The following is a 144,179-nucleotide window of genomic DNA, read 5'->3' on the forward strand; positions in this document are numbered from 1 at the left end:
TTATATTTCAATTACAGAAGCAAAAGAATATATGAACCTTTAAAGTTAAGTAATCAATGTGATATATTTTCCATCAGAAACAGAAGACATGCCATAATCCAGTGTAACAAAGGGTGCAAGGAAGATGATATTTTTCTTTCTTTTTTAAAAGCACATACTATTTACATACTTTCAGTCTTTCCTTTTAAAAAAAATATGATCAAGCAGGTTAAATATTAGTATAGAACATTTCTTCATATATAAATTAAACTCAACTGATTAATGACTAAGGTGCCCAGAAATGTGGATGCAAACACAGCCTGCAGCAAAACCCTTGGGTGTCTATTTATTTATTTACAAAGTTTATTTGAAATTTCGCTTCATTCTTTTACCTTCCAAGGACACTTCAGTGCGAAACAACTATGGCAATAGAATCATGAGAAACTCTTCTGAGTTTAATTCTTAAATTCCAAGATCTAGAGCTACTGGCTTTAAAGCAAAGAAACATTAGCATCTTTTTTATATATATATATGTTTTGCCCACTATCAGAAGGAGCCGTTGCAGATATTCAAGACATTGGTTTAACTGCACATATTGAACAACTGGTTCAATAGCAGAATCAAAACAAAATATCACACACACTCACAATGCGGTGGACCATCAGAATTCAATTTTCGCTTTTGGAACATGTACCATTTATAATTTTGCTTTTGAAATTTGACCTAGATGGATCCATTTTGGGGGGGGAAAGGTTTTATCTATGCTCAGTGAAGGTTAAGGCCACTGTATTATCAGCTTCCTGTTTTGCAGCCATAGCGAACCTAGGGCACGTGTGGCACAGCTGGCATGCAGAGCCTTCTCTGTGGGCACATGAGCCATAAGTCGCCATCGAGAAATACTTACCCGTCCTCCGACCCTGGATTTCAGGGAGAGTTCTTGGGAAGGGAGGGCGAGCCAAGACGGCAGTGGCTGCCACTGCCACAAACACACACACAAAGACACACACATACATGCCTGGACGCCAGGCATGGTAACACCCGGCTCCTGTCACCTGCACCTTTAAGGGTTTCAGCTGGAGGCGGAGCGGGGAGTGTCCCAGGCAGATGCTGGAGGTTGTGCGGCCGGAGGAGTGGGACTCTTTGGGATGGTCATGGTTGGTTTCGTGTTGCAGTTTGGGCACTCGGGACTCAAAAAGGTTCACCATCACTGCTATAGGGTAAGGCGCTTGGAGGCATCTTGGAATGAGATTCATATAATTTAGGCTCTAAGGCCTCCAGGGCTCAGGAAAAAAATTATTTTCTTGGACTACTGTTATCAGATACAGCAACAGAAACTCTGTGACTTTTAGCCCTATCAAATCCCCAAGCTCTGTTTAATCTATGGAGTGCCAGCAGCCCTTGGACCTCACTACTAGTCTGGAAGAGAGGAGCTCTGCATTTCAGGACCACCATGTCATCAAGAGTGCCAGCCACTGTGAGCATCTAGTCATCCGATCATACAGGTCAACCCATGTCCACCATGCCCCAGGTGCTTCAGAGTTTTCTCCTCCCTCTAAGTGCATCGTTGTCCTGTGAAGATACAGCCCAGCCAATTGTCCTGTGAAGATATAGCCCAACCAATTGACTTCTGCATTGGATCTTGAACCCTGCGACATTTCATCAGTGCTTGAAGGAGCTACCACTCTGAACCAGAACTTCCAGAATCCCACAAGATGAGAGATCCGAGGTGGATCTACTACCAAGGAAACTTAAGGAATACTACGGAAACTTAATACAGTGGTGCCTCGCTTAGTGAGTGCACCGTACAACGACGAATCCGTATAGCGATCCCCTTTTTCGGGATCGCTATACGGAGCACCCAATCGGCGCACCTTGCTTTGCGACGATTGGGTGTCCCGCGGCCATTTTGGAGCCGCCGATCAGCTGATCGGCGGCTCCAAAATGGGCGCGGGAGGACCCGAAATGGCCCCGCGCTGTGTTTTCGCGCCCTCGGCAAGCGAGGGGAGGGCGCAAAAACGCGGCGCGGGGCCATTTCGCGTCCGTTTTGAAGCCGCAAAACAGCTGTTTTGCGGCTTCAAAACGGCCGCGGATGACACGAAATGGCCCCGCGCGGCATTTTCGCGCCCTCCCCTCGCTTGCCAAGGGCGCGAAAACGCCGCGCGGGGCCATTTCGGGTCCGTTTTGAAGCCGCAAAACAGCTGTTTTGCGGCTTCAAAACGACCCGAAATGGCCCCCTGCGGCGTTTTCGCGCCCTCGGCAAGCGAGGGGAGGGCGCGAAAATGGCTGCCCGGGGCCAGGAAACTTCTCTAAGTGGGAAGTTTAGGGCCGATTTGGAACGCATTAAATGAAGTTTAATGCGTTCCAATGGCTTTTTACTTCCCGCTTAGCGAAGATTTCGTATAGCGAAGGTTAATCCGGAACGGATTAACCTCGCTATACGGGGCACCACTGTACAGTACTAAGGAAACTTAGGCATCAGGGCCCCTAATCTCAGAAGGCCTTCAGAAGTGACTTTAGTCTACCTTTTTTTAAAAATTGTGGCAATCTGTCATGGAACAACCCCATGAAAGAAGATAACAACGGTTACCCAGACCTCGTTGCTGCTTGTGAAGGAGCCCCAATAACAGTTCAAGCTTCAGGGACCTAAAAACATAGGTCTGCCCCACTATGAGGGATTCTGACCAAAACAGAAACTTTTCCCAAGTTTTGACTGCACCCCTGGCTCTTAGCCCTCTGTTTATTGTTTCCTCCTCGGAGACTCAGCTCTTGCCTATCTGGGGCTATGTGCTGCTTCTGTCTCATACGGACTGACAAGAGCAAGAGAGAAAGCCTTTGGCTAGCCACCTAGAGTGGTCTGGTAGTCCAGATAGGCGGGATATAAATCAAATAAATAAATAAATAAATACTAGAAACAGACAACCTGGAGGCTGACCCTCGTTAAGGCCTGACAATATTTTAATCATCCCCAAGTGATCTCATCTCACATGACCCTTGACTTAACTTCAAAAGCTTCCTGTGGGTGTATTAAGTCTCAGCCAGGGCAATCTGTATTCACCCCTATAACCTTGGTATGTGTGGAGGGAACAGGTGAAAAGAAGAGCTGGCAAAAAGGGAGAACGAAAAAGGGCATATCTCACCCACAGATGGCATGTAGATTCTGACAAATTATCCATGAGAGAAGGAACTTGCCCGCTGCTGTTTCCCATGTTGTGCCAATGCAGTCAAGGAAAACAGGTTTTGCACACGTGGTTCCCTAAGGGCTGAGAAATCTGCACCGTTCCTACTGTATTGTATAACATGCCTATCGTTGGTACAGGGATAAATGGGGTGGTAACATGACCACGGATGAGGGCACTTGGAAATTTTCCTTTTTTTGGACTACAGATCACAAACTGCCCAGCCAGTTAACTGAAAACCTAAGGCAGGAAATCTAGAAGTTAACAAGGCAAGTACATTCTATATTACTTCATCTGCTGTTGTCATTTTTTTTAATGCTAGGGAAAGGGAAAAGAGCTTGGAGAATTTCCTGTCTCAGGTCCCACTAATGTAGCTGGCTTTAGGTACTACTGTAGGATCCTTTTATCTGCAGGACCAGTATCCACTGATTCACTTATCTACAGTTTGAAAATATTACATATATATAATATTTTATGACTACTTCATAGTCCCTATATATGAAAACTATGAATTTACCAGAACTGGCCACTAGATGGAGCCAGAGACCGCCTGAAAATGTTAAAAGGAAAATCCCTATATAAAAATTCAGACTGTAGATAAGTGACTCAGTGGATACTGATCCTGCGGATAAAAGGATATATAAAAAACTATGAAGTTATCAAAAAAACCTATGAAGTTGCCAGAACTGGCCACTAGATGGAGACCATGCTATGTACAGTGGTACCTCAACTTACAAACGTCTCCACTTGTGGACGTTTCGAGTTATGAATGACTCCATTAGCAAAATGTTGCTTCGACTTGCGAACAGAGCCTCGACTTATGAACAAAAAACCCTTTCCTAGCCTTTTTTGGACCTAAGTTCATCTCAGGTCAAAAGAATAAAAAATAAAAAAAATTCTCCCCCTAGTGGTAGAGTACGGATTAACCGGCTTTGCATTAGTTCCTATGGGAACGAATGCCTCTACTTACAAACAGCGCCTCAACATACGAATGAAAAACAGCCTGAATGGATTAAATTGTTTTCAATGCATTCCTATGGGAAAACTTGCCTTGACTTACGAACTTTTCGACGTATGAACGCCATTGCAATATGGATTAAGTTCGTAAGTCGAGGTACCACCGTACTGTGTTTGCTATTAAAATAGTGTTCTGTATCCACCAGGGCAGTCTTGGAACAGGTTCTTGCAGGTGTGTGTGTGTGTGTCCTTAATTTAGAGCTATGGGTCCCCTCCTAAAAACCAGAGAGATGGCTGCATCATGACCTACAAATCAAAAGTTTCCATTTAATCTTTCAACTCAGTCATCACGTTGTGACGTTGGAGTCTCATAAAGCAACTTTTCAAAACTATCAGTTTGCAATGTGTTAGCCAAAATGCCAGAGAAAACAGCTGGGAAATATTTTTCACCTCTCAGAGAAAGTGCCATACCAAATGTGGGTCGTGGTGTCACTGAGAAACTGGGGCATCTAAAGAAAAGCCGTTTTAAGCCTTGTGGCTCTCAAAACAGAACCAATCCGACTCTGCAAGGGAAAACCAACCATTTCAACTATGACTTCTCTGCACTGGAGGCTGATGTACAAAACCTCCCCCAGAGATAAAAGGCAAAACTGTTAAGGCAGCATAAGAATCCCCCGCCATTTCATTCACATCTCTGTAAATTCATTTTAAATTTACTTCCAAGGCATCCGCGGGGGGATCTTGGTTTGTGCTTGCCCTTAACGTGAAGGCATTTCCATAGCATCGGACAAAGAGCTGACCAGTTTCATGTGTGATAAAACCTTGGTTTGCTTCTTCAGCACTAAGTAACCAATGTGTAAAATCAGAAGAATTTTGAAGAAGCCTGTCATTTTTTTTTCACCCTTTTCTTTACCATCTTTCCTTATGATATACTTCTGTCTGTACAATCTCATTTGGATGTTCCGCTACTAGGCACGCGCCGTTAATGTCTTTGAGCTTGTTGTCGGGCAGATCCTCCGGCTTCGTGCATAGTTTTAATGCCCTGGAAATGAAGACATCTAAGTCAAACTGGGGGTCGCTTTTGCTGTCGACCTCCTTGGGTTCTTTGTGGAGACGGTGAGGAGAGGATGGCAAATTTCGCTCCTGAACCTCTGGAAGAGGGTTGGGGCATTCCAGCCCCGTCTGGGTGCTGGTCACCCACTGAGCTATCTCTAAGAAAAGGTTAGACGGTTCTTCTTCCAAAGCTAATTCCGCTGCGGGTGCGATCGATGCCCTTTTCCAGTGGGATAAGTCTAAGATGAGCTTGGGCTCTGAATAATGGTGCAGTTTACTGTCCCTCCACAGCAATTTGTCTAAATAAGAAGGTGACCCCACTTTATAATCACACGACCGCCCATAATCCCCTTCGAAGGCTCGGTCCATGGAAGAATGAGACTGCTCCAGGAATCTCTCCGAGCTACTCTGGGAGTATTTGCGTGGATCCACTTGGACATCCTCGGCAATGGATTCCGATCCTGCTCGGGGATCGCGCTGCACATCGTCCAAATCCTGGCCCTTCTCATGTCGCCACTCCAAGTCAGAGGAGAAGCTCACTTGATACCTGTTTGTGTAAAATAACGACAACATTAGCCACTAGAAAATGTACACCTTCTTCTTACCAGGTCTTTCTTTTTAAAATCACTACACTTCTTTTATTTTCTTTATTTATAAGCTGGTCTCGTGTTTCCTAGAACTTTCCAGAAGCGCATCTGTCACAATCTGGGAGTCCACCAGGGGCTGGATCATGAGGAGCCAGGAGATTCTGGCCCAAAGTCCCACAATTGATGCAGCAAGGACTGGTACCCTCTGAGGCACACTAACCAGACACCCGCAAGCCGGTGAGGTCTGGCCCTTCTCAGCCTGAAGTCTCCCTGCCTAGGAGTGAAAAAGATTGGGATCCCCCTTGGGATGGCTCAGTATTGAGGCAGGCTGCCATCCTCCAGTACAGCAGCAACAACAACAACATGCCTAGCAGAAGATCTGGGGAAGGAGGAGGACTGCTGAGTATAAATGGAGGTATTCGTATATGAATATGAATATACTTGCACAGGTGGTGTTAACGAGGGTCCAGCCCTATGGGGCCGGACAGTTCACTCACTGATCCAACATGGACGTGGAGGGTGCAATTCTACGGATGGTTCCACAGCGCGCGATCCGCTCTCCACTCTCCCACCTTGGAGTGAGGATTGTCCTCCCGCCTCCTGCCAGGAGTGGCAAGCGGATCGCGTGCTGCGGAGCCATTTGTAGAATCGCGCCATCCGCATCCGCGGCAGATCGGTGAGTGGACCGTCCGGCCCCATGGAGCTGGACACTCGGTAACGTCACCTGTGCAGGGATATTTGTATTCGAATATCAACAAACCTATCCATTTTGAAGGAAATCAACCCTGAGTGCTCACTGGAAGGACAGATCCTGAAGCTGAGGCTCCAATACTTTGGCCATCTCATGAGAAGAGAAGACTCCCTGGAAAAGACCCTGATGTCGTGAAAGTGTGAGGGCAAGAGGAGGAGAAGGGGACGATAGAGGATGAGATGGTTGGGCAGTGTCATCGAAGCTACCAACACAAATTTGACCCAACTCCGGGAGGCAGTGGAGGACAGGATGGCCTGGCGTGCACTGGTCCATAGGGTCACGAAGAGCCAGACACAATTTAATGACTAAACAACAACAACAATGAATACGAATACCCTCATCTCTACAACTGAGCTTCGTGTTGACTAAGATCCTGGGTGGTTCAAGTGCTTCATGCTAGGCATTAGATAGTATTTTCAGAAAAGCATCTAACAGCTGAGGTGCCACTACAGAAAAGACCTCCTAACTTCTAATGCTGAAGGACATATTGATTACCTGAAGGTCAAACAGGTGCAGGGTTAAATTCTAGGTTCAAATCTGTGCCAGTTATTCTGGGGAATTGGGACAAATGTAAACCTTGTATGAGCCATGCAAAAGTTGGTTTTCTGGACTACAGTATCAAGATTCGTATGTGGCCAGTAGCTAAGTCAGCTGGGGCATGATGTAGGGAATTGTAATCTAAAGAGTAGTGATTGCAAACTCTGTTTCAAGTAAGTTCAAGAGAAGCTGAATCTTGTAACCTACAAGAGTTACATAAACTCAGAAAATCTGCATATAGCAGCATGTTTTCAGTGACCATTAGTCTTGAAGAATGTCAAAGAATAATGCAGGGCATACAAATTCCAAGCCTTGATTGCCAAAACGCAAGTCATGTTCACATTCTGGCTTTATCTTTTAATCTAACCAATGACCAAAGCTTTTTAGCTGAGTCTTTAAGAACTAAAAATCTGTTAAGGCTGATGTGTTCTGCACTTCCATCCTAAATTGATGACAGTAATGTTGACATGACGTTATCAAGCAGTACTACATCTCATATCACTTCTTCAGGAACATTTGTGCTCACTCCTGAACAATTAACAACATTTAAAAATCTGCAATAAAGAAATTCAAGTGTAAAGCTCAATTTTGTGGCCGTCATATCTTATGTAAACAGGTCATATTTGCATAGTTTGCCTTATATGACATACTTTAGTCCACTGGTTCTTAACCGTTGTTACTCAGATGTTTTTGGACTGCAACTCCCAGAAGCCTTCACCACCAGCTCTGCTGGCTGGGATTTCTGGGAGTTGCAGTTCAAAAACACCTGAGTAACAAAGGTTAAGAACCACTGCTTAGTCTACAGCATTTACTGTTAGCTGAAGCTATTTTAGTTTGCCTAGTAGTGGGGAAGGAAAAGCCTGCTGCAGTTTTTACAACCTTGCATGCTGATTGTAGTTTATTTGGCTGGGATGGACCTTTCTGGGCTGAGGTGACTGTCAATCTATCCAGCGCTAAGCAATTGTTCCATCCTGCTGATGAATTCTAAGAGAACCTCACTTTCTGCTGAGTGTCCCTCTCCTTCTCTTTCGTCTGTTGGAAGCAGAGTTGTTGATTTGCTGTTGATCTGTTCACAACCGTTAAGTAATGGAATGGTTTTTTTAAATTCTTTCTCCTACAAATGTCTCAGAGTGAGCTGCTGAGACCTTAAAGTGCCAGTTAATGAGAAAGGGGTGGAGCACCTCAGGAACTTGAAGCTATTCTCCTCTGTGAGCCTCTGTACTTCGACTCCATAGCAAAAGGATTTTACCAGGAATTCAAAAATATGCAACAAAGCCTAAATGCCAATCACTGGAAACCTTGTTCAATTACTCCTGGAGCTTCTCACAGTTTACCAAACCCTTGCACAGATTAGCATTTATGAAGACTAGCAACCTTCTTCTGAAATCGAAAGATCTTTGCAGTCCATTCCACCTTCCATGGCCCTGCAGAAGGTAAAGGTAAAGGTTCCCCTTGACAATTTTTGTCCAGTCGTGTTCGACTCTAGGGGGCAGTGCTCATCCCCGTTTCCAAGCCATAGAGCCAGCGTTTTGTCCGAAGACAATCTTCCGTGGTCACATGGCCAGTGCGACTTAGACACGGAACGCTGTTACCTTCCCACCGAGGTGGTCCCTATTTATCTACTTGCATATTCAGACTAGTGAATAAACGTACCTGTCCCAGTTGAACATCTGGCTTTGACTGGCTTCCATCAGTAAAATGTCATCTATCTCGTCCTCAATTCGGAAAGGATGCTGAGAAACAGGTTCATCCTCGGGACAATAATATGGGCTCATATAAGGATGCTGCAGGCCTATCTCTGCAGTCAGCCGGTCCATGGGATTGAATGTCAGTATCTTCTCCAGAAAATCGATAGCTGTGAGTGGCAGAGAAATGATCAGGCCAGCTGTACCCAGACAAAAGCCGCTCTTCTTCCTAAATGGACTGTCTCACGGGTTCATTATATGTGCGATAGGAACAATCACCCCTGAAAGCAGATAAGAACTTAACCTCTAAAGCTCTCTTTCTATTTAATTATAGCATGTAATTGGCCTTGATTCAAAAGTAGAACTCTAATTATATTTAATGGGGATGATGTGCGGCTCTTGGAAGGCTGGCGAGCTTGAGTCAATTGTGAGCTCTCTTAAAAATAGGACAAAAGTCGCAGCAGAGATAGCCGGAGACAATCAGGACTTTAAAAACATGTCTAGAAGCTCCGTGTGGTATGTGCCTAGAAGTGAGCGCTGCTGTGTTCAAGGAGGGTTTACTCTGTGGTAAGTATTTCAACAAGAAAGACAAAACAAAGCAAAACCTTTTTTTTAAAAAAAGACATAATGGTGCCTTGAAGACGAACTGCTATATTTTAATGTAAGCTTTCATGGAACATGTCTGCTTTGTCAGAAGTAAGTGTCAGAATACAATGACTATATAGCAAATATTCATGCAAGGCTCTAAGATAAAGGGACAGTGGTATTTGGTTGCATTTCACACATAGTAATGTTTTAAGAGCTGGACCATAAAGAGGGCTGACTGACGAAGAATTGATGGTTTTGAATTGTGGTGCTGGAGGAGACTCTTGAGAGTCCCCTGGACTGCAAGGAGAACAAACCTATCCATTTTGAAGGAAATCAACCCTGAGTGCTCCCTGGAAGGACAGATCCTGAAGCTCAGGCTCCAATACTTTGGCCATCTCATGAGAAGAGAAGACTCCCTGGAAAAGACGCTGATGTTAGGAAAGTGTGAGGGCAAGAGGAGAAGGGGGACGACGGAGGACGAGATGGATGGACAGTGTCATCGAAGTGACCAACATGAATTTTACACAATTCTGGGAGGCAGTGGAAGACAGGAGGGCCTGGCGTGCTCTGGTCCATGGGGTCACGAAGAGTCGGACACGACTTAATGACTAAACAACAATGATGTTTTAAGACCCCTGTTTGATATTCACTTCTTTTGAAGCCTGGTTCTGTAAACAGCAACAATAATTAAGGGAAACAACAGCAGGAACAACATGTGGTAATGTAGAGAATGATATACCGTACTTTAAGTTTGAGCATTTTTCTGAAAATATGAGATAACATAATTATCACATTTGATAATGGCTTAAGAAAACTTGACTGTTAAGATTGGAGTCAATCATCTCTATATATTTTATCTTGGCTCTTTCCCTCTGGATTCTTGTTCTGTAATTTTTCTTTTCCAGAATAACAACTTTTATGTCTTGTGAAGAGTGTCCTGGTAGATTGAAGTGACTTGAGTCAGGTTTCTGTGTATTGCAATTTCTACAACTTTGAAAACTACAACTATAGAAGTCTTTAGTAAGTGTGTTTATGATATCAGCATGGGAAGGTGGGGTTTTGTCATGGTAAGACTGGTTGGGTTTCGAGACAGCTCCTGAAACTGACAGGGACCCTTTGGTTTCAAAGTCCCCAATGTACGGGGCAAAGGATAGGTGGCATCCTAAGCAGCAGAGGTGACAGAAAGAGGAAAGAAGTTGGTGGAAGATGCTTCCCCCCCCCAAAAAAAATCTTTCTGAGTGCACGGAATGAGGTGGAAGCCATGTTGGGCAAAGAACTGGGAACACCCCTTGCAGAGAGTGGAGGAGTACAGAAGGATCTTGGAAAATATCCTGACCAGGACTCTAAATAAGTGTGCTTTATATAAAGAAATTTTTATGGGCCTAAAACAATGACACAGAAGAAAGCTGGGCTTAACAAGTTAATGAAAGTGGATTAGATCCTGCAACCCTTTGAGTTGTGGTAGAGTGAGCCTCCCCTCCATCCCTCAGCCTTGATTGGGAAAACGAAAAGAAAGAGGGAGGAGGGGAGAAAGTTATTTGGTGAATGAACTGTTTTAATCAAAGGTAAAGACTCGCTCCAGCAAAATAGTTTAATCATAAACTGTCTAATTACAACACTGATGTAGGAAACTAGAATCAGGAAATAGAACTTGGAACTTCAGAGGACTCTTAGATTGTGTAGCATCACCGGATCAGAGGCACTTATTTTTTTTCTTTGTTTTCTTTGGCACTCTGTCCTGCAACCCGGAACAGTTTTGATTGGAGGACCTACCCCTAATTACTGAGTCTGGAGAGAAAGATTGAACCGATAATGTTACTTGCCTCAAGGCACTGTTTGTTATCTTAAACACTCATTGTTTTGACTGGTGGCTGTGAGAACATTTCGATGAGAGAGAGGTGCTGATCTATGTTTTGGATGGGCTTGGTAAATAGTGTTCTTTGAATGAAAGATGGGGCAGCAGCGACACCTGCTGGGAAAGAAAACAGACAGTATCTTTTTTAAAAAATTTAGAAGATTAATCATAGAATTGGAAGATGACAGTGAAAGGAGGAAAGGAAAAGCCCCTGAGAGGCTCATCTGCGCAGGAACAAATTCTGAAATTATTGGGGCAAGAGACACTTAAGGACTGGCAACAGAACATTCAAAATAGGTTATCCACAGGATTATAGCAGATAGAAGGAGGAATGGCTCAGCTATCTGAACAAATTAAAGATTTAGGGTTGCAAATTTAAAATAGGTTTCTGTTTCATGGCAGAAATACTATGGAGATATAAAGCAGGAGAAAGTCATAAACTAAAAATGGTTGTCTGTTTGTTTAAAAACAGACAGGAACATCCAGACACTTAAGGCCTATTTAAAATACAGCTAGGGAAGAAAACCTCATGCAGATTATATGGTTTAGTGTCCCCTAAGGATGGGGCCACCAAACAAAGACCCTGTCTTTTGTGTCAGTCAGCCTAACATATTTTATCAGTGTGCACATAAGCATTGAAGCTGATCCTACATGTATGTCTTGTCCAGGACTGGGAAATTATTTGTTAATCCATTGTATCTAATCTATTAAATATTGATTATTTTAAAATTTACTGTTTTAATGATTAAACCATAACAGTTATCTGCTGATTAACAATTCCTATTTCATGCTCTTTCTTTCGACCCATTGCCTTGGAGGAGACATTTGAGGGACCATTTTAAATAATTTTAGTAATTTTTTTTATAATTCAAAACTTAATATGTCACATGTTATTAGCTACCGTATCAACATTACAAATCTATTTTATAATTTTCACTAACAAAATTAATTTAGATTTCATGTTAATGTTAAATATCATAGGATCCCCTTATCTGTGGGATCAATATCTGCTGATTCACTTATTTACAATCTGAAAATATTAAAAGAAAAATCCTAAAAGTACTTATTTCTAAAGATGAAATTACAAGAACTGGCCACTAGAGAGAGCCGAAGATGATTCTATGTATAGAGTTCACTATACAGTGGTGCCTCGCTTAATGATTGCCCCGCATTACGACGAAATAACTGTATGACGATCTTTTTGCAATTGCAAAATGATGGTCTAAATAGGGTTTTTTCGTTTTGCAATGATCGGTTCCCTGCTTCGGGAACCGATTCTTCGCAAAACAATGTTTTTTTAACAGCTGATCGGCGGTTTCAAAATGGCCACTGGGTGCTTAAAATGGCTCCCCGCTGTGTTTAGGGATGCATTCCTCGCTATACAGGCAGCGAAAATGGCTGCCGTATGGAGGATCTTCACTGGACTGTGAGTTTTTACCCCATTGGAACGCATTGAACGGGTTTCAATGTGTTTCAATGGGGTTTTTTATTTCATTTTACGATGTTTTCGCTTAACGGGAATTTCCTGGAACTGATTATCGTCGCTAAGCGAGGCACCACTGTAATCTATGTTTATCAGAATCTGCAGAGGGGGGCTTGGAATCCATCACCCACAGATATGGGGGTCCCACTATAACTGTTTCACATTAAAATTTCCAAGTCTGAAAAATTAGGAAATTGCCGTTCAGTCCACAAAAACCTATGACAAAAAAACTTGTAGCTTTTGAGACACCACAAGTCTCTTTGTCGTTTCTGCTGAAGAAGACCACAGTAACACCAATCTAGCTCTTGAAAAATCCAGGGTGTGATCTTGCCTTTCATGTGAAAGGAATCCCCCTCTTTTTAAAATCCTCAGAATAAACCTCTAAAAGAGGTGAAATAAAAAGATTATGACTGGCTCAAGATCATTGTGCCAGTTTTGATCAAGGGGAAATCCAAACCATTTATCTCCAGTCTTAGTCTGATATACTAAGTGCTACAGAACACCGATGTCATGTGTGTGTGTGTGTATATGTATATATATGTGTGTGTATATATATGTATACACACACACACACACATGACATCGGTGTTCTGTAGCACTTAGTATATCAGACTAAGACTGGAGATAAATATATATATCTCTCTCACCTACCTATCAAATTCCCAAGATCTCCCACCCAGACTTGTGGCCAAGTATACCCTTACTTAAGATTAGCAATGTTGCTGTGTCAGATCCAGCTAATCTAGGAGTAAAAAACTTGCTTCCTTCTAGATTCTTTTGGCTTACAATTCCCATCATCCCCAGCCAGTGTGGCCGTGGTTTGGACGGGACTAGGTTGCCTGCCTCTGATCTAGATTATCTATTGGCCCCAGAAAAGGAAAAAAACAAGTACAGTAGTACCTCGGTTTACGAATGTCTCGGTTAACGTAATTTTTGGTTTACGAACAGAAATCCATTGAAAATAATGCCTCGGTTTACGTTTTCTTCCCCACAGTACAAAGGAAGTTTCCCCAGGATGTATTGTGTCTGGAGGTTTATAATGCCGCCCCTGCACTATAGTAAACCGTGTTTCAGTTTACAAATTTTTCGCATTATGGGAGTCCCGTAGAACACATTAAATTCGTAAACCGAGGCACTACTGTATGCTATTATAGTCACATTCACAGCAATACATTTCAAATAAAAGTGTGCAAATTTGTGGTTTTGGACAGCACTCTGCAGAATAAAACTGGACAGCACTTTCCAGAATATTTCTTGCAGAACATAAACCCCCTGCAATGGTTGGCTGGAAATAAGATGTCTCATGCGTGGGTGCACAGGAAGTACAAAATGTAATTTCTACTGAGTTATAGAGTAGGGGAGAAGCATTTTCCAGCAAAAGACGCCCACCTTTGGATCCCACCAGATGCCGAACTCACTGTACCTTGACTATCCATTTCGGGAAGAAGCTTCCGTAATGGTTTCTTCACCGTCCAGGTGCTGCTGACAAGCGTTGGCATTACTTTGAGAAGTTCCTCTTTATCCTCTTCCCGGAAAACAGGGATGGTCTCCAAAATGAGCTGCATCTGTTCCAACTCATGGCTTCCTAAAGAAGCACAGATATGTCATTGGGACCCTGGATGGCTTAACCCCTGTTCACACATGCATGTAATCACCAGACAACTGTGACATGTGTGAATGAACTACCACAAATCAAGCCTGATCTTCATTTTCCTTAAGTCATGACTCATGCAAGAATCAAACGATACAAGGTGCATGTCTTTGGGAACAGACCACGGTGTTAAGCACGACGTTCAGAAAGGGTCTTCAGATGATAATTCTCCAAAGCTCCAGGGAAATTAAGTAATGTCTTGAGTTCTTGTTAGGCAACTGTGTGGCCACTTGCACACATACACCCCTATAAAAAGAGGGCAAAAGGGGAGAAATGTCAGCACTCCATTGAGCTTTCCTGGAGTGGAAAGTGCCACCAATGTAGTACGTCATGACTGCGCTTCTTGCACAAGATTCAAAAGAAATAACAGTGATTGCACAAGTGTTGTGTTCCCCTCTTATTACACTGGCTGGATTCTTCACTTAGTGAAAACTTAGTAGGATCCTGGCAGCAGACTTGCAGAAAACATCCCTGTGCCAATTTAGACATTAAGAAATAAGGGCTATAATTTAAACAAAAATACAGTAGTGCCTCGCTTAACAACGATAATCCGTTCCAGGAAAATCACCGTTAAGCGAAAACATCGTAAAGTGAAATTTAAAAAACCATTGAAACACATTGAAACCCGTTCAATGCATTCCAATGGGGTAAAAACTCACAATCCAGCGAAAATCCTCCATACGGCGGCCATTTTCGCTGCCTGTATAGTGAGGAATCCGTCCCTAAACACAGCAGGGAGCCATTTTAATTACCCAGTGGCCATTTTGAAACCGCCGATCAGCTGTTCTAAAAACATTTTTTTTTTGCCAAGAATCGGTTCCCGAAGCAGGGAACTGATAATCGCAAAGCGAAATTTCCCCATTTAGACCATCGTTTTGCAACCGCAATTGCGATCGCAAAAAGATTGTCTTTAAGCGGCTTCGTCGTAATGTGGGGCAATCGTAAAACGAGGCACCACTGTACAGGTAGTTTAGGCATTTGGCTGCCTATACAGGAGCCTCACTGATGTTGAAGTTCCCAGGAATCTTCATAGGGATAAGGCTTAAACCAGTACAAAGCTGATGTAAACTGCTGGATAGCTCAAGAGTTTAGGTCTCTGGCTGCGGAGAGTTCGATTCCCCACTGTGCTTCCTTGACAGGGGCTGGGCTCGATGATCCACAGGATCCCTTCCAGTGCTGTGGTCCTTACATGGTGATGATAAACAACTTTGTGTTGTTGCGCAACTACATTCTCATCAAAGTCAAGCATGTTTACATCATTAAAAATCTCCATTTTTTACCACTAGGTGGAAGAAGACAACAATGACTGCTGTTTATGCCCATGATCAATACCTAACAGATCTGTTTACAATGCTCATCTCTTGGGTACAACTCCAAATTCAAACAAGTGTAGTGAATATCTTGTTTACTAATGCCAGGATGCACAGATTATCAAAGAGTAAAAAAAAAATGCAGGTAGCTGAATTGGTCCACATTAGCAAATGAGGAGTAGGTCTTTTGTAAAATGGCTTTTACTTGACTATTCACAATCAACTGCCTTTCAAATCATTTATACAGGGGCAGCTTGCAACAATACACTGTCAGAAAATCCATTTCTCTCCCTGCTACTCTGAAGATTGTGGCTAAGCTGAGACAAAACAAAGATTCCTGAGTTGTATGATGTATAATGTCACAGTTCCCGAAACTTGGAAAATCCTGGGACTTCAACCCTGCAGTCAAAATGCTTAAGTTTAAAGGCAAGCAGACTTCACTAGACTATTTATTTCTGATAGCCATGATCTAGAAATAACCAAGTCAGACTGAGGGCATAATTGCTACAAGAAGTTCTTGTTTGGCCTGTATCGGACTCTCATTTAACATTGTCTAAATAATTAACAAACCCAGATTTTCACCCATGATTATTTTAACAGCTGAAATGACCCACTTCTAATAGCTCTGCAGGAATTCAAGAAGTTGTTGCCTCTTGGAAACTAGTTCACCACTCCCTAATGCTGAAATATAAGGATTCAAAACAACCCACGTGGATTGCATGGCTTAATATGTGGGTCACCGAAGTGCAAAAAAAAAAAAAAAAGGTATTGAATGTTATAATCTTCAGCTCTCTTTAGCCTCTGTGATTACAGGGAAGTACACTCAAAATTGGTTCAGAAGCACTCAGTCTTGTTAACACCTTGTAACCACAGGAAAGTACATTATGCTTTTGCATTAGAGTGCTTTTTTTGGACAATTTTATCTTGTCTGCCAGCTCTATCAGCTTTACAACCAGCATTCCCTCCTATGCACTCAAGGTGCTGTACAATGTGAGGGCAAGAGGAGAAGGGGATGACAGAGGACGAGATGGTTGGACAGGGTCATCGAAGCTACCAATATGAGTTTGACCAAACTCCAGGAGGCAATGGAAGACAGGAGGGCCTGGCGTGCTCTGGTCCATGGGGTCACGAAGAGTCGGACACGACTAAATGACTAAACAACAACAAACCCAGGGGACCCAATCCAGATTGATACCATGACATAAAGGGGTTGTTGTTATTACCGGTTTTCATGTTACAGTATATCCAACCCAAATCCTAATGGGGTCTTTGAGTTGGTGAGATTTTAAGTGGTGAATTTCCCATTGCCATCCTTACTGTCAATTTTCGTGCCTGAGTAAGGACTTGAAGCCGAGCCTCTTGAGTCCTAATCTGATACCTCAGTGGCTCACTCTGTGCTTTTAAGTCCAAGAACCTCTGGGAACCCAGGGTTGGGAACCATCGTTCTAACGTATGAAGAAAAATACATATTCGGGTACAGAAGCAGAGCATTTTTTCCCCTAAATTCAAGACATTGTTTCATTTCTTATTGCACTACTAAGGTCTCCTCCTTTCTCATATAAAAACACACAGGCACTCTCAAAATCAAGCTGTCGTCTTAGGACAAGAAGGTATGGAACAAAGATATTGAAATGTTAATAACAGGGAGCTATTTCCACCTGTCTTTTAGAAGATAGCATACAAGGGTTTATAGGCATCTTGAGACCCAAGGGAACGTTTGTCAATCTGGATGAAAAAGTAGGGTGCACCCATACTTAGAACACTGAATGCTGTTCTGGTCATTTTCAAAACAAGATATTGCAATTCTGGAAAAAAATATGTTAAAAGGGCAGGGGGCGCAAAATGATCAGGACTAGAAAATCTTCCCCATAATATTGGATGATTTTTAGTTTTTAAAAAACTGAAATTCTGGACTTGCCTGAACTTGCAAAGATTTGTTTGTTTTTATTGCAGTTCCAAAAGGTGTGGGGGTTTTTTTGTTTTGTTTTGTTTTGGTGGAGGGTGGGGGAATTGTAGTCCAAAAAAACTTATGTTTCTAAACTCTGGGAACTGTGTTTATGTACACCACATTGGGGAGGTAACAGGTTGGGGTTAGAGCATTAATTGAGATCTGGCCCGTTCATCCAGCCCCATTGCCTTGTTATGTCCTGCATTCTTTCAGCCTTGTTCACAGGAGGGGACCCTTGTTGTGTTCAAAGAACCTCTGGACTCCACGATAGAGAGCACTTTCCATCTCTCTCCACTCCCACCTGCCTCCTGTGGCTTCATCAGGCAGAGAAGCACAAGCCCAGCATGATGTGAAAGCAACGCAGTATTTATTTTAAAACAATAATGCTCTCAATGCGCAAGCCTTGGTTGCTGGGAGAGGCACCGAAGAATGCATTGGCGTGCTGGGTCTCACTCCCCAGGCTCCAAACAACCGGTTCTGCCCCTCCAAATTAGTCTAGCAATTGTTTCTTCCTACAGTAAGCATACACCTACTGAAAATAATTAGCCTTCGTAGGATTAGCGGTGCTACTCTGTACAAATCACCTAAAGGCATAAAACCTGCATGTACAAAGAGAGCATCATTCCATGAAGTCTAGATATGAGTACCACTGTTGATATGGGGAAAGCAGCATTACCCATGCACAAGAGGGTGTCAACAGCAGACTCTCTCTCTCTCTCTCTCTCTCTCTCTCTCTCTCTCTATCTATCTAGCTATCTATCTATCTATCTATCTATCTATCTATCTATCTATCTATCTATCTATCTATCTATCTATCTATCTATCTATCTATCTATCTATCTCTAATTAACTGGACACTGGGGTTGGGAGGAGATAATGAAGGAAAGACCCTCATTAAGGAGTAAGTAGGATCACTGTACTGCACCATTTTGTTGCAGGTTCCAACCTGAGTATATGACTATTACAACACCTTGTGTGATGCCCATGGATCTTCCTGTTGGAGGAGCATCACCCAGTTTCTCCAGTCTGGGAAACTGGACTCTTTCTTCCCAGCAACTTGGACTTCCAGCCCTATCTTTGCCGAGGGTGTCCAGAGAAGCTGGCGCTGCAAACAATGTGTTTTGAGAAGACAGAGGTTGAAAAAGTGAAAGAGATCGGCCAGTTGGTCTATGGTAGAACGGATGCCACCAGGTCTTGGCTGAAATGATCTTGAAAGGCCAGAAGTACGCGTCCATTATTCATGGAACTCATTATACATTTAGGGAAAGCTGTGCTCAGCTTCCTTACCAGCGCGGTCAAAATACTGCAGTCTTGCAAAATAAATATTGGGCAATTATGGTATCATAATGGGAATAATAATAATAGGAGTAGCAGCAAGGAAGAAAGACTGGGCAAAACTGTAAAGGGAAGATGTTTATTTGTTCAGTAACACCAGGGGGTACACTTGATGCCTGGATAAATATTGAAAGCCCTATTTCCCGCTGTTTCTGTAGGTGCTATGCTAGCAAACTTCAAGTGAGGAAGCTTCTTGTTCTTGCAGGCGTGTACACACGCACGCACAAGCAAGCAAGCAAGTTAGAACAACTCACACGTGGACAGAAGGAGGACAGAGGTAGGATTCTGGAAAGCAGGCAGGCAAGAGAAAGCTAACTAGCAGTAGCAGTGTGAGTCATCATCCATTTGCCCGAATCATGGCTGACTAAAAGCACTTCAGGAAACCTCTCCAGGCTTTTCATACCGATTATGGTTCCCACTAGAGATCAGAGTCATAAGCAGAAATTTTGGTGCCCAAAGTTTCACTGCCTGATCGGTTAAGCTTGCATCACAGGCAGTGAGCAGACGCTAGGAGATGATGGAGCAATACAGAGAAATGCCTGGGTCTTGAAAACACAGTGACCATTTTGGTCCCACATGGAGCCCCCTGTCCTGTGCTTCCTTCTGCCTGAGGAGGAGCAGCTAAAGGTGGCACACCCACCTGGGGCAGGTGAGTTTCATGCCCTTCTGGCAGCAAATACCAAGGAGAGCCCTTCCAGAAGTCGATTTTGGTGCCCTCTGAACTTCAGCACTCTGGATCGACACCTGAACACCCTGTCATTGTTACAGTTCTTCTAGAAATATCAAATCCACAAGCTTTGTGCTTCTGTTTGCCCAGAGTCTGGGTACTGCCAACAGTTTCATCTCCCCACAGAATTTGCTTTGCCTGAGATACCGTTTTTGACTTGCACATAAGGAAAAGGCACCATTAGCAAGACATGCTGGGAAAAGTCAACCAGTAAAACCGTTAACCAATACTTCTTGTTTAAGCCTCTGTTGTTTCATGGGAAAAGATCAGACATGGCCACAGAATAAAAGAGGAGTACAAAGCAGAAGGAGTCCATCAGTCATCCAACAGTGGCGTGCAGGGAAAGTGCTGGCCCATAGACAGTGGGAACAGCTAGACCGCAAATACAAGTTGCACAATGTGAAAACACAGGCAAGTCTGCAGCTTTTATAGGCCAAGGGAGAACCATTATTTTGCCCCATAATTTTGAAAAAAGTGATTCTGGGGCTAGAATTCCCAGAATCACACACCCAGGGTGGCTGCTGGGATTCTGGCGGGTAAAATCCACAAAGCAAACAAATTCTGGAATAGAATTGTAGAGTCAACAGCCGCATTGAGCAGGGGGTTGGATTGATGGTCTTGTAGGTCCCTTCCAACTTCACTTTTCTATGATTCTATGATATGGGTCTGTCTGTATTCCTGGTTTCACAAAAGCCCACTTGTGCAAAATTGCACTTCCGGTCCTTGCTCCCAAACCTGTTCACAAAATGCATTCAGCAATTTAGAGCCATGATATTATAGCACTATCCCCATCGCACACCATCACTGCAGGCTTGCAGTTATGATGCACATCTGCAAGTGTGTGTGTGTGTGTGTGTGTGTGTGTGTGTGTGTGTGTGTGTGTGTGTGTGTGTGTCACATGTATGTCACATGTATGTCACCACTTCTTCATATGCTCACTTCTGTATTTTTATATTTGACTCCAGCTCTCTAACAGACAAATATTACTACCTGTGAACAACCCTGTTACTTGGCAAATTTATTAATTCATAAGGACTAATCTTACAGGTCATGTGTGTGTAATGCTAAAAAGCCAAGAGCTTAGAAAAGCTAGTTGTCTATATTATAACTGTTAGAGGCATCTGCCAGCAAACCAGGAGTATTCTTGAAGCTGCAGTCCAAAAAAAATCCCCGAAAACACAATTTTATGAAAAAGCTTAGGATTGCTAAACTTTCTTGTACTGCCCTTTGGTTTCTCAGTTTCTTTTCAAAATCATGAGGACCAGAAACCTATTTTTTGTTTCTTAAAAATAAAAATCCCAAGAACATGAATAGGATGCCAAGATTTCTTTCTAATATGGCTAGCAGGCTCCAACCAAATAAAATGTAGGGTTACAGAAATTTCATGAACTTCCTATTATTGAGTAGAGATGGGCATGAACCATCAGCGCGGCCCGGTTTGTTTACCGCCGCAACAGATGTTCGGCGGTTCAGCACCCACTTGGAAGCAGCCTCTCGGCTTCCCTGCCCCGCCTCCTCTGGGTGGTGCTTCTCAGTGGGCACCTGCTGGAGGGGGCGGGGCACCAAACCGCCAAACACGGTGCGGTTGTGGTGTGAAATGAACCAAGCCGAACCACTCAACTGGCAGTTCATGCCCATCTCTATTACTGTGCTAACAGACAGAAGAATATAGAGGAAATTTCATCACCTATTGAAATGCTCCCTCAAGGACAGAAGGGAAAACCAGAGAGAGAGAGAGAGAGAGAGAGAGAGAGAGAGAGAGAACAATTGTAGACTTACCAGCAAAGAGCATCTTTCCTGTCAGCATTTCTGCTAAAATGCAACCAGCTGCCCACATATCAATTGCTTTGGTATAGTTGTTGGGTGAAAGGAGTAAGCGAGGTGATCGATACCATTTTGTTACCAAGCCTTCTGACAGGTAACCCTGAAAGAGTTAAATATATCTAGATTAATATATCCACATTTGAATGAATAATTATGGGACAGAAACTTTATCTTGCCCTTCATAGAGTGTGATACTACAATTTTTACTCTACTCAGGGAATAACTTGGAGATAGGAAATGTTTAATTCTTATATTACCACTTCCAGAATTCTCAGAGATCTACTCCAAAAAGCAAACATTTCCCAGTCAGAACCGCTGAATTATCCAGTAGTTCATCTTAATCATTTTAGAACGGCCGAGCTGGAAGGGTCCCTAGGGTTGATCGAGTCTAATCCTTGTCAAGGAGACCCAGTGGTGAATCAAACTCCCAACCTCTGGCCCCACAGCCAACTACCTAAACCACTGAACACTGACCTCTTTCACAGAGCCGTTAAGAATGATTTACTGAGACAAAAAATGTGTTCGCTCAAAAGCACAATGAGTTATATAATGCTATTACAGTTATTTTTCTTGTAGTACCCTTGGCACAAGAATACAAAATTATCATACAATATTATCTATTCTTCCACAAGGCCATCGGGCATCTGTTAAGATAATACCTCTTTTATCCTTCTTTCCCTTGCCGAATCATGACGGCTATCGTAATGCGCCAAATGCCTTTTCATTATTAATCGCTAACCAGCATGACTATTCTGTTGTCTCATGATGAATAGCTAATGCAGCTGAACAGCTGGCCTGGAGGGCATCCTCAGCGCGCGCCACACCCGGGCCTTCACAAAAAAAAAAAAAGGAGCCCAGGTGGGCTCTGACATCCGGCACATACAAGACAACAGCTCCTTCGACAAATAGCCAGGCAAATGGAGGGATGCTTAAGCAGAAGAAGGTCTTTTCAACGTGTGCTGAAAACGGGACTCTTTTCAGCCACTGGATGGGGAAACTAGCCCTGGAAACCAGTCGCTTGCACAATCATGATAAGAAATGCTACCCAAAAAAACAGCTTGTAAAAGTTACATTCTTAGATACTAACTCACAGAATTCCTAGCATGAAAAAGCAATTGAATTCTGCCAAGCATTGCCTGTCACTGAAAGCTTATGAACTTGAAATCAACACAAATTGTTGTCATCGTTATGTGCTGTCAAGTCTTTTCCGACCTACGGCGACCCTATAATGAGCGATCTCCAAAATAACCCTGCCCTCAGCTGCCCTTGCTCAGCTCTTGCAACCTCAAGCCTGTGGCTTCCTTTAGGGAGCCAGCCCATCTCGTATTGGGTCCCCCTCTTTTCCTGCTACCTTCCACCTTTCCCAGCATCATTGTCTTCTCCAGAAAACCCTGCCTTCTCATGATGTGCCCAAAGGAGGACAGCCTCAGTTTCAAATTTTTTGTCTCCAGAGGTAGTTCAAGCTTGATTTGATGTAGAACCTACTTGTCCATCTTTTTAGCAGTCTAGAATATCCACAAAGCTCTTCTCTAGCACCACATTTCAAAAAAAGCTAATTTTTTCTTCTTCCAGCTTTCCTAACTGTCCAGATTTCACACCCATGCATGGCAACTGGAAATCTGATACTGTAGTGTGAATGATTAGCATATTACTTAGCTTGCCATACATGGGAGAGTGGATGAGTCCCCTCCAACACCTACCCACCCAAGCCATTCAAAAGCTTACCTAATAATGACAATCGGCCAATCCCACTAGGGAAAAAAGGCAATCTGTTCGGTTTAACTGATCCAAGTGCTTTGACCCACTTCAGCAATGTTTTCCCAAGTCACAGCAGCAAGTGGAAGAGGTTGCAAGATCATCTATCTCAACTCCCACTACTATAACAATACAGTATGACCCTGTATCCATAGGACATCAATTCCAAGCCCACCTATGGATGCTGAAAAAAGTGGATTGTATTGCACGCTTTTTAAATAGTGAACACTCTACATAGCATGTTCTCTGGCTCTCTCTAGTGGCCAGTTCTGGTGATGACATCGTGGAGATATATTTCTCTAGCAAGGAATATACATACCATAGCACAGTGGTCCCCAACCTTGGGGCTTCAGATGTTCTTGGACTACAACTCCCAGAAGTCTTCACCACCATCTCTGCTGGCCAAGATTTCTGGGGGTTGAAGTCCAAGAACATCTGGAGGCCCAAAGTTGGGGACCACTGCCATAGCATGATCTCTGGCTCCCTCTGGTGGCCACCTCTGGTAACGTCATCTTTAGAAATATATATCTAGGATTTTTCTTTTAATATTTTTATTATTTTCAGACCATGGATAAGTGAATCAGCGGATACTGTGGATAAGAAGGACCTATTGTATTGTGATTCTGACAGCACATTTTCCAGTTTTGCCATGTGTTTGCCTAGAAAAGAGTATGAGACTAAAATTATTATTGTTATAAAGAAACATAAGACTGATTCTAGTACATAACATATGGTTTCATATCCAGAACAATCATGCCAGTTACCTGTACTGTATGGAAATTGTGTTAATCGACTTCATGTATTAATTTAAGGCACCTTCCTAACCAGTGTATCACCATCATAGATTTTCATTATTAGTAATAACCACCATAGTCTACTCTTCATCATTTCCAGGACACAATGCAATCAACTATCTTATCCTCAGATGCCGCCCCCGCGGCAGGTCAACAAATCTCAAATCATTTGACAACAAAATCCATCCAGTCAATCAAAGAAATATTTCAGTAGGTACACCTGAGTTTCCCTCAGTGACTCTAAACTGGAATACTCTAACAGAAATCAAAATGTTACTGCCAATTGAATTTTTATCTCATGTTCTCTTTAAAAAGTTCATCATGGGCTACACTGCCAGTTTACAATATTTATATCTTGCCCTGCATCACAAGATCATGAGGGAGGATACAGTCAACAGAATAATTTTAAAACTATCGAGAGCAGCCATACATCGCATCAGAACTCAACAATCTAGGCAGATTATGACTTCTATACCCCAAAAGGTTGGGGCCAGTTTTTAAGCTGGTACTAAAATGAGGTAGCTTTGGTGTCACAAGGCCTCCAAAGGAAGGCCATTCCACACCTGAGGCTTTGGTTCTACTGACCATAAAAACTGCTGTTGTGTTCAGTTTCGCTTTTTAAGAAAAGGTTTAAATTTTGGCCTACACACAAGGCATAGTATGCATATATGGAGTAATATGCCTGGGCAGTGAGTTTTTCTACTCCTCCACCAGAGGTCTGTTGATCTTGAGGCGGATGTGGAATCAATTCATTGGATATGTGAACACCCCTATCTGCATTATTATTTTTAAATTCCTGCTATCTGATACAGCGCTATACCAGACAGCAGGAAATAAATAAAAACACTGTGGTCTGTTTGCCAAAAAAGCTGACACAATGCCAAAAAGCTCATTCCCTGCCACCAGTCAACCAAACCAAGCTCTCCTTCCTTCCCTTCCCTTTCAGCCCCCCACGACCTTCCTCCCCTCCCACCCCATCTTATAGCCAACCTCTTCTCCTTGCCCCCCCTCCAAATCCTTCCCACCTTCTACTCCCCTCAGCTGCCTGCCCCCATGCTCTTCCACCCTCACCCCTTGTCCCCTCTTTCCCTTTCCATCCCTTTCCCTCTCCTCCTCCTCCTCTCCTAGATCGCATTCTTCTCGGCTGCCACCCTGTCCCAGCCAAGTGGAGCTACGTGGTCGGACATGGTGACAGAGGCAGTGGTGACAGCAATATCAGAGGTGGCAGCAGTGGGGGGACCAAAGAGTTGGTGGTAGGGAAGTGGTAGTGGTGGTGGTGGTGGTAACGACAGCAATGAGGATGCACACGTCAACCCAAAAGGTGTGGATTCCAGGTGACTTTAGCCTGACTCCAAAAAAACACGACCCCTTTATTCACACAACAACACAGACTCTGAGATGATGACTGACTGAAGGTCATCAGGTGGGAATAATGAAATGCAAACAGATCTCCATGGTTATAGACACTAACCGCTGTACCTCAGCAGGCAAAAGCAGAACTATTTTTTCTGAAATGCCCTTCTCTGAAAAATCAGAAAAAAAAACATCCTGACTTTGGAGCAGTCTCATGTGCACTTGTGTTGCTGGTTCTGAAATCCCTTTTCGCAGACAACAGACCTACAAGCCTCTGGATTCCTGCTGCGCATGAGAACGTGCCTCACTCTGCATGCCAAAGGAGCAAGCATGCTGGTCCCAAAAGGGGAAGAGTGTTGTCTGATGAACAAACAGGCTCCGTGGTATCGCTGCTTGCACGCTGGCATGTACAGAGAAGGAGGCTAATGCAATGTGACAGTTGCTGTATGACCCAGCCAGTACCCTTGCAGGGAGGAAAAATGTGTTGAACTTTCCCTTCCTTTTCTCGGTACTTTTCCAGAACTCATGCTCAGACTCTCAAGGGTACTGTCGTACTGGGAACTGAGATGATGCAGTAAAAGAACTGAACTGCAGCAAGCTTATACAACTCTCCTCTGGATAATCTCATTTCAGATTCTTCTGCACAGTTTCAGTTCTATATATGGCAGAAAGGGTCTGTTCCATGGACCCAGCACTGCAAAATTAAAGTGAAATAGAGAAGCCCTGTTAAGTTGCTGAAGTTGTCTCTCTTGCAGCTTCATTTTCTGAATCAAAATTAAGACCATCAGTCAGGATCCACCCTGTGTGAAAATCAGCCTATCGTACCAGGAAAAATACAAACAAAACTCCTGCATCATCTCGAACTACAGTGGGGTCTTGACTTAAGAACGGCTCGAGTTAAGAACATTTTGACTTAAGAACCGCTCTCATAGGAAAATATTGACTTGACTTACATACTTAGATTTGAGTTAAGAACTGAAAAAAACCCACGTGGGAGGCAGGGAAAGTGCAAAATTTGAACTTTCAGTTAACTGTTGGCCAGTGAAAAGGGTGCCTGTCTCCTTCCTCACTCCTCCCAGCGTTTAGAGAGTGGATTGGGAGTCTTCAGACTGCCTGGTGCTGCCTGGACTGTATTTTCCCTGCCTTCCCTGAACCTTTCTTGACCTAAGAAAAAAAGAAACAAAATATTCCCCCTCTAGTGGTCGAAGGCAGAATAGCAGCTTCCCATTAGTTTCTATGGACGGAAAAGAGCAGATACGGATCAAATGGTTTTCAATGCATTCCTATGGGAAATGCAGATTTGACTTGAGAACTTTTTGACTTGAGAACCGCCTTCCAATACGGATTAAGTTCTCAAGTCAAGACCCCACTGTATCCAAATCTTCTTACTCTGCCTAGCCATCCACCATGCACTAAGATATCAAGTCAAGGGGAGGGAAGAGGGATACACATGATTTGCATGGATTTAGAGCAGTGTTTCCAACTGGGAGGTCGTGACCCTCAAGAGGGTTGCAAAGTGTTTTCTGGGAGAGGTCATGGGGTTGTGTTATGTGTTGTTAGTTAAGGCTAAGGCTCCCCTTGACATTTAGTTCAGTCGTGTCCAACTAGGGTGCGGTGCTCATCCCCATTTCCAAGCTGTAGAGCCAGCATTTGTCCGTAGACCATTTCCGTGGTCACATGGCCAGCGCGACTAGAAACAGAACACCTTGACCTCACCATGGTGGTACCTATTTATTTACTTGCATTTTTACATGCTTTTGAACTGCTAGGCTGGCAGGAGCTGGGACAAGTGACGGGAGCTCCCTCCGTCGCATGGATTCGATCTTACGACAGCTGGTCTTCCAACCTTGTAGCACAGAGGCTTCTGTGGTTTAATCCGCAGCGCTGCCACGTCCTTTTATATGTGTTGTAGCCCTTGTTAAAAAATTTCTTCCTGGACCTTTTGGAGTGTAATATTGAAGTTAACATGTATGTGTATGTATAAGAAACATCTCCTTTGGGGGAGAATGAAGCCTTCATGTTCTGAGAAGGGATGACTTTGCCCCATTTAAAAGATGTCTTTTTAATGGAAATGTAGGGGATGGTGTTACTTGGCTATTATAGAAGGGGGTCTTGACCTGAAAAAGGTTGGGAACCACTGATTTAGACTGAAGTTGATGGCAATTTTTAGAGTATTTATTTTAATTGTATTTTAATTGTTTTATCTTTTTATTGTATTTTAATTATTGTAAGCCACTCACATTTGATCTGTTGATCGTACAAATAAAATTTAATTTAATTGTAAGCTGCCCAGTTAGTTAGTTAATGACGCCCACGCCCTGGGTAGAATGGGAGGCATATTAGATAGATAGATAGATAGATAGATAGATAGATAGATAGATAGATAGATAGATAGATAGATAGATAGATAGATAGATAGATAGATAGATAGATAGATAGATAGATAGATAGATAGATAGATAGATAGATAGATAGATAGATAGATAGATAGATAGATAGATAGATAGATAGATAGATAGATAGATAGATAAGTTCCAAGTTCGAAGAAGTTCCTTGCCTCCAGGCAAGAGTGAAACAAAAAAGGGGCTTTTGTTTTCCTCCTCAAGGTTTATGTTATTTGTCCAAACCATCTCTGTGCAAAACTATTTTCCTTTCTCTTCAAGAAAGAAAGGGTACACAGGCACACAGAGACCAAGCACAGAATGAGAGTCAGATTATTTAAGAAAATGGGGGCAATTTCTCCCATGCTTCTAAGTCCTTGCAACAAAGCAGTCATTAGTGTCATTTGAATTCAAATGTTGCATATGACCATTTGGCTTGATTTGTGTAAGAGGAGTCTCTACACTGTCTGTCTGTCTGTTTGTCTGTCAGTCTCTCCAGGGCCACATTAGTCCATGGCTGGGCCCATAGACTTTCAGGTATTTGAGGGCTCCCTTGGCACCTCAGTCTTTCGCCCCACTATAGCTGACAGCCTGACCCTGGTACCGTAGGTACTAGACCGCAGTGCATAGCCCTATATCGATTTTGAGGGTCTCCCGAATAATTCTATTCACAATTTTAAAAATAGTTTTATTGTGTGAATAAAACACTTCAAGAAAGCACATTTTGGGGGCAAAGTACTTTTAACCATTAGAGCCCTAGGGCACCTTAGCCAAAAATAAATAAACAAACAAATAAATAAATTGATGGGCCCCTGATCCTTGTGGGGCCCCTAGGCTTCAGCCTAATGGATCATACGGCCTTGTATCTCTCTCTCTCTCTCTCTCTCTCTCTCTCGTACACAGAGACACCATCTTGAAATTGTTGCTAAAAAGGTCCTTAACCTAAAGGCATCACAAGAGCCTGTCTTTAAAATTGAGGCTTTGGTCTTGCTCTCTTAAGGAACTGGATGACGATGGGGCTGACCTGGCAAACCTACCCATCTGGCCCCACGGCTGTCAGTTTCCGACACACACTTTACGCCTGAGGTCAAGCGTGTGGACTGACAGTATTTTCCAGAGTGTTGGCTTAGGGCTGAGTGACTAGAGGGCAGAGAAGAGGAAGTGAAGGCAAACGTGGGAATTTTGTTGTGCGGGGGAGACACACCTTTTTATTTCTGAGCAGTTTTTTCAAACTCATAGCCACCCTTTGCCCTTCACTTAATATAACCCACATTTCAGACGCCTGTGAGAGACAGTGTGGTGTACTGGTTCTGTTGTTACAACAGGGTAACATGGGCTAGAACCCTGTCTCAGCCCAGATGCTCACAGGGCGGCCTTGGATCGGTCACTTCCTCACCATTTTAGCCTGCTTCTAAAAACAATGGAAGAGGGCCACATCTTGTGGGAGGGAGTTCCACAAGTGAACTGCGCATTGTGGCAAGAAACACATTCTTCTATCGGCTCTGGACTCTGCGGATCAACGTCATGGTGTGGAATTTGAGGACGATAATGTTTTGTAGATTCAGTGCGTTAGAAAAGCGGAAACGGAAAAAGGTTCCCTCTGCTTTGTGGCTCAGTCTTGGTTCAACAAGAAAAGCACACACCCTTTTCCCTGTAATGATCATGGGGCTGGGGGAGTGAGGCTCCAGAAAAAAAAATTCAAGGCTGGAGCATACTGCCTTTACCGTTTACAATGATCTTAATTAGGAAACTGATCCCTGTAGTTTTACACATCTAAACATTACATCATTTAGAGAATGCCTATTATTAAGTCTATTTAGTATATATTTTTTTAAAAAATGGTATGAGCAGCCTCAACCTCAGGCAGAAACCTCTTTTCAGGTCTAGATACAGTGTGACAGGAAGAGCAAAAGCTGTTTTTAGCTCTGTAATTCGGGCACAATACCGCAACAGCACGGGGGGTAAACATGTCTCTTAAGGACTGCTTGATCCAAAATGGTGAGCTGGGGTGGCATTCCCATTTGGTCCTGAGCAAGGGATGGGCATGTGAAAAGGTTTTTATCTGTCACCCCCCTCTCCAATAATATTGAGCTCATGATCTCCAAGCGCTGGGTGGATAACTCAGTGGTTTAGGCATCTGGGTGTGGAGCCAGAGGTTGGGAGTTTAATTCTCCATTGTGCCTGCCTTCTCTAAGAAGATCTAGCCTGTGTGGCCTTGGGCAAGCTGCACAATACCAGGAGATGCCCCCAGGAAACCACTTCTGTGTATTCTCCACCTAGAAAACCTTGGGAAAGGTCACCATAAGTCAGAATCGATTTGATGACACACAGTTAGTTAGTTAATGACGCCCACGCCCTGGGGAAATGGAACTGATGAAACCACTCTTGAAAACCCCTATTAGGGTCCCAATAGTTGTTTCTGACTTCACAGCACATAACTAAAGATCCCATGATCACAGAGATGTAAATCTTCACTTATTCTCTCATCACAGGTAACAATAAAAGTGCCAACATTTTGTTTCTGGAGGGGAAGATCAAAGTTTTGTACATTTTTCACAGTTTAGCACTTTTCCTTGGAAAAAGCCCCAGAGGCTGTTTTGTGTTTAATTTTTGTGCAAAATGTCAGGTGTTAATGCAAAATGGAAGTTTTTGCACAAAATACAATTGTTGCGCAAAATTTATTATTATTATTATTATTATTATTATTATTATTATTATTATTATTATTATTATTATTATTATTATTATTATTATTATTATTATTATTATTATTATTATTATTATTATTATTATTATTATTATTATTTGCTAAGGCTGCAACTGCAAAAAAAAATTGGCTAATCTTTTGATTCTCAGGTGAGATAGAAAAACCACACTGTGGCTTACCAATTTTTTTTTTGATGGGGTGTCTGTTACTCAATGTAGTAAACAGCAGTAGAGTAGGCCCACGGAATCAATGAGGAATTGGTGAGTCATCTTGTCCGTAGGTTCCATTGACCGAAAGGGGTCTACTCTAATTGAGACTAACTATCCTAAAGTAAGCAAAAGTAGGTCCATTTTAATCAATGGACATTTGATGGTATTGGCTTCCCAAATCACCGCTGATTCAGTAAACCTACTCCAGCGCGATTTGCTATGGTAGGCAGCGGGGTTTGAACCAATGTGTAGACACCATTTTTCAGTAAGGAGAACATTATTTACATGTAGAGATGGGCACAAACCAGGAAAATTATGAAAACAAACCACCCCCCAAATCCTTGGGAAAATGAACTGGTTCACGGTTCGTTTTTTCCGGTTCATGCCTTGGGGGGAGGAGAACCTAATGCCTCCACCCCCTCTGCTGCCCACCCTCCTGCTCCCCCTTTCCCACTGCCACATCATCTCCCTACCTGGTCCTGCCTCTTACTCTGCTGCTTTCTCCTCTTCCTCATCCACCACCACCATCTTCAGGAAACAGAGGGCTTGGCTCCCACAAGGGAAGCTGGGCTATCATCTCTGAAGATGGCGGTGGCAGAAGAGGAAGAGAAGGAGGCAGCAAGACCAGGAAGGGAGGTGACAGGGACAGTGGGAAGGAGCTGCAGGGGGCATCAATTTTGCCGAAGGAGTAGCAAAACAGTATTGGAAAAGAGTACATGCTGTGTTGCAACAAATATTGCTCTGTAAGGTGCCATTAACCCCAGAACTGTTTTTATTGAGTATGATACCTGATAACATAGATAAGACAAAGGAGTATATACAGTGGTGCCCCGCATAGCGAGGTTAATCCGTTCCGGATTAACCATCGCTATGTGAAATCGTCGCTAAACGGAACATAAAAGCCCATTGTAACGCATTAAACATCGTTTAATGCATTCCAATTGGCTCTAAACTTACAGTTCAGCAAAGTTTCCTCCATAGCTGCAGCCATTTTCGCGTCCTCAGTAAGCGAGGGGAGGGCGCGAAAACGCTGCGTGCGGCCATTTCGGGCGTCCGGCGGCCATTTTAGAACAGCCAAACAGCTGATCACCCGACTCTGTGGGAGGCTTGGGGGGTCGGCAGCAAGAGGAGGAGAAGAGGGAAAGTGGGGGGAGGATGCGCAAGCGCGCGGCTTCCCTCCCTTCGCCTGCCTGCCTCGCAACCTGCCTTCCTCTTCCCGGCCAGCGCGGCCCCGCATCACTCTCGCGGCGGCGGCGGCGGCGGCGGTTCCTTCCTGGCACCCGTCTTCGATAAGCGAGTTTTTTGCATAGGGACGGACACTATGCCTCCACATTAGCAATCCCAGAGAAGGGATCGCTATGCGGATTCGTCGTTATATGGTGCGCTCGTTATGCGAGGCACCACTGTACTTATATACATAGTCACTGCAGCCAGAATTCTATATGCCAAAAATTGGATAAGTCCAACGGTACCGAAACAAGATCTTATAGAGAAGATACAGGAAACAGCGGAAATGAACATTTTATCAGACGTGATGAAGGACTGTTCTTTACAAAAGACAACTGAAAGATGGGACTTATTCTGTAAATGGACTGAATCAACAGACATTGTATAAAGAGCATACATTGAAATGAGAACTTAAATTTGGAAGGCAGAAAATAGTAAAAAGAGCAATTTGGAATTTTGACATGGCAATATGTATAGAATGGATGTTAATATGTCATTGTTTCTCCTTTTCCCCCTTAACCTCAATCCCCCTTTTCCTTTTTGTCACCCTTTGTAAAAAATAAAATATTAAAAAAAAATTGCTGAAGGAAAAAGAAAATGCTGAGTGGAAAAAAAAATGGTGGTCCATTTTGGCAAAACGGCTTGGACGAACTAAACCAAGAACGAAACCACAAACCAGCTGGAGTTGTGGAATTTTTTTTTAGTTCATAGTTTGATTCGCACGCCTCTCTATTCGTGTGTATTCAATACTTCCACATGAGATTAAACACCCCATGTCCCTCTACCCCGTATGTACATGCTGGTACACATACACACATTTTTAGCCACTGTTCCCCAAGCTCTTAAATCAGAAAGAAACTGGAGGCCAAGAGCCGGAACTGGGCGGATAGATGCACAGAATGGTGCCCACTAGCAATGATGCATTTCCCCCCCCCCTTAAATCTGCCAAAGGGGAAAAAATAGCACACCCTCCTGCTAGTTCAGTACATCTGGCCGTGGGAGGGAAAACGCAGGAGTTACTAACTGGGAAGTCCCCAGGCATATGGCTAGAATTTTGTTTATAGAGCTGTGAGGAGATGGTAGCATGTGTCCCACCCTCCACCCCAGGCACCTGTCTACTCTAAGAGCCCCCCTTTCTCTTCCTACAATTTAGAGAGAAAACAGAAACATGGTTGAAAGTAGGCAGGCAGCATCTCTGCCTGCCTGCGTCTGTACGTTACTCACTGCTATTTCCCAAACTCTCAGTGGGCGGTGGTAGGCGGAAACTTTGCGTATGAAGGTTGTTGCTAGTGACTCTTTGGTGGGTGGTTCTGTAACATTACGCCTGAAGGCATGAGGTGTTTTTTTTTCCCCATGGGCTTATTCTATTCTCAGGTGTCATACGGCTGCCTCCTCCACACTTCCATGCCTCATTTGTGGAATAAGCTGTGCGTAATCCATATATTGTACGTATTTAATATGCTGGTTCCTTTCAATCTGGAGATGGTTTGAAATCAGCCTTTTTGACACCTGCGTGTTGAGTAGTCCATCTTTATTGGGGAGTCACCAGCTAGATGAAATTGCCACCAAAAATGTCTCCTCATAAGGAGAGAGCCAACAAAGAGGAGACTTTCGGTATACCCTTGTGTGGTTGTGACTTTGTAATGCATTTAAGGGGCTGTTTTGTGCTTCTAAATTTCAGAAGCTTGTACAATTGCTTCAGCTGATGTCAGACACATATACACAAATGTTGAGCAAATGCTAGCATTCTGGTCCCTACCCATCAGAAATTGTCCCATCGTTCACCAGCTCACTAACCAAGACTTGTGACACAGTGGTTAAACTGCAATACTGCAGTTAACATTCTGCTCATGACTTTAGTTCAGTCTGAGCTGGCTCAGGGTTGACTCAGCCTTCCCTTCTTCCAAGGTCAGTAAATTGAATACCCAGCTTGCTGGGTTGGTGGTGTGTGCAATGTGTAGCCTGAATAATTACCGTATTTTTCTGCATATAATCAGGAATAATTACCGTATTTTTCCACGTATAAGACGCCCCCCACTTTTCTAACCCAAAATTAAGAAATCTAAGTGGGGCTTAGCAAATGTAGGGTAAAAAGGATCAAAGTGCTGCAGGATGGCTTTGATCTCTGCTTTCTCCCTTTGTGCTAAGCCCCGCGTGGCTTCGCAAAAGGAGGGGGAAAGGAATCGAAGCATGACTGCACAATCATTTTGAACCCTTTCGCCCTTATAAAGCCACGGGATTGCTTTGATCCTTCCCCCTTCCTTTTGCTAAGCCCCATGGGACTTAGTAAGCAGAGGAGAAAGCAGGGATCAAAGTGATCTTGCAACACTTTGATCCCTGCTTTCCTTTTGTTAAGGCTTAGCAATTGGAAGGGAAAGCCCTGCAGGATCAGCTTACTTCCATGTATAAGACGACCCTCAATTTTTAGTCTAAAGATTTTTAGACAAAAGTATAGCCTTACACACAGAAAAAGATGGTAAATTGTAAACCACCCAAAGAGTGTTTTAAATGCTATGGGGCAATATATACTGTATGAATCACACTTTGCTTTTGTTACTAAGGGAAGGTCACTGAATTATAACTTCTGTTATGATACCGTTTTGACCTACCAGAGCTACTTTCCTTCAGAACTACTGCTGGGTGAACCCTCACTCCTCACCAGAATCCTATCATAAGCACCATTTCAGGACCACTGCAGTACAAGCACTCTTGTGCAAGAACAACTTCAAGATGATGCATTTAATTTAGGAAAGAGTAACATCCAGAAATCTGAGCTCCAAATTTCAGCCCTCTGCAACTTTCATAGGCTACGTCGGCCCCCCAAAAACACAACTGTAAGTGGCGGGAAATCATACTTCAGTTTCATTTAAAAAAAATTTTTTTTGAGGCTTCCAAGAATGACAGCTATCCTTTTGGGAGGGGGGGGGGTCTTCCCGCCCCCATGCTGGATTGGCCATGGGAACTACATGCAACTTGCAGGCAACTATTCCTGATTTAATTGGACTAGAGATGGCCATGAAACTCCAGTTCAATGATCTGTGCCAGTTCATCCTTTGGACAGATAGGTGAACAGACGGTTCCCAGCCCAACTCCTCCAACAAGGGCCCACTCAGAGGCAGTGCCAGAGCTTCCCTGCCCTGCCTCCTCCGGGCACTGCCTCTGAATGGACACCTGCTGGAGGAGGCAGGGCTGGGCACCCACCAAACACCTGTTCATCCAAAGGATGAACTGGAGGTTCGTGCCCATCTCTAAATTGGACCATTTGCTCAGCAGACACACAATGGAAGGCAAAGACTAGTAGAAGACAAACAGTACTGTGGGAAGCTGGTAAACTCTGCATAGGTGTGTTCCACATCGGGTTTGTGGTCATCCTGAACAGTTATCTCCCACAGAGCACCAAGCACTATTAATCCAACAGGCAAGAGTCCTAGAAATTGCCGGAAATTGCCAAAAGAAGAAGATAGGCATTTCCTATAATTATCTTGTCCTCCCTGAGGAGAAGATGATATTCTTCAAAGCCATTCCTTTTCATATTAGTATAACAAAGCTGGGATTGTTTTTATGCCCCCTCAAAAAAAAAAATCTAGTTGAGAGGAAATCGGCTTTCTACTGCAGTAGAAAATTCATCCTTCAGTATAGATCAGAGATGAATAAATGGTTAGCTATCAACATTTACTGATGTTTGTTTGGGGTTCTTTCAGTGTTATCACCAGATCATCTTCAAACCTTTGTTCACATACAAGTTATCTTTATTTTGTACTGGAAAAAGATTGGCCTCTAACAGAAAAGCCATCCTATATGATGGAAAATGCTAAATTCTGTGATATTCATATACATGCATGCACATTATCTAGTTCTGAGGAACCACAGGCTTTATTTTAGCTTCTATAGGCCATAACTACTATCACTCAGGGACTCAAGAAGAGGAGGGATTGGCATGGTAGGGAGGTGTAAACAACTAAATGGCTTTCACATTCCCCTCCCCCCTTTGTACTTACTGCTTTAAACAAGTTTTATTACTAATTAATTTTTACTGGAGAGACCAAATTGGCTCCTTAACTCAGACATTCAAGGCTAAATTTATTTCCTTTAGAATTAGGTGTAGTAAGCAGTTTGTAATAAATTTCCTTCATAAGCATGACAAACATGAAAGTTTGATTTTAATGGGACAAAGGCAGAGACTGAATTTCAAGGAAGGAGTTATCAGAATGGATGAGTTCCCAGGCAACATTTATTTATTTATTTATTTATTCATTTATTTATTTATTTATTTATTTATTTATTTATTTATTTATTTATTTATTTATTTATTTATTTTATTTCTATCCCGCCTATCTGGTCGTACTAGACCACTCTAGGCAGCTTACAACAAGCAACAACAACATATTCACTATTAGAAGAAGAAGAATTGTCTGAGAGTGCTATTGCCTCGAGATAGAAATTCCCATCCTTAATACAGGCTCTTATGCAGCTGCAACAGTGTTATCCATGCACAAGAAGGAGGGTTTCAAGGAAACCTGAACAGAGAAATACAGTAAAAAGAAGCACCAGAGAGTCTTTGATGGGGAGCCTCTCAAAAAAATACAATGAAGATGGAGCACATTTAATGGTGACCCTATGCTTACTATGTGCTGAGCAGGGTCCAGAATGTCCCATGTGGGGAGGGAAAAAGACAGCATTCTGGGAAAGGGTGGGACTCTCATGCAGAGAAGGAAAGAGAAGTGATGTCATTCTGACTTTTTGCTTCAGCTGTGACAAAAATCTCAAGTGACTGTGCATAGTTTTGCCTTTAAAAACAACAACCCGTCCATTGGCAATAGACAATACAATTTTAAAAACCCCAGAGGCTTGACTCCAACTGCTGGTCCCCACTAAAGGGGGCCCAGTGAATAAAGACGATTTATGTAAGTGCTGACTGCTGATAATATTCAGCCGCCTGCTTTTTCAAAAGCAGGACATTAATTAGGCTTTTTTTTTTTTTGCAAGACCAACAGACTTCTTAGAGAGCGAAAACCACCCAAGCAGATCTCCCTCCCTCTGAAATTAATTAGCATGGTGTAGTACCACCTCGCGACACCAAGTGTCCTGTCTTTCCATTTAGTGGCAGGGAGCCCCCAGCACTCTGTTTGCAAAAGGTACAAAGAGCATTAATTAGAAAAATAAGGCACAAGCTCGGTTAGCCATAAGGAGTTGAGAGTCATTCAGCAGATGTCCAAAAGCATGGGGGTGGGGACGATTTTCCTCCATTTTATTTTAACAGCATTAGGCGCAGTGATATTCACAATATTAAATATTTACTCATGTTTATCTCTCAAAATTTGCAGTTCATTTTATCAACATTAGAATATTCGTATATTTTAAAAACAATTTGCACTCAGTTGCTTGTCTGCTGTTTCAAATTCACTGGCCAGAATCTTTTGGTAACTGCCTAAGGCTTGAGTAAACTTGCCATGGCTAATTGCTGCTAACTGAAGAGGTGCCAGACCATGGATCAGTCATGTGCCTGGTCATCCGACTGATTGCACAAAAAAGATGTGTCCGGGCACCTCAGCACCGAGCCATGGGAAGTTATGCAAAAGTGATGTGAACACCAATAGGATTCTAACCATGATAACAATATTGTGCACTTCAGTATGTTGCTCTATGTTTTTACTATCGCTAATCCTGTTGGATGTTTATTGGCAACCCAGCATGTTATCTGTGGTTCAAGGGACGGGGAGGGACTTTTCTGGGTGGGTGGGGATTATCTGTGCAGCACTAATCAATGTCTTTCAGCCTTTGATTTCAAAGAGAGCTCTGCCTCTTTGCTGAATGCTCTTTTCCTTTCTTTCCCGGTTTGGTGACTGTTGTTTGTTTGCTATTGAACTGTTTAGTTGGTTGCTAATTATATGTACAGTAAAGAAAACAGCATATACAAGTCTGTAATTTCAAGCAACTGCAAATAAAGGAGTGTTTTTTATTCTTTCTCTTCCTATGTCTTAAGAGTCAGTTACTGAGACTGTAAGTGCCAGTTAATGAGAAACGGATAGACTCTGGGAAACCTATAGACTCTGTGAATCTCTATACTTCTACTGCATAGCAAAAAGAATGTTACCAGAAATTTAAAACTCTGTAACAACTATTACATTTATTTTTATTTATGGTGCAATCTTATGACTGGGATATGATATGATAGCTGAGGAACTGTAGGACATGGTAGAAACTCTGCTGTGCCAGTGGAACCAAGTTAACACTGATGTAAATGTGAAAATATGTTGAATACACTCATATAAACTTTGAAGAAAACCCCTCTTTGACTTCTATTTCTATCAAATGGAATTTAGCAAGATTTTGACAGGTCGAAAGATAAATAATACTGTATATTCTTATGGCAGAAGCCAGGATTCAGAATTGCTACCCACTGGAACAATTTACCTGCCAAGATATTGCAAGGCTTAATTAAATGCACCCCAAGTAGAAACACAGTTTTTGGCATATCTCAATTGCTGCATTTTGGGCAAATCAGAATGAACATGGATTGCTTTAAAATAAAAATTACGGCAGCTATCTGTTCGTGTACATTCATTGGTAGAAGAAATACACCCAGCATTTATGGAAACCGCCTCAAGAAGGGGAAGTCCATTCATGGTAAGACCAACATGTGTGTAATAGAGTAGGTGCATTTGAATCAATGGAATTCATGGAGAAGCTGGCTCACCAACAGCCCACTGATTCAGTGGGCCTACACTGGCGTGACTTAAAACACGAAGCAACAGGATTTCAGCCTCTGTTGCCTTTGGTCAAACACAAAAGCCTTAATTTTATAGCCTGAATTGTGTAGCCTGAATATAGTGACAGCACTTTTATCAGCTGCAGTTACGCCCTCAGTTATGCTAGCAACTGACACCACTCATCTGGACGTTTGCAGTAGTAGTGCATGCTTCACATAGAAAGGAACTAAATATCTGGGGCGACATATTAATTTAAGGACAATTTTGGGGGCGGAGAGACCTGTTAGTCTTTGCAGCAAAACCGCAAAAAAATCTTAAAGACTTATGAGTTATTACAAGCCTCCAAGTTGTTTCTGACATGTGGCAACCCCTCCAATTGACTTTCAAAAGGCTCTATCTTTAACAGCCCTGCTCAAATCTTGCAAACTAGGGGATGTCATTTCCTTTGCGTCAGCTGAACCCATGTTCGTCCTCTAGTCCTGCTGCCTCCCATTTTTCCTAATACAGTATAACTGTATTTTTCAAGTGAGTCTTATCCTGTAACATGTCCCAAATACAATACTTCAGTTTAGTTTTTTTTAAACTCCTAGAGAGTTCAGTCTTGATTCCATCTACCAGCCACTTATCTGTCTTTCATTGGTACTTAACAACCAGAAGACTCCCCACCAAGACCACATTTCAAAGTAATCAATTTTCTTCACGGTCTAGTATTTGCACCCATACTTCATAATCAGGAATACCACAATCTGAATGATCTTCACCTTGGTCTCCAATGACGCATCCTAGCTCTCACGATTTTTTTTCCTTCATTCTTTCATGGTTGTCCTTCCGCATTTCTATTAGCCTTCGCTGTATGAGTTGCACTCTCCATTTTGGTTAACGACTGAGCTCAAGTGTAGAAAATCTTTTAACAATTTTGCCTCCTTCATTGTCAACATAAAAACTATACAATTCTTTCACAGTCCTTATTTTCTGTTCACCGGCAGTTTTCTACCCTTCGCTAGAAATCACTTCAGGTCACTGCTATTTCTTGCCAATGATGTGAGTCACCCGCATGTCTTAAATTATCATTGTTTCTCCCTCCAATTTTCACTCCTCTTTCCCATTAAAGAGTAACAAGTTTTCATCTGGCAAAAGAGCTTATTTCCTCAGAAAATAAAAGAAAAAAACAGGCTAGGCAACATAAAAGCCCATTTGTGGCCAAGAATGAAATTACAAACAGCTACTGTCTGGGCCAAATCACTAGAGTACCTGGATTAAAAACAAAAAAACAAGATAATTTTAGTCCGGCGTGATTTATTCCTGACGAACCCATGTTGACTCCTAGCAATCACTGCATTATTTTCTGATGCAATGTGACATCTATTTAAGAATGTTTTAGAATTTTGTCTGATATTTCTATCGGTCTGACCAGTTTATACTGTACTGGAACTGCCTTTACTTTCAACCCGCTTTTTTTTAGCAACAAAGAAAATATTTGCCCCTCTTCAGTTTTCTAGCACTTTACCAGTTGCCCAAGTTTTTGTGAAGATTACTAACAGTGGCTTTGAAATAATACCTATGACTCCAGTCAGCATGCTGGAATATAGTATGTATCCGATCAACCTCTTCATCTCAGGCCTCATTATAGGTCCTTCTTGGCTGTTGCCCCCCAACTTTGGAGCACCCTCCCTAGAGAGAGCCACCTGGCTCGGACACTTTTGGCTTTCTGGCGCCATTTTAATTAAATAGTATCCTTTAGCTGGCTGTATGAACAGCAGAATCTATTAATGATAAATTGACTGTTTTAATATAGGGTATTACAGTGGTGCCTCGCACAGCGAGGTTAATCCGTTCCGGATTAACCTTCGCTGTGTGAAAGCATCGCTGTATGGATCAAAAAAAGCCATTGGAACGCATTAAACAGCGTTTAATGCGTTCCAAATGGTCAAAAACTCACCGTACAGCGATGCTTTTCCGGGTCCGGCAGCCATTTTCGCGCCCTCGGTAAGCGAGGGGAGGGTGCGAAAACGCTGCGCGCGGCCATTTCGGCCGCAGCGAGACCGCGGATCAGCTGTTCGGTGGGTCCAAAATGGCCACCGGAACAGCCGAAATGGCAGCGCACAGCGTTTTCGCGCCCTCCCCTCATTTACCGAGGGCACAAAAACGCTGTGCTCGGCCATTTCGGCTGTTCCGGCAGCCATTTTGGACCCGCCGAACAGCTGATTGGCGGGTCGCAAAGCGAAGGTCGGTAAGCGAACCGCTTACCGACCTTCGCTCTGCGATTTTCGCCCTATGTGGGCACTGTTTTGCGATCACATTTACGATCGCAAAACCAGCCTCGCAGAGCGGATTCATCGCTCTACGAGGCGCCCGTTGTGCGAGGCACCACTGTATTATATTATTGGTAGTTTAATGGTTTAGTGTTTTTCTAAAGTGTTAATATTGTTGTACACCGCTCAAAGACAATTGGTAATGGTGCGGCTAAAAATATTGTAAATAAAATAAATAAATTACTGAGGAGTGTCTACACCGAAGTAAGGAAACCACCACTAGGAACTGGGCATATTAATGAGTAGCCTCCTCTTTTTGGAACAGACTTCCTTTGGAGATGATACAGACCCACCCACCCACCCCACAGTCTTTCATAAGATTGCTAAAGACAGAATAGGAAAAACCTATGGCAACATTCAATGTAAATCTTTCACGACCTCCACGTATGATTTGGTTTTAATAAAATTTTACTATTTGTTATGTATTATTTGGTACACATGACATTGGGGTTTTTTTTCTGTCATGGCTCTGTAACTTGGTTTGAGTTCTTAATATCCGGGGTCAGCTGTGGGTCGTCGTTTTTGACTTATTTAAATACCAGTTGATTGCGTCACTGAAGGCGTTTCTTCTGAATTATTTTTAATTTTGGTTGCATGGTTTGTTTTACGTTCTGTAGACTGCCCCAAGTATTGATTTCACCAAGTCAGGCAGTCTATAGGCCAAATAAATAAATAAATAAATAATCTGGCCTGTGAAACTTGATTACATTTGAAGATGGTAGATGATTGCAAAAGCTGGAAGAGTAATACATGAGAATAGAAAAATAACTTCTGGGGGTGGGAAAAGTAAAATTTCTTCTTGTTGTATGGCTTTTGGCTTTGTTCAGTTTTTCTAAGCCTACCTGGGTCTCCATTACATACATTTGGCCCTGCAAAAAACAGAGTGACTGGGACCCAATCATACATTCTCAACTTAGCCTATCTCATAGCATCACTGTGAGCATACTAGTGTTCATGGTTCCTTCTGATCCTTATATAGAAGATACACAAATATTGCAGTCATGCTATCTCATTTTTATACGCTTAAGTAGCCGCGAACCATCAGTACAAAAAGGCTACCGAATTTTCCAATTTTTTGAAAGCCTGAGTAGAGAGACCCCAAAGTTCAGGGCTTTGCCCGGTTTTCTTACCAACCTGTGCAAATAGAAGGCATGCACCTCCTGGAATTCAGCATTGCAGGGGAACTTTTTATAATTATTCATTGACAAAGGGGAGGCATGTTAGTGATAAATCCCAAACAAACTACAGTAGTATCTAGAAGGAAATGCCACAGCCCAATTGCTGAGCATACTTTAAATTCCTCCTTCTGTACCATCTGTTCCTTTTGTCTTGGGAAATTCTGCATGATGGGGTGGAATGGTCAAAGATATTGCTAACAAAACATTCCTCCTGCACAGCTTTAGCAATGGAATTTTCCAATACAGTGGATAAAACTCTCAAGGCAGTGCGGTTTAGTGGCTACAGCGTTGAACTGGAATTTAGGAGGTCCAGATTCAATTTCTGATTCATCCCTGGAACTCACTAGGTAGCCTTGGACCTGTCACATCTTCAGCCCAACTTACCTCAGGCGGTTGTTGTTGCTGGGAATTTTTGCAACCTCAAATGCTGCCTTTAGTGGGACTGGCTGGGAAGCACATTTCTGGGCTGAGGTGACTGTCAATCTATCCAGCACTAACCAATCATTTCTTCCCTTCCTCTGAATTCAGAAAGAGCCCCACCTCTCAATTTTGTGTCCCTCTCTTTACTCTGTTGGAATCAGTCTGCTTTCTTGTTTGTTATTGATCTGTTCAGAACTGTAAGTAATGAAACATTTTTATTCTTTCTCCTACAAATGTCTCAGAGTAAGTTATTGAGACCTTACATGCCAGTAAATTAGAAACACGTGAACTCTGTGGAACTTGAAGCTATTCTTCTCTGTGAATTCTGTACTTCTGCTGCATGGCAAAATGAATTTTAGTAGAAATTCAAAACTCTGCAACAGTTCTAAGGATAAAGTGGGAAGGAAGACAGCTATCTATGCCACAGTATAGCAGTAGTTTGGATGCTAAGAGTTACAGTGGTGCTTCACAAGACGATGTTAATTCGTTCCGCGAAAATCGCTGTCTTGCAAAAACATCATCTTGCGAAACGCAGTTCCCCATTGGAATGCATTGAAATCTATTTAATGCGTTCCAATGGGGGGGGTCGTCATCTTGTGAAAATCGTCCAAAGAAAACATCATCTTGCGAAACGCAGTTCCCCACTGGAATGCATTGAAATCTATTTAATGTGTTCCAATGGGGGGGAAAACCATCTTGCGAAGCATCGGTCTAAAAAAAACCCGTCTTGCGAAATGCGATTCCCCATTGGAATGCATTGAAATCTAATGCCTTCCAATGGGGGGGGAAACCATCTTGCAAAGCATCGGTCGAAAAAAAACTCATCTTGCAAAGCACGGGCCCAAACATCGTCTAGCGAAAATCGCCCATAGGAAAAACCGTTTTGCAAAGCACAACAGCGATCGCAAAAACCCATTGTCTTGCGGATTAATCGTCCTACGAGGCAATCGTCTTGCGAGGCAGCACTGTATAGTATAACAACATCTGGAGAGTTGCAGATTCCCCAGCACTGCCTGGATTATTATACTGGATTATTGGTTTGAGCCAATTTCCTAAAGCTTAAGCATTATTTAGATTTGGAAATCTCTATGTGGGTTCCAACATGTGTAGAACAGAGTAGAAAAACAAATGAAATGACATACCTTGTGTGAATAATGTTGATCCACAACCCTTGCTAAACCAAAATCGCCAATCTTCAATACCAGGTCCTCCGTGTTAATGAAGATGTTGGCAGGCTTCAAGTCCCTATGTAACACATTGGCTGAATGGATGTACTTCAAGCCTCTAAGCAACTGATACATGAAAAGTTTGGCGTGTTCCTCAGAGAGTGGTCCCTGCTCCAACAGGCGGGCCAGGTCAGTTTCCATATACTCCTGGATTACGTACACCATGTTAAATTTGAACAAATCCCCTTGAAGGTCTGCTCCTTTTGGCCCTAGCACCTCGTAGACCTTCACAATGTTGTCATGGTCCAGCCGGCGGATTATCTTGATCTCCCGGAAGGCGTGTTTCATGCTCTGTGCATCACTGATGGCGATCTTCTTCACAGCCACCTTGCGGCAACTTTTGCTATCGACTGCCGACAGGACAAGCCCATTCGCACCAAAGCCCAGAGGTCGGAAGTTGATGAAACGGCAACCCAAGTCATAACCATACATGTTTGCAATGTAATCACACTTCTCTGCCATGGCAAGGTCAGCTCTCTCTGTATCTATGTAATAAAACTGCAGTAAAGATGCTGAACCTTCCGCTCACCAGTATGGTTTAAAATAAGACAGCTCATCATTGGTACAAATGGAAATCTGTGAAGAGGTTCTTTGTTTGAAGCTCATAGTTGCAAAGGAGACCAATTTCAGACATTCAGAGGTACAAGAGGCAAGTGCATGGGGTAGATTCAAATATAACTCTCCTGCAGAAATTTGCAAACTTAAAAGCACTGATTCATTAATTCATACAAGGATCAGAAGACACAGAGATGTAATTTTAATAAATGGAATATAATGACTCAATTTAGTGATGGGTTTTGCTGCAATATGTTGACAACTGACCTCACCGTGTTTCTAAATCCTCATTCCAGTTTTACTTCTGGGAATGTAACACAGACATCCACGTATATATCCTAGATCATGGATCTTCTGTGATAGAAATCTGTGTGTGTAACCAAAATGTTGTATTTTCTAGAAATAAATTTGGTCAGTTAGAAATTCTCTGTGCGAGACCAATAGCTTCACAAGGCTTTGATGAAATTCTGCCACACATTCTTAAATAGGGAACCAGGTCTCTATTCCTCCATCAGAAGACACTTTCAAATGAGACTCGTTCCTCTTCAAGCAAGCTCCATGGCATAAATTTGCATTGTTCAAATTCTTTCAATTTCCCCACGTCTTTTTATTTGCTGACATATGCATTATTTGGTCTTCAGAATATCCACCTCCTTCCTTCTGCAAGAAAAGAAAACAGAAAGGGATTAATGTCATTCCTTCCAGGATAACGTAGTTCTTTTCATTTAATTCCTTTCTTCTTGAACCCAGACACAAGGAAATGAGAAGCACAAGTGATAATGTGATGAGAAACCCAACACTTAATGGCCACAAAAATGATCCTTGGTGCCATTTTTTTTCCGGACTGTGTACTCGGCGGTGGTAAAGTCTCCAGCCATGCAAGGCAAGAAGGGAAGCACTGTCCCCCTCCTGGACACCTCCTGTGGCACTGCTTACAACGAAGGGAGGGGGAAGGAAGAAGTGGTGGCCAGCAGCCAAAGGCAGAAGGCAGTACCCTCTGCATGCCACAGAAAAAAAGGGGGGAGGTAGAGAATGTTAAGAGTTGTTTTTTTGCAACCTCGCATGCTGCCTTTAGTAGTTCACGCTGGGAGGGACCTTTCTGGGCTGGGGTGACTTGCAATCTACCCAGTAATAAACAACTGTTCCTTTCCTGCCTCTGAATTTCAAAAAGAGCTCTGCATCTCTGCTCTTGAGCCTCCCCCCTGCCCTCCCTGTTGTCTGTTGACAGTCAGTGGGTCTGTTGAGGTCTGTTGCTAGAAGTCAATCAGCCATGCTTATTATTTTTGCCATAAAGATAAAGGTAAAGGTTCCACTTGACGATTTTTGTCTTGTCGTGTTCGACTCTAGGGGGCGGTACTCATCCCCGTTTCCAAGCCATAGAGCCAGTGTTTTGTCCGAAGACAATCTTCCGTGGTCACATCGCCAGTGCAACTTAGACACGGAATGCTGTTACCTTCCCACTGAGGTGGTACCTATTTATCTACTTAAATTTACATGTTTTCGAACCGCTAGGTTGGCGGAAGCTGGGACAAGCAACAGGCGCTTAATCCATCGCGTGGATTCGATCTTACGACTGCTGGTCTTCTGACCCTGCAGCACAGGCTTCTGCGGTTTAGCCCGCAGCGCCACCACGTCCCTATAGCGCCACCACGGCCCTTTTTGCCATAGATCTGTTCAAAACTGCAAGTAAAGAAACATGTTTTATTCTTTCAGCCACTAATGTCTCAGACTGAATTATTGAGACTATAAGTGCCAGTTAATGAGAAAAAGGGGTGGGCTAAGTTGGAAACCTTGAAGCTGCTCTGCTCTGGGAAATCCCTGCACTTCTGCTGAGTGGCTGCAAGAATTTACCAAAGATTCAAACCTCTGCAACAAAGCAGCCACTGACACAGGATAGCCCTTTCTGCTTTGTGCTGCCTAAAAAGTGTGACCTCTTCTTGGCCAGCTATCTGAATAACACTTGGCTGAAGGAGACCAAGGAATTCTGGAGGTGTGGACGCAAAAATTTCAACAAAATTGGAAGACCCTCTCAGAACCATGCATTCTCCAAACAACCAGATGAGAAGCAAGCATTTTCGTGGCAGTGATGTGACAAAACAAGGGCTGTGGCCAGCAGGGAGTGGGTGGCAGCTTTGCGAAGCAATTGTTGGTCGTTTTCTTCTTTTACAGTTACTGGATTTTCTCTCCGTGGAAGGGAGACAGGAAAAGGTGGTTGTGGGTTTTTCAGTCTCAGGTATAAAACGAAGGGGGAGAAACATGAGACATCAGCTTCACAAGAAAAAGCGTACTTCTCTTTGATAGTTAAAGGCCACTTGTTTCTCACACCATGTGGTTTCGCAGCTCCACATGCTGCAAATTAGCTAGCTTTTGTTCTGCGATCGATCAACGAGAAGTCAACACAGGATTCCGTTCTATGTTGATTGTGCAGACACCGGAGGTCTGAAAAAAATGAACCCTGAGAAGGGTTGTGTTTTGTCACTGTTTAATCTGGTGCCTTGCCTGTTTCTTAACTTGACCAAGCATTGGGTGGTTACCTGACATGGGTTGCATCACTGTCCAGGCTGTGTGGGTCTGAACTAAAGTCCAAACATCTGGAGACACAAAGGTTCCCCACCTCTGTTCTACAGAATAAAAGCTGACAGGAACTTAGTGGAGTTAAGAGTCCTCAAAGCCTCGGAACAGTTTTCCTTCTAAGCCAGGTTTACAAGAACAAGTAGATCTATCCCCAGATATATGGGCGGGAAAAGGCTTAAGCCCAGTAGGGCATCCTCTATGGACACTCCAGCTTGTCCAATCCGTAGCAGGGTGGTGGTAGTTGGGGAGCCCAGTGGGAGAGGCAGAATCTCTGACAGAATCCTGCTGCCAGTGGGCTCCTTGGCTGCTGTCACCACCATCTAGCGTCATGAAATACATGCATTAAAACATGTGTTTCAAGCCATTTCACTCCGATTTCCAGATAAGTTGCAATAAAAACCTTACTGCAAGTTATCTGCAAATGTGCAATTCTTGCCTGGGGGGGGAAGAAATAATCAGTGATGAGGTGAGTCAGTGTGTGAAGGAACAAACACACACAACACCCCAATTGTGGGGGAGAGGGATTAAGGGGTTTCTCAGTTATGCAAAGCTGAGTCCTTTTATTAGTTAAATAATAAACTAAGGCTTTTTCTGCAGATTCTGGTAGGAAAATCATTACCCTACTAAATTTTTATTTTCAAAGTTGCAGCATGACCACTAAGGATTTACATGTGTATTTAGGAGAACTGCAATAATGCTGTATTTCTTCACTCAGTCAAGTGTTTAGTGCAGCTCAGAGTTTATTGCAATAAGGCAGGAAATTTCCCCTCTCTCCTTCAGGCTTCAGTCCGGCATGGAATTATGTTTGGAGACATCTCATAACTATCAGCAAAACATTCCGATGCCAGGTGTCAGATCCGTGGAGCCTTTCTTCATGAGATCTGGCCCAATCCAGCATCACGACAGCTTGCTCACAACAAGCAGGCAAAAGCGAAGATGAAACGTGGGTGACGTGAAGCGGAACTGAAGCGGAACAATTTTGATCAAGACTAGGAGAGAGAGCAGGACATTCTGATTTCAATTCCTGAAACGCTTTTCCACAGGATTGCAACTGAGCTGTTTCAAGTGGGTATACTCAAGGCAACTGGAAATCTGCCCTTGATAAAGATTTTGCATTTCTACCGTGCTGACCAATCACAGGTTTTATATATAGTAACTGATTTCTGTGCCAAACAAAGAGAAGTCAACAACTGGGTGAAAACCAGAACCGTTCTTTCTCAGTGGAAAACAGGGTTCAGAAGTAGAAATGCTGGCCCTATCTGGACAGCCCATCAGACGCTGCAGTGATGAACATAATGTGTTCCAGTGGACCAAAGGTTTCAGTGACATCCCATTTCTCACCATATATTGCCAGCATTGCATATACCTACAGCAGCCAATCGCAAAAGAGGCCAACACTTTCATCGTTAGGAGAACGGAGAATTTTGGAAGACAATAGCTTCTCAGACATGGCTAAAACCATGCTGAAATGTGGCCTTCCCAGCAGTCATCTATAAATACAAGAGAACGTTCCATGTGGCCTTGCCAAGTTCTGCTCTACACACGACCTTAATAGAAACCCCATGTGGAGCAGTGGATAGAGTGCCAGAATTAGGACTCAAAGAGATTTGGGTTCAAATCCCTTCTCCATCATGGAAACTCACTGGGTGTGTGTGGAAATGGTAAAGCCACTCCTTAAATATCTAACTCCCTTGAAAATCACTATAAGTTGGACACAAGTGGACTGCAGGTCACAAACAATATGTGGGCTGTTGTGCAGAATATGCTACTGCACGGTGTTGTCAATACACAAGGAAATCATTGAGTAGGAGTCTTCCTATGGATTGTGTCATGTGTTGATCTGAACACATGTTATATCTCTGGAGTAGACATTACTGTGATAGTGACGAGTAAAACCAATGCTGCCTTCCAAGGAGCTAGACAATCCTGTGACAGAGTTCTGTCACAGTACTGTCAACATCAAGAGTGGGGAATGCAGGATCTTCCATCTGGATTTGGACTGCAGCTTCCACCAGCTTCCACCAGCATAGCCCAAAGTTGAGGACTGTACTCTTGCTTCAACTTCACTGTCTTGCCACAAGCTGACTCAAGGAATCAGTGACAGAAACTGATCGAAGGTATTTCATAAAGGCAATGGTCCATTTCCTAGAGGTGAACCTAATCATTTATCTTCCTTCTGGCAAGTTCACATTTCCAGGCAGCTTTACAGTCACAAGTTAAAATTCATCTTTACAGACATGAGTTCATTGCAAGCTTGTTGACAACTAGAAGACGTCTGACTTTATCTTTGAAAAATCTCCTGACTTTATTCATGGACTGCAATGGGAAAGATACGACCACAGAGGTCCAAAGTTCAGAGGAGGACAACAAGGTTGATCAGGGGACTGGAAACCAAGCCTTAGAAGGAAAGTCTGAAAGAACTAGGCATGTTTAGCTTTGAGAAAAGAAGGCCGAGGGGATGATAGGAGAGCACTCTTCAAAGACTTGAAAGGTAGTCCTACAGGGGAAAGGCAAGGTCTGTTCTTGGTTATCCCAGAGTACAGGGCACATAAAAATGGGCTCAAGCTACAGGAAGCCAGATTTAGGCTGAATATCAGAAAAAAAAAACTCTTAACTGTTAGAGCAGTATGACAATGGAACCAATTATCTTGGGAGGTGTTGAGTGCTCCAGAGCTGGAGGCATTCAAGAGAAAATTGGTCAACCATATGTCAGACCTGCTTTGATTTGGATTCCTGAATTGAGCAGGAGGTTGGACTCAATGGGCTTATGGACCCCTTCCAACTCAATGATTCTATGATTCAAAGCCCTAATTACATGAATCTAAGATCATCTCAAGACTTTCCAAGGGGCTTTGCCTTACAAGCTTCTCTTCCTGTAACTTTTTAAAAGGGCACCTAAACTCATATGCTGCCGGCATAATTGGGCAAGACTTTCCCACTGAATTTAAGATCTAGTAATAAATCATCCCAAAAACCTGATGCTCAGCTTTACTCTTGGCTGCAAGCCGGCAGGCGCTGGCAGGGAAGCCAACTCATTACGTCATGCTGATAAACCATTTATAAAAAGCCAGGCTGGATGGGTGTTTGCCAAGGAGACTAAGGAGAGACCAAGACAGGACTGTGAATGAGGTCATGGATGATGGCTTTGCAAGGAAGGTTCTGGGAAGAGAGGAAGAGGTTGTTTTTGTGAGCATCCGAGAAGTTCCATCAGGTTACATCTAAAGAAAGCCAGGGATGTGTTTTTGCAGGTTTAACAGAGCAGAACAAATTGTTTGCAATAATTGCAGAGAAGAAGAAAAAATGATCTGTCGGAAACAACAGCACCCAAAACATTATTTGTGGAATTCTGCCACCCATATAAGTAACACTGATAAACCTAATAGAAATGATAACACAGAACAAAAACAATAATTCACACAGATTTTATTACTAGCAAATGTTTTCCTCCATGTTAGAAACAGTCCACCCTCACGTCAGTGTTCCCTCTATTCTTCCCCATCTTTTCTTCATGCACATCTTTGTCTTCTCTGCTCCTATGTACTTAATCATGTGCTGTCAAGTCAATTTTGACTGATGGTAAGTTGGCAACCCTTTTCAGGGTTTTCCAGGAAGAGAATACTCAGAAGTGTATTACCATTCCCTTCCTCTAGAGGGAGCCCTGGGACGGTGCAGCTTGCCCAAGGCCACCCAGGCTGGCTCTACTTTGCAGAAGGCACTGGGGAATCGAACTCTCAACCTCTGGCTCCATCCATGTTAAAAATCCATCTGTCCCACCTTCGCACACAGTCCTCTCTTTCCTCTTGTGCTCGTGTTTCTTTTTTCACACTAGTCTTTCTGCTCCTTCCACTGCAACACACAACCAGTTCTCATCACAAACAAATACCTGATCAATATAAAGCAAGGTACTCTGGATCACAAAGCAAGCCAAGCCAAACTGAAATGAGTACATGGTAGCAAATTCAGTTCTGATGTCGCTCTACTTTTGTTCTAGAAAATCAGAATATTCAGAGAGTTTCCCTCAGATCAGAACCCTTGAATTCCACATCCAATTCAAAGCAAACTCGCTCTTCTCCCCACCAGCTCCCAAAAATGTCTAAACAAAGAAAATGCATGTTTTCAGTGTTGGCCTTCATGCAACAACTACAATTCTGTTAAAAAACAAATCTCAGTCTCGAGAGTGTAGTTTTAAATGCTGAGGCTAAGAAAAAGCAGAGTATTGTTCAGAGCACAAACCAGAAGTCTTTCACTTAGGCTCCTGAGCATCACAATCTATCAACAGTCACAGCTCACTTAGGAAACTAAGAGGCAAATTAAACATACTAGTGGCAGAAACATCCTTCAGGGATGCTGTGATTTCACTCGGTAATGAAGAATGGATTGGTCCAGATCATTGGTTCTCAAACTGAGGTCTCCAGATGTTCTTGGACTACAATTCCCAGAAGCCTTCACCACCAGCTGCGCTGGCCGGGATTTCTGGGAGGTACAGTCCAAGAACATCTGGAGAGCCAAGGTTGCGAACCACTGGTCTAGATGACCTCTGAGATCCCTACCAACCTTATGAGACCCATCCGTCAGAATGGGATCAATGCCAGTGACCTAAAAAAATATAATCCAGAGGTGAGGGGGAGCTCTGAACTTTTCTTTTGCTCACCCCAGCTGCCTGAATCATGGAAACACCACCTACAGACATGCCTCCACATCTTCACGAAAACATATCACAAGCCACCACATGCCCCTTCAGATCATTCTGGCTTGAAACAGTAGAAACCGGCCCCAGCAGGAGGGGGGGAAGCTGCTTTGGGAACAATTCGATCCAAACTTTGTGGCATGCAGTCAGTAAAAAATACAGTTTAAAAAAATCACCCATTTTATATGCAAAGCCAATCCTGTAGTACTTGAGCATGTAGCCCCACTCTAAGAGTAAAGGAGCCTCCTTCCGCTCTGCTCATGATGGACTTTAAAACAGCCTTCCTCCTGCTGGCTGAATGTCCCACATGGGTTACCCTAAGAACAAAACCAGGCTTACCCTTAGGCAGACAGAGGCAGCCACCTCAAGCAGCAGATTTCGGGTATCGTCAAAGGGCAATCAACTGTTAAGCTGTTTAATTTGTCACTACTATTTATTTATTATTTTAATTTGTATACTGTCCTTTCAGTGCAAGATCACTTATTCTGGGTGGTTTACAAGCAGCTAAAACCAGTGTAAACATACAATCAACGATAGGTTAAAAACACAAAAATCTAAGAGCGTTAATGCAAATGCCACCAAAAACAAATTTTGCCAGGACAGGAAACAGGACATTATTCAACCGGGGTTGGTATGAAAGGCCTCCCTGAAGACTAATGTTGCCAATTGCTTCCTAAATGAAAACAGGGATGCGCAGCTCTTCTGGGAGCCGATTCCATAACATCGGTGCCATCACAGTGAAGGCCCTGCCTTTTGTAGAAGACTTCCGGGGCCTCCTTTGAGGTGGGCCCCTTCAACAGCCTGGTCTGAGATGATCTGGTGGGTTGGGCAGATGACACTGGGGAAAAACATACCAACCAGTATTTTTATTTTTACTGCTAAAAATGGTAAGAGAAGCTTTAGTGTTTTTTGTGCCTTAAAAATAATTTGGCTGATTTTAGAATTAAATGAGCCATAACTTGTTGCTATGGTTTTGAGTTATATACCGCCCCATAATACTAAAGCACGCTCTGCGTGGTTTACGACATAACTATGAGACATAACTCCCAGTCCCTCCAGCGAGCTGAATACTCAGGTGGAGGAGGGCTAGACTGGGCACCCAGCCTTAGGCACTCAAATGCCTCTGGCTGGCCATGCCTAGGGTTGCCAGAGGTCAGGCAAAAGGAGGACATGTCCTCCTTTTTAGCCCAATGTCCTCCGTCAGGCAGGCAAAGATAAAAACCTTTAAAATGTCAGGCTTTTGTATATTTTATAATTTTGGATGGGAGGGGAGGAGGTGGAAGGACCCCCTTCCCCTTGGCTTTCCCCGTCCCCACCTGCCCGCCCACCCCCGGTATTTTGAAAAAAACTCTCCATTGAATTTATTTTTATTGTTTAACATGACTGTTTCTTGGTCGGTTCACTAAGAGACATTTATTGGCAGCTATTGTAATAAAATTGTATTGATTGTGGGTTTAATCTGGAATGATTCAAATGAAACATTCAATATGTCCTCCTTTGTCCTCCTTTTTGTCTTTCTATGTCCTCCTTTTGGTACCCATGTATCTGGCAACCCTAGCCATGCCCCATCCAAGAATAGTTGGCCATTCCTTCTGTCATGCAAGGGAAAAGGAGAGAGAGAGACAGATAGAAATCTTTATTCCAGACCATATTGAAGGAATATACAGTAGCTGAAGCTTAGCAGACTAGGCCCTCTATAATGTCTGGATGGAAAACTGCCTGGGAAGCATATCTAGGAGTCTCTGAGCTCCTTGTAAACAAAGATTGTGATATGGATGTAATAAATAAATAAACCAGTCTCTTAGGCCAAGCTTTCCTTGAAATAAATCTGCCGGATGTCCCCCTTACCAGTTCTTTTATCACTGAGGTTTCGGCACAATTGCTGGCTTGTGTATATCACACCCACCTACACAAAGACAGTGGAGCACAAATTAAATTGGCAAAAGAGCTGTACTCAGCAACAACACAGCAGCTTGCTTGCAAAAATGTTCTTTACCAGAATTACAAATATTTCCACACAGAGCCATGAGCTCACAAAATCTTTTGAAAGCATCGTGTGCCTCAGTGGTGTGAATTCCCTTAAATGCAAGGACATTGATTATCGGTTGCTGTCCATTCACTTTAAACGACTGTTTTGCTCCATTGGAACAGTGCTCTTTAAAAGAAACAGGCACACATTCATTCTGCCCCTTCACTCCATGTTGATGTCAAAATTGGGATTACAAGGTGCCTTAAGTCCTTGATGGAAAATAGAAGCTAGAACCACAGTCAAAGGCCACCCTGCTAACCAAAGGGGGGGGGGGGATTTGCATGTGTATGAGGGTAAATTAGATAACCAGACATCTTCCCAGTTTAAATGTCTATAGCATCCTACCATACTCCATCTAAACCAGACGCTTGAACATTACTCTACCCCCACACACACTTTTTTACTTTCTTTCCTATTGGTCCTGCTGAAGATATATGTAGAACTCAAAAGCTTGCACAGGATTCTGAGGTTTTAACACTAGCCTTGAACCAAAAGTGTTCCACTTATTATTATTATTCATTTATTAAATTTCTCATCTGAAACTGGGATGACCAACTTTTGTACATTCTCAGAGTCGCTCTTTTCTGTGGTAGTACCTGGGTTTGCGAATTTAATGCGTTCTCCTGGATGTTACATAATACGAAAAACTCATAAACTGAAACACAGTTTGCCATAGGAACTGGGGCAGCGCTACAAACCTCTAGGCATCCTGTGGAAACTTGCTTCGTACTGTGAAAAAAAAATTGTAAACCGAGGCATTATTTTCAGTGGATTTCCATTTGTAAACCGGAAATTATGTTAACCGAAGCAATCGTAAACTGAGGTACTACTGTATACTAGAATGTAAGAAGAACCCTGTAGGATTAGACAAAAGACCCATCTTGTCCAGCCTTCTGCTACCCTAGTGACCAACCGGTTGTCTATAGGATGCCCAGAAGCAGGAAGTGGGTTTAACAGGTATTTAGAAGTTAAAGATTGGTGTGAATTAAAAACGAATCACCAAATTAATTCAAAAAATTGCTAATTTGTTTATTTGTAGTTGTTGGGCTATAAAATGCCCCCTCAGGCACCTAGAGAAATCAAAAGTGCAGAAAAGCTTCCCCCGACTCTCCTCTAAAATCTCACCATGTCTGATGACGATTGGGATTCAGATGTCCAAGTTATATGGCCAAGTCTCAAAGAGGGGCCCCCAGGAAAGTCCCCCCCCCAGCAATTAGAGATAACAAAATCACAGAGAAGCTTTCCATGACTCTCCTCTACAGCCTGTTCTGAAGCAAATGCTAAGGGCAGAGCATATACTGTATATGCCATGCTTCATGCCCAGTAGTTTCTGCTTCAGGACCCTCACCCAACAATCTGGCTCAACTCTGGTTCCCTGGTGATCTGTTGCTTGAATTATGCTCTCTCCATTTCCTTGTCATGCATATTCATGAGGAGATTTCAAAGATCCTCTTTCAATTTTCAGTGAACCATAGTCTATTGTTATGTCTGAACCTCAAACTAGTTAATTTTAATAATGATTTCAGGCCAGGGTTAAAATATCTGGCCCTCCATATACTGAACTACATATACCACAATCCCTAACCAATGGCTATGCCTTTGAGGGCTGATGAGAACTTAGAAGCCCAGCAACTCCTGAAGGGATATAATCTTCCACCCCAGGTTATCTCAGCCATAGCTAAGACTAAGCACTGTTTATCCATGTTCAGGCATTACCAGCAACTACAGGTAGTTAAAACTGGAAGCTGACCTCCTTATGAACCACGACTGCAGACCATGTGGTGCTGTGGTGACTTATAAGACAGCCCTTCTAGTTCCCTCAGACCTACTGACCCACGCTGACTTCTCTTCTGCGTTTGAGAACAGGTAGAAAAAGGACCCTCGATCTCTTTCACATGCTCCGATCCGTGCTATATAAAGGTAGGAAGCTGAATCCCCTTCCCCGAGATATTTTTTAAAAGACTGATTATGTGGTTGGGTCATTCATGTCACACCACCATGTTCTTCCTCTCCACCTCCCTCCACTCCGTACTTTATATAACGAGGTCACTGGCACTACTAACGTCACCCAGTCTGCATCCCAAAATGACAATCTGTTCCCTCAACACCTCTTTCCGACTCAGTGAACAACCCTTGACTTGGTAATCTCACCCACAGCTCTTGCATAATAGTGATAGTCGGTGTTACAAATAGCTCACCCTCAGGGAACTTTCAAGACTTCTTTACAAGAAAAGGAACATCTGTGTTGTGTACAGATATATTAGTGGGAGACAAAGGTTGCACAGTGCATCATTATTGGTTCTATTCATCTCTAAGAATATCAAGATCAAAAGGGCTGCTGAGATGTCAGAGCTCCCTCCCAGCGACAGACCATTGCCATAGGCTTCTCCCATTCCAGAATGGCACCCCACACCCACCTAGTCCCTTTTGCTGCTTGGGAAGATGCCTTTGTGCTCCTTCCCCAGAGAGAGTAAGAGGATGAGCTGCTGGGAAGTGGGGGCAGCCCCTTCCACTAGAGCTACTGTACCTTGAAGGAAGGAAGGAAGGCAGTCAAGGCCACCATCCACACGGCTAGCCCTCTCATGCACTTTTATTTTGCAAAACCCAAAGAGGATGCTAACAATAATACTTTCTCGACCGCATTGATTCATTGGAATGCAATAAGTCAGAGCAGACTAACAGCATATAATAACTCCTGGCTTTTCCTTATGCCTGGCAGTGGTGGCAACAGTGTTAAGTCTGTACAGGCAGACTTCTGGGACAAGAGGAAGAGTTATTTACACAGCGTTCCCTTTAATGTACACCATTCACAAATCTTCCTTGAGGGTTCAATTTCCTGTACATTTCCTTCTGTTTCTTTCTGGAATGGATTCCTCCCTGTCTCATTGCCCATGGCTCAGGGATGCATAAAAAGGCAGAGAATATGCATGTCCCTTGCAAGGGGAGGAGATAGGGAGAAAAATTGGGAAGGGCCTAAGAGGAAAGAGGGGGGGAAATATGGGAGCACGAAAGGAAGGGATGTGTTATGGCATTGAAATACAATTTGGATTACATTCAGGGAAAACTGACTGACTAACAGATAGGGAAACATGGCGTGATTCCAGATCGATGGAGGAAAAGGGTCATGGTTCCAACCTATATCACTCTGAGCCACATGCCTTCTGTGGATAAGCCCTTAGCTCCCATGACTTAAAGAAATTGCATAAGAAATGTTTGGCTGAATGCCTTTTCTTTTCTTTGCCACTCAGGTAACAAAGAAGGCCTTGCCACCTTGTGCTGCAAGGTTAGGATGGCGGCCATGTTAACCCTGATACGACCTTACCCCCTGGAACTCTGGAGCTCCCCCATGCAAGATTACACGCTCATGGCAACATAGAAAAGGTAAACATCAATCAATGGCCAGCACTTTGGCCATTCCTTTTTCCATCCAAGTCTTCATTTCCTTTAATTTTTCCAACATCAGTATCACGGGCCGGAGGAAAGTCATTTGTCACCGTATCAGCCTGAACACACCTAATCTTTTCTGGTTTCAGAAGCTAGGCAAGATTGAGCCTGTAATACTTGGATGAGAGATAACTATTAGATTTGTTTCTAGAGCATTTGTTCTTGGATCCCGAGAAGTTCTTAGACTAGAACTCCCAGAAGTCTTCACCACTCGCTGTGCTGGCCAGGATTTCTGGGAGATGTAGTCCAAGAACATCTGGAGACTCAAGTTTGGGAAGCTCTGCTCTAGAATAGATCTGATGAGGAAAGGAAGGAAAACCTGAAAACTCACTTGACAATTAATTAACCCTCAAGGCTTCAAAAGGAGCCATGTGGGCAGAGATAAGTGTTACAATATCAACCACTTCCTTTTCATTGATCTCTAAATACCGAGATTGTGACCATGGAATTAATGCTACAAAAAGAAATCAATTGGGCAGACACCTCCCACACACACCCCTATCGTCTGGATTCTTTCCTTGAAATGCGTGTATTAGTAGTAAACTGCATCTTAAAAGGAGTAGTACTTAAGAGCTCCTCCAGAAGTGGTATAGACAAACATGGTTAAACTTTTTTTTAACAGTCAAGCACACAACAGGTTCATGCTGTTTCATTTTCCTCAAAGAAATGGATTACATTTGTATCTTGCTGTTCCTCAGATAAGCTTTAAATGGTTGTACACTTCAATGACCTTGGCCTTAGGGACTCCCAATCCCCTGTCATTCAAGATCCATTTGCATCTCTTATGCCCCCCAAACCGTACCTACAACGCAATCCTTTCTGTACAGGACTGTGTGCGATGAGCCTTAAAGGTCCTCAGGGCTCCCTGATCTAGAGGCTGAATTACAGATGTTGTGTTTGGGGGCAAGTAGATCTTGAGGGACATGGTGGTGCTGCAGGTTAAACCGCAGAAGCCTCTGTGCTATAAGGTCTGTAGATCTTCAGCTGTAAGATCGAATCCATGTGACAGAGTGAGCGCCCATCGCTTGTCCCAGCTCCCACCAACCTAGCGGTTCGAAAGCATGCAAATGCGAGTAGATAAATAGGGACCACCTCGGTGGGAAGGTAACAGCGTTCCATGTCTAAGTCGCACTGGCCATGTGACCACAGAAGATTGACTTCGGACAAACGCTGGCTCTATGGCTTGGAAGTCAAACACGACTGGACAAAAATTGTCAAGGGGAACCTTTACCTTTACATCTTGTATAACCAAAATGATGCTTTTCAGACCTGTGCAATTCAAGGGATAAGTGCACATAATTCTTCTCTTCTTCCCCATTCCTCTATCCTTGCAACAATCTTGTAAGTCTTCTTGATCTAAGAAAGTAAATTTGAATATTTACATGCCCAGATACCATCATTCTATAATTGATTCTAAACTGGTTTATAATAAGTGTATTTATTTAAATTTTAAATTATATCTACATGATATTGTACAATATCAAGAAGAAGAAGAGGGGAGAAGATGCAAGTAAACCAACAACCTTCGAAATAGCTGTGTGAAGGTGAAGGTCCTTTGTGTACTAAAGACAACAGTATTGGTCCCAACTAAAATTGTTGAGGGAGTGGCCATCTAAAAGGCTAAGCTGCTAAATATAATCTTTAATTAGAAGACTGAATTTCTCAAGTGCTGAAAGAGGTGTTATTGCCAAGCAGGAGCTGGTTAAGAGTCTTGCAAATTAGCTTTCTTTGTTTTGTGATTGGTCTTCTGAACCTCAGCATGGACTTCTTCCATAAGATTATTGTTTGGTCACAAAAGTATGACGTAAAGGTAAAGGTTCCCTTGACCTTTAGTCCAGTCATGTCTGAGTCTACGGCGCGGTGCTCATCCCCATTTCCAAGCCATAGAGCCAGCATTTGTCGATAGACAGTTTCCATGGTCATGTGGCCAGCACGACTAGAAGTATGATGGGCTGTCAGTAATTTTACTTCAGTCCTTACAACTGGAGATTGTGCTTTTGCTATGTGCCATCAAGTTGCATCCGGTGCATGGTAACCCTAATATGGTTTGCAAAGTATGTTATATACTCAAGGTGTAATTTTACTAGTTCCATCCCCCTCAGTGAGTTCCCATGACTGGGTAAGGATTTGACCCCAAGTCTCCTGAGTTCTAATCTGTAACTCTTGTTTACTATGCCACACTGGCTCTCAACAAATGGAGAAGCCAAAGCTTTAGAAGTCTTCTCTCTCATTACATCCTTGCTTGGAGAAGGCATTGTTGTTGATGATGATGATGATGATGAGGGGTTATAACTCCCAGAATCCCTTAGTTGATGCTAGTGGGTTCTAGGCGTTGTAATCCAAAAAAGTAATTTATCCAAGTTCTGCCTTGGGCTGTTATTCTGATCATTATTCCATAATGAATTTAGCTGCCAAAGGGGGAAACAAAGACACAGTGACAGGAAACACTTCGTTTTTGTTGTGAATAATTAGGAATGTGCACAGACAAAATATGTGTCTTTCTTTTGCTTGCAGTTCTTGGGAGGGGGTTTGCCTCTTTTGTTTTCATATTTTTTGTTTATCAGTACTTTCCTTTTTCACAAAAAAAACTCTTTCAAGGTTCCTGTTTGCGTTCCCCCATTCATGTTTTCTTGCACTCCCAAAGTCCTAAAGAACTCTTTTAAAATTACTCCAAAAAAAGCAGGGGCAAAGTAACAGATAACTAATCTACTTAAAAAGCATTTTGTATTAGCACATTCATCTTCTTCATCATCATTGTTGTTGTTTAGTCGTGTCCGACTCTTCGTGACCCCATGGACCAGAGCACGCCAGGCCCTCTTGTCTTCCACTGCCTCCCGGAGTTTGGTATCATCATCATTAAAAGAGAAAACAATAGTATATGTCCAGCACTACTGATCTTTCGAGCTTGGGTAGTCCAATAAAAAAAAGGTAAAGAAGCAGAAAATGAGACACTGGCACACAAAAACAACCCATCACAAAAGCAACAAACAACAACACCAAGAGCAACAGAAAGAAATGTCACAAGAAATGGCATGCCTTCCATTTAGACATAAAAAGCCCATCCCTAATGGCTACGTCCTGCTCCAAAATAGGGCTTAAATAAACCTTTGGCAAAAATAGCCTCTAACCAAGCTTATTAAAACAAAGTCCTCTTACCGGGCACACACTTGATTGTTACACTACTGAGAGGTTACTGTTTACCTTTCTTCAACTTTGTATGCATAAACTTATGTGGACAACTTTTTCTCTAAGTGCCAATAGCTGCTTGTCTCTAGTTCACCATGTAGCAACAAAAGATGCAGACAGATGGCTTACCCATTTTAGCTAAGTTCTTTTTAACTTCTTTTTCCCTCCCAGAAGGTTAATCCACCTAATCTCATTATTGCTGTAGGTGATTGTTCTGAGCTGCTTCTAATACCAGCTCCCTGGCACAACCTTTGATTTTCAGTGCGTCATATGGACTGCCAAAAATTCACCGGGTATACATTGCATTCTGCTGCATTCTATTTTAGGATTTGACTTAATGTCTGTCTCCCCTCCCCCCCCATACAATTTTAATTCCTTAAGGAGATTGGACGGCATTATATCTTAAGAGACACACCATATATAGAAGTCTGGTGAAGTGGATAACTTTTTAGATTTCATTTTTTCATATTTTAATTCTACATCCATCCCAACGGGTATAAGAATTCCTGGAAGTCTGGTTCAGGATGTGTTTGGAAGCCTTTATTTCTTAAATTAGGTTGCAGTGCTTTCTTGGAAGTCCCATATCAGGCCTTGGTGATCTGGCTCTTTAACTCATTTGGTGTTTTTAGGGCATTTGTTCTAGTGGCAGACTACTGCAGACGTACAAGCTAGATAGTTCAGTGGTTGAGGCCTCTAGCTGCAGCACCGGAGTTCAATACCCCACTGGGCCTCCTTGGCAGGAGCTGGACTTAATGATCCATAGGGTCCCCTCCACCTCTGCAGTTCTGAGATGCCATTTCAGATTGTCTGAAGGCTTAGCTACAAAAGTAGCTTTGTGTAGGTCGGCTTCATTTGAACAGAAGAGAACACCTCTATTTGCAAAGGCAAGAGACAACCCCTCTTGTCTTTGTGAATGGAATTGTTCTCTTCAGTCCAGAACATGCTCCTATTATGGTCTTTGTGGGCACAAGATATAGCTTTACACCACTCCACTGACCTGATACTTACAACGTACAGTGTAAAATACATGGAAGCTTTGCACCATAAAGATGCCAAGGTGCACAGCAAATGGCATTCCAAACCCAGAGGGGACCACGGTTAATAGCAGCTGCCTAGTTTTCCATTTTTATGGGGAGTGTGCTACTCCAGCAAATCCAGCAGAAGGCTAGTGACTCAATGTCAGTGGAGCAGCGAATCTGCTCTGGGTTTTAATGCAAATGTTAAGTAAGTTATTCAAGGTTCTGAACCTATGAGAGGTTAGCGTACAGCACCTTGGACATCTCCTCTAAAGTTTGGACTAAAAGGCGAAGTCAGTTCACCACCACATTGATGCTGGAGCCATAAGTCGTCAGTGCCCGGGAATCAATGAACTTTGGGAAGAGGGGAGCAAGAAGCTGCAGATGAGATGAAGTGTAATCCAGGCATATAAACTGAAAGCACGGAGGACTAAATATATGGTACTGATGCAAAGATGCAAATATGTTCGGCCTCCAACATCCTTACCGCACCTTGAAGTGAGACAGACCTTTATGTGTTCATTCCAAACAGCTGGAGATGCCCATGTAAGCATATTAATCTCACATCACATCCATGACCAAGGGCATTGACAAGACAGGACTTTAAATCCATAGAGCGTTACGAGCACATTCAGCTGAGTAATTCAACAATACATCTCCAGACCATGATGATGAACATGCCAAAGTCTACCTTACATCAATGTGAGCTTGCATGCACATCTTCATTCCTACAATAACTACACCTCTCCACAGTTTCAGGCTTAATGCTTGAGTAGGGTTCTCTGTGAATATGAATAGAGATGCAAGACTGAAGACTAAAAAAACATGCAAAAGTGAGATCATACCCAGAGCTAAGAAAAGTTACTTTTTTAACGGCAGCACTTAGAATCCCCCAATCAGCATGCCCAGTGGACAACAGTTTTTCCAAGCTCTGACATCACAGAAGAAGGACGTAGAAAAACTTTCATAAAGAAATGCATAGGTTCTCAAGCCCAGGGACAAACTGATCAGCTTTGACGCAGTACCCCTATTCACCAAGGTGCCAATAAAGGACACTCTGACACTCATCTAGCAGATCTTTCCAGAAGACATCAAGGCCCTTTTCCAACACTGCCTAATGACCAGCTATTTTCAGTGGGATAACGAGTTCTATGAACAGACAGATGGAGTGGCCATGGGGAGCCCCCTCAGTCCACTTATAGCAAACCTCTACATGGAACATTTCGAAAAACAGGCCCTGGCTTCGGCACCCTTCGCACACAGAGTCTGGTTCTGATACGTGGGGATGACACCTTCGCAAATTTGGAACCACGGTGAAGAAAAACTGGAAGAATTTCTAAACCATCTCAACAGCATCCACCCAAATATACAATTCACCATGGAAAAAGAAATAGAGGGTCAACTCCCTTTCTTAGACGTCATGGTGATACGCAAAACTGACCTCCTATTGGACACAAGGTCTGCAGAAAACCCACCCACATGCTAATCACCATAATCACCCAGTCTCCTGAAAAGGACAAAAGCTGATCTCAAAGCTATACTCAACTATCCCACAAACTGCACCAGAGCACAGACAAGAGTTCTGACTCCTGTCCTCTGAAGATGCCGGCCACAGGGACTGGTGAAACGTTAGGAAGAAAAACCTTCAGAACACGGCCAAACAGCCCAGAAAACCCACAACAACCATTGGATCCCAGCCATGAAAGTCTTCGAGAATACAAATGCATAGGTCTTTGCCATCAGACTTCAAAGTATTGTGATACAAGCTGTTACTGAGTGTGAGAACCTTTTATACTGTATGGGGGAAAATATCGGAGATAGGTCATTACAGGCTAACATTTATTATATCTTGTTAATAAGCAGTTGATATTTACCAGAGAATCACTTAACCTGTAGCCCTGGATCCAGAGCCACCCTGTCAGTTTTAATGCAGTGATAATATTAAGATGGAAATGTCAGGTCACAGACGTATTATTCTGTTATAAAACCTCCTTTGGGAATAATGAAATGACAAATCCGATGTAGTCCAAATATGACTTGCATGATAAAGGGAAAGAAAATTCATCCTTTAAGCTACCATTACAGGGAAAGTACAGGATAATTTCTGAGCTTCTTAAATTACAGAAATCTCGCAAAATCCCTCCATCACACTGTTCAACGTCAGTGCAATGTAGGATTGGGGGGGGGGAGTAGAAGCTGGTAGCTTCTATGTCAGTGAAGTGGTGAATTTACACCAGGTTTTTATCTGGATTTTAAAGAATTATCCAAGGATGCTGAACAAATTGTGGGGAGAGGCCTCAGTGCCTCGGAGGGCTCCTGTAAAGTCTGCATTAAAAGCTTGGAGCAGAGTCACTACCCCACCAACATGGAAGCCGCCCACCTTCACTCCAGAGCGGCTTCCTTTCATTTTAGCCAAGCCAAAGCTTTCCCAGTTTTCTCCTCTTCTTTGGTTCTTCTCCACCTTCCCACCCCCTTAGTTTAGGGCCTCTGTTTATGCCTTTGCAAAGTTTTGCTGTACAGAGCCAGTGCTATCACTAAGCAGAGTAAAGCAGGTAAAAGATTAGGCAACAAGTTATTAACCAACCATCCAACCAATGCCATCTCCTCCTCCTCCTCCTCCTGGGAAGGAGGAAAAAGGTTGTTCTAGGATTCTTTGTCAAATGGGTTGAAATAACTTGGTTGGCCACGTGAATCTGAAACCACAAGAATGGGGGAGAGGACAGCCATTTGCTGGTCTGACTCAGATAGCAAAATACCTTGGGTCAGCCCAATGCTCTCTGATATGAATTTTGGGCCTCAGAAAAGTGCCATGTCATCAGCCAAAAACAGTGCCAATTCATCAATCCTGTCTTTCTTGGTATGTGCTATTAATTTGATTCTTATATACGATATGTTCAAGGAGTGGTTTACCATTGCCCCCCATGACTTTCTACAGCTGAGCAAAGATTTGAATCCAAGACTTCTGGTTCCTAATCTTACATTCTATCCACCACACTGGCTCTCCACCTTGTCTTCAGGCCTTCATGTGTTTACTGGTCAGAGATAAATTAGTTGAACTCATCAGCTGTTGTGAACCCGTATTATCTTATTTTCTTGGCAGCAGGCCTTGTTTTGGAGAGTAAACTTCTTTGGGGTGCAAGAGAGAAGACAAAACCCACAAAAATAATGACATGGTACTTAGAAGGACAAGTCCTGAAGCTGAGGCTCCAGTACTTTGGCCATCTGATGAGAAGAGAACACTCCCTGGAAAAGACCCTAATGTTGGGAAAGTGTGAATGCAAGAGGAGAAGGGGACGACCGAGGACGAGATGGTTGGACAGGGTCACCAAAGTTACCAACAAGAATTTGACCCAACTCCGGGAGGCAGTGGAGGACAGGAGGGCCTGGCATGCTGTGGTCCATGGGGTCACGAAGAGTCGGGCACGACTTAATGACTAAACAATAACAACAACAACTTAGAAGGATGAACAGGGATGGGCAGTCATGTAGAACAGTGGTTCTTAACCTTTGTTACTCGGATGCTTTTGAACTGCAACTCCCAGAAACTCCAGTCAGGACAGCTGGTGGTGAAGGCTTCTGGGAGTTGCAGTCCAAAACTCCTGAGTAACCCAAGGTTAAGAACCAGTGATGTAGAAGATGAAGCAAACATGCTTTCTGATTATGTAGAAGGTAAGGTCCAAACCAGTGGGTTCCATGTTAGAAGAAACAAGAGTCTGGCTAAATGCTAGGAAGGAGTTTATCAACTGCAAAAGCTGTTCAATAATGGAATGGTTTGCCTGAGGAGGTGAACTGGTCTTCACTGGAAGCTTTTAAAGAGAGAAAGACTGGTCAGTTGTTAGGGTTAGGGAAAACACAGTTGTAGATTTCCTGCCTTGGCAAGGGGTTAGATCAGATGAAGGTGGAGCCCCTTCCAATTGCACAATTCAATGATTGTACCAGACCAACACTTGCCTCTGCCCCAGTCAGACCATTGTTCAGTGAGCTCAGACTGGTAGCCGCTCTTAAGGGACACAAACATATGTCCAACTAGAAAAACACTTGTCATCCTTCACTTGGCCCATTGTTCTCCTTCAAGTTTTTCTAAGGATACATTTTTTTTACATTGCTTCAGCCAGCCGCCTGGCTGTGTGACAGTCAGTTTTGCGGAGAATCTTAATAATCTTAGATCTTAATAATCTTATTGTTTAAAAAAGCAGTATCTGGTCTTCGGTGGAAAGAGAGAAGGAATGTAGGCAGTGAAAACAATGGATAAAGGCTCAATCCCATCCGGAATGTATGACAGCAATGTGAATTATTGCTCCTGGCCTTGGACAGACACATAAAAAGTCTTTTCTTTTTATGCTCTGAAAGGGACGCATGCAGTTTGCAGCGCTGCTAAAGAAATATAATTGCCCACTGTGAACAAAATGAGGCCTGTCTCTTCAGTGAAGTTGCAGATCAAATGTTACATTTTTCTTAGGACCGTATTTGGAAGAGAAACTACTGTTCTCGTGTTGCGGTACGGTAACCTTGAACGTCATATTTGTCCTACTGCCCACACCAGGAAATCGACAGGTAAGGTAGTCAAACAACAAACAGCTTGAGATCTCAGCGTGCACAATCAATCGCAAATCTAACAGGCACGGAAGAACACACATCTGTTTCACCAAAGCAACTTGCAAACGTAAAAGGACTTGTAGAGAGACAGACCAAAGATCCACCTTGTCCAGCACATCTTTCCTCCATAGTCAGTCAAGTACCTTCAACTAGTAGGTCTTCTGGTAATAAGGTAAAAGGTAAAGGTTCCCCTTGACAATTTTTGTCCAGTCGTGTTCGACTCTAGGGGGCGGTGCTCATCCCAGTTTCCAAGCCATAGAGCCAGCATTTGTCCGAAGACAATCTTCTGTGGTCACATGGCCAGTGCGACTTAGACACAGAACGCTGTTACCTTCCCACCGAGGTGGTCCCTATTTATCTACTTGCATTTTGCATGGTTTCGAACCGCTAGGTTGGAGGGAGCTGGGACAAGCGACAGGAGCTCACTCTGTCGCGTGGATTCGATCTTACGACTGCTTGGTCTTCTGACCCTGCAGCACAGGCTTCTGCGGTTTAGCCCACAGCGCCACCACGTCCCTTTTAGGTACTTTGATATTTCTGGTAATAACCCAGACCATTTCTTTGTTATTCAGTAGCGTGCAGGGCTGAAACACTCCTAGAAAAACAACCAATCAGGATCCATTAAAACAGTGATTCCCAACCTTGGGTAACCCAGATGTTATTGGACTGCAACTCCCAGAAACCCCAGCCAGTATAGCTGGTGGTGAAGGCTTCTGGGAATTGCAGTTCAAGAATACCTGGTTTAACCAAGGTTGGAACCAAAGCACTAGTCCGTATTCTGACATATTTATTCATAACAGACATGGAAAACTCCTTAAGTCTACATGCTGCAGTTAACTCCATTTCCCCCAAATACGGGACCTTGTTGAGCTGCATCCACGCAATTTAGAATGATAAGAGGTCACTGGCTTTCAAAAAAGCCCCCGCCTTGTGACTACAGCAGGTCCGGGAGGGTGGAAAGCAACCAAAGGAAACCTGAGATCCTCCAAAAACCAATGAACTCCCACCCCCATCATTTCTCACCATTAACCAGGCTCATTGGGGATGATGGGAAATGGAATCCTCCAAGATCAAGATGTGCAGAGCTGTCTTGGTTGTTCAAGTTACATGCCCGCTAGTTTGTGCTAGTTTCATTTGGATGTATCTCAGTGCTGTTGGCATGAGTAAACTGTTTTGTTCTGCTTTCATCATTGCCCTCTGAAGTTTCTTTCGCTCAGTGTCAGTAACAGCGTCAAATTATCCCCCCAAAATGTCACAAATAAGGTGACCAAGTGTTTTCTTTTAAAACAGCACATGCTCTTTTTCTGATGCCCATACTCTTTTAAAAAAAAGAGGAAAGTGTCCTTTTATCTTCATTGGGAGGATGAGTCTATTTTGCCCTATAGTCTCCCTGTGGAGAAAAATTTAATTTTGCCACAACCACCATTGCCTCATAAGCATTTTGAACAGGACCTTCCATTTCATGGTTGGGTATCAGGATCTCATGCTTTCCTCCACGTGGTTAATTTTTTCCCCACTGCAGCAAGTCCCTGCCACACTGCCAGGAACCACAGGGGCTCCAGATATTCTTGGTGTTACTATTGTTAGTGGTTCAAAAGCACTATATGTAAGCCATGGCTAGATGATTTCTGCAACCCTGTTTCATCTACCAGGAAGACATTCTTACTCATCTAGGCATTCAATACGATAAAAATGTCTTGCTGGTAAACGCTGTCCTCTTTCTCCACTTGCAAAATCTAGTTAGTCCTACCGCTAGAAAGATTAGAAGAAGATTTAGTATCTTATGCTCAGTGATGTTCCTTAACAGATACACCCTTGCAGGATGAAAGAGGTCAATTAATTATAGATCAAGTTCAGGAGGTATACTCAAAGACAGAAAAAAGTGCAAAGAGAACTTTAGGTCCCAATTTCTTTTAGAACATGGGCCTAAATCCAGTTGACATTCCTACCTAGAATAGATATCATGCACCCTGCTCAGTGACGAGTCAACACACTTCTGTAAGCCCCACTGATTCCAGTAGGTCTCCTTTAATCGACTAGAGTACCAATCGGATTCATACATTAAGAAGAGGCTTAAAACATAACTGCTGCAGAAAGCATATGAGGTGTGTTTGCATAGTCGTGACAATAAAAGCCTGTAACCTCCAAGAAAGACAGGCACTCCTCCCCACTCAGCAGCCCTCGTTGGTTGGTTTGGGAAGGGGCGTTCCCCTTAAGAGGTCCGCAAAACTTACGGTTGAGTCCCAAGTCTACTAATGCCTCCCTTTGTGAATTCTTGTTACGTGTCATGAAGTCTTCTCCGACTTATGATGACCCTAAGAATGAACAATCTCCAAAATGACCTGTCCTCAACAGCCCTGCTCAGCCCTTGTCAATTCAAGCCTGTGGTTTCCTTTAAGGAGACGAACCTTGTATCTTTTCCCGCTGCCGCCCACCTTTCCCAGCATTATTGACTTTTCCAGAGAATCCTGCCTTCTCGTGATGTGCCCAAAGCAGGACAGCCTCCATTTCAACATTTTTTGCTTACAGAGATTATTCAGGCTTTATTTGGTCTAGGACCCACTTGTATGTCTTTCTGGCAGTCCAGGGTATCTACAAAGCTCTCCTCCAGCACCACATTTCAAAAGAATCATCACATCCTTAAACTGGTTCTTTTCTAATTACCGTATATACTTGAGTATAAGCTGAGTTTTTCAGCACAATTTTTTTTTTTGCTGAAAAGAGTTAGCCCGCCGCTGAGTCCGCGGACTTTGAGCAGGCGGGCGTGGTTTGCCACCCACCCCGGAAGAGAGGCGAGACATCGCGGGATGAGAGGTAGAGAGGGGGTGGAGAGCAGGCTTTGAAAGGGGCTGCTCCACCCCCGTGTTGCCTCTTTCGTTTTCGGGCATTGCAAGGAATGAGGACGTCGCTCGTCTGAGATCGTCACTTGTTCGTGCAGGAGGGGAGGGCAGCTTCGGCTCCCTCCGAGGGTGCTAATATCCATTTCTCATTTGTAGACTGTTCAATCATTTGTGATTGGGAGTGTTGATTGTTTTTAGAGCAGGAGGTGAAAGGAAGCAAGGGCAGCGCATCGCGCTCAAATGCGAGCAGCTTTTTCTTGGTCTGGAAGGAAGGGAGGAGAGCATAGGCTCCCCCTCCCAGGGTTTCTCTTAATTATTACATATATATGATAGATTATTATAAAGTTGGTGACTGAGCAAAAGGGGGGAAAGCCTCGGCTTTCTCTTTCTCTTTTGACGCCAGCCCTGCTTCCGCACGTGAGGTCGTTGTTCAAAAGGAAATAACTACACGACAATTGATTGCTAGGAGCTAGGAAATAAGGAGGTGTAAAGGAAAGAGGAAAAGGGAACAGGGAAGATTATTTAGATGGAAATTTTTGTGTTTAATAGGAGGTAAAGGTTTCCGGTGCAGAGCTGGGTGTCTTTTTTACCCACAGCATGTCAGGTCTCCTTTTCTTCACCCCACCCCTTTCCCCTCTTTTTTAAGAAGCAATTTGAGCAGGAGAGGCTTTTACCTTGCAGCTCCCATAGCGCACACCCGTTGGCTTCTCCCCCCCATCAAAGTCTAATGATTCAGGGCATTAGATTAGCAGAGCAGAGGGGCGATTACCCATTTCAATACATGTATAATTTAAATATTTATAAAAGTAATAATAATGATAATATTAATGATAAATGAAAATTATATATGTGTGTGTGCATGTATGTGTCTGTGTGTATGTGTTATATTTGTAGTAATGATAAATATAAAAAATAAGTATAAATAGGAAATAGGATATACAAAAGTCATTAAATAAATTCATACGACATTTATATTAGGTACAGTTTGTACAATAGACTTTAAATAAAGTACGTATGTATTGCACCAAGCACATTAGTGAAGATTGATCAATTAGCATTGAGGCCTTGATTTAATTAATTTATTCAGCAAATAATTTATTTGTATTGCTCATATTAATTTATTTAAGGTTTTTAGTCTAAACAGCAGAAATTAATTGAAGATTGATTAATGAGTGGTAAAGTAATTGATTTCACTCGTTTAGTCGTGTCCGACTCTTTGTGACCTCATGGACCAGAGCACGCCAGGCCCTCCTATCTTCTACTGCCTCCCGGAGTTGTGTCAGATTCATGTTGGTTGCTTCGCAGACACTGTCCAGCCATCTCATCCTCGGTCGTCCCTTTCTCCTCTTGCCATCACACTTTCCCAACATCAGGGTCTTTTCCAGGGAGTCTTTTCTTCTCATCAGATGGCCAAAGTACTGGAGCCTCAGCTTCAGGATCTGTCCTTCCAATGAACACTCAGGGTTGATTTCCTTTAGAATTGATAGGTTTGGAACTAGTAACTCAGAAATAATTTACATTGGCACAGTCCTTTATATTGGTCCAATTAATTAGTCCATAGGCAGCAAGTAAAATTGTGCAGATGCCTGATAGCAACTTTTGAAGGCTGAAGGCTGTAGGCTAAGGCAGGGTGATTGGAGGTCAAAAGACCTCCCTAGCATCAACAGTAGTCACACATGGTTGAAAGCCACTAATTGAAAAGACAAGGGTCATGGCAGGCTTGGCCCGAGTGGCAAGAATTAAAGGAGAAAATATCAGCATTAAAGGCTGAAAGAATGACTACACAGGTTTCCTCATGGCGCTGTGGTTAAACTGCTACCAAAACCATGCTCACGACCTGGGATTTGACCCCAGGTAGCTGGCTCAAGGTGACTCAGCCTTCTATCCTTTGAGGTCGATAATATGAGTACTCAGCTTGCTGGGGGGGGGAACAATGTGTAGCCTGCATAATTAACTTGTAGAGAGTGCTTAGGCACCATGGGGAGGTATATAAGCAGCACGCTTTGCCTCTCCCAGGACAATGTGGAGCCCAGCCACATAGATCGGCTAGGGACACCAAGAGTCATTGTAAAGCTGGATCAGGCAGGGAGACCATATAGACACTGTAAGGCTGAGTTCAAGGCAATAGCGAATGATCTAACGTGAGAATTGTTGTTTTTGAGCCAGAGCAGCCACCCGAAGCGACTGCCTGACGTTGATGCAGATTGGTCTTTGTGGAATCCAAGGTTACAGTGTGGTAAAGGGTAGTAAGTGCAAAAGGAAACAGATGAAGGCTGCCCTGACAGACGAGCTCCGCAGTATCACGGGGTCCATACCAGGTAAGGCAATGGCTTGTATCAGAAAGAGCTTCAGCTACTCCCAAGGTCTCCAGTGTAAGAAGGTGCGGAAGGGTATTCGGCATGGAGACGTCTGGAGCAACTGCTGGGCCACAGGTCGGGTACGACATGACAGATCAGGTGGGTGTTAGCACATCACATGGGTTGGATGATTCCAGCACAGCTGCTGCATCATACGGTGAATCTTCAGCTGCGCACGGTACACAAACAACCCCACCGGCTTGGCCAGGGGCCTGTGGTTCTCTTCTTGCACATTCCACATTCCCATGGGGTTACCCAATGTGGCTTGGCCTTATTCTAATACTTTGTGGATGGAGTACGCCATATGCAGCTCCTCTGGCTGCAGGTACATCCAATGTAGGGACTACCATAGTTGATGGCAATATCTGTTAGTGCCAAAGACAGGCTACAATACCGTTCCCTCAGCGGCTTTGCCTTTCGGTAATTATAGTCATTGGGTGGGGGAATTTATTTATGCTGGAGTACTAGGGAAAGCTTAGCCTTGGAGAACGTTCGCGCTGCTTCAATATTTTCATTCAGCCCAACCTGCGTTGGGATGAGCCACAGACGGGTTTGTAGTTACAACATATGACCCTGGCTCAGCCCAATACAGCAGACAGACTTGATAGCGGCCATCTAAACAGAAAAATTGTTTCCTCACAAACTCCCCACCTTCGAGCAGGATAGGCAGTTTCGCCCCGTCTGCCATGTTTTGCATACAACTCCACGGGTTTTTTGTCCCAGAAGGCCAGGTAATTTTCAACATGAATGCATCACTTGTGGTGGGCAACATTAAGATTTTATCTATATGAAAGCCCGTTCCCAGTGTCAGAACAAGGGAATAGGAGGAGGCGAAAGCAAGGGGAACCAGCCCAATTAGAGTGAAGTGCTGGAAGCTTGGTTACGGACATAACTCACATGGAGGGAGTGCAGTGCTTACTTTAGAGTATTGAAACAGGTCGATAGCTGGCTTGAAGGCTATTGTAAAATTGATAAATAGGTGTAGGAAGTTAGGCCCCCTTTTTATTCTGAGCAGCCCTTGGCATAATTGAGCGTTTCACTTTAGGAATAGTAACCAAGGCACCTGGTAATTTTAATTAATGCATCAGCTGTCCTATCTGGAGGGAATGTCAGTTATGATGCCATCCCCCGGAAACTATACACTTTTAGATGCACCTCTTGATTGATATCAACACGCTGCAGCAAACTTCACAGATGCTTCATGGTAAAATGGGGTTGATCTTAATGTTAGCGTTAGGATTTCCTATGTGGAGAAAGCGTCTTTTTACAGAGTTACAGGTGATAGCGGGGCATTTAAGCTTCACATGCAGTAGTAGCACTGGCCCGTGCTTTCCTATGGCGTCCCTGCAATGCTGCAGGGCCTTAAGCAGCCCATGCGGAGGACCAGAGTGACAAAGTTATGAAGGAAGATCTTCTTGTATGAATACATTTCCCTGAGAACTTTAACACTGCCTCCTTTTGCAGATTTAATATCAGCCTGGAAGCAGATTTTCAGGTAAACGAGGAAGGGTCTTCTGGATCTGGGCAGAAGAGTGATCAAATTAAATGGTCTAATTTTTTGGTTTGACAACCAAATGGTTGTCTGCTTTATATACTACTTCTTGTCAGATTATGAGAGTGTGATGGTTTTAGTTAGTACTTTTACTCCACGAGCATTGCAATTTATTATAATAGTGTATGCCTGGCGTGCACCTGATTTAGATAACGGAATGGCCGAGGCTCTCTCACGCCAGTAGATCAAGCAGTTAGGACGTTTGCCCCAGATGTTAGGGAGCTGTCAGAATTCCTTCGGGGGTCTGGCGGAGTGGCGTGAAGAGGATTCCAGATTACTAGGTTGCTGGAACTGGAGCAGGTTTGGCTGGATCCAGTAGAATACTTGCAGCAATTTATGATATTCCTTCATACGAAAAAGTTAGCCCCAGGCACCATTCAAGGTAGGCTGTTGGTGCTGGCTTTTCAAGCAAACATAAATGGATAGGGATATTTCAGGGGATTATAGGATACAGAAAAGGTTAGTAGGGGTGGCCTAAGGAGTGGGGGAAGGTGTTTTTGATCAGAACACCTACTTCCCTACCTCTTATGGAACACATATGTGAGTAACGGGACAGTTGTAGAGATAATTTTATGATGGCAATTGTTTAAGACAAGCTATCTTAATAGCAATTTTCGGTGCCCTCAGGACCAGTGAGTTAGTGGCAGGAAGGAAGGCAGACACCTCTCGATTAGCCTTACAGAGACAAGACATTCGAATCCAGGATAGTCACTTAGAATCACTATTGGATGATCCGAGGCTGATCAAATAGGCAACGGGAAGCAGTTGGTCTTGGGGCATGGCGGTATTGAGCTCCTGCCCCGTTACAGCCATGTAGGCATTTATTGAACCTAGGGGCTAAGAAGTAGGATAATTTCTCAGACTCACTGTTAAGTCACCATGACTAAACATCAGTTAAAGGTTCGGGTTAAGGGCATAGGATTTGGTGACGGATTCCAGGTCGCCCATTTCTCCGGCATTATTGCAACAGTTGTCTGAGCAATGGGTGAGTTTGTGTCGGGATGAATATGAAAGGGCGTTGTTTCAAGTTGCATCATTAATTGCATTTTTTTGGTGCGCTTCGAGTTAGTGAGTTGGTAGCAACAGGTAAGGAAGATAAATTAGGTCTGGCCCTGCAACAAAGGGATGTTTTGCTGGGGGATAATAGGTTAGAATTGTTTATTAGGCGTTCCAAAACTGACCAGGTGGGAAAAGGAAAGCGACTGGTGTTGGGGCAATGTAGTATAGTGAGTATATGTCCTGCGGTGCAGCAAGGGTGTATATGGAGAAGAGAGGGCAGGACGAAGGGTACTTCCTTAGGCATGTGGATAAGTCGCCTTTAACAAAGTACCAATTTTGGAGAATGACAGACGGGGCGTTACAAAAAGTGGGAGTGCAAGGCCTACGTTTTGGCACGCATTCCTTTTGGATTGGGGCGGCTTCAACCGCAGCTGCTCTGGGTTACAGCCCTGAGGAAATTAGGAACATCGGTCGCTGGTCGTCAGCCAGTTACAAAAAATACATTAGGAATCTACCTAACGAGTAGGTAGGGTGTGGTTGTGTTTTACAGGTTCAATGGTTATCGGACGACGGAAGGACGTTTGGATCGTCGGCCATAGCTACATTTATTGGGCAGAACGTTATGCTGCCACCTCCTCTTGTGGGAGGGATTTAGGACTGGGCGCTTTGGCGCATATTACGTGGAAAGGAACCCACGGAATGCAGTGGATACAGTTCAACAGGACGACGGCCTTCGGTCCTTCGCCACCGGATGTGCTGGTGGTGCATCTGGGTGGTAATGACCTACCTAGATTTGCCAGCAAGGCACTGATAATAGACATTCTTCGGGACTTGAATTGGCTGAAACGCAGGTATCCTTCACTGCGGATTCTGTGGTCTAATATCACTCCTCGGTTGGCCTGGCGAGGCTCAGGGAGGACTGATGCGGTGAATAAGGCCCGGCGGGGCGTGAATAAGGTGGTTCGTAGAGGCGTCTGCGGCGGCGGCCTCGGATCGGTGATATACCATCATCGAATCCATGTTTCAAATCCCGAATTATTCCGCAGTGACGGTGTGCACCTGTCAGAGGCAGGTTTGGAATTATTCCTAGAGGATGTGAAAGGGGGCCTGCTTTGCGAGCTCCAAGGGCTTGGTGGCGGGCATGCGACATAGCCGGGCTAGTACGCATGCTGTGGCGGGTAGTGCGGAAATAACCGGTATTTCGGTGTGTCCCAATGGGTAAATCAAATAAGCTAACAGCGCATCTGACCTTCCGGCATTGCGGATCGTGCGATCACGGTGCCTGTGGGGGGAGGATGCGCTGGGCCACTCCTGGACCGACAGGCATCAGTCAAAGATGTCTTGAGGTATGGGGGTGTTTATTAGCGGCTAGACTGGCTCCGACGGTGGTTCGACCGAAGGAGCTTGGCGGCCGGGGACTCGCCCTTTGTTGATCAAGGGGTATGATAATACCCCCATTTTAACGGTTTTCCGCACTACAGCAGGCCCCCCATATATACTGTTTGGCCGAAAGGCAGGTTACCGGAGTTTATTAAGTTAAATAAAGTGTGGCCCGCATTAACCCAAACTAATGTCTCGAGTCTTTATTCCGGGGTTGGGGTGGCAAAGCACCCCCTCGGCTTATACTCGAGTCAGTGCCAAAATTACATGTTCTCCCCTGCAGTGTGGGTGTTCTCCGGACTCCCCCACTCATCTACAGGTGCCTTCAGCCTCTGTGGGTGGTCCGATGGCCCAGGTTAAGTACACTGCATTCTTCAGACTCCACAGACAACATGCTGGGAGGATAATAGCAGTCTATGTCCAAATGAAGGAGCTGTAAGTGAAAACTTTTTCCCAGCAGCATGTCAGTATGTATTTCAAGGACCACTCAACTAATGTAGTTTTATTGGTATATATTTTTATTTTTTGAAATTTACCAAGAGCTGCTGCATTTTCCACCCTCGGCTTATACTCAAGTCAATAAGTTTTCCCAGTTTTCTGTGGTAAAATTGGGTGCCTCAGCTTATATTTGGGTCAGCTTATACTCAAGTATATATGGTAACTGCAGCAGTTTATAGTCTCAGTCTCCTGCTTTCTTGGCTGCAGTCCCCCTTTGATGACTGAACCTAGGTATACAAAATCATTAACTACCGTAATAGGCAATGCAATGTTGCAATGTTGATTACTTGGGAAAATAATCCAGCATTAGTATACTGTACTGCATAATGATGAACATATCCATGTCTGCATGATGGGTAGCATGACTGTTATTAGAAACAGCTGATAAAGACACTGATAGCCAATGAAAATAGCCCTGTTTGTGTCACCAATGAGGAAGAGGTACGTTCATCGAGCTATCAAAGAGTTCATTTCAGAAGCGCTTCTGTATAGGTAATTGGCTATGCATTATGCATGGGGGAACAGATCTCTCATCTCCAGCTTGCCATCCAGCCTTGCTCGATTCCGTCGCCCTAAATTGCTCTCTGAACAAATGGAAAATAAATGCACAAGCTTCTCAGAAGGTATGAGAACAGCCTTCTCTCATCAGTATCAAAGAGTGCCAGAAACCAAATTAAAACAAAGGGTGGGGGTAAAAGGCTCTCCTGCACAACTCTGAAGGTAGGGCAGAGAGTACCAAGAGAAAAGCATTCTACCAAAATTAACCCTCAAAAAATGGTACACTCTAGTGTTATGGGGTATTTTCTGACCCCAGTCAAAGTCTAAACATTGCGGGTTAATGTGAGGGTTAGAATAAGGGTTGTGGTTAGGCGTGAGGCTGAGACAATACTGTGTCCCAACAGTAAAAAAAAAAAAGAACACATTATTTGTTGGGTCATTTGAAAAAAAAATCCTGAATGTTGTTTCTAAATGAGGGGGTTCTCTGTATATGGTCAATGATTAAAATTCAGTGACATTGTTTAGAATTGTGCAGGTATCAATGCCACACTATGCTCCTAGTTCTCTGTGAATTCCACAACAAAACATGACTCTGAGGGACTAAAATATCACATCCTGCTGCATAAGGGTGAAGAGTGCATAGGTAAAGATTCCCCTTGACATTTAGTCCAGTCATGTCTGACTCTAGGGCCCAGTGCTCATCCCCATCTCTAAGCCGTAGAGCCAGCGTTTGTCCGTAGGCAGTTTCCGTGGTCACATGGCCAGCGCGACTAGACATGGAATGCCGTGACCTTCCCACCGAGGTGGTACCTATTTATCTACTCGCATTTGCATGCTTTCGAACTGCTAGGTTGGCAGGAGCTGGGACAAGCGATGGGGGCTCACTCTGTTGCGTGGATTCGATCTTACGACTGCTGGTCTTCCGACCCTGCAGCACAGAGGCTTCTGTGGTTTAACCCGCAGCGCCATCACGTCCCTGAAGAGTGCAAACAAATGATTAAATACTTGACTTGGCCATCAAGCAGCAGGGCAAAGGTATGATGCATCCTACCCATGTGTGACAGGGGTGCAGCAACAATTCAGTGCCATTGGAAGATGACTGGTCAAACCAATTTCTCATTAATAACAGGAGCAATCAAGTAAATCGCAAGAGATGAGTGTCAGGATATATTCCTTTCATTTCTTTTGCCACGTGTGAAGTTGCACTTGGTTTTTAATTGCATGTTTCCAGTCAACACAGCATTCTCTTCTAAAAGCCTGAATTAATGGGGGAATCTATGCAACACTCCTTATCCGCTTGTGTTTGATTGCGTTTTTCCCCTCACCATGCCAATTCTAAGTGGCTTTGGGTTCCAAAACAATGCTCCTGTTTTCTTTCCCTCTTTTGTGCTTTTGTGGGATGTTGGGCAAGCACACATCCCTAGTAGGTGACAATTTTGGCTCAGCCAATGATTCCAAATCCTTGGTAGAGTCTCAGAGATCCTCCACCCAGAGGTCTTCTCTGCCCCCACATTGTGCTTATTTACTGCTGGCAGACAAAGCAGGTAGAGCTGGTCCTGTTCCCTAATCATATGCAGCAACACTCAGCAATGCAGGGGTTGTTTTTCTTGTGTGCTTGCCCTTTGATCTCTGTCACAACAGTGTGCCTCTTCCCCACAAATTGCTTCCATGTACATCTCTGCTAGTAGGGCAAGAACCATCAATCCCAACGGATACTGCAGCTGAGAAAGCAGAAGAAGAATGAGACTAGAAAGGGCTGCAATTAATTAGAAAAGGTCATCAAGTGTAAGGATGTGTCACCAGGATTACCCACACTCTTGCATTTCCAATCATGGTGGGTGGGTGGGTGGGAACACTGGACAGTTAAGAAAAAAAGTTGATTCATTTGAAATGTGGTGCTGGTTACAAATACCCTGGATTGCCAAAAAGATGAACCAGTGAGTCCTAGATCAAATTAAGGCTGAACTATTCCTGGAGGCAAGAAAAGGTTGAAAGGGAGGGTTTCGTGATTTGGGCACATCACGAGAAGGCAGGATTCTCTAGAAAAGACAACAGCGCTGGGACAGGTGGAAGGCGGCAGAGAAAAGAGGAAGACCAAATACAAGATACAGACTGGCTTCCTAAAAGCCATCAGCTTGAGTTTACAAAAGCTGAGCAGGGTAGCAGCTGAGGACAGGATATTTTGGAGATCACCCACTACAGGGTCGCGATAAGCTGGAGGTGACTTGATGGCGCATCACCAGAACAACAAGGGCAAGAAGGGGTTCGTTTTTGGCTTGCCACTCTTGTCAATGGAAATGATCTGTGGCTGTAAAGTCATGGCACCTCTACATTAAATCAGCACAAGCTGGGGGTTATTCTCATTCTGAACCCAAACACTGGCCCAGGAACTCAAAGGAAGAACACACGTTGGGCAAATCGATGTACAGGCTGTGAACGATGTGGGAGCGATGCCGGTGGAGGCGAGTGATTCTGAGATCAGCAAGGCAGTGAAGCAGTTCTGGGTTCTTAATCTAAACTTTACAGCAGCTATCCAAGGTGCTGAATGTATTTTGAGGATAAGATTCAGTGCCTTAACTCTTGCAAAATTCAGACTAAAACCCACAATGGGTACACTATAGTACCCTGGAGCTACCAGCACCCACAGAACAATGTGCTTCATCACATTGGGTTCAAAACATACTTATGCAAAGTGGAAGGAAGAATTTCCTTGCAAGGTAAATCCTCATCAGGACTGGAGGGTGGTTAAAAGCCACTTAGGAAGACAGGGATATAAAGTAGAAAGGAGAACAGAAGAGGAAAGGGGGATTGCCTTTGAATAAAGGGGAGGATCCAATTTGAACAAGTTACTTGAATTCCGTGAAAAAAACAAGTGTTAACATCTTACACTAATTTTTTTGTGCTGCTTCATGCTCATATTATTGCCAGATGATTCTCATGTTGATGCTAACTAGAAAACCCCTACTGCGTTATATCAGTACACACTGTCCCAGTAAAGAAACCTCAAAAGATATATCTCTTGCCAATATGGCAGCTGAAAGAGTAATATAAAACCTGCCTCTCTTCTTCGACAAAACTGAGGCTGTTGTATTTGGGGCCCATCCTGAGAAGACAATAATGCTAGGAAAAGATGAAGGCAGCAGGGAAAAAGGAAGACCACGTATGAGATGAACTGACTCCACTGCTTGAAAGAACTGAGCAAGGCTGTCAATGATAGGAGATTCATAGGATTACCATAAATCAGAAACAATTTGATGGCACATAAAGACAATGGCATTTATTTTCCTTTCTTTCTCCTTGAAGCAGACTGATAAAAAAAATATGAGCAATGAAAAACACCACTGAAGCCTAGTTCTAGACACAAACGAAAAGATAACACTGCAAGAGAAACCAACCTTTTTTAATAGTTCTGCTAACAGGACACATCTTTCAGATTCCCGATATTTTTATCCTCCTATCTTAACAAGGTTACTTTCTGGAAAACTCATGTTGCGAAAATGGTGTTTGTGTAGGAAGGAATCTTCAAAAAGCTAAACATTATAGCTGTTTGAGAAATTCACTCAATGAGTAGTGGGGGGGGGGGGATCATGGCAGCTGCCAAGCCAAACCAGATGAATCAAGAATCCACGTTTCACTGAGCAAAATGGAGTGGGTGGAGGCAAATCTTTCCAATAATAATTAACCCAAAGGTACTGAATAAGCCACTCAAAGAAGGGAGCAAGTTATTTCTAGCGAGATCCACTTCTAAGGGTTTCTCCTTGCCTCTGTTTTGCAGACGTCTATTTACATAATTAAAGAAAGAATTTTTTGCCCTGAGTTCAGCATGTGTGCAAGCAACCGGAGGAAAGCAGGATCAGCATTTACAATTCTAACTTCTTTTCATCCAGACACTTTTGATGCATTGTTGAGTGCAATTTTTATATAGAGAAGGAAAGCTATTGCTTAGGTACACTGGCTCCCAAGACATGGCTGGATTAAAAGTCCCACCACCCGCATCCAGGAAGGGCAATGGGCAGGGAAGATGGGTGTCATTCCTCATTGGAGGAATCCATGAACTAAAGCTAGACACACAAAGGCTGAATGTGGAATTTTCTCATGGTTGCATGCCAGACAATAGTGCGCTGGGGGCATATCTGCCGGTTTTAGAGGCAGTGTTACCAGCATGTGCTCAGAAGAGTGTTGGAACGTAGGAAACTGCCTTGCACCAGGTGTGGGAATTATATGGCCCTACCTCCTGCTAGGGAAAGGAAACATATTAGTAGTTCTTTTAAAAATGTGAATTTCCACTCTTAGAAGTCACTAGAAATAGTGATAATCTTTTAAAACAGGGGTGGAAAACTGTTCCCCAAACCACAGAAAACCCCATCACCACCACTGTCTTATACTGAGGGAGACCATGGTCTAGGTAGCCCAATATTGTCAACTCTGGTTGGCAACTGTTCTTCAGGATTTCAAGGAAGTTTTTTTCCCCTCTATGCTGATCCTTGGAGGTTGAATCCTGGCTCTCCTGCATGTAGAGCAAACGCTCTACCACTGAGCGACAGCCCTCACCCCCAACGTATTTGCTGGCCTCTTTTCAGACACACGAGAAAAGTATGGGGAGGGAATAAGATGATCCTTCAGAATGTATGGAAACCACAAGTCCTTCTACTTATACCACGCTTTCAAAGCCTGGATTCCATCAAAAGGAAGATTCTTCTCGGGCAATCTTCAACGTGAGAATGGTCCTCCACAAAAGAGGACACCTTAGCATTGACTCAGACCATATCTCTCTCACACACACACCTACATTCATCTACTCCATGAATCTTTCAGGGTGCAAAAAAAGAAAATATACTTCCCTGTGTATTAGAAATATTCTTACTTGCTGCTATTGCTTCCCTCTGCATGGAGGTGTCACAGCACAGCACCTCATGCACGCTCTCTTTTCCTCCTCTCTTGCTCTTCCCAACCCTGCCACTCCATGATCCTTACAGAGAGTGTGATGAAAGATCATTTGAAAAGCAACCCAGTTGGGACCTTGACCCTCTGGCAGGAAGGGGAAGGCTGGCTAGGTATAGCTTGAGGCTGGAGGTGGGGGAGCACCTTATGCAGCTGACTGGACCAGCCTCCATGGCCACTCCCTCCTGCTAAAAAAAAAAAGGCATGCCCCACTAGCTCGGAGCATGAGATCCACACATGTGGGACAGATTCCGGCAGTTGATGCCAGTCTAGGATAGCCTCTGGCAAGACACACCACCCCCTTCTAAAAGGTCTGTGAAACAAGCTTTGCAACACTGATGGCTGTCACAAGGGCCTTGTTGAGATCAATGTTCACACACACCTCTGCAGGCAGGAGATGCTGCCTCGCATTAATGTGCAGGCAACCCAAGGCTTCTTCCCGAGAGCAGTGATGTAATCCACTGGGCTGCAAACCAATGATTTAAGAGGATTTGAGTACGAGCTTTGCATACCCCAAAAAGACCAAACAGGGGAAGTAGAAGTCAAACTGCTCAGCTTAATCCCACTAAAACAAAAGAAATGAACAACAGAAAAAGTTGGACAGCTTAGACCAGCCAGGTGGGGTGGCGAATGGCTAGTTTTAGTCTCACTGGCCTGTTTGCTAGCCATTGTCTGTCCTCGTCTGAACAGAGGTCCTTCTGGATCCTTGCGAAAAGAGCACTTCCAGATTACAAAACCATAAGGGCTTTTTGGACAGCTTACCCCAACTTCTGAGAAATTAAGAAAAATAAAATCCTTTCTGGCCAATGAAAGGGCTGTTTAGCCCCTTTCCGTCTCCCTCTTTTGCAGTCATTTTCCTGGCCTTGAGTCTTTGGAAGGAAGAGAAACGCTGGCAGGGCAATCACCGCCGGGTACACAAGCTCAAACCCACATGATGAGAGGAAGCACAGATTCTTATTCCCCTATGGAACTATTAGAAATGGTGGCGTTCCTTCAACATTTAACACTCTGGGAAGGCAGCAACAACCCCAGCTTAATGTGAGCAGAGTGGGCAACACAAGAATCAGAGCACAGAGTGCTGTCCTCTGAAGATGCCGGCCACAGAGACTGGCGAAACGTCAGGAAGAACAACTTCCAGAACACGGCCAAAGAGCCCAAAAAACCCACAACAACCATCAGATCCCGGCCGTGAAAGCCTTCGCGAATATATTGCAAGAGTTGTTCATTGTCCATTCTCCATGGAAGAATTCTGGCAACTTTGGCCCAAAAAGTAGCTCTGCAAAAATGAGCCAAAGCAAAAAGCAAAGTGCACTGTTTATATACTGCCCCATAGTGCTTAAAGTTCTCTCTGGACAGTTTGCAAGTTAATTATAGAGGCTACACATTGCCCCCTCAATTTACCAACCTCAGAAGAATGGAAGGCTGAGTCATTTTTAAGCCAGCTATCTGAGATTGAACCCAGGTTGTGAGCAGAGTTTTGCTTGCAGTACTGCAGTTTAACCACTGCCCCATGAGGCTCCTCTTTTATTTACTTTAAATATTTATTTCCCGCCTTACCCCTAAAGAATCCAAGGTGGCTTACCGTATTAAAAGAAACAAAATTTAAAAGCTAAAAGAATGAGAATTAAACTGATATAATATTAATCATAAATAAGAGCAACATTAAAAGCTCAAGTAAAATTACAGAATAACACAATCCCTTTAAAAATTCACTTGGTCAGACAGTTGTTTAAAGGAAAGCTTGCCTGAAGGGGAAAGTCTTTGCCTGCTTGTGGAACGACAGCAAAGACGGGGCCAGCCTGACTTCCCGTGGGAGGGAGTTCCAGAGTCTGGGAGCAGCAACAAAGAAGGGCCTTTTTGCAGACTAATATTGCAGAAGAAGGAACTGCCTTGCTGGTTCACATTGGCAAAACTCTCTCTGTTCTCCACTGAGCCATGGAGGTGGGGCAAGAGGAAGAGCTCTCCCACACATACTTGCTTTGTAGCATATGCATTTTGAGCTGCCCCTTTAATAGGAATGGTTTAGGAAGCAGCCTGGGATATATGCATAACATACCAGTGCAAGTCCTAATGATATAACTACGTGTTTGTTTTTTAAGGCAGGTGAAACTCCCGAGGCTCTCTTCCTTCTCGGTTTCACTGGACAGCAGGGTGGAGGATACTGAGCTGAAAAGTAAAGCGGCAGGAAAGAGAGAAAGAGTCACAGTTCCAAGGACGCGCTGGCCAACACAGACATTAAAAGCCGTGCCTCCAGAACTGCTGGATAGCTCGGTGGTTTAGGTATCGTCCTGTGGAGCAAGAGGTTGGGAATCTGATTCCATCTGAGCCTCCTTGGCAAGGACTGGACTCGATTATCTATAGGATCTGCAGTTTTAAGATGATGATGATTGTTGCTGTTGTTGTTATAATCATAGAATAATTGAGTTGGAAGGGGTCTATAAGGCCATCATCCAACACAATGATGATGATGATGATGATGATGATGATGATGATGATGATGATGATGATGATGATGAAGAAGAAGAAGAAGAAGAAGAAGAAGAAGAAGAAGAAGAAGAAGAAATCAGGCATGACAAGAGCACCAGTCAGGTGACATGTATAAACTTTGTGTGTAATGTATAGTGTATGGGTAAAGGTAAAGGTTCCCCTTGACATTTAGTCCGGTCGTGTCCAACACTAGGGCACGGTGCTCATCCCCTTCTCCAAGCCGTAGAGTCAGCGTTTGTCTGAAGACAGTTTCCGTGGTCACGTGACCAGCACGACTAGACACAGAACGACGTGACCTTCCCACTGAGTTGGTACCTATTTATTTATTCACATTTTACATGCTTTCGAACTGCTAGGTTGGCAGGTGTATAGAGAGCCATGATAATTACAATAAAGCAATACATGGTGGGGGGGGAGATAAGAATTCAAGAATGCAACCATTCAAGCTGAAAAATGGCAGGGGTTTGGTGAATATATGGGCAAGTGACCATGACTCAGATTAAGGCCGCTTCATATGAAACTAATCCATGCCAGAAAAAGCAAAAAATGCACAAACACCCTTAAACGCCTCTTCTTTCACTGCTTCATTTACATGTTAAACCATTCTGCCCTCTATTTATTCATGCTTTCGGACCCCCTGCTGAAGCCTTTTCACAGAACAATAATGACCATCCAAGGGGGAAAAGATGCTTTTTCCATTACAACTCCCGGAATCCTGCAGCCAGCTCTGCCCTTCCTTTCATTAACTTTGATAAGTAGAAACCACTGCAGTGTAATCACTTCTGCTGGACAACAACAGCACCATATCAGCTGATCTTTCCCCTCCTGAGGCACCATGGGATTGCTTCTGACATGAACGGAGGAGATGTTGATGTCATGTGCTGCCAAGACGCCTCCAACTCATAGTGACCCTATGAATGAGAGACCTCCAGAATGTCCTGTCCTCAGATGCCCTGCTTAGCTCTTGTAAACTCAAGTTGTGTGGCTTCCTTTAGGGAATCAGTCCATCTCATATTTGGTCTTCCTTTTTTCTTGCTGGCTTCCACCCTTCCCCGCTTTATTGTCTTTTCCAGAGAATCCCGCCTTAACATGATGTGCCTAAAGTAGGACGGCCTCCGTTTCAACATTTTTGCCTCCAGAGATAGTTCAGTCTTGATGTGCTTCATCAAATCACTTGATGAACTTTATGTTCAAAAAAGGATTTGAACTCTGGTCTTCCTGGTTCTACTCTGACACCCTAACTGCTACACCACACCGCCTCTTGTGCATTAACATTGGTCTTTAAGTCCACCTCCTAATTCTTCATTGTTTCTGCTCCAGAAGATGAATGTAGCTGCTCTTCTAGATTTGATCATAAAACCTGTGCAATGCACTGTGGTTCAAATCCTTTTAAGATTAGGATGCCACTCATTACCTTGCTGTATTATTCATTTAACCAGCGGATCTTTATGTTGTTACATACCACTCAGCAGCAACAGCCTTTGAACAAGCTTTGAACAAGCAAGCCAACCTTGAAATCCAGGGTACCTAGGAAAGGCTAGTATTCTGATTTATATGCCATCATGTTCTCTCAATCCAGGTTAACAACCTCTACTCAAAAACCTGTCTTTTACATATTGCATCACATACCCCACCAAGTATTCACACACTCCCAGCCCATCAGGGAGGCACTACATACACCCATGGCATAACAGAATTCATTCATATAAATGCAAATCATCTCTTTGAAATTGACATGCAGAGGTTTTTGCTTTCTGTAGGGTTCATAAAGAGGCATCAGGTCTTCTCTGACATGAATTAGCAAAAGAAAACAGATGTGAAACCGACAATAGAGAAACACCTAGTAGGATGATAAACATTATTAGTGAACATAAAAATTATAATTAGTTATCAAAATTACTGTTTATGATAGGATGTTAATGATAGGATCTTTTGAAAGTAACTAATTCTTAGGGGTGTCATAAGTCATAAGTGACTGCACATAACAAAAACCAATTAAGCAATTTTCAAATGGCCATATGTTGGAAATATTATTTTTTTGGACTACAACTCCCAGAAATCCTCAGGTCTTCGAAAAACCATCACACCCATTTGTAAGTTCTGCTAAGAACACACAGGTAGGTGTGCAGTGATTGATCTTGGTCAGAGTTTGGAAAGTTTTTAAAGTAGTTACTCATTAGTACAATATTGAAAAACTGATTAAAATGAGGAATTCAACTCAAAAAATGTTTAATGCTGATTTGTTCTCAGTTGGCCCTTTGGTTGCCAAGGCACAACCAATGACAAGCCTCAACTGGCAGAATTCATCTGCTAGACTCTAGCTTTTGGTCTTTCGATTTCTCCATTCCCATCTCTGATCTATCAGAAACTTTGCCTCTTGCTGATTTCTCTGTGGCTCACACCATTCTCTATCACAATGGTCCCCAACCTTGGGCCTCCAGATGTTCTTGGACTACAACTCCCATAAGCCTTCACCACTACCTATGCTGGCCAGGATTTCTGGGAGTTGAAATCCAAGAACATCTGGAGGCCCAAGGTTGGGGACCACTGCTCTATCACACATGAAGACTATTCCTTGGCTCGTATTTTCTTCCTCACACACTATCACATAATGGCTAAAATCCAGTTGTTTAGCACAGTAAGTCATACTAGAGTAGACCAACTGACTTGGTGGGGATTTGTTGAGGAAACACCTCCATAAGTTCCACTGATTCAAATGGGCCTACTCTAGGTACAATTTACTATGCTAAAGTAATTTGCAACCAGAGTAAGCCCACTTGAATAAATGAATTTACAAAGGAGCTAACCCACCAAATCCCTACTTTCGATTAACCTGCTCTACTACAAATTGCTATGCTAAGCAACGGAATGTCAACCATTGTTTTCCTCAGGTACCCTGCTCTCTCCATCCATACTTAGAGTGACATCTTTGTAGAGAAACCAGAAAGGCACAGATTTGTTTTGCACCAACACAGTTGTTACTGCTTTTGTCTGTTTGTTTGTTATCTATTTACCTCACAATCCATTTCTCTGGCATTTCTCGCTTTTCCTCTACAAGGCCTACAACTCTTATTGATATATGTGCTGTGGAGCTTCTTCAGCTCCACTCTGATTAGATTCTTCCAGTCTCCGTTTGCTGCCTACTCTGCCTTTGCTACTAATTTGATTTTCCACCTCCAAACAAATTATTTTTCCTTCACTCACTGCCTACTCTGTGCCTTGTTACGAGGGCTGGCTGAAAGGTTTTGCTGCTGATTCATAACTCGACAACAAACTGAGATTTTTTTTAAAAAAGCAAACAATTTGGAATTTCATCTTTCCTGAGGTATCTTATTTTTCAATATAATTCTTTACACCACCTACTACACTTCTCTCAACATAAAAACCTGTTGTTTTTTTTTAATTTCATTGCCTTGGAATACTGAGTCTTCTTTTTTTTGTCTGTTGTTTCACTGTTCCCTGTACTCCATCATCACCCTTGTAACACTTGTCTCTCAAGTCCCACTTCATCTGTGGGGGGAAAGTGGATGTTCCGAGGTGTGAGATCAGGGCTATGGGGAAGATTAGGATTAAAGCCAGTGTTGTATGCTTTCGTTTGTGCAACCATCACTTTGAATCATGACATCCACAAATGTTTCTTCAGTACAACCGTTCCCATAAATAGCCTGCATTTATTGATACATTTCTACAATAATGATTTTGCTTGAGATAAAAACTCAGAAGACATGAACGGTAAACCACTTCTGAGTATTTTATACCTAGAAAACCTTGTGAAGGGTCGCCATAAGTCAACATTTATACGATGGCACACAATTTTTAATTTTTAGTAACCCTCCTACATTTATTCTCTACCTTTCCTCAACTGGTTCATAGTTGCCTACATAGTTCTCTTCCTCCCCACCTTACTGTCAGAACAACACCCCTGTGATGTAGGTCAAGCTGAGAAAGAAAACCTCCCTTCCCGCACAGAAGATGGGCTGCCAACGTCTTTGCATTCTGAACATGTAGACATTCTGTGACATCATAAAAATTCAGCCAATCAGTGAGAGAGGTTTCACCTCTCCATGGCAACCTACTGCATACAAGTGGAGCCCCCACACTGTCTCAATACACCTGAGGATTTCCTAAATGTTGGTGTTCTAACTTCAGTGTTGTGCATTCTGATTGTGGTTTGCTGCTGTTTTCAAATTGTTTATATATTTATTTTTTTAAGCACGCAAGGCATAATTTGTTGGATCGGATTAGACAGAGAACTCTCCCCTTGTTACCCCTTAATACCTGTAAGCAACAACTACTTGAAGGCATGCTCCTCTGAATCTAGAAGCTGCCCATCCTTTCTGTGATTAAGTGCCATGGATGAATCTAACAAGTCTAACCCCACGTTGAAGCCATCTAGTGGCTACATTGCATGGCAGGGAACTCCATAAATTGATTAAGCAGTATGCGAGGAAAGTACTCTTAGTCTCTCTTGAATCTACTACTAGCAATTTCATCAGCCAAACCTGATTTTCTAGGATTATGAAAAGCATTCACTTTCTCCAAAACATGCCTGATTTTATAAACCTCCAACATATCCTGCTGTACTCCCACTTTCTCTAAAGTAGCAAGCACCTCTAATCTCTTTTATTCTAGTATGTTCTCCCACTTTTCCTAATCATTTCACTTGCCTTTTTCTAACTTCCAGTCCCTTTTTCTAAACTTCCAGATTCAGTGGGCTTTCAGTGCACCATTTTTCTTAAGAGCTCAAAGAACTCACTATTTATTAATGCCACAATCCCTACAACAATCCGGTAAAGCCGTCGTCAACAAGGTGGTGCCTTCCAGACCTGATAAACTACAAATCCTAACAACCGTTCTAGTTGAGCATGATGGGACATGCAGTCCACCACATCTGGACAGCACACAAAAGGGGGACGTTACTGATAAGTAACCAATACTTTGCATCCATCCAACAGCTTGGAAATTGCACTTTTGAGAACATTACAGTGGATCCTCTACTTATAGAATTAATCCGTATTGGAACGGTGGCTGCAAGTCGAAAAGTCTGTAGGTCGAATCTCCATTGACCTACAATGCATTGAAAACTGATTAATCCCATAACTGGCAGTTTTTATTCTATTTTTGTTCCATTTTGGTTTTTTTCTGGTCTGTAAGTCGATTCTCTGTCTGCAAGTCGAATCTAAATTTTGTGGCCAGAGAAGTCTGTAACTCGAAAAGTCTGTAAGTCAAGCCGTCTGTAAGTCGAGGGTCCACTGTAGCTCCCAAACTTCATTTGTCAACATATTGGCTAAATAGCACAATGGTTTAGGTAGAGGTTGAGAGTTTGATTCCTCTCTGTGCCTCCTAGGAGAAGAACCAGCCTGTGTAGCCTTGGACAAGCAGCACAGACCCGGAAGAAAGGAACAGTAAACCATTTCCATGTATTCTCTACCTGGAAAACCCTGGAAAGTGTAATCATAAATTGGAATCGACTTGACGGCATGCAATCCCATGAGTGCCCCCAAAGTAGTTTTCTTCAAGCTCTGCTCCCTATTGAAGCTCTCAATGTGTGTCACGTTTGAGTTTCCTAAGCTCCGACTAAGAGCACTAAACGAGAACCTGCAGTTTCCCAGATTGCCCTTTATTAATGATATCTTTGCAATAAGGATCAGGTCAGGAAAAACAAAGAAACACAGCCTTGTGCATTTTTATGACCGACAGGTTTATTCCAGCATACTTAGATATGATTTTTTTTTTCCCCAGAGGCATGGAATCCGATATATCAACTCCGCACATCCGAAGAAGTGAGTTGTCATCCATCCGTTTACACTCTGCCCCAAATAAATAAGTTACTAGTTTTAAAAGTGCCACGCAAGACTTCAAAGGATGGAGCTCTTCCTTCCACATGGCCATCCTGAAGCAAGCAGAAGAGCCCTTTCTTCCATCAGGTCGATTGCATTTAATCTCCACTGCATTTAATCACTGGAAATCACCAGTGCCCAAAGGACAGGTAGCCAAGGAGGATTTACGTATCTTGCCGTGCCATGCTAGGCAGCCCTAAAGGAGGTGCTGGAAGAGATCAGCCGCCCCAGCTGCCCTGATTCTTATCAAAGAGAATGGAATCGAGGGATGCACACAAGGAGAGCCGTAAATCGCGGTCTTGTTGTTCACCTCCCTCAGTACTCGGAGGAGACATCCGGAGCCCTCTTCTTCATGTCCCCCCCACAGCTCTTCACCACCACCACCACTGGGACCCAGCAGCCCACAACTCAGCCCAGCAGCCGCCTGTCCCTGAGGCAGACACAATGCAGCCACCTGTCCCCTGGGGAATTCCCTCGGCCAACCCACAAGGGGCCGGACGGGATGAGGGACAATGAAGCCGGTCTTCTGCAACAATCATCTCTCTCTCACACACACACACACACACACGCACACGCACACAGAGCTATAAGGGAAAGGGATTCCCCAAAAGGGGAGAATTCTGTGCCGGCAACTCTTCGTTGGGAGCGGCGGCGGCGGTGGAGGAGGAGGAGGAGGCGAAGTCCCACCAGCACGAGGAGGAGGCGCGACCGGCTTCGCGACAGGCACCCACCCGCCACCGTTTTTTGCCCGGCGCTCGAAAGCTGGCGCGGGGGGGAGAAAAAAGGGTGCCCGCCTGCTCCCAGCCAAACTCCTCCCGTCACGGCCCGTCCTTTCATGGCTCTCCCGCTCGGCTCGGCTCTCCTCTCCTCGCCCGTCCCCTCCTCGCTGTCCTGAAAGAACCCGAGGCGATGCAGCCAACGCCGCCCGCCAGCCTCCCGCCCGTTCCCCTGAAACGATCCGTCTGGGACTCCCGAACGGCTCGGCGCCGCTTCCCTCGTCGCTGCAACGCTTGCACCATGAAGCAAATAAATATTACAAAAAAAAAATTATCACAGTGGGACTGATAAAAAAGGCGCAGCAGCAACGAAATAAAGCATTCTCTCTCCCTCTATATATATTGCTCTCCCATCCCTTCTTCCTAGAGAGAGATTCTGCTTTGGATTTTCGAATTATTATTATTATTATTATTATTATTATTATTATTATTATTATTATTATTATTATTATTATTATTATTATTATTATTATTTGCCCTTCTTCCGTCCCCTCCCGGCGGTGACCTGCAGCCGAAGCAGGAGGCGAGGAGAACGCGGCTCTCCCCTCGATTGACAAAGAGCATCCCCAGGGTGGGACTCGGAGAGAGAGAGAGAGAGAGAGAGAGAGAAGAAGGTCCTACTCACCCGTGCAAGGAGCGCGCCAGCTCGGGGAAAAGATGGGCTGCGCTCTCGCAGCTGCTCCTCTTCCTCTTTGCAATAGTAAATCCTCCCGCCTCGCCGGCACCCCCCTATTTGAAGCCGCCACGCACCCACGCCTTGCCACCCTGCCTCCCTCCCTGCCTCCTGCCCCCGCGCGCCCCCGAGACTCCCTGCCGGAGAGTCAGGCAAAGAAGGAGAGAGAGAGAGAACGCCTGCCGGTGCCCGGCCCACCTGCATGACGTCATGGGCGGGCTGTCAATCACCCGGCAGCCACCTGCTGTGAGCTCAGGCTGGTTGCAACCGCAGCTGCACCCGAGGGTGGAGAGGGAGGAGGGCGCAGTGGGTGCAGGGGAGGAAAGGCCCCCCATGCGAAGGAAGGGATGGAAGCGGAAAGGATCGAGCGCTTTTTGTTCCAGAAGGATAAAGGTGGAATAGAGCTACAAACCTGGGTCTTGCCTCCCCCCCACACTCTCCTTTTTCCAAAGCTGGTTTGGGATAAAAAGCAAAGAGGGCAAGGGATCCCTGAAACAGAGGACAGAGTTCTTGGGTTGTTAATATGGAGTTGTGTGGGAGAGGAAATGCCAGGAGGAGTGACTGGGGCGGAAAGCCATACCTGGTGATGTTTCCCCCTTGGGTGGAGAAATGACCCCTGCTTTCTCCTTCATGCAGACCTCCGAGCAGAAAGACCTCCGAAGTCTCAGATGAGGAAGGGCAGCAATGAAGGAATTAGAGAAGATGACATCAAGTGTCACTGGACACCAAGACCAAGATCATCCACACTCTTATATTTCCAGTCACCATGTATGGGTTTGAACCCTGGAAAGCGTTCGAGAATACATTAAACCTCCAAAGTCTTTGTTACTTTGAGTTTGGTTTGTTGTTGTTGTTGTTTAGTCATTAAGTTGTGTCCGACTCTTTGTGACCCCATGGACCAGAGCACGCCAGGCCCTCCTGTCTTCCACGGAGTTGGGTCAAATTCACATTGGTTGCTTCGATGACACTGTCCAACCATCTTGTCCTCTGTCGTCCCCTTCTCCTCTTGCCTTCACACTTTCCCAACATCAGTGTCTTTTCCAGGGAGTCTTCTCTTCTCATGAGATGGCCATAGTACTGGAGCCTCAGGTTCAGGATCTGTCCTTCCAGCGAGCACTCATGATTTGGTTAGAGACCTCTTAATAACTACCTAACACATCAGACCCCTTCATGGATTGCATCAAAAGGTATCTCTAAAGAAGTTATGATTTACTCAGTCATTTAGTTATTGGGGTTAGGTTATTGTTTGGCTGTGTTATAGGTTCGTGTCTTTTGTACGCATGGTACACTGCTTGTGTGTTTTCCCCCCTTCCTAGGTTTGAGCCCACTCATACTCTTTTGCTCAGAGCAGTGGTTTCCAACCTTGGGCCCTCAGATGAGGAAGGGCAGCAATGAAGGAATTAGAGAAGATCATCAAGTGTAAGGATATGTCACTGGACATCAAGACCAAGATCATCCACACTCTTATATTTCCAGTCACCGTGTATGGGTCTCAACCCTGGAAAGCTGATAAGGAAAAAAACAGATTGGACTGCCCTGGACTGCCAGAAAGATGAACAAGGGGGTCCTAGATCAAATCAAGCCTGAACTCTCTCTGTTAAAACTGAGGCTGTCCTGCTTTGGGCACATCATGAAAAGACAGGGCTCTCTGGAGAAGATAATGATGTTGGGACACATGGAAGGCAGCTGGAAAAGAGGAAGACCCAATACGAGATGGACTGATTCTCTGAAAGAAACCACAGGTTTGAGTTTACAAGAGTTGAGCAGATCAACTGAAGACAGTACCCTATGAATGACCCTATGCTTATTCATAGGGTCACCATGAGTCAGAAGCAACTTGATGGCGCACAACAACAGCAACAATAGGAAAATTTAGACCCAGTTTTTTTTCCACATAGTTTTGGTCCAATAGCATTTAAAAGCATCAGGGCATAGCAATCCATTTAAAAACAATTCGTACCTGTAATATGGAACAGGAACAGCAGCAATAATAAATTCAGGAGGAATTATTCAAAGCAGAGAAAAAGATAATGCAAATGTGCTTACATTTACACAAGCTTATCTCAGTGTAGATTTTTTTCCCCCCTCCACATTCTCCCGTTGTTAAGAGCAGAGTACACTTGTCTCAGAATTACTCGGCATTCTTCAAAAATGCTTCCTTGGGTCCCGTGGAACTTCTATTCATGGGGCAAGACTTTAATAACAGAAACCAAAATCTGACCCAAGGAATTTTCTTCTAAATAAATGTACCTAGGATCAGGCAAAAGGTTGTCTGTTCTTGACCTTGTCACTAAACTGCTTGAACCATGACCCAAATCGAAACAGGAGATGTAATATTAATAAAGCCAGATGAATGGCTGCTTAAGATTCCTTCTCTCGCGTCATTTCAAAGCCACATCATTTCTGGAAGAGAACGTCTGTATGACAAGAACGCTTTGATTTCTAAAGCTGTCAACATCTTTGCATCAGGCTTCTGCAAAAAGCTTCTCTATTCTTTATTATACTGACCTAGAACTGCCAAAACAGGGAGGAAAAAATGTGTGAAAAGTATAATGTACATCATAGAAGTAGGGGGAAATTCCATTTCATTGAGCAGTCTCAAAAACTGGCATTTTATCTCACGCTGACACCTCTGTAAACTGGCTTGTCACAGCTATACACTGGGGAATCCATGAAAGTCCAGGCTATGTAGGATGGAAGAGCCAGAAGGAGAGGCACAGAAGTCAGACAATATCAAACTGAAGAACCATCTAGGAAACCATTCTGTTTCTACAGACGCCAACCAAACACCTGTGGAAAACCTAAAACAAGCTATCAGTGCAATAGCACCTCCTCATTCCTGCTCCTTAGCTGCCATTATTGTACAGTGCTGTGCTTCTAAATAGGATGGACCAGCCAGCTGCATGTCGTTGCTCTGGGGATGCTCAGGTACTCACAAAATAATGGACAAAATAAGGTAATACAGCACTCAATCCATTCACTTTGGGGACACCAACCCCCTAGAGTACTGGTCCCCCACCTTGGGCCTCCAGATGTTTTTGGACTTCAACTCCCAGAGATCCTGGCCAACAGAAGTGATGGTGAACGCTTATGAGAGTTGTAGCCCAAGAACATCTGGAGGCCCAAGGTTGGGGACCACTGCCCTAGATGACAGCTAAAACCAGGGAAAAGTTTCCTGCACACATCTCAGGGTCAAAATATTAAACCAGAAGAGGCTAGGCAAAACCTACAGAAAACAAAACAAACACATCTTACCAAATGGATGAATGCTAAAGAGTGTTTCCCATCAGGACAAGATTCTAGCTGGACCATCTGAAAGTCATTTAATAGACTTCAAAATGAAGTAGGAATATCAAAGAATAATCAAATAAAATGGGGGTATTTGGATATGGGACAAATGTTCTGTGAATCTGGAGAAATTCAATCAATACAGTATTTATGTGCATGCAATTTATGCCCTACTATGTGTACAAAAGAAGATCTAGCAAATGGCCAAGATAATGCTATTAAAGTAGCCCACTTCTAGTAAAAAATAGTTTAGTTAATTTTTCTAAATATTTTAATGTTACCCGTATTTCATATGCATCCATAATTTTAAATTGTGCAATGCTCTGAATATGAAAAAAGGAAAGGAAACTACTGTTATTTGCAGGGGCATATATCTGATAAAGAAGGCTGACTGCTGAAGAATTGATGCTTCTGAATTGTTGTGCTGGAGGAGACTCTTGAGAGTTCCCTGGACTGCAAGGAGAACAAACCTATACATTTTGAAAGAAATCAACCCTGAGTGCTCACTGGAAGGACAGTTCCTGAAGCTGAGGCTCCAATACTTTGGCCATCTCATGAGAAGAGAAGACTCCCTGGAAAAGACCCTGATGTTAGGAAAGTGTGAGGGCAAGAGGAGAAGGGGACGACAGAGGACGAGATGGTTGGACAGTGTCATCAAAGCGACCAACATGAATTGGACCCAACTCCGGGAGGCAGTGGAAGACAGGAGGGCCTGGCGTGCTCTGGTCCATGGGGTCACAGAGTCAGACATGACTTAATGACTAAACAACAACAACAATATCTGATACTGGAAATAATTTATCACTTTTGTGATTATTCTCCGCTAATAGCCTTATCCTCCATGATTTTTTCTTAAAGCTTTTAAAGGTTTTCAAACTGATGGCCATCTCTACATCTTGTGCAAGGAGATTCCATAATGTAACTATGTTTATTATGAAGACTTCCTTTTATATATTGCATAGCTCCCACCGTTTAACTTCATTGGATGACTCCAGGTGCTAGCATTCTGACAAATGGAGAAAAATTACCTATGCCTACAGTATCATAATTTTGATAGACCTCCATCATGTCATCCCTTTCTTGCCTTTTTCTAAGCCAGTGTGCTTCAAAAGTTGCAGTCTTTTCTCATGGGGACAACAATGTGTTTAAATGAATTTTCACTGATGAAGACATCTGAAACAAACAGGGTATCCTTTGCTAGATTTCTAGATGAGTTGCATTTCTCCATCACCGTTGCACTTCCACTTTCTCTGGTTCTTCTGTGCCTTTAGCAGTAACCTGAGATGTGCACATGTTCCTCAGCATGTTTAGCTGGGAATAAGTCCTACTCTTTTTAGCAGGTCTTATACATGTGCATAACATTACAAGCATAGGAATGTAGTCACTGATACTTTTCCTAGTGTAGAGATTACTGCAAGAATAAAATTTTGTTGGATTTTGTTGTTGTTGTTATGTGCCATCAAATGGCCCCCGACTTATGGCAACCCCACAGATGGGTGAACTCCAGAATATCCTGCTCAGCTCTTGTAAACTCAAACCTGTATCTTCCTTTAGCAGGTGTCCATCTTTCTCCTTTCCTGCTGCTCTCCACCTTTCCCAGTACTGTATTATTGTCTTTACCATATTTTTCCATGTATAAGATGACACTTTTGTCTAAAACCTTTAGATTAAAAAATGAGGCCATCTTATACACGGAAGTAAGGAGGGGGGAAGGGATCAAAGCACTTTGATCCCTGCCTTCCCCCTCCACTTTCTTACAAAGAAAGTGCAAGGGGAAAGCGGGGACTTTCTTGGCAAGAAAGTGGAGGGGGAAAGCAGGGATCAAAGCGCTTTGATCCCTGCTTCCCCACTCCATTTGCTAAAACCTGCTTGGATTTCTTAATTTTGGGTTAGAAAAGTGGGGGGAGTGTCTTATACCTGGGGACATCTTACACAAAAAAATATGGTATGTTTTTATGTGTTGTCAATTCACATCTGACTTCTGGCAATACTAATAGGGTTTCTGAGGTATGGGAAGTGTTCAGGGAGTTAGTTTACCAACACCAGCTCCCAGTGAATTTTCACAGCTGAGTAGGGATTTCAGTTCTCCTGAGACCTAGTCTGGTAACTCTATCTGCTACACCATGATGATTCTTGCAGGGAAAGTTTAACAAGCTTAATTCCTACATATCGATCTGTTAATAAAGGCACTGGAGCAGCAGCAACATAAAATGTGGCAGTCCTAGAAGGAGAGAGTTAGGATCAGCAGAAATTCAGAAAGCAAGCAAATAGAATCTCAGCTCTTTATAAACAGAGTAAGGCAGGACCTACATATTTGCAGATATGCCGCAGTAAGCTTTACTGCGGGTTATCTGCAAACAGATGCACAACCTAAGGAAGCACATGTCCTGTTTTAATGCAATCCCAGGAGCAGTGGCCAGCCGGCCAGTGCCGGGAAGTTTCCTGGCTACTAATAGCAGCAGCTTGCCTGTTTGACATGTGGTGAAAATAGAGCTGTTGGAGCATTCTCCCACAGTAAGAACACTACCAGCCAGCCAGTGCCAAGGCAGCTGAGAAGCTGTCCAGCAATGGTCAGCAAGCAATATTGTTCCTGTCCAGAGGGTCAGCACCAGTGACTCCATTTTTCCTACATGTCAAGCAGGTGAGGACTTTGCTATCCCACGTCCCCTGTTGTCAGAAGCCAGGAAGCCTCCCAGGATGGGACAGCTCATGACAGAAAACCTAGTGCAGTTTTAAAATATGCAGATTGGTTCCCTTTTTAAAACCGCAGTAGGACTTGCCTCGGGTGCAGCAACCGAAGTCACTGTGAACCCAACTCACATTGAAGAAAGCTTGTAGTTTTGGTCTAAGTTGGTTCAGCCAATATCAGTTTACAAATATTGTTTCTTTTTCCAACAATCTCAAGTCAACATTGCCTCAACCTGCAGAAGGGAAACCGTGGAAATTTGGGATAAAGCTACCAATTTCTCGGTCTGCACCCACAGCTTCACTATTAGCATAAAGTTTATTCCTTGCTAGGAAAAGTCTCCCGTAAGCTGATTTCTCTAACAAAACTAATTCTTCTCAACACAAGAGCAGGTTCAACTGAATTTTTTTTAAAAAAAATCAGTTGCCAACCTAAGGGGAGGAAGTACAATATCGGTGAAGGTTCGTCCCTTCTTTACTCTGATAATTTTATTCACTTGTTGAAGCGGAAGCTGTCCTTAGCTGCTATAGAACCAATATAATTTCCCTAAGGTTCCAATTAAGCAGGATGGCTTTGCAGACGCTTTAATGAATATTTGAGAAGCTGGTGGGCGAAAGCAAGAAACAGCAAAGGATAATAATGAGATGGTGCATATCTGTATCCGACTTTCCATCGTGTCATTGTGAACTGAGAAAACATCAAAGTTTGCAATCTGCTTCTGGGGTGCGATACAGATTACACAGGGAACTTCCAACAGGAGAAGCCTGTCTGTTAAATGGATGGGATATTTTGTCCCAACTTTCAGCCCAGAAGAGAAGTAGATGTTGGGGGTCCTCTCTGTTAAAGCAGCTGCTGATTCGGTCCCTCACATACACATTGAAATGGCACTGGAATCAATGGTGTTTTAATCCAAAGTACCGTCCTAAGTGTGCACCAGAATTGCAAACAATAGCATAGGGTTTCAGACAGGACACTTTTGCTGACAGAAGTGCCCACCCCCGTCCCTTATGACAACAATGGCAAGAAATTTCTTTTCAAAACTACAACTTAAAACAACTTTGGCAGCAAGAGGTGTTTTCAACAGAACCATAACTTAATCCTCTTTCCAGCCACCAATTGCCCAGTCTAGACCACCGTTCTCTCTGTGCACTATGAAACAATAAGTTGATTTCAACTCATGATGCCCTGATTAGGTTTCCAAACCTTTAAGGGTGGTTTTACCACTGCCACCCCCTAATGGGTTTCCATGGACAAATAAGGGTTTAAACCCAAGAGCTGTGTGTCCTACTTTAATATGTCATTCGCTACATGGGTCTTGTTCCCTGTCCCTTGTTGCTATGTAAATCAGAACAGACTTATAGCAACCCTAATAGGATATTCAAGGTAAGTGAAGTATTTAAGGAGTGGTTATACCAGTTACTTAAGTATTGACTTAATTGATAGAGGCGGGGGATACAGATTTCATTTTTAACAATATAAAGATAAACCATGCCATTCAGAAAGTGACAAATTTGGCTCTGTTGGAAAGTAGGCTCATAAGCTTTTCTTATTCAGAGTTACTAAAATGTTTTTGTAAAATAGGGTTGAGAACTCTTTCGCGATAGGTCTCTAATGGTGGACAGTAGAGCACTACATGTGCCAAATTCTCCACTGATTTTTGGTCACAAGAGCAAACTCTCTCATGATATGGAATTTGTGTATAGCGTCCTAATAAACTGGCTAGTGGTAACGTATCAAAACGTGCCTGAGTAAAAGCTTTTCTATAATCAAAACTCATTAAATCAGTAAAATAAGATTGAAAATTTTAAAGGCAAGGGTAAAGTGTTCTAATATATAAAGGGACCATTTTAGGTGCCTAACAAACCTAGGGACGTGGTGGCGCTGCGGTCTAGACCGCAGAAGCCTGTGCTGCAGGGTCAGAAGACCAGCAGTCGTAAGATTGAATCCACGCGATGGAGTGAGCGTCCGTCGCTTGTCCCAGCTCCTGCCAACCTAGCGGTTCGAAAGCATGCAAATGCAAGTAGATAAATAGGGACCACCTCGGTGGGAAGGTAACAGCGTTCCGTGTCTAAGTCGCACTGGCCATGTGATCATGGAAGATTGTCTTCGGATAAAATGCTGGCTCTGTGGCTTGGAAACAGGGATGAGCACCGCCCCCTAGAGTCAAACACGACTGGACAAAAATTGTCAAGGGGAACCTTTACCTTTACCTTACCTATACCAGTTCCACTCCACCAGTGAGTTTCTATGGCAGAGCTGTGGAATTGAACTCAAAGTCTCCTGGGTTTTGGTCCATTACTATCCACTGCACCACACGGAGCATCTCTATCCCTACCTTGCAGCTTTTCCTTGTGCACCATTTCTAATTTTTCATATTTGTAAGCGCAGTTGCACTTTTGGAATGCAATGAGCAAGTGAGGAACACTTTAGGAGCTCCCTGCTGCCTGCGTTTAATTGCCCACCCCTCCGGAACTGTCATTTCTATTCTTTAAAAGGGCTTAGAGCATTTGCGCACATAAATATTTAGGTCCTTCAGCAGTCTCTGCCTTAGAAGCGATAAGCAGAGAACCTTGCCAGGGTGGCTAGATTGCACCAGGCCGTCATTCTTGTCTCACTTGATCCTCTCCCAAGCAGGCTCCAGCCATCTGATTCCAGAGTCTTCTTTGACCCTCTCTGCAAAGAACTGTGTCAGTGAGCTGGTTCTGTCTTGGTAACAGGAGCTGGAGGGGCTGAGACTATTTTCATTCTAATGGAAAATGCTGACAAGAGGCACCCAACACAATTTCCAGAAAGGTCACATTCACTGTCCAGGAGCTCTCTCTCTCTCTCTCTCTCTCACACACACACACACACACACACACACACACACAGTGTCCCCATACACACACACAGTGTCCCCATAACAAAATGCGGGATCTTTCAAAATAATAATAATAATTGGACTATGTTGGCTTGCCTGTTTTATTGGCTTGCAAAACTAAACTTGCGCCCTATAGTGCCAACCTTGCCGTTGCACCATAGGAGACAATGACCTTTGGGGAAGATGTTAGAGGCTCTGGTGGTAATCTCCCAGCTGTGTGCTTCCAAAATGCCCATGCTGTTAAACCTCCTTTAGCACAGTGGTTCTTAACCTTTGTTACTCGGATGCTTTTGAACTGGAACTCCCAGAAACCCTAGTCAGGACAGCTGGTGGTGAAGGCTTCTGGGAGTTGCAGTCCAAAACTCCTGAGTAACCCAAGGTTAGGAACCAGTGCTTTAGAGCAGTGGTCCCCAACCTTGGGCCTCCAGATGTTCTTGGACTACAACTCCCAGAAGCCTTCACCACCACCTCTGCTGGCCAGGATTTCTGGGAGTTGAAGTCCAAGAACATCTGGAGGCCCAAGGTTGGGGACCACTGCTTTAGAGAACACAGCCCGGTATGGCCTGCAACTTCTCTTGAGCTTCCTGAACTAGCCTCTGGGTTGGGTTACTTAGAAGGCCACAAACAAGGTGAGCTTTTGAGCTCTCCAGAACTCTTCATCAGGCAAAGATTATATATAAGTTGGGGTTGAGGCGAATAGTTCCCATCATGGCCAGATGTGACACCTACTGCTCTTCAAACCCAATTGTCAGTATGGCAAGAGGGGGCTGAAAATTTCACGAGACAAGAGTTGTCAAACACATCACAGGCAATCGAAGAGACGGCTTTTCAGGGAAAATTTCCACTCCAACCCTAGTTGAGTTGAGTTGATCTTACACCTCCGTCCAGTTACTGTTGTTTTTATTTTTTATTTTCATGATTTATCTTTCGCTTAGTTTCATCATTGCTCTGATGCCTTCGGTCTTCATATGGTTAAATCGTTATATATAATTTTAATATTATTTTATTATGAACTAAAAAGCTCGCCCTGTTTGTTGATGTCTCATTAAGGTGTTAACAAACCCAGATCACCCTGCAGTTTTGCCTAAAAGAGCCTGCCATCTCAGATGTGGTAAAGAGCAGTCCCCTATTTCTACTTCCGAAATAAAATTTGACTGGTAGTTCGGTGAGCGTTTGCACCTGAAACAGGGAAGCACCATCGTTTTGTCCTTTGCTTCCAGCAAGAAAGTGGTTTGGGCCAGCTTTGTCGTTGTAGCACATGGATAAAATCGTTTTTGCACTGATAAGAAAATGATGAACGTGGTTCAGGATGTCCATAGAGTCATGCCCTAATTAGGACCTGTCCTTCTTTCGCAACTGTGCCTGCAAGCAGGGCAATAACTAGGGTGGAACCTCAAGGCACCGAAAACTTGTAAGGTGCAGAAGTCTGTAGGTCAGCCTAGTGGTGAGTTCTGGGAAAACAAATGTCAATTCTTCCCAGACCAATTCTAATCCCTATTTTTTATAGTATGAACTTTCCCTTTCTTGGATGAGGAGAACACAACATTCTCTTCTTCCTTTTTCATGAGAGGGCCAGGCCCATGCCTCAATGGAAGAAGGTACCATTTGCCTTGGGTACCAAAATGACTAATTAGGGCTCTGCCTGTAAGAGATTTATGTCACGTTCAACATCCAAAGCTTTTCATTACATGAGATAAACATTAGTTAAGGCACTATCGAAGGAACAGTTGAAAAGAGGCAGTGTTACAGTCTAATATGATTTTTCTTTACCGCTAGTTTGATACGTAAAATTCTTTTCCCCACCTCTTGTACTTCAGGCAAGTCCTCATCCCCTCTTTTGTATGGTTTTGTTATCATTGTTTTGTTGCTAGCTCCCTCGTTTTCCTCTGACCATCTCCAAGAGGCAAGCATGCAGAATCTCCTGCATGCTGGAGACTCCATGCTCTCCCCTTTTTAATTCTGACTGTAACTACAGATGGTAACTGTAAGTAAAGATACGTTTTTTAAAATGCTTCTAGGGTGATTTTTATTGTACCAAGTGCTAATTTTATGTGCAAATCAGGGAGGATGTTTGATGAGACTGGGCTGATCTCTGTTTCTATGTTGTTTTCTGCCTTATACTCTGCTAACTAAAGGAATAACTAAATTCCTAGAAACTCCCTTTTTTAAACAAAATTCCTCAATACAAAAAAGTTCCTGTTGCTGTTGGGTGTCATCTTTTCCCTCAATTCTGTTCCTTTCATAACCATTTGGCATTCACAGAAGTGTAATGAATGGTAGAAAAAGCTTTTATTACATGCCTGCACATCAGGGGGCTGTTAAGTTAGCAGAAGCTAGATCAATAGAAAGGTGGCAACATAAAATCTGATGTTCTTCAAGTCTTTTAAAAAGTATTCCCTCCAATTTTTTAAGCTTCTGACAAAGACACACTACCTTTAACATCTGCAGTATAAACCCAGATTCAAAAGGTCTGCAGCTTAGACTGTTATTATACAGTATTTTTAAATGTTTAAAATGTTACAGCTATAAAAGTATAGCTCATAATGAAGTGATGTACAAGATATTGTGAAAGAGACTGTGCAGACTACTCATTAAGACGAGTAGAATAAATGATTCTTTTTCGCAACTGACTTTTTAAAAAAGTATGTATGTTTTTAGGTTGCCACCATTTTTCTTGACGGAGGCTCTTTTCTCATAACAGCTGGATCACAAACAAAAGAGATATAAATCAATAGTTACCTGCAGTAACAACAGAAACTGTTCTTGCTGGACTGCTTCTTGTTGTGAAGCTACTGAAGTTACTAATTGCATAGCAAGGAGAACATTTTCTCTCGGACAACATGCTATGGTTGCATGACCAAGCAATCAAACTTGAAGATTAATTGCATTTTAGCCTTGCAAGGACTGACTGGTAAACAACGCAGGCTGGAATGCAAGATACAGAGGTGATGAAAAGCAGGCAGACTCCTTTCAATCACGTAAGGGAGGACGATTTCTCAATATATATCATCTTGTTGAACTGCTGGATAGGCCAATGGGTGAAGTGTCTGGCTATGGAGCCAGAGGTTGAGATTCCCCACTGTACTTCCTTGACAAGGGCTGGATTGGATGATTGATAAGGTCCTTTCCAGCTCTGCAGTTCTATGATTATTGTTATTCTATGATTCTTGCTTAATGCTTATTTATAAAGTTCCTAGCTCTCTCTTAATTCCCTTTTAGACTGACAATTTTTAACAATTAACCATCCATACAGTATGTGCTTGAACCCAGAATTATAACAATGTAATACACATACACTACTACTACCAATAATAAAGTGATTAATTCAAGTACGGTATTAAGCCTGAATCTTAGTCACTGGCACAGCTATCAATCTGCCTTGCCAACAAGAATCTCAGGATTTCCTTATCTTTTTCTTTAAAAAAAAACCACAGCCATTGACATGAGAACGAATGCAGCCTGGAAATCCTGTGGCAATTATACTCTGTCACCTATCAACCGAGAAAGATGCATAACCCATGCACTTTTAGTTAAGGTCATAAATGGGCCTTCAATTTGTTCCCCCCCCCCCCAAGGCTAGACTGGAGATGCTAGTTTATCTTCATTTCGCACCAAGGTCTACAGACAGCCAGGGCTGTGCGTATGTTTTATTTTCAGCTGCCTTCCATCCTTCTCCTCCTTCCCTTCTCTCTTTTCCCTTGTGCCGTCAATAATACATGACATTCTCCTCTGTACGGGTCTTTGGGTTCACCTTGTTCCACAGGTTCAGTTTCCACACGGCGTTTCTGTCACTAGAGAAGGAAAACTGGCTCATACCCATCGCACATTGCTTTAAAAAAAGCAAGACATGCAGGAAACAAAGGAGGTGGAGGAGGATTTCAAAGTGAAATACAGCTTTGTTTATTTTATTGGTGAGTTAATAAACACAGAGCAAGAAGGGCAACGATTACTCACGGCTAGACGCAGCTGCTGTTGTCCCCAGAAATAGCTGAGAGCTGAGAGACTGTCTCCTCTTCAGTGTTAGATTTCCATACCTGACCCCCACCTCCCCAGAAAGCCAATAATACTAAAAGGGATGCTTATTCGATTGTCTTGTGCCTTCTCTGTACAAAATGATTCGACAACCCAGCCCTTAGCATGGTGGTGAAAGAGTTGGGGCAGATAGGGTATTGGTCTAAGGACTGGGGGCTAAGGTATAGTGGGACGTGGTGGCGCTGCGGGTTAAACCACAGAAGCCTCTGTACTGCAAAGTCAGAAGACCAGCCGTCATAAGATTGAATCCACGCAGCAGAGTGAGCTCCCGTCGCTTGTCCCAGCTCCTGCCAACCTAGCAGTTCGAAAGCATGTAAAAATGCAAGTAGATAAATAGGTACCACCTCGGTGGGAAGATCACAGTGTTCCGTGTCTAGTCGCGCTGGTCACGTGACCACAGAAACTGTCTACGGACAAATGCTGGCTCTACAGCTTGGAGACAGGGTTGAGCACCGCGTCTTAGAGTCGGACACGACGGGGCTAAATCTCGAGGGGAACCTTTAACCTTTAATGGAGAGGCAAGTGAAATCTGCAGGATTCAGGTGGCCGGCCAAGAGTACCCCCCCACCACCAACCTTCTCCGGACTCTGAATCACCTCTCAACGTACTCACAAAATGTGATGTATTACGCCAGAGACCTCAGAGGGGTCCACTTTGGCATTTAAACGGAATTTTTGGAGGCCGATTGTCTTTCAGGGGCTGGGTGTGCTTATGTACTTTTCCAGGTTTTGAGGTAAAGCCAAAAGTCAACACACGCAGCCTCCCAACGCTCTGAAGTTCTCCAGCCTGTCTAGTGTTTATGCTTTAAACTTCAGGGGCGGCGTATGGGATTATTACCACAGGCCATGTTTTTGGGTAGGAATAGAGGGAAGAATCTTATTGGTTTGTGGCACAGTAGGTTGGCGAGACCTCTGTGCGTTAGGAGCCAAGAGGTTGGGAAGTTCAATTTCTCCTTGAGCCTCCCAGGGAAAGAGCTAGCCTGCATAGCCTTGGGAAAAATGCCTAGTTTCACAGTGGCTCCAAGAGTAAGGAATGTTGAACCACTTCTGAGCACTCGGCCTAGAAAATCTAGGGAAGGGTCGCCGTGCACTGGAACTGACTTGACGACAAGTTGTTGGTTTTACTTTTGGAGTTATTGATGCTTGATATTGATAAACTGTGCTCCTCCTGCAGTGTCAGGTTGGCATAGAAGGATCCATGGAGGGTAACAGATTTATAGATTTATTATCTATAAATCTGTTAACTCCAGATCTGAAGTAGCTTGCTCCTAAACTTCGGTCTTTTAAACCCCTGCGTCTATTAGGAAGACTGATATTATTCTGGAAAAAAATTAAATATTTTGCTGCTTGAGGCAATGAACAAGCACTTCCTGACCAGTCCCCAGATGTTCTTGGACTACAGCACCCAGAAATCCTGGCCAGCACAGTTAGTGGTGAAGGCTTCTGGGAGTTGTAGTCCAAGAAAATCTGGGGACCTAAGTTTGGGAACCATTGATCTAGAATGTGCCAGCTTGCCAGTGTGTCACTGAACCGCTAGATTGGTGTTAGGTAATATATGTGTGTGTGTGTTTGTGTGTGTATGTGTGTATGTGTGTGTGTGTATGCACACAAAAATTACAATACAAAAATTCTCTACGTGTATATATATATATATACGTAGAGAATTTTTGTATTGTAATTTTGTATTATAATTTTGTATTGTAATAAACAGTTATTTTATATTTACAGATTTCGCTTTCTCTCTGTGAAGTTCTATTAGATTGTTACTGTAGTTTTATTATATGTTTATGTTATTATTTCGTAATCCACCCAGAGTAATCACCTGGCCACTAGATGGGCGGGATAAACATTCAACCAAAGAAACAAACCATCCAGAACAAAACCCAGCATAGATTCACAGTCACAGTGAAACTGCACGCACAACATGCCATATGACACATACTGTGCTCAAACAAAGTGGAGTGGAGGAAATATTTAGGGGTGCCGTGACTGCATCCCCACGAGCATGTGACTCGTGAACAGACTGCAGCAGAGGAAGGCAACAAGGACAATCAGGGGACTGGAAACCAAGCCCTGTGAGGAAAGACTGAAAGAACTGGGCATGTTTAGCCTTAAGAAAAGAAGATGGGGGAGGGGATATAGGATAGCACTTTTCAAATACTTGAAAGGTAGTCATACAGAGGATGAGCAGGATCTGTTTTTGATCATAAAAATGGGACACACAATGATGGGTTCAAGCTACAGGAAGCCTGATTTAGGCTGAAAACATCTTAACTGTTAGAGCAGTATGACGATGGAACCAACTACATTGAGAGGGGATGAGTGCTCCAACGCTGGAGAGAAAATTGGACAACCCTCTATCAAATGTACTTTGATTCGGATTCCTACATCAATCAAGGGGTTGGACTCGAAGGCCTTATAAGTCCCTTCCAGCTCAATTATTCTATAATGCTGTAGACTGCACTCTACTTAATGTAGTGGACTCTGATATTTCTATTGTTAGGACTCCCTGCTTCTTATGTTTGCAGGTAAAGCTCCACACCATCAAAAGCAGTGACCTTTCTCACAGCATGGATCTTGACCTCCTTTATTTTGGTGAGGTAGGCTGTGCTGAACGTGTAATGAAAGGGCTGATGATGGCAAAAGTGCACAATCACCTGAGAAATGTGGCTAATCTTGTTTGGACTCTCAGCATCGCTCAACATTCCTCTCATGGGTTCTGCAGGTATTTTATTTTAATAGTCATGGTTTGCACCCCTCCCCAATAAAATTTCACTTCCAATCTCACTTCAGGCAAAATTCAGCGACACTCAATCTTCTCCTCCTCACCATCTCGCATTTCTCCTGCTCTTGCGGGTGTATTTATGTGCCGGTTGGTTTACTCCATGGCAGTCTGTAGGCAAAGAGAATGGGTTTAAACACACAAGGGGGATTAATTCCCCTTTATTCATAAACAGGCTAATTTCACCCTAGACGGAAGCCAGTGAATAATTATAACAACGAAGACTGCTGTTGAAAGGAAAGAGGTGTTGGCCAACTAAATTAGAAGAGAGCGGAGTAAGAGGGGAACTGCCAAAGGAACCCATTTTTCCCCACCCTGTTATAGTTCATTGGTTTTCTAGAGTACCAGAGAGCAGGAAGATAGCTTGCTTCTTTGTCAGACCATGGTGAAACGAAATGGCTTTAATGATCTTAAAAATTGGGAGAGGCAATTTTCTAAACCATTTCCTTTACCCATAAGGGATTTAATCAGAGCAAAGTGATAGATATGACAAGACTCCTCTCTAATCGAAAAACCTATTTTGTGACGTGTGTTTTCCGTGATGGTAGCAGGTGAATGTGTATAGAGCTACTGCCCCTTGGGGAGACTTATGCAAGCCCTCTGATGCCTCTAGAAGTCTGCTTGCAGGTCCGACGGTCTCTTTGTGCCACAACCTCAGCAACAGCGTGTGGAAACAGTCCACTAGGTTGTTGATTATTTTGCATGCTTGCTGACCAAGAGCAGACTTTGTTCAGAAAGTCTCTGGACCAGCCACAGAAGAGGGCAGATGCTTCAACCTAGAAAAATTCAGAAGAAATTCACTTTTTGTAACATGGAGATACTAGCAATTAGACGAACCTCCCGTGCACCTTTTGCACGTTTCACGCAGGGTGGATTTGATTTACATCAAATTGATTTAAATCACAATATAAATTTATTAAATCAGATTTTTTTTGACCATTTAAATTTTAAAAATGATATTTTTTAAAAAACATTAAATCATGATTGAAATCAATTTACTTGTTAAAAAAAAATGATTTTTATCCACCCTCATTTTTAAGACACTGTTAGGTCAGAAATAATTTTGCAGGTAGGCATGTCAGTGCAGGTAGGCGTGTCAGTGATTGGTGGACTACTGTTATTTTTATGATTATATATATTTGATATTGATTTATTTTATGTTGTAAGCCGCCCTGAGTAACATGGTCTTGAGGGGCGGGGTATAAATAAATAAATAAATGAATAAATAAACAAATAAACAAACAAACAAACAAATACTGTTAGCTGTTTTGTAGATCATGTGGTTCAACTGACCAGTGCACCCAAATCGACATGCACTGTAGCCAGAAGATAATGCAGTAAAATTGCAAAGATGCAAACGATTTTTAAATGCAATAACCAAAAACTGTATGTGTTTATTATTTCAGAAGCTCTCATCCTATCCTTCACGTACTCAAACCATAACACAGCCAACATTTTACAAATATACATTTGAAAGACATTACAGACTGAAACTGCTGGCATTAATACTAGGGGTTGCACAAGAGAAACGAGTGAAAGCAAGGATCTCTTAACATTATTGGTCAGACATTTTTTTTAAAGTGGAGAGATTTCAAAGAGCAAAATCCCATAACCATGGAAGCCCCTGTATTTCATGCTTCTGTGAGGGACCTCTTGAAATGACACCAACAGGAAGATCTCTGCAATTTATTTTAATTCCTTGACTGTTTTGCATGAGAACAAGCAAGATATTGTAGATGATGCAATCCAGCAACATCTGGAAGAGGAGGATCCTTGATCTTTTCCTGTCCTGCACTACTTTGGTTCTATACCATGTAGATCTTAAAGGTGGGGAACCATCCCTTCAAAATGCCAAAAACCTAAGTCCTCTCACAGGGTGACCACAGAAAAAAGAGTGCAGGGTCCCTGTATCTTAATAGTTGTGTTTAAAAATTCAGTACAGTAGTTGTAGCTTGCATGGAAATAGCCATAGGAATTAGCATGGGAAGCTTCTGTTAGGACGTGAAGCTACAGCAATTATAATCATCTGCTAATTACGCTAGAAGATTATGCTGCTTGTTGAGAGGTACAAGCTGCAGGGTTTCCTTGGAAAAGTGACAAGCTTAGTTGCAACCTGTAGTAGCCGTAACCAGCAAACCAAGAACTCAGCTGCAAACAGAAAAAGGTCCTTTCTGCTAATTGGAGGCTGGCTCTTCCAGCATCCTCTGTGTGTGGCCTTTGGGGATTTACATGCCTTCTGTCCTCAGTTCAAGAGACATTAATAAGTTATGATTCTCCATCTAAGAAATTTCCTTTTGAGGAGGGTGTCTCTCTTGTGGGCACCACAGAGACACAGAAGCAGTTCAGGAGCATCAAAGTCCCAAACCTGATTTCCCCTCAAGGGGAAGGGATGTTCTGTCAATAAACATAAACATTCGGATCTTAAAGTGCTTTTTTTCCCAGGCTAACTCAATGGCTAACACAGCATTAATGCTTCTTAAGAAATAGAATTAGTAATAGAAGGAAATATTTTCCAAAATTCATTGACTGATCTGTAAAGTGGCAGTACTTAGCTGATAGACTGATTTCGTGAATTGACTAAAAGCTTTTTGATCATTTTTCCTGCATGAGTCATGTCCACAATGAATTAGGCAGCACATTTTGTTTTTAAAGGCTAATCATTCTTTGCTGAAAAGTCTTACCTGAATTTCTTGTAAGTGAGGCACTCCCCACTTGCTCCCCCAGAAAAGAAAGTACACCTCTTCTAAAATAGCAATATGCAATTTTTCCAAGCTTGATTGATCAGTCCATTAATTGACTGTGAATTTTAATCAACTATTTTAAGGGAGAGTGATTTCACCACCTTTCCTTATGCATTCATTTATTAAGACAATCTTAGGGGTAAACAAAAAGCTACCTAGACGTAATGCTTAATATAGTAAACACACATATGTACAAGGCTAAATCCAAATTTCGTCCTGTCTAGAAGAGTAGTCTCATTCACTTCAATGGGGTGATCAACACTCCCTTAGATCCCATTGATTTCAATGAGCCTACAATGATGCCATCATGTTGCTGGTCAATTATGGCAATCTTAATAAGGTTTGTGAACTCCTACTGAGTTTTCATGGACAAGTGGGGATTTGAATCCAGGTCTCCAAAGTCCTCGTCTGATGTTCTATCACTATATAACACTGGCTGCCAGGCCCAGTCTGCTTGGATTAAGCCCAAGAGATACAAGAACTCAAATGCAGGTTATGGTCATGTCATGCAAGCTACAACTACAGAAATTTTAAACACATCTATTAGGATACAGGAACCCTGTGCTCTTTTTTCTGTGGTCATCCTGTGAGAGGACTTAGGCTTTTGCCCCAGAAATACATACTCTTCAAGCGTGTGTCTCTGACCTCAAGGTGGTCATTCTTGAACAAAGGAACCTCAAAAGCAGATTCCAAAACAAAATAACTGAACTACAAGTTTTCAAGAGGTTCCAGCTTCTCTCCTGTGGTTTTAACAGAGATATTATACTTTTGTTTGTTGTTGTTTAGTCGTTAAGTCGTGTCCAACCCTTCGTGACCCCATGGACCAGAGCATGCCAGGCCCTCCTGTCTTCCACTGCCTCCTAGAGTTGGGTCAAATTCATGTTGGTCGCTTCGCAGACACTGTCCAACCATCTCATCCTCTGTCGTCCCCTTCTCCTCTTAGCTTCACACGTTCCCAACATCAGGGTCTTTTCCAGGGAGCCTTCTCATGAGATGGCCAAAGTATTGGGGCCTCAGCTTCAGGATCTGTCCTTCCAGTGAGCACTTCAAAATGGATAGCTTCCTTGCAGTTCAGGGGACTCTCAAGAGTCTCCTCCAGCACCACAATTCAAAAGCATCAATCCTTTGGCGGTCAGCCTTCTTTATGATCCAGCTCTTACTTCCATACATCGCTACTGGAAAAACCATAACGTTGACTATTCGGACTTTTGTTTACAAGGTGATGTCTCTGCTTTTTAAGATGCTGTCTAGATTTGTCATCGCTTTCCTCCCAAGAAGCAGATGTCTTTTAATTTCGTGGCTGCTGTCACCACCTGCAGTGATCAAGGAGCCCAAGAAAGTAAAATCTGTCACTTCCTCCATATCTTCCCCTTCTATTTGCCAGGAGGTGATGGGACCAGTGGCCATGATCTTAGTTTATTATTATATTATACTAGATGAGCTTTAAAAGAGGTGGAAAAGGTGTGTATCAGAAATGGGGATTTGAGTTACAAGACTTGCTGTCAAGTTGGATGTAACTTGCACCAATGACTTGACTTGGACTTGACTAATTTTTTCCTGTTTTTCCCAATGACTAGGACTTGAATTGCGACTTGGATCCCACCCACCCACTCCTCTCTTTTTTTCTGGCGGAAAATCCGTGTTTTTAATAGGGACTTAATTTTGGGGCTTGGGACTCGGGACTTGATACCAAAGACTCAGATTTGGACTTGGGGGACTCAGACCCAAATACAGTACTTTCCAACATACCTGGTATGCATAGACAAAGAGGAAGTCACTTCTGAGTACTCTACGCCTACTTAGAAACAAGGTTGTTGCAAGGCAGAACTTACTTGACAGCATATTGTTACTATGAACACTTAATGAGTCTGAGAAACTGGCAGTGAACCACAAGAACTTACATCGTAACAGAATTGCTAGTCTTTAAGGTACCATTTTGTTGTATTTCCAGCTATCTGTTTAGAAATTCCCTACCACTATAAACCTTCTCCACTAGACCATTGGGCCTTGCATCAGGTCATGTTGGCCAACAGTCCCTACATGGGCTCCAGATATTTGTCAAATCTGTGCCGTTGAACATTCTCCCACAACATTCTCTCCCCTTTGTGACAAGCAAGAGATCCCTGGCAAACTAGCAATCATTGAAAGGATTTCCTGAAGGCAAACATTCGGGAAACTGTTGGATTTTCACCAGCACATGTGTTTTACGACAGAGGCATCACCATCTCTCAACATCCAGCTACAGAGCAGCTATATCTTTCCAGTTATTGGCAACCTTATTCCTCTGTCCACATTTTTTGAAAACAAATAGTGACCCTCTACATGGGGAAAACAGAAAGGGTTGCCTTCAATAAGCACCGTAAGATGAGCAGAAACAAAACTAAGGCCAGCGGTCTCCCATTGGTTTATTTATATCCAAGCACTCCGTCTTTACCCTTTCACTGTCATTTCCGGCTGCCCCAGTTCACAGTTGCTTATTCTAAACCCTAGAGATTCTTTAAATTTTAACGAGAGTATATGTACATTTCACACCCACAAAGCTGCTGTCTGCAGGTTGCTATGGTATTTCTTGAATTAAGGCAGACTCCTTTCTAGAGGGAAATCATTCTCTGCTACAAATTCAAGGAGCTACTTAAATGTCAAAGACTGACAACACTTAAGGAAGGACATTATTTATTTTGAAAATCACTGGTAGTTTAATTCCAGTTATACTCCAAATCCGTCACACGCAAAAGAGGCAGACAGAGATTCCCCACCTCTGCTTGCATTCATAGGATATTAATGATTTTGCGAGACTGCTGTTCTTGTCGGTTATCTATGTACCCCGCATGGAGAAGCCACTGAAATATTAATTGGGAATTCTGATGTTTCCTGGTTTTCATGAACATTTGTGCAAGGAATTAGGTGACTTGACTGATTAAATTTACCTAGGGAAAAGACTGAGGTAAAAGGAATAGACCTGTGGAATCAATCTGGAGAAGCATACAGCTGGACTCTGCCCTTTCCTTTCTAAGGTCACGCTCAGGAGGGGGGGAAATGATCCTGAAAATCTGCAGACAAAACCAGCTGTGCACGGATGCCCTTTAGCTTTCTCATGCACCCTGGTTCATCAAGTCAGCAAGGAAATATCCCCTCACCTCTCCCACATGCAGCACTTTTAAAAATATACCTATTTTTTATCAATAAGTAAACAATTTAACTGCCCAGCATGCAAATATTCATGTGGGTCCTCTCAGTGCTTATTTTTAATTTCTTTTTAAATTTCTATTAATAAGTAAACAATTCAATGGTTGACTGTATGAACATTTACCAAGTTCTTCTTTAGTTTTGAAATACCGATAGCCTGCCTGAAGCAAAACAGGTAGGAACAGGTTGTGCCAGCTTCTGAATTACTGGTCCGCCATTTTAGTTGCAAAGCTGGATGTACTGTGTAATGGAAAGATATACTGGAACCTTCCTTGCTGTATTGCATCTAAAAGTACTGTACCTGTACTTAGTTCAGGGCACAGATGATGCTTAATAAGCCACTGCACCAGCCATCCCAAGCCTGCCATCCTATATAGATTTAATGGACTATAAAGGCCTGTCCACACTGTGAAATGTGGTGCAATCCAGCAGGTGCTTCAAAGTTCTTATCTTCAGTGCAGTCTATTTTAACTCAAGTTGTTGTTGTTTAGTCATTAAGTTGTGTCCAACTCTTCGTGACCCCATGGACCAGAGCATGCCAGGCCCTCCTGTTTTCCACTGCCTCCCAGAGTTGGGTCAAATTCATGTTGGTCGCTTTGATGACACTGTCCAACCATCTCGTCCACTGTCGTCCCCTTCTCCCCTTGCCTTTGCACTTTCCTAACATCAGGATCTTTTCCAGAGAGTCTTCTCTTCTCATGAGATGGTCAAAGGATTGGAGCCTAAGATTCAGGATCTGTCCTTCCAGTGAGCACTCAGGATTGATTTCCTTCAGAATGGATAGGTTTGTTCTCCTTGAAATCCAGCACCACAATTCAATCCTCCAGCACCACAATTCAAAAGCATCAATTATTCAGCAGTCAGCCTTCTTTATGGTCCTGCTCTCACTTCCATACATTGCTACTGGAAAAACCATAGCTTTGACTATGTGGACCTTTGTCAGCAAGGTGATGTCTCTGCTTTTTAAGATGCTGACTAGGTTTGTCATCGCTTTCCTCCCAAGAAGCAGGTGTCTTTTAATTTTGCGGCTGTTGTCATCATCTGCAATGATCATGGAGCCCAAGAAAGTAAAATCTGTCACTGCCTCCGTATCTTCCCTTTCTATTTGCCAGGAGTTGATGGGTCCAGTGGCCACTTAACGCAAGTACCCATCTGCAAATGCAGAACAAAGAGCTGTTTCTGTAAGAGTAGCAATCTGCCTATAGATCTAGAACACACAAGAGAGGAAAACATACAGGCAATCTACCTTTTATCCACACCCATATAAACATGAGTGCCAATCATTTACTGCATGTTTAGATGCTCTATTTTAAACATTGAGGGTTAGTGGACTCTGCCCAAAGCATTCAGACCAGTACAATGCCTGGTAAATCTCTTTGTGAGATGGAAATAATATCCTCCTATCACAGACAGGCAGTTTCAGGCTGTGATGCTCTACATGGCATATATGGACACCTCACCTGGCAAGAGATGCATTTGAAATTAATGTGACTATATCTGAGTAGACAGATATAAAATTATAGAGTAATGTTACACCCTGGAGTAATTTTCAAAAGGGGAGCAGAGGAAATCCTGTGAGGCGTGGCTGCCTACCTCAGGCAGCTTCTATTAAGCTCCTCCTTTGGATCAAGTCACCATGACACCTTGCCAGGCTTCAAACTTTCAACATTTATTTCTGGTAAATCAAGTAAACTTATTCACATTTACAACGGTGGCAAGAATCTCCTCTTCACGCAACGGCGTGAGGAAAGGGTTCGAGTCTTGTTTCACAAGTGGCCTTGTGAAAACGAAGCCCAGCTGTTTTGAGTCCCTCATCCGGAAAGAGATCCATCATCAACAAGTCTGATGAAACTGAACAAAAAGCACACCCATTGTCCTCAGCATGCTGTTGACTCCGTTGGGTTGATTCCTGGCTCCTGGAGTTCCCACAACTTGGGCTCCTGCATCTCTCCGACCCAGGGGTTCTTGGCTGGTCGGACCCTCTCTCACTTTTCCTGGGTGACCTTAGCCCTCTCCTCTCTCATCTTCCTACCCCACTCATGGGCTGCCTTTTCGCCCCAGTAAGCGGGCTTCACTGAGGTGACCTCTCATCTCCTCCTCTCTGTCTCCTCCCATGGCACCATGAGCCGTTCCCATTTATTTGTCCTTGGATTTTCTAGCCAGACCCATTCCTATCCTGGGGGGAAGGGTCTTAGGATTCACCTCCACGTCCACTGCACCAGCTTTTACTGCTCCCTTCTTCACCTCATCCTCCTTATGTACCTTCTCCTTCTCTTCCTTCACTCCCACATTTCCTACCAGTTTGATCACATCTCCCACTAACTTTCCCGCCTTCTCTAACTCTTCTTCCTGCTCTTCGCCTTCACCCTTCTTGTCATTTTAGGTCTCCTGGGTCTGGGAATGGCACTCTTTTCCTCAATAAGGGACGGCACTCGGACAGGGAAGAGGTCAGACTTGCCTCACGCAAGCATATAGAGTGTCGTCTGTGCATTACAGGCAAAATTTTATTGCAGGTAGATTTGCATTTCTTGGGCTGCTGGTTGAGTACCCGGGCATGCAGCCAATCACGTGGTCGGTCGTGCAACCGGGGGGGGGGGGAAATCAAGCGCACAATGGGCAGCCCCAGAAACAAGTAAGATCACTTACGTAATTGTCCCCATACAATTACACGAGGCAATAGCATTCTGGGTTCTATTACATATATCCGGCCTGTAATGAAACCAACATATTATTTAATTTAAAAACCTATAAAGATTAGAGTTCCTGAAGGGAAAAATATTTAATTTGCTTAAGCTGCTTATGCTTGGAACAGCCTCTATAATCCAGGCAATCTAGTTCTGCCCTGAACTACAAGAACCACTGAAAATAATTAATTGCATTAATCTGTTATGATACTCTGAACAATTTACCCCATCCTTACAGCGAGGCTGCACAATGCTCAGTGTTTAGACTTTTGCAGAACTGGATCCAGTGATGTCAAGGCAAAGAAAGGATGCAAACTTTTGCAACGCTGGTAGACAAAGGGGGTGAGGCGGGGTGGACCAAGACCAAGGAAGGAGAGGAAGTGTGGAGGACAGAGGACAACTGTAGGTGAGAGACTCCACTCCCAGGGAGAAACAGGAAGCAGCTGGGGAGGAATCTGCACAGCAAAAGTCCAGCAGCCTAAAACAAGTGTCCAGAGTAAGGAAGTGAAGTTTGTTGTCAGAAGTCATTTATTAGGCACTGCAGAGCTAGAGGTTGGGAGTTTGATTCCCCCACAGTGCCTCCAGGGAGAAGAGCCAGCCTGTGTAGCCTTGGGCAAGCTGTACAGCCCCAGGGCTCCCCCTAGAGGAAGGGAATTGAAAACCACTTCTGAGTACTCTCCACCTAGAAAATCCTGAAAAGGTCACCATAACTGAATTGACAGCACACAGTTATTGTTCAATATCACACATACAAAATAAAATATAATACAAATAAATTTATTGTCATTGTAAGTCTATACAGTACATAGTATACACATGCAACGAAATTCGCACAGACACCCAGAGTATTTATAGATAAACACTCATCCAAGAGACAAAATAAAACAAGAGAATTAAATTCAACAGGGGTAAGTGCAAAGTACTGCACCTAGGAAAAAGAAAGTAAACACACAGTTAAAAAATGGTGGATACCTGGCTCAGCAATACTACGAGTGAGAAGATTCTTGGAGTAATTGTAAATCACAAGGTGAATATTAGTCAACAGTGTGATGTCCCTATAAAAAGACAAATGCTATTTTAGGCACCAAAACATAGCTATTTGTTACCTTACTTTTTAAATGTAACAATATCCTTATTACCAAAGGTAATTAGTTACAGTTAGCTGTGTTATTTATAACTAGTTACTTCCTGTTCTGGGTCTGTTGATGAACCTAATTATGGGACCTATGGCAGCTGAAGGATTGCCTCCTTCAGTGTGAACCAGAGCGTGAAATCAACAAGTTACTTTTAGGGTAATGAATAATGTATCAAGTAGTTACAAAGTTACTTTTAGGTGTGACATGTAATATTTTCCAATTACTTCCACAAAACATTTTTCAGGAATTGTTCAGGTTTTATGGCATTCTTATATCAGTCTTCAGTGACACAAGTTTTTCTTGGTCTTTTGTAAATATTCATAATGTACAATAACAGAATTGGCCACCAGATGTTAACACAGCGCATTCCCCTGCGTTTTCCTGGCATCCTGGTGACAGCAGTACAATGTGTTAATGCATTTTGAGCAAAATAAATAACTGGGGCTGCTAGGAAGCAATAGGCAAGTTAATGTATTCCTTTTAAAATGTAAGACTCTAAGCTGTGGCCTGAATCAGGATGTGTATTAAGACAGAATGCACAAGCAAATTAGGCAGGTTGCTCTAAACACAAAAGTCTTTTTGCTTGGGTCGTCTATGGAATACTCCTTCTAAGGTGGTCTTGCATGCCACTAACTTTCATGTTTTAGTGCAAGGCAAATACAAGTTCATTGCTTTAGGCAATTTTTAAAACAGGGATTTGCTTTTCCTCTGCCATTGCACTTTTTCCATTTCCCTGCTATTTTATTGCCACCAATTGATTGTGTTATTTTGTTTGTAACTGCTCTTCTTTAATATCTGTTCCAGGAAAAGCAAGGCATAGAGAAGAAGAGGGCAGAATCTCCAGTGAACAACGTTGTTCACCAGTCATCATCTCCCTACCTTCAGATGTGAGCACCCACTCAGCTTCAGTCACAAGGAAAAACGTGAGATGGACCCAAGGCCTCCCCTGCAGAAATATGAGAGATTGTCTTGCACATTGGAGTTCTGTGCACAGCCACCTCCACCTTACCTTGTGTGTGTGTGTGTGTGACTCATGCCAGACAGGTAGATATGTCAACCAGTGGGTACAATATAACAGCAAGTTTTGCAAAATACTTGAAATGAAAATAACATAGCAAAAAAACCCCAAAGATTTATTTTTGTCTGAGACCTCTTCAAATCATGGCCAGTACAGTTCTTACATTCAAGCTAGGACTTACTATTTAATTTGCTGATGCTGGGGACGGTGGTGTAGAACGGCAAGGGGCTTGTAGGGCCAAAGCACTGAAACTTTCTGGGCAATTAAGAGCTATTAACTCGTCCTCCTAATTTGTTGATATAGATGGATCCACATGGCTGCATTTTTGGATCTTCTGGAGGGAGCTGGCTACAGGGATTGTCCTGATGAACACCTGCATTTTCAAATTTGCCACTGCATCACTGGTAGACCATGTTTGTCTCACCCTTGCTGGGGGCGACTGTTTTTTCTTGGGTGGCAGGGGACATAATTGGCCAGGGGCCACTTCCCAATGCATGCAGTCAGAGCTGACGTCTTTCAGCTCTTAAGTAAGAGAGAAAACTATCAATTCAACTTGAGTGTTCTTTCCTGCAGGGAGAGGTAAGGGAAGCTCCCTGTAGCTTTGGGTGGGCAATTTTGTCACATTTCTGGGGCATGCCCTTCACTAACCACCTCCAGTATCTTATCCAGGTCTGTGAGATGGGAAAAGGCCGTATCAGCTCTTACTGTTCTACTTTGGGGGAAATTCTGCATATACTTTTTATATTTCTATTTTTTAAAGATGTTTTTCTTATACTATTTTTTCCTGTAAAAGCATAATTATTTTTCCGCTAGAACCCTCCACTAGAATCTTGCCATATGGTGCTGAATAACCACTGTTTAGTGCCACAGCTTTGATAAGTTGCTATTTCGGACTATACCCTTTAGACCCCCGTATTTGCTGAGGGAGAGTGTTGGCTTAAAAGAGCCATTTTTCGAAGTTCCAAACACTAAAGTTTGCTTCATCGAATTTGCTTCCTTCCTTTTCAGGGTTTCATAGAATGTTTAGAAAGATGACTCTGTCAAGTCCAAGCAAAAAATCTAGTAACTAGTCCTCCCATGATTTTTGTTATCGAAACCAGTGTTTAAGTGAACCTCATCCTGTTCCACTGTTGATCTTTTAAATTATAGGTCTTTATGAAGTCATTGTAAAAGCTGTTTGGCATTGACTTGGCCTGGGCATAGTTTTGGATGGGGAACTTAATTTATTAGACACCTTGGTTGCATAGACATTAGATCAGCCATATTAAGCCTGTAATTGCAATACATCTGTTCCAAAATTATGTGGGAGAAGCAGCAGTGTTGCTAATGAGTCAAAGTGTAAACAGAATCACAAGGAGCAAATTATCAGCCTCCCTGGTGCCATGTTAATTTTAAAAAAAGGAATATACAAAGCTGCCTTATGCAGTCTTAAAATTATTGGTTCACCCAATCAACTCTCCCAGTGTTCCCTGGTGCTCACTCTGACTTCCATCCTCATTCTGGCTAAGGATGATGGGAGCTGTAGTCAACCACATCCAAGAGACAGAGGCTCATATTGAACGGCCACACTGCTCCAGGGTTTTAGAGGGGATGTGCAGTTTCCTGACATGGAAGGTAGAGCTATTTGGATACAGAGAACAGATGCTGCAGGTTTGGGGGGGTGGACTACAACTCCCAGAATTCTTCCCCTTTAGCTTACTTTGCCACTGATTTAACCAACCTTCCCCAAATACCCTGGTCCTTGATATACTGTACTTTTAACTTCTGTATGGAGACAGGCTTGTTACATTTGAAACATTTCCATTTAGAAAATTGTGCCTAGACTATTGGTATGTAAATGGCAGATATCAGAACATACTTCAGAAAGAGAGCTCTGATCAACCTGGAAGTAACTGCATCTATGTGATTTAAACCTTGGTTGCACATTCAGAGTTAACTGATATCCCATTAAACACAACTTCTGCATTTCCTAAGCTTTTAAGAGGGGATTAGAGAGAAAAATGAAGGTCAAATCCTGGGCAGATCCTGATTGACCAGGTTTACTTTGCGCACAAGGAAAAAAAAAGCGAAGAAAGAAATACTCTTAATCTACCTAGCATGCCAATGGGCTGCAAAACAAAATCTTAGCCTGAGGTATACTTAGGAGGATAAGCTTGAATTTAAATAGCTAAGGATCACAGGTTCTTAAATGTGCTTCTCAAAAAGGGGAGGGGGGGAGGAAACTTTCCATTTAATGAATCTGGAATTGGCCACAGTCCAGGGAACATGAAGTATGTTGACGGTCTATTGAAATCAATAATGCTTCAATCCACACCTAAGCCTGATCAATTTTAACAAGATTTAGACAGCCATCTTATGAACAGCAGGGAAAGGACAGGCAGGGGGCAAAGCTGCTTCCCCCACCCCAACCTACACCTGACTTGACTGGATAATACATTCCATAATTCTTTGGCTAGAGTTATAGGAACTGTAGTCTAACCCCTCTGGAGGATGTCAGCTTGAGGAAGGCTGGTAGAGAAGTTTCATGCTTCTTTGCTCTTATATTGCTAGAAGTCACAGCAGGACTTTAGTGAAGTGGGCAGTAAGGCCCAGTATGCAAAATATGGATGAAAAGGCTGAATGCCGTTGCTATTTACCAAGCAGTCTTAATTATTCTGTCCTAGGCTGCTTATACTGTAACTAGTATCAGTGCTAGGCTCCAATACTGTGGCCATCTCATGAGAAGACTTCCTGGAAAAGACCCTGATGTTGGGAAAGCGTGAAGGCAAGAGGAGAAGGGGACAACAGAGGACGAGATGGCTGGACAGTGTCATCAAAACGACCAACATGAATTTGACCCAACTCCAGGAAGCAGTGGAAGACAGGAGGGCCTGGCGTGCTCTGGTCCATGGGGTCACGAAGAGTCAGACACAAGTAAACAACAACAGGTTGCTTATATAAAATCATTACATGTCATTTTATGTAAAATAGATCCCTGCCCACAGGGGCTTGACCTCTGGGAAAGGATACAGGGAATGTGAAGGGAACCCTCCTTCACTTGGTGCCTGCACCAGATACAGACACAAAGACACAAAGCATTCACTGACCCACACACTGACACAACCTGTACATTCCTCGGAGTGCAGCGATGGAATGCTCTCCACGAGATGCATCCCAAAGACAACAGAAAGTCACAAAGACTCTGATTTTGCCAGCGCTTTAACTCCTTTATTGCCATTTCAGTAATTCTCGGACTTTAAAAAGCCAAAAAAAAGGCTTTACCAAAAAAAAAGGAACACAGTGACATTTCCAATACTAATTTTTTTAAACCAGATACAAAGAAAAAACACTGTATTAGGAATCAAGAAGGAGGAGGAAAAGAGGGAGTCAGGCATGCTGTGTCAATCATCAATGGGGCCAACCACCCACAATGATCCGCGTGCACACCCTTCCCCAAGTCCAGGAAAGTTCCGGGGTGCCTCAGCAAATGGCGTAGCGAACGAGGCGTGAACCCCGAATCTCTCGCACTCTCTGGCAATGTCGCAAGATGGTTAGGATGGCATGGAAGCGTTTGTCTGCTTTCAGCTGCGTGAACTCTTCAATATCAGCCTCCACAATAAAGAATTCACCTGGGAACACACAATTTATGGTATTTGTAAATTCCATTCATTCGTACGCCATCTTTCCGCCAAGGAACCAAAGGCCGCATTCAGTACTGTACGTACATGAAAGCCCTTTACAGTTCAGGACCTCAATATTTATCAGAACATCTCCCCTAAAAAAATAACTGCTCCCGAAGCACAGTGTTAAGAGTGTCCACAGCGGGAGAGGCCAAAAAAGATGACAATGAGAAATTGGGCCTTCTCGGGGGTGGCCCCTACTCTGTGGAAAAAACTTCCATCTGAGGTGCACCGGGCTCCATCCGTCCAGACCTTTTCAGAAACTATTAAAGACAAAACTTAAAAAGCTGTCTTCAGGAACATATCCCCTGCTGTTGTGGACTTTTTATTATTTTAAATTTAGTGTTTTTAAAAATGAGTTGGTCATCATATTCTTTAGGTTTGTATGTGGGTGGTGTTTGGGGTGTGTGTGTCCACCAGTCTGTTTCTAAATTGTTCAGAGTACAGTAGTGGCATCACTAAGTGGGGCAGTATACAAGTCAAATAAATAAATGATTCCTCTATTTTACCTCATAACAATTCTGCGAGATGAGGCAAAGAATGTATGCTGCCCCCCCCAAATCAGCTTCATGTTTAACTCTGCCCTACCCCACACTCTAACTCTGAAGTCTCCAGGCTGCGTTTGTGTACACACAAAGTGGTTTTATTTTAACAAAATAAGATTACCTGCCGCCCTCAGAAGCCTCCAGTAGTGAAGACCTCCCCTCGAAAGACATTTCCTTCCAGTTACTCTTTTTTTCAGGGCTGGCTCTGGTACAGCCATCACAGAGACTCCCAAAGGGCAGGAAGCTGACTTTGAAAACTTGCTTATCCTTGCCATAACCACTACACCCTACATTTCATGTGGGCACCAAAAATCTTTGGAAGAATGCTGAGCTGGTCTTATCTATGCAATAATCTTTTACCATGTTTGCATCATTTGAAGGACCAGCCCCCATTCTCCCCTTACCTCCTCCATTGACCTCAGTTTTGGGAACTGTGGTGGGCGAAGGGGGTGTGAAGACGTCTGACGGAGACCTGTGGCCCCCTCAACAGTTCCTGCAGGAAAGGCTTGAACTGTTTTAGACTCAGCTGGGAGGTTGTGACTGGAGCAAAAACAAGCCAGTGAGGTTTCTGGGCTAAGTAAAACACTGAGCCAAGATCCTCCCCATCACTCTGTTGTTACATAACATCTTCACAAGATCACTACCATTCTTTTTTCTGCTAGAGCCTTACATTTTCAGAAAACGAGAGAAAGCCACCAGCTAGGAAGCCTTGGCACTCAAGCCTCAAATCCAGAGCCGATTTTCCGACTGGTGGTGGAAGGTGTGTGCGTATGAATTTAAATGCAGATGAAAGGTTACCTTTTGTATTCTTGTTTTCTTCTTCCTGGAATCTGAAATAAAGGTTGCGGACGGCACTAGACATGGATTTGGTAGGCTGGCGCATGATCTTGTACTTGCTCACCACTGCCTTATTAATTTCTTGAATGACGGCATTCACTTGGTTATAAGTGAGTCGGCCACGCATGTACCTGTTTCAAAGGAAACAAGGATGTTACTGCTCCCTGATAAATCACACATTTGCAGAATGACACTCAAACTCGCAGCTGAACACATCCTACGGCAAACATGCCATAGGAAACCATTGTACATACAAACATACAACGGCAGTGTGAAAATTGTGGAGATTGCTTGACTGAGGGGCAGGCAGCCAACAGAGGCTTTAGATTCTACAATTCAACCAGACCAGAGATGTCTACCTCTCTTTATACTGCAAGATTTATCCTGCTGCAAAATTATCCACCGAATGCAGAGGTTTGATTTGTTCCCCTCTGCATCATTGGCTTATTTAAATTTATACGTCCAGCTGAAATATTCCTAAGGCAAGAGTGGCCCTCCAGGTGTTGTGGAATGCAACTCCCATACTCCCTTCACTGTGGGTTATGCTAGCTACCTAGGGCTGATATAGGTGTTGTTGTTCAAAAAATGACTAGAAGACCCACCTAACTACCAACTGCTGTATTAGGGCCACATTTCGCAACAACAAATTTACTCGACAGAAAATCAGGCCCAGTCTGGACCTCTGGGTAGCGTATATCCAGATACATCTATTTGTTAGCATTTGTGATTCACACTCCAAGAGAAACAACCAATCTGTAGGCTGATGTCATAGTGATGATGATGGTAGTGTCCATCAAGTCAATTCTGACTCATGACGATCCTGTTCACGTTTTTTTCCAGGTAGAGAATACTACTTAGTAGTAGTTTACCATTCCCTTCTTCGGGAGATGCCCTAGGACTGCACAACTTGCCCGAGGCCACACAGACTGGCTTGTCGAAGGAGGCACAGTGGGGGAATCAAACTCCCAACCTCTCGCTCTGCAGCCAGATACCTAAACCACTGAGTTATCCAGACAGTATGCTTATATACTCTATAGGGCTCACTGGGATGGAAAATTCCAGCTTTTGAACCCAAGAGAGGTTTCATGGCAAGGAGTGGATTGGACTTGTTCATTCTCCTCCCACCCCCTCTCCCACGGTCTGCAGTAATCAAATGAAGATCCTTCTTACAGAATAGTGGTTATCCACCTCTGCAGCACAAGATTTATTTATTTTTGAGACTTCAAAGACTCCTCCACCAATGGCCCACGGTCAAGGATTCTGACAGCAGAAGTCCAAAACATCTGGAAATCACTGGCTCTGTGAAATGGGAGGCCCACACATCTGGAGGACCACAGAATGGGAATTGCTTTACAAGGAAAGCATCTCTGTTCTAAACGTAGGTTGAACCTCACAAGTAGAACAGCCAACTGAGAAATTTTGGGAGCGGCTGCCGAAACGGCAACTTTCTCTAATAGAAAGCTTGGTCCTAAACCATCCAGTTACTCCACCCAAAGACGGTCTTTTGCTTGTGTCCCCCAGAAGCAAATAAGTCTTTTAGCTGATTGTAGATCATCAGATCATTTCCTCATCACTCTCCTTTCCCTCCCTCAGTCTGGTATCCGCCAAGACAAGCTGACTGGTGCTTTGAGAAATATTACCGATCAAACTCTGGGGATGGGAGAGGGAGAACTCGTGTTCTAAAGTGTAAAGACAGTGAGCGATGGCTAGCGAGCAAAATCAGCTTGGTGTTAATAGGTATGAATGCCTCTGTCCGCCCATACAGAGACGTCAGTGGCAAAAGGCTCAAACCAGATAATATGAGATGCGCCTGCAGCAAAAGCAGACAGGGAAAAAATATAGAAAAGCATCAACGCTGAAAGTTGTGAGAAAACCAAGGGAGGAGGGGATGAAAATGTCGAGGTGAAAAGATTTTGGAAGAAAACAAGATTTTCCATGCAATTCTTTGTATTCAGCGGTTGATGCTAATTTGAAGCACCAGTGCTGTTCAGATGTTAACATTTGGATATACTCAACCGTAAGAGCCACTGGAACACTCTGGTCTCTCCCCCCCACCCCCCGGCTTCATTGCTCTTAATGGAGGGAGGGCAAAAGAGCCCTCTCCTATTGGTGGAAACGATCTCGCTTCCAGCCACATTGCCCAACTTGGCTGCACTTTTCTAGATGCTTGAAGGGCCTTCAGTTCTCACTAGGGCTTCAGCTAGCAGCTCATCCCCTCCTCTCCCTGAAGGTATAGAGGAGAAAAGAAATTAACAGATGCAGAACTGGGCCTTGGGGGCTAGCGGTCTGGACCACTAAGTGACTAGGTTACTCCGAAAGGGTAGGGCTTCCTCCCTCTGGCCTGCATTAAAATCTACCCGGCATATTGGTTTCCCGTTGACCCTTGTGTATAAATACATCTAGCTCACCCAGCAGTAATTGCTCCGGGAGCAGAGCTTTTTTGGGGGGGGGGTGTTACCAAGACTCTTTGTTCAAAGACCATTTCCCTGCAGCTCTATCTGCCTGCCTTCACTCTTTTCTGGACATCTCCATACCATTCGGGGCCTTGATTTCCTTTGAAAGGTGGGAAGGCATTCCGTTTTTCTCCCCCGCTCTCGCCCTTTCTTCCCAAACCTGAAAAAGGATTCAACAAATACCTATACACCAAACTAACACCAGGATAAGGTGGCCACATATGATCTTCTAGGCAGGACAATCCTCCTTTGTGTGACAGGTGGCCTCCTTTTGGTGGCTACATGAACACACTCATCCCAAATAAGGGAGTGCGAAGAGTCTTGCAGGTTAGCCTCCTCTCTTGATGTCATAATATATGATATGTGCGACCTAGTCTCTATATGTCAGTGTCCATGGGTTGGTTGACACAAAGACCATGGGCTGCATAAAGTACTCGAGGCCATTTCTTGCATTTCTCCCTCTGCAAAAAAAATAAAAATCTTTACAATTCTGAAATTCAATGACCAATCAAAGTTAAATGGCCAAATCCAATTTAAAGCATGGGTTTTGTTTGCTTCAAATCCCTCTAGCCGTTTGCTGTCAGACAGGGAGAAAAACATCAGGACTGCAGCTGGAGGTGTGCCATTGAGCCTTAAAGTGCCCCCTCTGAAATTCTTTGAATATCCGAGTGGAATTTGATTAAATCTACCTTTAAGAGACATTCAGATAGGAAAGACAAGGGACACCAAGAAGGCTGCGAGTACTGTATAATGTTCCGGGCATTTTATCTTTGAGCTGTTCCTCAACTTAACTACATAATATGCACCAAAGATCAACCCAAGGTCAAATGACAGGACAGATGGGGAGAAGAAGGTGAAGAGGATCCATGATTAATTAATTGCTTCAGCCCCACGACTCAAATGCTGCTTTGCAATTTGCTATTGCGTCGAGGCCCCCAGAGCCTGACCGTATCAACTTCTCATTCAGCGCGGCATTAAGACAACACGGGCACAGAATAAATTAGGCGAGGAGATGACGGCTCAGGTCACAGAAGGAAGAATTTCTGCTGTCAGTAGGTGGAAGGAGGACAGGCGGCTAACCAAGGGGAAGAAGGAAGAAAAGGGGGAGGGTAATTAGGGAAGAGAAACAGCCAACACAGTCTTGCCTCTTACAGGACAGCCATCTCCTGTCAGAGGTGTTGGAATACAAGCTCCCTCATCCATAGCCAGTATCCATGGTGGCAGGGGATGATGGGTGCTGTAGTCTAACCCCTTTAGAGGGTGCCTGGCTGGGGAAGTCTGTTTTGAGGCTAATCAGCAAAAGAAAGAGGCATGCAGCCAGATGGCATCTCCCAGCACTGTACTTCCAGGATACGCAAGGACACCACACTCCACATTTTCCACCTACTCAAAGACTAGCTCTACATGGCTGAGTTCTTAAAATAAAAGAAAGGAGATGGGAAAGGGAATTTAAGCATAAGCAGCTCTTCAGTCTGGCAAAATGAAAGGCTTCAGAACACTCAGAATTGTGTCCTAAGAATCTTTTTCCATTGTATAAGTGCATACCGTTCAATAAATGCATTGAGGTTCAACCTGGATTCAGAAACTCATAAGACACTAGAGACCATATTGCATGTACAGATTGACTAATGCAGTACAAAAAAAAAATTCAGGTGAGAACACGGCCACACAGCCTGAAAAATGTACAACAACCATTGGATCCCAGGTTGTGAAAGCCTTCAAGAATAAATTGATAAAGCCTTTACATTTTTTTGGATCCTGAAAATATAAGGCTCATTTTAAAGGAAACTGTGTAGCACAACACTTGATTTTCCTAATGTATATATTCTGGACTAAAGCCAATTGTTAGGACGGAATATGAAGAAGCAAAATGTCCAATTTCCATGCAGGGGGTAAAATGTAAATACCATATGGACAGACATGGAGAGAACTGAACGGTGCTCTGTATGCTATCAAACTATGTTCCACAGTTTAAGATGGATATCAACAAGGTGAAACATGACTACAGGGTGACAAAACTGGAAAATAGTCTGGAAACCACATCCTATGAGGAAGAGATCTAGGCACCTGCAGGCTGGAGAAAAGATTAAGAGATGACATAATGACCATCTTTAAATATCTCAGCAGCTGCAATGTGGAAAATGGAGGTAGCCTTTTCCTACTCTTCTGGAAACCTGAACCAACGGATTAAAAAAAGGAGATATGACTAAAAACTGGGAAGAATTCTCTGATAGGAAGAGCTGTTTGATAGTAGAACAGATTGTAGAAAGTGATGGGAGGTGGAGGGTTTTGAACAGAGTTTGGGTGGGCGTCTGTCAGTGATGCTTCACTGAAGATTTCCTGCATCATGGACTGAATAAAATGACGGCATCTTTCCCACCTGGACCATTCTGAGAATTCCAAATCAGGTGGACAGATGATCTCCACACTGGTAAAAATTACATTTAGACTCAGTGACTTTGCTTTTGGCCTTCTCACTGTATCCTCGGCTCTGTAACCTGTACCCTTCCAAAGCTTACATTATATGAGAATTTGACTTGCATGATGAAAGGATCTTTGCTCCAGTGATATCGAAATAGAGAACCTTCCCCCCTCCTCGTTCAGGAGAAATCATTTACTTACGCAGGAACACTCTCAAACTCTTCTGATGTTATGAAGGATGCTTCCTTAATGCGCTTGGCCTCTTTTGCCTGCTTCTTTACATGCACCACTTCAGCATCTTTGTTTTGCTCATTCTTTACAGTTATGCTCATAGCACTGCAAGCCAATCAGAGAAATGGACACACAACATCTATCACAAAGGCAGCCACAAGCACACTTGATATTCTTCTCTGATACAAACACAATTTCAAACCTTAATGATGACTTCACTACTTGGGCCCAATAATCATAAACTTACTGCTGTTCATGAAATGTTTGCATAGCATGCCACGGCTAATTGTAGCTAACTGACGAGGTGCCGAGACACACCTCTGTCATGTGCTTGGTCACATGCCCAACTGCAGAACCAAGATCATAATTCTTGTTCATTATCAATTACAGTAACCCCCACATCTGCTGGGGATTGGTTCCGGCCCCCACCCCCGGATGTTAAAAAACAGAGATTATAGCAAATGCTATACATAATGGCATGTTCTCTGGCTCCCTTTAGTTCTGGAAATAACATAAAAACGTATTTCTATAGTGAACACTATACACAGCATAGTCTCTAGCTCCCTCCAGTGGTCAGTTCTGGGAACATCCTCAGTAGAAATATACTGTATATAGTATTTTGGGGATTTTTCTTTTAATATTCTCAGACCTTGGATAAGGGAATCAGTGGATATTGATCCCGTGGATACAGGGGTCCTACTGTACCTGCAGCACGTTATGCAAAGCTTGTGCGAACAGCAGGAGGATTCCGACCAAGGCTTAAAATGGAAAATCTGAAACGCCAAAGTCTTCACAAGGTCAAAGACAAGCAAATGCAGCATAGCAGACGCTTCTCCTGGGCTATAACCCACTTTATCAGATGCCCTGCTTTGTACCACATTACATTTTAATGAAAGGAAATATAGATGGGAATGGCTCTCCCCCCCTTCTTTTGCCTCAAGTTGTACAAATGAGATTTCCAGATGTTTCTATAAATCCTTTCCTAAACCTGTGCAGTGGTGCCTTGCTTGACGACGTTAATTCGTTCCAGCGAAATCACTGTAGAGCGAAAACGTCAAGCGAAATAAAAAAGCCAACTGAAATGCATTGAAAACCGTTCAATGCATTCCAATGGGCTGAATACCTGCTCGTCCAGCAAAGATCCTCCATAGGGGCGGCCATTTTCGGTGCCTGTAGTGCGAAAAATGCCTCCTAAAAACATCGGGGAGCCATTTTGAGCAGCCAGCGGCCATTTTGACAATCTGACGATCAGCTGTTTTGATCGTCGTAATGCGAAGAATCGGTTCCTGAGGCAGGGAACTGATCATCGCAAAGCGAAAAAAACCCATTAAAACATAGTTTTGCGATCGCAATTGTGATCACAAAAACATCGTTCTGACGCGGATTCGGCATTATACGGGGTAATCATTAAGCGGGGCATGACTGTATTCCGAACAGTTCTCACTGCAGTACATGCCAATGAAAACTGTGGAATCAAAACTGGTATCCCACGATGATTCTTCAATTAAATCTGTGACAAGGACATCAGATCCTTCACACTGAATCAGGCTGAAAAGAATTCAAGTGGATGGCTAGAACAGTGCAGTGTAATCAGGGCTACGTGCATTCTGCCATCACACCAAACCAACATAGAGACAGATACTCAACAGCACAGTTCAGTACCCTAAGGATCTGAGTTCTGTTTTCCTCTTCAAACATCAACGTTCTAGCCCTTGGGAGGGTTTTACTTTTGCTCTGCGAGAGCAGAATTTTGTTCTGGCTGCGGCTGAATCAACTCCGGTTCTCAGATGTTCATCCCCAGAACATCTGGATGGAGTTAAAAGAAGTGTACAAATTATACCACTGGAGAATTACAGTGCACAGAAAAGCACATTCCAGTACTTAGCTTCACAGTACAGATCAAGATAGTTTGTATAAATTAGATTGGGGAGTACTGTGACATGAAAGCTACAGGGCCATTTCATCTTAAAACTGTTCTATTACGGTACTTAGAATAGAACATCCCTGGAATAGCACATTGATTACAAAGTGTTGACAGATTCTGCTTAGAGTAGAGACTCAACGCTCTCCAAGAGGTTTTGGACGAGAGCTCCCATCAATCCCAGTCAACAAGACCAACGTCAAGGATTATAAAAATCAGGGTCCAACAGAACTGGAGGGTACCAGACTGTTTATCATGGTGTACACACCGCAGTGATCTCTGCCATATAGCAGGAAACATACCTGTTTGGGTTGGCTTTCGGAAGGTGAATTGGCATGTTTTCTCCAAGGTGCCGGGCTTCGTTATAGTCCCTCTCTAGAGTTTCTTGCAGCTCCTGTGATTAAAAATACCGCCGACTTCATTGCAGGGGCCAAAAGCCATAATAACATGGGTCGAAATCGCTTTATGAAGTGAACAGGTAAGTTAGGAGCAGGCTTTCAACGGGGATACTGTACTGTTTACTTTTTTTAAAAAAAATTGTGTGTGTTTTAATTTAAGAAAATGTTTTATTTCAGTGGCTTTTTAATAGGACATTCAATTTTTAGTGGGCTGGAGCACTTGATTGCGCAATAATGGGTCAGGAGTTTGAAATCCTATCCTGCCTCATGGGAGGGATCTGTGGTTGATGGGATTACTTTCCCTACTACCTCTACAGCCTCGGGCTAGATGAAAGGCCCCATAGCATCAACAGCAGGGACTGGTAAACCAATTCTGAGTACTTCTTACCCCCAAACCCTGGGAGGGTTACCGTTAAGTCAGAATCAACTTGACAGCACATAACAGTAATTATTATTTAATAACACAATGTGTTTAAAAGAAGATTAATATTACTTTTATCACAGGACTTGTGCACTGCTTGTAAGGTAAAGGATTCCCTTGACATTTAGTTCAGTCATGTCTGACTCTAGGGGGCGGTGCTGATCCCCGTCTCCAAGCCATAGAGCCAGCATTTGTCCATAGACAGTTTCCGTGGTCACGTGGCCAGCGCGACTAGACACAGAATGCCGTGACCTTCTCACCGTGGTGGTACCTATTTATCTACTCGCATTTTTACATGCTTTCAAATGGCTAGGTTGGCGAGGAACTGGGACAAGCGACGGGAGCTCACTCCGCCGCGTGGATTCGATCTTACGGCGGCTGGTCTTCCAACCTTTCAGCACAGAGGTTTCTGCGATTTAACCCACAGTGCCACCATGTCCCTTTTAGAGGTATCTATTTTTAACTAATCCCTAAGCCACTTTGAGTCCCATACTGAAAGAAAGGCAGAGTAGAAAAACAACAAATAAAAATGACAACTGTTGAGTGGACCAGCTGATTGCTTCCGTGACCATACACAATGTCCCTGATTAATCTCTAAGCATGATACAATTTCAGATGGAGCCATCAAGTGGCTGTGGAGAAAAGACATTACTGCCAAACTGTCCTTAGAACCATCCACCAGGCTAAGTATGAGCAGTTATTGATAACTTTCCATTTAATTCACACATCATTTGTTTACCTTATTTCCTGTCTATCTTACCTTTCACCAAAGTCATGGCTCTCCAATCATCTGAAAAAGCTCAAGCCGATGATTCTATGGCTTCAAAGGTGGTGGCAGAGAAGATTTCTTGCTTGACCCTGATGGACTAGGCTATCAAATGAGCTCTCCTCTAACCTGATTAGGCTCTGAACTTGCTACTCCCATAGGTCTTGACACTGCCCATGACAGTCAGCCCATAGAAAACCAGAGCACTTGTACAATTTTGCTTTTTGTGAGCAGGGGGAACTCAAAAGGGATTGTATCAGCTACTTGGCCATTTCCTCATTCCAGATGCAATAACTGCTTGTCAAAATCCCCAAGAGTTGTAATAAAATCATTTAAATCCATCGGCTTCCTGGCCTAGGTTGCTGGTCCAGCACAGACTCCAAAACACAGTTAAGTTTAAACCTTACCAAATCCACCCCTAGAAAAGTAATTACTGTACAGTGGTGCCCCGCTTGACGACGATAATCCATTCCAGGAAAATTGCTGTTAAGCAAAATCGAAGTTAAGCAAGAAAAAAACCCATTGAAAACTGGTCAATGCGTTCCAATGGGGAAATACCTCATCGTCCAGCGAAGATTGCCCATAGAGAACAGCTGATCAGCTGTTAAAAATCGCTGTAATGCGAAGTAGACGTCCGGAAAGCAGCCATTTTGCAAAGGGAGTGAAGCCATTTTGCGGAACCGGAAAAATCATCATATAGCGAGCAAACGTTTCGCGAAGCAGGCTCCTAATCAACATAATGCGGATTTCCCCCATTGGAACCATTGTTTTGCAATTGCAAAAAAGCCATCGTTAAGCGATTTTGACATCATGCGGGGTAAGCATCAAGCGGGGCACCACTGTACATAGAAAATGGCTCCAAGTCTACTATTCTATCCAGGGAACGAAAGAACCAGAGAGTGGCCTGCCAAATGAAAATAGCCAGATGTCAACTGGGAAAGACCCACAGTTGCCATGGATGCTGTGAACTCCTGAGTCACAGCCAGCAGGACAGCCTCTATATGTTACTGTATGTGGAATTCCCCCCCCCCCCAGCAGAACAAATGAAGGAGTGCCTAGCGCCATCCCAGAGGTCAACCAGACTAGTCTGAGAAGAGAGGCCGGCGATAGACTTGAGGGAGCGCTGCAACAAAACTAGGAGACATCCTCTCTTGTCTCACCCAGCCTAGTCTCCACAATAAAAGCCAGGTCAGGAAGCTCATCCAGAACTAGTTCCTAGATGGCCTTTGTTTTACACTCACTGAGCTGAGATTCATCAGCACTTCTTCTAAAGGGGTGGGGAGCTTGTTACCAGGGCTGCAGAGGGTCTTGGAACTGAGGCATGGTTTGGGAAGAATCAACACAAAAACTTGCTTTAATCAGTTGCCAAGCCTCAGGAGTAGTCAAAAATCTCAAGACGTCAACACTTTGTTTTACTAATGCAAAACACGGTAAGATGTAATTCCAGTGAAGGCTGGCCCAACAAATACAGAACACAGAACAAGTGAAACTGAAGAGGTAAAGCCTTGCAGTGCAATGGTTCTACTCCATATAGGATACCACCATTGCTAGGGCAGAACACCACATTGAAAATACTTTATTCAGATGTTCTTCATTGACTTCCTGCTGCATACAGAAATATCTTATAAATAGCATATTCCTCAGCATCAAGGAGCAAATCATCCTACCAGTGCTCATGTTAAAATAATTTTAATATTATGCAGCACCCTCACATAACAGGCAATAAAGTTCTCATACTTTCTTCATGCAAATGTATTCATGCAAGCTTGGAAATCATTTAAGTGTACAAGTCTCAGAGATCACTTACAATACGTTTTCAGCGTTGCTTACCTTGAGTTGATGGAGTTGCCTCTCCTGATGGTGACATTCCAGCTCCACCTTGTTGAGGAGGTTGTTTAAGAGAAACATCTCATGGACTACCTTACTAAGAACTGTCTTCAAAGATGGTTCCTGGTCTGGCAAACAAGGGAAGCAAGTCATAGAAACGGAAAAGAAAATCAAAATACAAACGGTGGCCTATTACTGAAAGAGATTGTCTACATTCCTGCTTTCCAAAGTCTCCATTCTCATTACTCAAAATCACGCATCACGACAACCACCACGATGGATTAATTTCCAATTAACCAAGATGCTTCCCAGTCCTCAGCTTGGAAGCGTTACTTTTTTTGGACTCCAGAAGCCCCTAGCCAGCATCTTTCAAAACTCTGTCCCACTTTAGCTGATACTCACACAAACACTTTTTCCCTGTGAAACATGCTGCTTGCACAAATCTGTATTTCTGCCATTAGGGGACCAAGCTAATGGAGAGGATCATTACCAGGAGGAACATCAGATGAGAAACTGACCAAAGCAACTGTGCATAGAACAGCTGAATTTTTGTGCCATGTTGCTTTTAAATATATTTTTAGTGTTGATTTTATTTGCTTAATTCTTTTTAAATATTTTACACTTACTGTTTTCAGCTTTTAAGTATTCTCTTTTAATAATGTAAGCTGTCTTAGGTCCTTTTTAAAGGAGAAAGGCAGGGTCAAAATATTTTAAATAAAATAAATAAATAGTTGAAGTGTGCATAAGAGAAAAGTGTACTGATGAAACCACAAGTCTTCAAGATACTCAGAATATATTATTGGTGTATTAACACTGAAATTAACATATGCATTTGGAAACACTAAGCCAGCTTACCTATCTTTCTCAACTGAAGTGACTTCTTGATATTTGAAATCTTGGTGTTGAGATGAGCACATAAATCATTTAAATCTGAACAGGCCATGTTGTGTTTTCCTGTGTTAAAATGAAGAATAGGTTAATATATTTCATTATAAAGACTATATGAGTTGACACTTTTCACAAAGGGAAAACATAAATATTCTATAAGTACTTTCTAACACAAAAAATGTTAGCAAACTTTGAATAGAGGCTAGAAATATCTAGCCCCCTAAGCCAGAAGCATTAGTAAGGCCGAAGTGGCAAACTTGTTAAAAAAGATTATAATTGAAAGTCAAACTAGTTAAAACATAATTGCACCTCTTGGATTTAGCAAATAGTGTCTCCAAAATGATTCATTAAAATTTTCCCCTTTGATGTGGCACCCATTCCAATGAAAGATTATAGAGTTGCAAGCACATAAGGCATGTTTCCATTCTACGTGTATTTGTTGTTGGGTGGGGAGAATCAAACCTCGCTCTCCAGCCTACAAGTACAATATGCATATAGCTTCTTTAGACATGCTAAAGAACTGATTGGATGCATGCGTGTAAAAGAAAAAAGATATATGCTTGGACGGTAACGCCGCTAGGACAATTGCCATGGAAACCATAGACACCCCCTACTCCAAACATTATACTGTATACAAGAATACAGTAAAAGTAATGCAGTAGCTGAGCTACCGAACTCACTTCAACCACGAACTCGCTAAGCAGTCCAAGATAAGCCACTGAGCCTCAGATGCCACCTGTGGTTTGCAAAATAACTTTTTTTTCCATGATTACTTTAAGGATTATAACAACCTAAATTAAGCTGAATATTTAATATTATCCCTGCAGTTCATAATAGAAAACAATTTAACCAAATCCAAACTTGGATCCTTACCTTTCTTCTTCCTGCTTGCTTTTTAATCCCCTAATAAGAAGAACACGGTAAGGTATAAAAGAGGAAAATGCTTGGTGGCATTCAGGTTGTGGCTCATTTTTCTTTGCCGCTTTTATCATTTAGGTGAAGGATTTTTATTATTTTGATTGTTGTTCGTTTGTTATTGGTTATAACTGCTGGAAAGATCAGTGGTTTGGGCCAATGGCTACAGAGCCAGAGGTTCAGAGTTCGAATCCCCCCACTGCGACTACAATGATCCATAGGGTCCCTTCCAGCTGTGCAATTCTAAGAGGATGATAACAGCTCTCTCTATACTGGGGTGTGCAGGCAGAGCAGCCCATAAAGGAAAACAACAAAATAACAACAACAACAAAAGGAGCAAAGGGATTAAGAAGAAACAATGGCACCTGCATCCGCCTGCGGTCCGTAGGTCTCTCTTTCCCCTTCCATATCCAGGGTCAATTTGCATAGATAGATAAACGCCCGACCGACCGACCGCCTGCCTGGAAGAACACCAGACGCTCTCTGTATTCAAATCACCCGCCGCACTGGTTCTTCGATGCTAAATCTCGCGTGAACACACGCACCTCACGCCCGGGGGGGGGAGAACAACAGCTGGCTCCAGTTACATCCGCCCGTAGAAGGGAAAAGGAAACTAGAATGGCCGATAGGGGTCTATAGAGATAGAAATGTAGAGTCGTATGCACAAAAAAGTCTTTTTTTTTTAAAGCAGAGTGGGAATCTCCTCTGCTTGGGGTGAGGGAGGAACAAATCTAGCCCATGGTGGCCCCAAGCGCTTGGCAAAGGCAGGAAGAAGAGTCACCCCGCCTAGGAAAGCAAAACAAATAATAATAATATATTGTGATATTAGTCTTTAAGGAGCCAGTGCGTCTGTCTGTCTGTCTGTCTGTCTAAACGTACTGGCACCTTAAAGACTAATATCACAGTAAGTTGTATTTAAGCCCCAGACTCAAGAAACCGCCCCAGGCAGTCCCCCTCAATTCCCTAACCGTTCCGGCTTTAAAGTCACGCGGACTTTAAAAAGGCAATTTTGGAAGAGCTAGCTGGTTATTCCGTGCAAAGCAGATCCGCGGCAAAACCCTCAGAAACGAAACAGAAGAAAAAAAGACAGAAATCATGTGGCACCTTCATTTTTTCCCCCTGTTTGTCGAACGAAGTGGACTCGTCCACTAAAGCTCACATTAAAATACAATATTCTTTAAAGGGACCGATTGCATTTGTCTTCCGTGTGGAAGAGATTGTCACTCTCGAATTGGCCTTCTCAGCCACACTAGACGGTGTTCCAAGTCCTCCACACAGAGCACGTGACCATAGTCTCTCGAGACTGAAAGATGCTACAAGGTGCCAAACGTTTTTGTCTTTGTTTTAGATTTTGCCTCAACAAAGCAAGGTACACCAAAGGGTTTCAACCAAAAAGGTGTAAAGGCCTAGAGCGCCCATAGGAAGCCATGGGCAATTTCTGCCGGAAGTTTGGCTCCCAAGCCGTGCCTGTCTCTCCTGCCCCCTTTATGGCGTCTTTACGATGAGAATCGGAAGTGGGGGGTGGATGGGAGCGTGCCTGCTTCTAACTCTATAAACTAGGACGGGAACAGGGAACGCCAAGAAAGATTGGAAGTTTCGTCCTAGTTCCTTTGTTTGCAGACGTGATTTCAGGGTTATTTTGGACAGCCTTGGCTCTTAATCTTTCTTTAAAGTGGTCCGTTTCCCCCAGATAACAGCTTAGATGGGAGTGCGAGCAGCAAGTTTTAAGAGGTTGATCTTTTGAGTAATTTGATAACCCTTCGCCTTTTCTTGTTGCTCCCACTCCAAAAAAATAGATGCATTTCATTGTGAACGTTCAAATTCTATTTTAGGAGAGAAAAACGTGGTTTTAAAATAGTTTTTTTTAAAAAAAGAAGAGGTGTGTTTAAAGAATACACTGCTTGCGTGCAAAGTGTGAAAGTAACTTAGTGATCTGGAATTCGTTACGTTTTAGTAGCAGGGGAGCAGTTCCATTCCCAAAGTAAAGCCTAATGTATGGGATTAAAGTTACGTAACTGGTAAGGTCAGTGCATTTTTAGGTAGATCCAAACAGTGTTTTGAAAGGATTTTAAAAGTTTTTTTTTTTTTTTTTGCAAGATCTGGGTCACTCTCATAAGTTCTAAATACACAAACGAAAAACTGGGGGAAAATGTGTTCTTGAACGCTTTCAAGGCCAGGAGGTCCAACTCCTGTCCTCTGAAGATGCCGGCCACAGAGACTGGCAAAACATTAGGAAGAAAAGCCTTCAGAACATGGCCAAAAAGCCCCAAAAACCTACAACCACCGCTGGGGGCAAAAATTGATGAGCAGTGGAATAGGGTAAAACAACATTCTTCCTCAGATAGGAAGAAAGTGAATACACGCCCTCTTATGTTTATACATCTTCCACTGACCAAGTGAAGATAAATATGTACTTCTTTTAAATAATATCAAGTAAGAGCACTGGATTACTTTCCAATAGTGACAAGGTTACTTTTAAAAAGGAAGGCTCCTTGCTTTGCCACCAGTCTGGCATGAGATGCCCACAGGATGTCTTGGAAGCAACCTCTGGTTAGAACAGAAATACTGTAGTTTTGATGGGTTCAAGGCAAATCTTCCATTGCCAGGACCTTCCTGGGCCTTTGCAATCTACCAAAAATCACACACACGGACAAAACTCCAAAGCAAAACTGGAAGTGGGCCGAAGCCCATTTCTAGTTTTTTTTTTTTAAAGACTGCAGAGGTAGCACAGAATCCATTAAAAGGGAAACTTGATAGCTTTGTAATTTCAGTTGTTGTAATCTGCCTTGTTTCCCCTATGGGGAGATAATTTATATGGCACCTATATATGCCACCTAGGCAAAGAGTTAAAAAGCTGAATACCCAACTTCTGGCTCCACAATCAGATACCTAATTTACTGCCACTTAGGCAAAGAGTTAAAAAGCTGAATACCCTAATTTACTGCCACTAATTTACTGAATACAGCTTTTTAACTCTTTGCCTAGGTGGCAGTAAATTAGGTATCTGTGGAGCCAGAAGTTGGGAGTTCGATTCCCCCCCTGTCTCTCCAGGGAGAAGAGCGAGCCTGTGTAGCCTTGGGCAAGCTGCACAGTCCCAGGGCGTCCCCAGAAGAAGGGAAGGGTAAAACTCCTTCTGAGTACTCTGTACCTAGGAAATCCTGGAACTAGTCACTTAAAGTTGAAACTGTCTTGAGACAACTAATTCGTCTTCTGCCTACTGCTGGGATAGAAGTCAATCTCTCCCTCCCTTTCAGGAGTTGACAAATGCCTACAGCTCATGATGACGATGTTTTGTTTGTAAATAAATCAAATGTTACCAGATTCTCCCAAGTCCACATGGCTATTTTCTCCAAAGAAACTTAAACCCCAGCAGTCCTATCCTGGGACTTTTTTCTTCTTCAAGAGTAGAGGGAGGAGCACATATTTGTCACTCTAACTTTCTCTTGGTCTTAAAAGATGACTTTTCTTTTATAGAGGAGCTTCACTGTCCTACAACCACTTTCTGCCAGTGTTGTGCGGTATAGAAGACTCCAGAACTACATTTTCAGAAAGATTTTACTTAGTTTCTCTTTAATTCAAATATCTTTGCTCCCTTCAAGACATCAAAGCAAAACCATTTTTTAGAAGACAAAGTTATCATTTTATTTTTCTTCAGGCTGTCTGCTACTTAAATAGCTCATTTGTTCACAAAAGCATGAACAGAAGCACGCAAGACAAATCCGTTAAATAAGGCACAGCAGAAACAAACCCAGGCTGAAATCCTGTTTGCACAGCTACACCCCATAAGGCTAAAGGCGTCATCAGCCATGGTGATTTTTTAAAAAACATTTCCAATCCCCAACCCCAACAGTAATGCCATGGGGCAGCCATTGTGGACCATAAGATATGTGTGGGGGTGTTTCAAAAAAAAAAAAGTCATCACCATGGGGATTACTTTACTGGATGGCTGTGATTTTAAGAAATTAAAAGACTGTCTCCTAAGTCCTCAGTGGTTTCACCATGAGAAAAGGGAGCTCATGGAAGCTTTGGGACTTTTGAAGTGGGAATCATGCATTTTTATTTGTGAAAAATCACCACAGCAGATGACATCAACCTCATGAGGTATAACTTGTGGAACAGCATTTCTGCATGAGGATACCCTCATTGCGGTGTTCATTCAGGCAACTGTTTCTCAATACAATCTTAATGTAGGATGCAGGCAAGCTTCACCTGCTAATGAAGTTAAAAGTTGCATCATGTGCTTAATAAAATTATAAACAACACCCAATACAAACAGTGAGTTGTGGATTGTTCTCCCAATAAACCCAGTCTACCCAGAAGCTCCCCTTACCTGCACATTCCTCTGACGGTTTGAAGCATGGCTAAATGTGAATTTAGACAGGTCAGTTGGCTGATTTAAGGATCTTGGGACTTGTGAGCTGTGAATCTAGAGATGCACAGTGCTATTGTGTTTTACGCTGTGGGTCACCAAATGGTGGCTGAAAGGCTTGTGGTGAATTGAATGAGATGATCTGTGACTCATAGTTGACTGACATCTGTTAGTTGTAAATAAACAGGGCAAAGGTACAGAGCTTTGAAAAAGCTACTGGTTTGAAATGCACCTCCCATAATTAGCTCTGTCAACATGGCTAAGAGAATTCTGAGAGTTCTAGTCCAAAAACTATCATTTCCAAGCTTTGTAAATGAATCAGTTTTAATTCAATTATATCAGAGAACCTCAGGCTGAACCAGTATGTTAAGGCCATATCATTTCACATTTAACAAACTTCTGAAACCTACTGCAAGCTCCTTTGGCATTTTTGTAAAAGCAGGCAGATATTTTCTGTTCAAGACATCTTTTTCAAGTCCATTTTAATAAGTAAGAGGAAAAGAAAAAAAATCATCTTTTCAGGCAAATTCAGAAGAGTGAAACGGTTGGTAGCCATTGTCATTTCTCTTGCAGGCCAGGACGCAGACGCTGAACATTCCAAAGAACTGAAATGGGAGAACAATGATCAGTACTTTAGTTAAGGGTCAGAATTTTTTAAGGTATTCAAGTTCATACTCGAGACGACTTTGCAGTTCAAACATTGATCTTATACCTTGATGTACGAAAGCTTCTTTAGCAGCCTTAAAAAAAAAAAAAACATTCCAATGCCATTGTAATAGTTCACCTTTTAGCCTCACTCTAGCTTCTTTTTAGGGACTATTACCATGAATTGAGGCTGGCTGGATAGCTCAGTGGTTTAGGAGCCAGCAGTTGAGAGTTCAATTCCTTACTGGGCCTCCCAAGAGAAAAGCCAGCCTGTGTGGCCCTGGGCAAGCTGCACAATCCCAGGGCGTCCACAAAAGAAAAGTATTCTGTATCTAAAAAAAACCCTGGAAAGGGCCGCTATAAGTCAAAATTGACTTAACAACATGCAATTATTATTATTTATTGCTTTTAATTAAGAAGTAGTAAAGTATACACTAAAAACCACTGTATAGCTATGTCCTCACTGCAGATGGCAGCGTTGTTTTTTCTGCTCTAAGATGTACTCTGATTAACAGTAAAGCAGAAGTCGAAGGAGACTTAAGCTTGCATTTGATGCTTGGAACTGAGCAAAGGACCACACACCTTCCCAAGCCACCCACTTGTGTAGCACTGGATGGGGCCATGAATGTCACTCACACCCCTCTTTTGATAAATACAGCAGCATCACAAGCTAAGCAAAGCTGCTCAGGTGTGTTTGTTGTTTGGAAGAAATCCACACAAAGGCAGGATAACCACAGAGAGCCAGTGGCTGAAATCCTGTTGCTCATCATAGAATTATCACAGCTAGAGTAGACCCACTGAATCAGTGGGGACTTGGTGAGTCAACTGGTCTAATGGACCTGCTCTAGTTGCAACTTACTATATTAAGTGATGGGATTACAGCCATCATGTTGAAGTAGCTAGGATGATGCACTGGGAACTGGGAGATTCTGATTTTGGTCCCCACTAAACCATAAAGTTAATTGGGGGATGATACTGGGTCATTCACACTGTTTTTCAACCACACTGGGTCATTGTAAGGATTCAGGCTGGGGAGAAGATGGAAGCAAATGTTCTTATACAGTGGTGCCTCGCTTGACGAGGATAATCCATTCCAGCAAAATCGCTGTAGAACGAAATTGTCATCAAGCGAAAGTAAAAAAACCCATTGAAATGCATTGAAAACCGGTTTAATGTGTTCCAATGGGCGAAATACCTCAGCATCCAGCAAAGATCCTCCATACGGCGGCCATTTTCCAGTCCCTGTATAGTGAGGAATCTGTCCTAAAACATAGCGGGGAGCCTTTTTGCACAGCGTGCAGCCATTTTGAAGACCCGACGATCAGCTGTTTTGATCGTCGTTAAGTGAAAAAATCGGTTCCCGAAGCAGGGAACCAATCATCGTCAAGTGATTTTTCCCTATTAAAACATTGTTTTCCGATCGCTATTGCGACTCTTCTTCAGTTAATTGAAAGCGGTTCTGTAGTTCCACCGGGAAAGAGTGAGTGTTTTCTCCTCCTTTTGCTCCTAACTGTGATTCTTTTCCATGGTGGTTCCTCCACTATGTTTGTAGCCTCTACAGCTTTTTCCTCCACTGCAGTGTGTTTTGTTTTTCTTCCATCAGCAGTGCCCCCTCTGACGGCTGCTGCTGCTCAAGAGTTCTATCAGTGTAGGCTTCATCTTCTCTGTGGCTACTCGCTGCTCCAGGTCTCTGACTTTCTCTTCTAACAGTGCCACCAGTTTACACTTGATACATGTATACAGCATTTTGCACTCAGGAACAAAGGCAGACATAGCACAAACTTTTGCAGGTAACCACAACTGAATTGTCTCCAGCCTCCATAATCTCTTCTAGCTTTTTTTCACTTTCAACTGTTTGTTCAGGATACCTGTCCCTCTTGTTTTGTTAGTTTAAATGTTTCAAATGTGTATCTAAACTTTGTGAATAAAATACCTTTACAATGGCAAATGCAAGGATGACCACCATGGCATAGCTAAGGACGCTCTGCAGAGCAGATTCCACTTTGCCTTCACAGCCCTGCAGGAAAACAGACATTGTGGTGAATGGTTCACCTCTCACTCAAGAACAAAACATTAACATGATGTTTGTGGCAATAATGAACGTTCACCATCAGAGCTGACCAGCAACAGAGTCAGAACGCCTTATTGTAAACCTCCTGAATTCCTTAAACTAGCCAGTTTCATCTTACCTGGTAGTTGTAATAATTAGAGTTTTTATCGCAGTGGCTTGAGTAAGGTGAAACCCATGGTATGGGGATGGGAGAAGAAATTAACAGTCTCTGGGAAAGCATGACCAGAGCTTACTTTTCTGGCCTCCTATATCTCATATATCTTGTCTTTTAATCTAATGATTTGTATAATATGTTTAATAGTTGTTTGCTTTGTAGATTTAGCTTTAGTTGCTCTGAGTTGCCCTGGGACCCCTATGGGGAGAAAGGTGGCATATAAATAAATCTCCATAGCAAACGGCAACCTTAGCTGGAAGGGGATGAAATGGGAAGCAGGACTTTTGAAAAAGTCGACAAGCAAAGAAAAAGGATTGGATGCCGAGAGGAAGGCAAACAAGAGCTGGGAAACATACAGTCTTTGAGAGGTGGTTGGACTGAAACTCCCAGCAACGGTCACAACTAGCTGTGACGGGTACGGCTGATGGGAGTTGTAATCCACTGATCTCTGACTGGCCACAAATTCCACAACCTTGGGTCACAGGGACAGAGACCTACCTGGAGGAGATGATAACTACAGAAAATCAGCCCCACTGGAACCAACCAAAAACCAATCTGCCCACAATCCCATTTCCTACTGAGGCCAAACAGATTATCATGTTCTGGAAGGCCACAGACATGATAAGAATAGCCATAAACTAGTTTCTTGCCAGCATATGAAGGTTTCACATAGTCTTTATTGCTCACATTCATTATTCTCTCTAAATTTATCTAACCCCTTTTAAAGCCAACTAAGCTTGGTGGTTGTTACCACATCTTGGTGCAGTGGGTTCCATAGATTAATTAAACTGTACGTACAAAGTTAAGGTGATTTTGGGGGGGATGTTCCAGAACTTCCAGGATCCCCACCCGCATGGCTGACCATGGTGGCTGGAGAATTTTGGGAGCCATAGTACAAAAACAGGCGCCCAAATACTGGCCCATACAGAGAACAGCAAAGCTTGGGAGTGTTAGTATTGTGGACTGCCACTCTCAAAACACCCCAGCTAGTATAGCCTGGAGTGAAGTGTGGCAAAGAGGTTGATTGAATATGTCTCAAAGACATCCCAGGCCATCACAGTTCAGGCACGATGCGACAAATCAAAACCAGGAGTTTTAGAGCAAAGGGAGTAAGAGCCGATAGGGCTTGGCTAGGAAAGAAGTCAGGTCGGGTCCAGGTAAGGAAAAGTTAAGGTGAAATTAGGCGAGCAGCAACAATCTCAGGGATACAAAAAGAAACTAGAAGGCAGTTTGCCATTTCTAGGAAGAAATGGCTCTTAACAAGCAGTTTATTAGATGGAAGCCTGGGTTGCTCTCAGAAGAAGCTGCACTGAGAATTGTTCTACTGAATCTTTTTATCTGCCATGTACTATGCCCTGCGTCTTTAAATGTCAATCCCCACTGAATAATTTAAAAATAAAACATCTACAGTGATGCCTTGCAAGACGAATGCCTCGCACAACGAAAAACTCGCAAGACGAAGGTGTTTTGTGATTTTTCCGTGACTTGCAAGACAAATTTTTCTATGGCTGTGTTTTGCAAGACGAATAGGAATGCATTAATTAAATTTCAATGCATTCCTATGGGTAACTGCACTTTGCAAGACAAAATTTTCGCAATACGAAATGACTCGCGGAACGAATTATTTTCGTCTGGCGAGGCATCACTGTATTCCAGATCCTGCCTCACTTTGCATTTCTGCCCAAGACAGCATAGACCTGTTTGAAGCACTCCTGACTATTATACTGCCATCTGTATAATTATTATAAATCAGCCCACAATGTGCAGGGGTGTCTTAAGTTTTGACCATGCCCAGTCTCTGTCCCATGGCCTCACTCCCCATCCAATAAAGATGACTGACAGACCTCCTGGGGTTGGTTCATACTAGTATTCAAGTCTAGGTCGCCAAGAAAGTTGTTTTTCTTGTACAACGGCTGAACCCAGTGCACTCTTACTTGAGTATTGAGAAACTTCGGCTCGCTCAACAGTCCTGTGCAGTTCTGACGAAGGTCTTGCTTGCAACAGCTCAAGGGAACGCTGTTGTTTTTGGAGGTAGAATTGAACCACCGGCTTCCAATCCAGTCGGTGTAGTTTTGGACTCCACAGCACTGAAGCTGGAAGAACAACATGGTCAAACTGGACACAAAGCACCCCCAAATATACCAGTGTTCTTGATAAATATTACAGCTGCCCACACCTTTCTTTCATTGAAAACACTGCCATTCTGTTTACAAAACATGTAATCAGCAATAATACTGTGGTAGCTTTTCGGACTTCTGAAAACCCACTTTTTACTGCAAGCTGAAGAAGTTATTACTTTTTATGCTTACAAACGTAATGTTGTAATTGTCTTATAGATTAGTACATGCAAAATCTCTAGTAGTGATACAGTAGCTAAAAGATGCATAAGCATATCAGTAACAACGAAATGCTGCTACACAGGACTAGTGTTGGCGTCAGCTAACATTGGTGTAAAAACCTGTCTGAAAGAAATACTGGATACTTTTTAAAAAATCTGCAAATCTACATTTCCAAAAAAGATCATGTAATTTATAATATGTACAGTTAAAATATGATAAATATTCCTCCGTAACAACAATCAGATCAGAAATGTAATAACA

General features: G+C 43.2%; 3 protein-coding genes across 7 annotated transcripts in view; all 3 read right to left on the minus strand.

The window, feature by feature from the left end:
• Positions 1 to 3,322: 3,322 nt before the first annotated feature.
• On the minus strand, positions 3,323 to 90,737 carry MAPK4 (mitogen-activated protein kinase 4). Of its 3 annotated transcripts, XM_072992932.2 has the most exons (6): positions 90,599 to 90,737; positions 43,635 to 44,933; positions 21,402 to 21,546; positions 14,075 to 14,236; positions 8,694 to 8,895; positions 3,323 to 5,712 (listed from the first exon to the last, which is right to left on the minus strand). In XM_072992932.2, the coding sequence occupies exons 2-6, from the start codon at positions 44,178 to 44,180 to the stop codon at positions 5,022 to 5,024; spliced, it is 1,746 nt and encodes a 581-aa protein (XP_072849033.2). In that variant the 5' UTR covers positions 44,181 to 44,933; positions 90,599 to 90,737; the 3' UTR covers positions 3,323 to 5,021. The 3 variants fall into 3 exon arrangements, with proteins under 3 accessions (XP_072849033.2, XP_072849035.2, XP_078240260.1); XM_072992934.2 differs by lacking the exons at positions 3,323 to 5,712; positions 8,694 to 8,895 and adding an exon at positions 10,895 to 11,282; XM_078384134.1 differs by lacking the exons at positions 3,323 to 5,712; positions 8,694 to 8,895 and adding an exon at positions 10,895 to 11,285.
• A 29,506-nt stretch (positions 90,738 to 120,243) lies between these two features.
• On the minus strand, positions 120,244 to 135,516 carry SKA1 (spindle and kinetochore associated complex subunit 1). 3 transcript variants are annotated; one of them, XM_020811044.3, is made up of 8 exons: positions 135,445 to 135,516; positions 134,706 to 134,801; positions 133,393 to 133,491; positions 132,541 to 132,665; positions 129,428 to 129,519; positions 127,175 to 127,309; positions 122,061 to 122,230; positions 120,244 to 120,666 (listed from the first exon to the last, which is right to left on the minus strand). In XM_020811044.3, exons 2-8 carry the CDS (start codon positions 134,746 to 134,748, stop codon positions 120,518 to 120,520), a joined length of 813 nt encoding a protein of 270 aa, XP_020666703.3. In that variant the 5' UTR covers positions 134,749 to 134,801; positions 135,445 to 135,516; the 3' UTR covers positions 120,244 to 120,517. The 3 variants fall into 3 exon arrangements, with proteins under 3 accessions (XP_020666703.3, XP_072849036.2, XP_078240261.1); XM_072992935.2 differs by lacking the exon at positions 135,445 to 135,516 and adding an exon at positions 134,299 to 134,328 and having other exon boundaries at positions 134,706 to 135,427; XM_078384135.1 differs by lacking the exon at positions 135,445 to 135,516 and having other exon boundaries at positions 134,706 to 135,427.
• Positions 135,517 to 137,881: 2,365 nt separating this feature from the next.
• LOC110088639 (tetraspanin-36-like) overlaps positions 137,882 to 144,179 on the minus strand; it is a 30,635-nt gene continuing 24,337 nt past the window's right edge. The window contains exons 5-7 of the mRNA XM_020811055.3: positions 143,514 to 143,672; positions 141,288 to 141,371; positions 137,882 to 139,314 (exon numbers count right to left, since the gene is read on the minus strand). Coding sequence (XP_020666714.3) covers positions 139,228 to 139,314; positions 141,288 to 141,371; positions 143,514 to 143,672 — 330 coding nt within the window. The 3' untranslated portion in view covers positions 137,882 to 139,227. The remainder of the gene's footprint in view (positions 139,315 to 141,287; positions 141,372 to 143,513; positions 143,673 to 144,179) is intronic.

Source organism: Pogona vitticeps, chromosome 2 (assembly GCF_051106095.1).
Source record: "Pogona vitticeps strain Pit_001003342236 chromosome 2, PviZW2.1, whole genome shotgun sequence".
Classification (NCBI taxonomy): Eukaryota; Metazoa; Chordata; class Lepidosauria; order Squamata; family Agamidae; genus Pogona; species Pogona vitticeps.

Coding starts and splice junctions, on each gene's coding strand:
- MAPK4 (XM_072992932.2), bottom strand. CDS start 44,180: ATGGCAGAGAAGTGTGATTACATTGCAAACATGTATGGTTATGACTTG. Junction 21,547..43,634: donor ATCAACATTATTCACACAAG/GTATGTCATTTC, acceptor TAACTCTTTCAG/GGTTACCTGTCAGAAGGCTT. Junction 14,237..21,401: donor AGGAAAGATGCTCTTTGCTG/GTAAGTCTACAA, acceptor GTGCTTCTTTAG/GAAGCCATGAGTTGGAACAG.
- SKA1 (XM_020811044.3), bottom strand. CDS start 134,748: ATGGAAGGGGAAAGAGAGACCTACGGACCGCAGGCGGATGCAG. Junction 132,666..133,392: donor ACTTCAGTTGAGAAAGATAG/GTAAGCTGGCTT, acceptor CTTGTTTGCCAG/ACCAGGAACCATCTTTGAAG. Junction 127,310..129,427: donor CCGAAAGCCAACCCAAACAG/GTATGTTTCCTG, acceptor ATTGGCTTGCAG/TGCTATGAGCATAACTGTAA.